Below are 144179 nucleotides of genomic sequence, written 5' to 3' on the forward strand. Positions count from 1 at the left end.
AAATATAGCTCCCCTGGGAGAAGGAAACTGGTATCTTGTCACAGAGAAGTATAGATGGCTGGACTCAAGCCCTTCTGTAGGTGCTAACAGGGAGGGCTATGAGTGTTTGAAAAGGTGGTAGACAGGACACTACAGAGAAAGAAAAGGAATAGAAAGTGACCTTGGAGCCATTCAGATAGATGTTTCCTCACCATTTGTCTATGATTGGCTGTTCCCCCATCCTCCTACCCACTCACACCTCCCCATCCTCTTTTCTAAACTCTCAAGTGGCTGTCCTGAGGGGGTATTGTTGCAGTGGAAAATATGGGATGGGATGAGGATTAGCAGGGGAGAACCATCTAAAGAGGGAAGATGGGGCAGTGGGAAAGAGAGATGTTCACGGAGGGAATGGGGTGGCTGGGAAAGAATGGAGAGAGGGGTGATGGGAGGTGAGGGAACTTTCTGCTGAACATGTAAAGCCATGGGATTAAAGACAAGGGATGAATGCTGACGTGCCATCCAAGATGGCCCTAGAATTTGGCAGAGTACCACAAGCTCTCGAAGTTGGCAGAGACTAACTAGCTTGCCGTGTTGTGGTTGGAGGAAGGATGGGCTTGTGAACATCTGTGCAGGATCTTGCTGCTGTGTGATTATTAAACACTATATATAGCCAGTAGATACTAGCAACGGGAGCTAGTTACCTTTCTTGGGGTTTCCTGCAATGAGCCCATTAATCTGATTGATGTCCCTGGTCACAAAAGGAAAGGGAAGCAAGAGAAAGACAGTCCCTTGTCAAGGGGCACATAGCAAGCTAATGGCAATTTTAGTGGTGTTACTTTGCACACCAGCTCCATAGTCTGATTACTGGGACAGCTCTTAGCACTCAGGGCCTTGGGGCATTTAATCCACTCAGGCAGCATGGGCTAATGGTAAGGGCATGAGGTCTGGGGGCAGACTGCTGGGGCTTGAACCTTGCTCTGCCACTTCCCAGCTGGGTATGCTTGGGCAAGTTTCTTCACTATTCTGTGTCTCAGTTTCCCAGTTTCCCCATTTGTAAGGTGGAAGTGATACTGATACATTCCTGGGAATATCATTGTGAAGTTAAATGAGTCACAGTACATTGTTACCTGTTGTTATTACTAGTGTGGGAAGGTGAATAATAACTACCTGATTATTATTTCAGCAGTCTTTTATGTGTTACTTACTTTTCACATTGGCTTCATGGCTTTTGCTTTTAACTCTCACAAAAACCCTGTGAGATAAATATGAAAGGTATTAATGTTCCAGTTAACAGATGTGGAAACTGAGTCTCAAGGTCATGTAAATGTCAGAGATCATCTTGAACCCAGAGTTCTTTCATAAGCCAAAGGCTCTCCACTCCACTGTACCTGACGGTCATCTTCTCCACGAGAGATACTTCCTTCTCCAGGCAGTTTCCAAAAAATTACGTGAAGCTCTTCATAAAAATAAATGGGACATTACAAGGGTCATTCACCCTTGGCTGTTTTTTGAGCATCAGGTGATGTTGTTTAGCTCTTCACTTGCATCCTCTGCATCTGGGGGCACACTTGAAGCTGGTCGGTCAGAGTAGGGGACTGCTGAGAACATGGGATGGAGGGGAGCACCTCAGCAAGGCCCCCACCCCGCTTGGACCACCCAAGCATAGCCAAGGTGGACCCGAGGGCCATGGGCTTGTGCCAGGATGGTTGGAGCGTCTGTGAGGGCCACTCTCCCCAGGGCATCCAGCCCAGAGAACTCCCATCTCTCCACTCCACCTCTACTCACTCCTCAAGTCTCAGTTTCAATGTCACTTCTTTAGGAATCTGCCATTTCCACCAAAGTAACTATCTCCTTGTCACCCCTGCTCATAGCATCCTGTACTTTGCCATTATATGTTTATCACAGTTATCATACGCACATGCTATTTGTGCCAATATTTGTGTCACATCTGCTTCTCTACCCCCAGACTGTAAGTTCCTTGGGGCCAGGGATTGTGTCTGCTTGGTTTGCCCTGGGTCCTCCCCGCTGCCTACTACAAGGCAATGCTCATATTGCTCATGAGCGATGCTCATGTAATGTAAATATTACATGAAAGTATTAAATATTAAAAATACATGCAAATGCTTTAGGCAGTGGAAAGTTGCTTTGCAGAAGTGTTTTCATCTTAATTTTATGGCTCTCTTTGGGGCTACCACACAATAAAGGAACTGTCTACAGCATCTGAGGCTTCCAGAAAAATCAGGCGAGACAGTTCATAAGACGTCTCAGCTACCTGATCTTTTGGCGTGCCTGTTTCTGAAGAAGGGAAGTAGACAAGTGAGCCCAAGGAGGTAGTCTTGGCGAACAACCTGAATTTAGCATCCTGAGTTTGTCAGTCTGATGACTGAAAAGCTGGGAGAAGGAAAAAAAAGAAAAGAACATTAAGAGAATGGCATGCAGTTACTCTTTGGGTTTATTTCTGCTTAAGCTGGTCTGTTCCTACTGTGTTGATGGTGCGATGCCTGAAAGTGAGCAGTTACCAGGAATCTACCAGCAAACTCCCTTCTCTGATCCCAGTTCCTTTCAGTTCTGCTGGACTCTCTGCAACACTTCCACTAAATCAACTGTTTCCATACCTCCACTCAGCTCCTACCTGACCTCACTGTCACTTGCACCTTGGCCACAATTCTTGGGTGCTGGCTGCTCCAGCGTGGTCTGTAAGCCCAGCCCGGTCTTCAGTGCTCACCATTCAACTGCTCCCTTGTTCCTTGCAAACATCCTGCTCTTGTCTCAGAGAGCCAGCCACGCTTCCACCAGCAGGTCACCCCTCCAGGGGATGTGCCTCTGTGAGTCACTTCCCCCAAGCACGCTTTCCAAACACTTCCACTCTCAAGTCTCTAGCTCCATTCCCACCTGTCTCTTCATTTATTTGTTCATCAGCTTTTTATAGAGCACCTATTATATGCCAGGAACAGTACAAGGCTGGGAATATAAGGATGAACTAGCCACTATGCTTTTACTCTCAGGATTCCCAGTAGTGGGAAGACGAACCCACAGAGGGGTACAGCCCCATGAGATGACTGCTTTAGGCATTGTACTTCATGATCTTGAAGAAGGGAGGGTTTACTCTGAGGATGGCAGGGTGACATTTGGGTAGCATTGCTCCAGGGACCCAAAGAGGACAGTACCACCAACATATAGGCTGCATGTGCTGGGAAGGTGGTAAGTCAGGGACGATTGCGCTGGTCTGTGTGGCTGCAGCTTGGGGTGCAGTTTAGGGAGTGGTTGGACGTGAGGCAGGAAGATAGATCAGGTCTGATGCAGGAGCTGTGTGAGAAGCTGGGGTTTCCATCTCTGGACAGTGGGGAGCTATTGAAAATCTTTTATAAAACAGGAGAATGAATGATCAGATGCATTTCAGAGATAATTGGAAGCAGAAAGGAGGATGGATTGGAGAGGATACAGGAAGGTGGTAGAGAGAGCATTTGGGGGCTATTGGGGCTTCATTCATTCATTCACTCATTCTAAACCTGTTCATGGAGGGAAGCCACAAATGCTACAATGCTCTCAGCTGCAGGGAAGCAAATGTCGAATGGTTCTTGCAAATGTTGAGTCATTCTTGCGCCCACCACTACAGTGGGTGCAAAAGCTAGAGGTGGTAGGATGCAGACTCTGGATGTGCCAAGATATCCAGGGCCTAAGCTAAGGCCGTGTGGCTGAAGAAAAGGGAATGGATGGCAATATTTCCAAGACAGGGTCTGATCTCCTCCCATATCACCACCTCAACCCTGTTCACAGCCCTCGCCAGCTTCCCCTGGGAGGTGATCCTGTAGGAGACCTTGGCAGGGAGTGGGAAGAGAAAGGGCAAGTCCAGGCTCAGAGAACACCCTGAGCGCAGGCACAGGGGGTGAGAGGGTCTCTATGATTTTTCCAGGCCTTCGTCCCAGTCCTCTTTTCTGACAATTCAAAAGAAATCAGAGCCAATCTTTGCTCCTTGAGCCTGATGAGCATGGGGTAGAAGCCGGCGCTCCGTCCCTTTCTGCAGTTGCATTGAAGAAGGATGGAACAGATCGATCTACAGGTCAAAGAGATAGCTATCAAAGTCAGTATTTGCTATGATTTTTGCTTTACTTCAAAGAAAAACTAGCCTTATAACACTGAACAAAGGGATGCAGGTGGACCGTGGGTGCCGGACCCTCCACCTCAGTTCAGGTTGGTCAGGACTCTTGCAGGACCCCGTAGCTCTATCCTGATGAGACCCACCCTGCACTTCTCTCCAGGCTTCCTGAGGCCCAGCCTCCTGAACATAGGCACTACGTCCCAAGACTCTGTATCTGCAAATTGGGACCCTAATTTGCAGTTTTGGTGGTTAAAACAGATTCTAAACTAAAAACAAGTTACATTGTTGCTTGAAAAAAGAAAGTGATTTTTGTCATTGGTAGTATAAAGCCTTACTCTAAAGGCAACCTTCTTCCCACCTGGAAGGTTCTCACTGATGGGTAGGGGTTCCTCCCACCACCCTTGGTGAGCAGGGGAGTCAGTCCTTTGTATCTGTGGGTTCTGCATCTGTGGCTTCAATCAACCATGGGTCAAAAATATTTGAAAAAAGTTTCTAGAAAGTTCCAAAGAGCAAAACTTGAATTTGCCGTGCTCCAGCAGCTAGTAAGAGAGCATTTATATTGTATTGGGGATTATATGTAATCTAGAGATGATTTAAAGTATACAGGAGGATATGCATAGGTTATATGCATTTTATATAAGTCTGGAGCATCCTCAGATTTTGGTATCCACAGGGGTTCCTGGAATCAATCCCCAGGGATACTGGGGGACGACTGTCATCTCTCTCTGCCTACTCCAAGTGAGAGGTGACCAGTGCTGGAGGAGGCAGCGCCTTTCAGCCATCCCTTCTTACTCTCTGGCCTTTACCTCTTTCTCTCATGTTCTGGAAGGCAGCTCTGTCCACGATGCACACCCAGTCAACTGCCGTACCTACCCCTTTGAGCCCCAATTTGCCCTGGCCCCATAGCATTGATAGATATTGAGGGCAATGTCTACCCAGTAGCCTTTCCTCCCAAAGGGTGGCTTGGAGGCTGGATCTACCTTTAAGCCTGGGAGTGGCTGAGCCCTTCCCCAGGCAGCCCCCTGCCCATACCCATCAGGTTTTCTTTTGTTCCCGGCACCTGAGTACTCCAGCATAACAAGGATATGGAGCCCGGTTTGTGCTGGTTTCTCAGAACTGATTAAATCCTGAGGTCCCTTCATCTGGAGTCTGCAGAGAAAGGGGGAGGTGGAGGAATGCTTCACTGCATCACTGTCCCACCCAAACACTCACACTGCGTTGGTCTGGGTACCAGCCTGACCTAGGTTTCCAGCCGTGCAGGTAAAATCCAGTTCCTGCCCAGGACTCCTTGCACCTAGGAGGACTGTGGAGTTGGTGGCTGCTGGCATGATTACGTTTGTCAAGCTAATGCACTGTATTGTGTTGGTCGTGCTGCTACTCTTGTCAAAATTCCAGCATTTTCTGCAGTGAGGTCTTTATGTTTGTGTGTGTCTGAGGCTCCCAGCCAGTGAGGACAGTCTGTGTGTCAAATGCTAACAATAGCCCAGGGACTCAATAAGGAGGCAGGAGTGGCCTCTGGGAGGGGGGCCGGGGTCCCTCTTTCTTCACGTTACCCTCCCTTCTCTCCTCATCCCTCCTCCCTGGTTTCCTTCTCTTTCTTTCCCTAGTTCGTTTTCATCAACTCTGCCCCTCCAACCTGGGCCCCACCTTGCCTGTATCATGCGGATTCTGAGTACTCGATTTCTCATGAGTGCCTTTAGGCATAAGACTGTCTACATCCCTGTGATTCACTCACTGTCTTGGTTACACATGAACAGACAGAGGTGTCTCTTGCTCCTAGTCTCTGGGGGCTCAGTTCTCCTCAGTCTAAAATGGAATTGGAGCTTTCCTGATGCAGCAAACACTGGCCCTGTTCCCACAGAGGCCAGGCACCAGCTCTACACATCCTCAGTGGGGACAGGGAGCAAGTCACCATCCCCGCCTGCCCCTGCCCCTGCCCCTGGCGCAGCCTGGCTCCCAGCTCTGTTCTCAGTGATGGGAGAGGATTCCACTTTGGAAGGTTGACAGCTGCTGCCACACAGTCCATATGTGACTCTTTTTCCCTGATGCGGAATAACTACTTAATTATTTGAGGAAGAACTGCTCCTTCACAGCCAGTCCTTGCCATGCATGGCTCTTTGGCAGCTGTGTCAGGGCCCCCTTCCTCATTGACGGAGGCAGTCCTGGTGATCCACAAGGTCATCCCAGGGCCCAAGAAATGCCTGGAAGGGCCTGCACCCCAAAACGGCAGCCTGGGTACTCTACAAAGTCTGGTTCTTGCCTCTCTGAGTGACCTTGAAAGAGTCATTTCCCTTTTCTGGGTCTCAGTCTCCTCATCTGGCAGGGGTGAGAGCAGTTAGTATGAGCTGACCTGGCACTGATCTGACACCCAAGATGGTCCCCTTTCTCCAGATGAAATCAAAACCATCTAAGAACACACATGGCAGCTGGCGGAAAACCCAGTGTCACCATCTGGGCTTCAGTTCTTTGCCTCGTTTATCTAAGAACCCCAGGGTAGGGGAGGCGCGGGTTCATGGGTACCCTGCCCACCTCCCTGCTTCCTCTTGCTCTCTTTCAGCCGTTGCTTTTTTTCCCCAACCTTCCTCCACTCCCCTCCCAGGCAGTGGACTCATTTGTCTTCTTCTCCAGGAAGCTCGTAATCGGAAAGCTGATCACTTCCTTCCCTCCCTCTTCCATGTCCAGTGGGGTTTGATGGCCTCCCAGGGGACCCTGACCATCAAACACAAGAGGCTTATTTGTGTGTGGAATCCCTCAGAAGCTTGTGGGAATTCATTGCTTCTAAGAGGCCAGGGACACTCCCTGCTATCTCTCCTGCTAGAGCAAGGAGGAAAATGGAAAAACAAGCACCCCATCAGCACACGTTTCCCCTCCAGTGGGTCAAGCTCCTACAATGTGACCTCTGTGGCACGGGATTCTGACTCTTGGGGTCTAGTAACCTTTCAGTGAAGGAGGCATTCACAGAGGGAAGGGCGATGGACATATGGAGGTCGGAAAGTGAGAGCCAATGGCCTCACCATGATGCACTTGGTTAGCCCCTTGGTGGGTGTCTTAATTTGTTCAGGCTGCTATAACAAAGTACTGTCGACTGAGTGGCTTAAAAGTAAGAGAAATTTATTTCTTATGGTCTGGAGGTTGGGAAGTCCAAGATCAGGGTGCCAGCCTGGTCAGCTGCTGGTGAGAGCCTTCTTCTGGGTTGTAGATGACTGACTTCTCATTGTATCCTCACATGCTACAAAGAGCTCTCTGGGGTCCCTTTTTATCAGAGCTCCCATTCATGAGGGACCTATCTCCATGACCTTAATTACCTCCCAAAGGCCACCGTTCCTAATACCGTCACATTGGGGGTTAGGATTTCCACATGTGAATTGGGAGGCGGGGGGCGGGAGGGGGCGCAGATCCAAACATTCGGTCCATTGCAGTGATTTATTGTAGATTCATTTCTAGACACGCCTTTCCGGGCTGGGTGTCTCATTGTGTTCTAGGTCATAAGAGAAGACAGGGATAATTTAGCCTAAAGTTCCCCCCAACTTGCCCCCTGCCCAAAAAACAAACAAGCAAACTCAAAATGCAAGTGGAACGGCTAGTGGGCCAATACTTACTTCTTCTCACGTGGAGGCCACTCACTCTTGGAGGAACGTGAAGGGATGAGAAAGGGTAACAATTCTGACCCCCTAGAGCCCAGCTAACATCACTGGGGACGTGGTTAATTTGAGCATAATTCGTTAGTGGTCATGACTTACCTCCAATTTGTGGGAAATACTTTTGGAAGTGTGTTCATATCACCACCTGTGTGTTCTGACCCCCGTGAGCAAGTGGGGAAGTACGGTTATCCCCCCTTCACAGTTAGAAACTCCTCGCCTGAGAGCTCCTGGGCAGGGGTAGGACTCAAACCTAGGCCTCCCGGCCCCCAGTCTACAGCTTTCCTCCTCGGCTGTGACAGTCCTGTGTGGGCCAGAGAGTGCTGCTGTCACCTGAGCTGTCAAAATACCACTTCTTCGGTCACTTGTGAACAGGATGGTGCAGTCACCAAGAGAGGGGACACTGTTTCTGCTCTACGAGTGATTTCTTTGTGCCTCCTAGTGCAACCCCTGTAAATGATTGGCCTCCGTGGGAATAGTTGGGGGCAGTGTGTGACACATTCGCTGGTTAAAGGGCCGGTGACTGGCCGAGAAGCTGGCCAGTGAAAGGAAGTCAAGAACTCTATGAAATCTATTAAAGGGACTGCACTGCCTGCAGGATTTGAATCAGAACTTGTGAAATTCTCACATTGGGTTGGCATCTCTCATGTAGAGGAAAGAAGTGAGTTTCACAAATTTGAACTTGTAAATGGTGCTCTGGAGCATGGGCCATCTCAGAATGCATTTGTTCTGCCCAAATATTCTTTATTATTGAGTAGGTTAGGAATTAGGCACTGGGGCTAGAGTGATGGCCGTGAGGGGGTCCCTGCCCTCACGAAGCTCCCAATCAAACACTGAAGACATGCAATTAAAGCTGAAACAAAAAAGGGAGAAAGTCATATGAGAGGGGGAGATAGAGGACACAACCTGACAAATAAGCTAGTCTGGGGAGGGAAAGGAGCATCCGGGAAGGCTTCCTGGACGAAGGGACATTTAACCTTAGACCCAAAGGATGCATAAGGATTGGCCAGAGGAAGAGGAGGGGAAACAGCATGTGTGGAGGCCCAGAGGCAAGAGAGAAGATGACATCTTCAGTGGACTGAAAGACATTTTGTATGGCTGGTGAATAGAACTGAGGAAAGTATGAGGTCAGAGGCTGAGACCTTTAGACAGGATGCCAGTTTCCAAGATGACTTAAAGGAGCAAAGCAAATGCTTCTTCTCCAAGGAACTGGGGAAACTAGAAAAACAAAAGTGAGCACTCAAATGTGAGAGGGATGGAGGCGGGAACCTCCACGACAGGAGCCCCCACAGGAGATGACAGACCGCACTGGTGTTGCAACCAAACCTGGGTTTGGAAGTGGGCTCCACCCATTTATAGTGTGTGATCTGGAGAGAGTCACTTCAACTCTCTCAAAACAGAAGGAAGAAGAGGAAACAGATGCCTGCCGTGCACAACACTGGCGCAGGGTTCATTCATGTCAGGGAACAGTTAACCTTCCCTGCAGTGTGCTCTGAAAGTTCGGTCATTATTGACTGTGCCCAGCACATAGTAGGCCAGCCAAGTCGGACCATGTGCCTGGGGAACACAGTGGGGCTTGGTCCCAGAAACAAGGCAGGGGCCCGGTTGTAGCAGTGGGAGCAGGAGGTCAGAGAGAGAGATGCCTATCCACACAGGTAGGCGCTGCCCTTGAGAGCCAGCTGCAGGCAATTGGCAGGGGCTCTCGGGATGCTGATGGAGAAGGGTCTGGTCTTCCTGGCTCATCAGGATAGAAGGGTGATCGTTGATTATCAGCATCTGCCATGGGTGCAAAATGGGTTGGTAGTAGTACGTATGACGCATATTTGCCATTTCTGATCTAAAAGCAAGATAACTTAATGCTGTATCCTTTAGCTACAAACCAGGGATCTTTCAGCATCTCTTTCATGGGCTGACCCTGCAGGTAGGGAGTAAGTGGTTCCCTGTATGGGCCCCAAAATTTGGCAGGAATGATCAGGTCTGAACACCAAACTCCTCCAAGGAACACAATGGCTCATGAAATCTGGGCTCACAGAGAGTAATCTCTGAATTCAGGAAGGCACAGTGGCCGGTGGGCACAGTGCAGTGGGTGGTAAAGCAAGTGTGGGAGAAATGAAAGCTGTAGGCTGCTTTTGAGAAGCTTAGCCCCTGGCTGAGATCTCTGCCCTTTAGAATACATTCCAAACAAAACAAGCCCCAAAGGGGCTCACCTTATTTAGCCACTGAAGTCATAACTGTCCTGATTTAGATTTTGAAAGAGGCCAACATCTTCTGGGATCCTAGGTTTCCTTCCTTTAAAAAAAGAAGAAAAGAAAAGTGAGAAGTCTCCCTTTGCATCTACAAAGGTCAAATGTAGGAGTTGTCTCAAATCAGAAGGATTTAAATGCCGGCACCCACACCCCCTCTCACACACTGGTGATCTGAAAGTCGGACTCCCAGCCTCGAGCCTGGGCAGGTGCAGCCCCTGCCCCTGTGCTGTTCCCATGGCGACCAGCACCCACGCCCCACATGCGGGGACCCAGACTGCCTGCCCCCAGCTCTGCGCCATGTGGGCATTGGAGTTCCAAAGAAGTCACCAAAATTTCTCTCCGCGCTATTTCAGTATTTTTGGGAGGCTTGGGAACCTTTGTTCTCCCTGGCTGGTTACGTAATTTTCAAGAGAAAAGGCAGAGCAAAGACTGAACTGAATGCTCCCAGAGTTTACTTTAGGGGGAGGTGGTAACCCCAGAGTCTGATGTTCTTGCTGCTCGCTTTTTCCTTCCAGCCCTCTGCAGCTCTCCTCCCATCCCCCTCAGGGAGATGAAGACAAAACAGGTTCCCTTCCTGCTTCTTAGTCGGTGGCATCCCCGCAGGCATGTTCTGGATGAATTCTGGAGGAAACCGTATAAGGGAAACAAGCCAGGGCTGGTAGCATCACTGCCTTGCAGGGATGTTAAGGCTTTTGTACCTCTCAGGGGAGGATGCTCACTGGGGCCGGGCCTGGGGACCAGTGCCTTTCAGTGGCTTCCTGCTTGAGACATATATAGTTTAGGTCAAGCAATGCTTTGGGCCTGGGTGGGTTACTGTCATGCTGGCTGGTGTGTGAAGTGGTATCCCAGGACCTTGGCTAGAGTGGTTCTGGGGGTGAGAGAGGCTTGGAACATAGGACCTGCAGGCTAAATTGGCATCATGGGTGACAACACTGGGAGGAGCCATCTGCCCGATCACCTGGGTTTCCACAAAGAGAAACGGCTTCCAGGCTTGGGTACCTTACTGCCCATGAACATGTCCTGCCTGTTCACCTCCTGGATGGAGGGAGTGGAACCTCATTTTATGAACTGGAAGACCAGGAAGAGTTGTTTCTCCTGATTCCTGGGAGCCCCGATGCTAAAAATCAGAGATAACACAGTGATCACTGCCTCAGGACCAGCAGTCCCTTCCTTGGTGAGGAAACGCCTCCTGGTCACCTCTCTTCTGTGGCCTGTGTGGCATCCTGGCTGAGCCCCTGCTTTGTCCCCCACTCACCTTGGAGGGATTCAAAAAGCTTCCTGATCTGGGCCTCAGGGGCACATGTTTTTAATTTGTCTTTACATTTGGGTTATACTTTGTCATAACCCTAATTTTACTGCAAATTTGTAGCCATTCCTGTGTCAAGTGGTGTTTATTTTGGAATCCTTACTGTGTGCCAGGCACAGAACTCACCCCCTGGGGTTATGTCAGTAAAAAAAGAAAGGGAGGGTCCCCACCAACGCCGACTCCCCAGGGTTCTTTCTGACTCTGGAATCTGATGGGCTCCAAGCCAGGTAAGACCCGAGACCCCTGCCCAAAGCCTCAAGGTCTCAGGCCAAGTTTGCCTCTTTTCCATCTTGGACATGTCAAGAACTGAGGTCTCCAGGGCCCTCCTCTCTGTTAGTTACCGATTGCCTAGAAAAACACCCCCAAATTTAGTGGCTTAAACAGCATTTGCTGTCACACAGTTTCTGTGAGTCAGGAATCTGAGTACAGCTTTTAGTTGGGTGCCTGTGACGCAAGATCTCTTGTGAGACGTCAGTGGGGCCGTGCCCACTGAAGAGGGCTCGATCTGCTTCCCGGCTTGTTCACACAGTGGCCGGTGGACCTCAGAAGATCCCTTTGCAAGAACTCACGTGGGTCTCCCCTCAGGGCCGCCTCGTGACATGGCCACTGGCTTCCCTGAGAGCTATCACCCGGATGGAAGCTGCGGTCTTCTTGTAACCTGATCTCACAAGTGACATCCCATTATTTCCGCCATGTTCTGTTCCTTAGAAGTGAGTCAGTAAGTCTGCGCACACGTAGGGGAGGGGATTCCAGGGGGCCTGAAGGCAGGGGGTGGGGACTATTGATGGCCATCCTGGACGCCACCTTCCCCCTCCTCCAGGAGGCTTCTCTGACTGATCTGCCTGGTCCTAACTCCTACTGCACTTGCCGTGGAACCACGAAGTTGGTTCCCAAGTATTCTTGCACTGTTTCTGTAACTGTTATGTGGTCCTTCTCTCCCTATAGGAATGTAAGCTCCTTGAGGTCAGGAGCCATAGGTTCTACATCTCTGTATCTCCCACGTAGACCAACCGTGTACCTAGCAGGTTACTATCAGGTGGACAATGACAGCTTCAGGGTTAAAAAAAAAAAGACAGTAAAAATGGCTTAAACAAAAATAGAGCTTGACTATCTCACTTGGCAAGAAAGCTGGAGGTAGGCATTTCCAGGCTTGACTCAGCTACTTGGCGATGTCTGCAAGGCCCCATGCTCATCTGCCAACACCGGTGTGTTGGCTTGGTCCCCAAGCTTGTTCCCACATGGCTTCAAGATGGCTGCTGTGGCACCAACACCACTTCTTCCTACAACTGCATGTAAGGACAGGGAGCAGGAGAAGAAAATTTTCCAGTGAGGCCCCTCCAGTGCCTTTAAGGCTTATTGTCCAGAACTGGCTGATATGACTACCTCTAAACCGCCCACTGCCAAAGGGGAGTTGGATTAGCACGATTGACTTAGACTCATGGCCCTCCGCAGGGATGGGTGTGGGAGATGTCATTGCCCTCTAGGATTCTGGCAATGTGCGAGGCTGTCACAGGAACCAGGGAGAGCTATTGGCATTTACTGGGGTGGGACCAGGGTTGCTAAACTTTCAGTGATACTGTACCCTATAGCTCCATGAAACAAGTAACTCCCCTGTGCAATCGCCAGTACTGTCTCTGATGGAGACTGCTGCTTTGGACCAGTGGTTCTCCACGGGGGGTGATTTTGTGCCTCCTCCACTGGTGATAGTTTTCAGTGATTAGAGACATTTTGGTTGTCACCACTGGGGGTTGCTACCGGCATCTAGTGGGTAGAGGACAGGGATGCTGCTAAACACCCCACAGTGCACAGGACACCCCTGCAGTTAAGAAGGACTGGGCACAAAAATCTCAATCGTGCTGAGGTTAGAAGCCCTGCTTTAGACCCATCATGTAACCATGAGTCATCCCTGAGTTGGGCTCAGCTGCTCAATGGCTGACCCAGACTTGGTTTCTGTTCCTCTGAAGGAAGTGGGAATGATTCCTGGGCAGGTGGCCAGTGGCAGTTACAGGACCAGCTGGGAGGATGCTCAGCTCAGCCCTCCTCTAGGATGGCCAGTCCCTAAAGCCAGGGGCTTTGGCATCCAAGGTTTACAGTTAGAGAAGAGGTCAAGTACTGGTCAGAAGGTAGGGTTATGGTTGTTTGAACTTGGTGGAGGTTTAAATATGGGCTTTGCAGTCAGACAGACCCGAGTTTATACCCCAGGTTCATCTCTGGCTAGTGGTGCGACTTTGGGAAAGTCATTTCCTTCTGGGGGCTTCATGGAGAATGATATCAACCTCATGGGTTTCTTGTGAGACCCAACTAATATCAGTCCCTTGGCCCAGAGTGAACCCTCCATGAACGTGGTTACCCCATCTTCATCGTGTCATCTTTGCCACTTCCCCAGAAACCCTCTGTTAGGATGCCCATGGGGTTTGGGAGTGAGGCCTGTCAACAGCACCATGGAATCGCAGAGCTGGAAGGTTGCTTATAGAAAGCAGAGCTGGGTCCTGAAGGCACAAAACCTGCGGATGAGCTGAACTAAGCCTGTGTGGGCTTCCAAGCCCAGGGCACCTCCCCGGAAGGGCAGGCCTGGGACAGCGCCACCGTAAGGGGCAGCCGGGGTGGGGGGTTGAGTCCGGGAGAAAGCAGACAGTGCAGCAAGAGCCAGAAAGGGTCCTCGTTACCATACTCTTCAGTGCCTCCTTGGGAACAGGCTAGAGGGTGTTCTTACACAATTTACACCAGGGGTCGGCAACTTGCCCCCTGGCCAAATCCAGCCCCCACCTATTTTTGTGAAGGAAGTTTTATTGCAATACAGCCATGCCCTTAATTTGGGTATCACCTGTGACTGCTTTTATGCTACAAAGGCAGGGTTGAATAGTTGCAGTAGAGACAGTGTGTCCTACGAGGCCTAAAATACTTATTCTCTGGCTGTTTATAGAAAAAAATATACCAGTCACTCGTCTAGGGAACTTCATTCACATAGGCTATAGTGATTAGGATCACAAAACTTAGACTCGACTGTGATGTGAATGGTACCACCTGGAACTGTGCAGTGTACAGCCTGTTCAACTGTAAGCATCCGCCCTGCCGGGGAAGGTTTCCCTGCAAGTTTTTGGGTGCTCAGGAAAGGGAAGAAAGCAGTGTCTGGGAAATGTCAGCACCTCGCTGGGGGCCTTGGTTCCTGCTGAAAGCCATCAGCGTGGGGTTTTGGGAGGATTAGAGCAGGCAGAGGAGGTGAGTGTAGAGGAGGTAAGTGTAAATTTAGACTTTCCGAAGCTGCTTTGTAAACCACAGCCCCAGGAATCCCAGAAAGGAACAGTTGGCACTCACCATCTTGTCTCTGGTTTGCCTCCACGTGTTAAAAGGCTGGATGCATGAGAGGATAATTAATTGGCCTCAAATAAGAGATTGGTGGAAAGTTGGTGAGAAATCAGTGGAGAAAAGAAGGTCCTTTGCTAGAAGTCCAGGGGTAGAGACTTCCACTCTTGTGTTTTATTACAATGTTCATCATGGAATCGTGGGAGCCTTGCTGCCCTTGGAAGAGTTACATGCATTCTTCTCACTGAGTGTCATTCAAGCACAGCTGAACCCATGACCTTTCCGCCTCTCAAAGTGAATGCCAGTTCTCTGGTTCCAAATCACACCTGTGATTCAGAGCAGCTGTGAGCCACCACCCTCACATGGAGAATTACTGTGCTTTGCCCTGCGATGCTGCATCACACCAAGAGCTGCCATCCTCACTCCTTTGCCCAAGTGGGCACATCCAGGTGCCAGGTGTGCCCCTCTCGGGCCCATGCCTCTTGGTACACCATGCAAGAAAAGAACCACTAATCTGAGACTTCTTAGGTAATTGGTGTTTCATAATCAGTCCACCTGTGAAAATAAAGAGGTTTGAGAAGAGATGAATAACAGTAAACTCAAATGGGAACACAGAGAAATGGTAAGACGAGGGTTTCCTGGTTTGTGTTGAAATGCTAAAGAGGCAGCATCTAAGCAGAAGATGATACTGAAGTTCAGAAATATTGGTTTGTGTGAGTGGTTGGGTCTTGTTGTGTGAAGAGCCCTGTTGTAATGAACACAATGGAGGGGAGAGGAGGCTGACCATCTGGGGAAGGTGGGCATTGCAGTTTTGTAGACATAACAAATGTCCTCAGGTAACTCTAATCCACTGTTATGTTCTAAGCACTACTTTGTGTCCTGGGCTTGAGAAGCTTAAAGTCTAGTTGAGAGATGGACATGTATAAAAAGTTAAATAACAGCCCAGATTAGTATATGATAAATGTCCAATACAGTATATACACATGAATGCACAGGAGTTCAGAAAAGGGAGGAATGTCACTGAGGACACTTCAGAGAGGAAGTGAGACTTCATCTGGATCCGGAGTGATGGGCAGGATTTCAAGTGGGGAGGAAGCAGAACATTTCAGGAACCAGGAAGGTTCAGGCAAAGAAGCAGGACAGGAATTAAAAGAGTGTATTTAGAGGCCATGAGGACAGTGGAGTGACTAGAATCAAGCCTTCCCAGGGTGACAGGGTACCTGCCGATAACGTGTTGGGCAGACCACTGAGACACACACACACAAACACGGGAGACAGTCCCTCCCCTATGGGAGGAAGAAGAAAGAGTTTTAAAAATAAACAAAGCCCCTCTTAATTATCCACAGATTATCTGCATTGCAGCTGATCTGGAACAAATCCTGCCTTCAGCTTGCTGGTGATGTCATCTCCCTGCTTAGGTGCTCATTCCCATCTCTGTTTACAGCCCAGTGGGAGCCGGAAAGGGGAGAAGGCTTCAGCGTCTCCCCTCATAAAGCAAAATATATAATTGCGTCTGTTTGCTGTGCCCTTGGGAACCAGGCCAAGTATATGGGTAGAAAGTGAAAGGACCTCCAGTTTAGTTTCTGTTACCTGACTTGGGCAGCAGGAGTTGGAGGAGGGACGGAACGGGGCCCCAGGAGGCTCTTTTGTTCCCCTCAATTAGGTGTCCAGGTGGACTTCACAGTACAGGCTATAGACTGGCTCAGTGGGTGGTCCCAGCACTATCTCTAATTGGCGAGGAATCCTCAGAGTAAATGGGATTCATTTATCAATTCATCAAATGTTTATTCACCTTATGTCTATGCTAGAAGCACTGAGCTGGTGTTCCCTGAGTTTCAGTGCCCATACCTGTAACGTGAACTCAGACTAGAATCGTAGTCTCTCAGTGGAGATCCTGGCATTTGGGGGTGGGTGTCAGTTATTCACTGATGGAAATGCTCGGCAGGATGAAGCAAATCTGGCCGTGCCCATTAAAGGCCTGTAGTGACTCCTTGTCAGAGCAGCCAAGGAAGGCAGGACCACCCGCAGTTGAGGCCATAGGTGTTGTTTGCTGCGATTGTTTCCCAGTCTTAAATTCTGATTATTTTGCTGCTGGGCCTGATAAAAACATGCAGAGTAGAATTGCTGAAGACTGATGAAACATCAGAATAGTAGCTACATCTTATTCAAGTGTAGGGCAATTTTTAACAATAGCAACTACAGGTAACCTCTTTGAGCAGTTACTATGTTCCAGACTCTTGGCAAATTTCTTTCATTGGAAGTCTTGAGAGGGCATCTGAGTATTTACTGTTTGGGGTCATTTGTGTCCCCTAATTTGCCCACTTGATTTTAGAGCATTGAGTTGACTGTTGTTTTGCTTCATTTTTCATTTGCCGAGTTCAGATGTGAAAGTATCCCTACAGGGGGCCCTACAGGCTGATGGGAATTAAGAAGCAGCCCTGGCTAGATTCACTCCTTTGCACAGGATATAGTGTTTGTGCTCTGTGTGTCTGTGGACTTAATAAACTTATAAAACCTACCACTTCCTTTGAAGCTATGATATTGCCTTTACTTCAGAGGTCTGAATTTACATTGTGAGTTTTGCCATTTTTTTCTCCCCACTTAGGTCCTATGCCTGTAATTTGAGTCAGCAGCCACCGGGGGCACTCAGGATACAATTTGACTCATTGCTTTGAAGAGCTAGGTCCCCATCATCAAAAAGAATACAGTTCACCATCCCTGTCCTGGTGTTATGCTAAGAAGTCTGTGTCCTTTGCTGTGCAGAAAGTCCCTTTTCTAGAGTGCCAATAAAATTTCCTTATAATTTGGTATGTGTGCTTATGCTACCTACATGGAAAGCAAGAGATACAAAGTAATTAAATCTCAGTGAGTGGCAAATTCTCTCAAAATATTCAAAGATATTTACAAAAGAAGGAAGAAACGGGATCCAAATAGAACAATGAAATTATTGATCTTTTATTTTCTGTCTGAAACTGGTTACTTTCTACTCTCACCCTTCCCAGCTAGTGCTGCTGTGTGTGTTTGGAGAGCGTAATGAATGATTTTCGCAAAGGTCAGAGCTGATCATTGCCACCCACAGTTTGTGCATGTTAACCTTTGGAGAGCAGGCACTTACATAAAAGGCATACCAGTTGATGGTCTTATCAAATCAATCCATCTTCTCTCTCTTCCAGGGGAGCGCTGCACACAGCAGGCGGGGTGGCTGGGCAGTGCAAAGCCTGGAATCCCCTGAGCAAGCAGTGTTTCAGCTGGCTGGACAGATCAAATAACACTTGGGCTGGTTAACAAAAGACACACAAGTGGGAAGGTGTTGGAAGCTGAAGTGTGGAAATTTACCCAACATTGTTTCTTTGGCAGGGAAGGAGACTTGGTCTGGAAGATGCTGCATTCCTGCCAGCCTCTCTGGGTCCAGCAGAACACAGTCTCATTCAAGGTAGCGTGGATGAAGGGGTGATAGAGGATGCTGCCCACATCCGAAGCCTCCGGAGGATCCTGGCCAGGCAGCTGAGCTGCCCTCAAGTCTGAAACTTCAGGTGTAACTTGGTGTAGAACTCATGAAAGGTGCTTGGATTTCTCCAGCTTTCTTCACCAATGCTCAACAGATTGGTTTGGATTTCAGAATCTAAGAGGAGCTGGTAGAAAGGAGAGCTGGCAGAGGTACAGAGAAGTCCCTGTGCGCCTCCAGAATCCATTGTTGGGATCCCTTCACACAGCTCGGGACACAGAGAGCCGCTCCCAAGCTGCTGGAAGCTGCAATACCACTGAGCTTTGGACCATCTAAAGTAAAGGAACGCAGCTCAGCAACAACTCCACATTTCAGCCAGAAGGAACCTCTTTTAACAAAGGATTTAAAGGGGAGAGTTTCTGCATCTGTACTTTGTGGTCCATCATGATAGAAAACTTTATGTGCATATAGATAATGAAACTGCTTTTTCTTTCCAAGATGCTATATTTGAAAGAATCATGAGCCATTCTAAGCTTCCAGGAAGGCTCAGGATACACAGGAATTGGTGGATAGCCTTCCCAGTGCAGGTTAAGGAAACAGTCTGAGCCTCCAACTTCTGTAGCTCAGTGAATATGGACATATGCCACTCTTGTCTCCAGGGAGCTGGTGGCAGTGACATCACCAGGAGAAAAAGCATCCCTCAGCCTTGGGACTTGACAGAATGAGGTGTGCTGGGGAAGCCACGAGCTGGGACTTGGCCTTTCTTGACTGCCCCTTCATGCCACGGGCAGCTCCTGACCACTGAGCCCATGATGGCTGAGAAGGGCGACTGCATCGCCAGTGTCTACGGGTATGACCTTGGCGGGCGCTTTGTTGACTTCCAACCCCTGGGTTTTGGCGTCAATGGGCTGGTGCTGTCCGCCGTGGACAGCAGGGCCCGCCGGAAGGTGGCCGTGAAGAAGATCACCCTGAGTGATGCCCGCAGCATGAAGCACGCGCTCCGGGAGATCAAGATCATCCGGCGCCTGGACCACGACAACATCGTGAAGGTGTATGAGGTGCTGGGACCCAAGGGTGCCGACCTGCAGGGCGAGCTGTTCAAGTTCAGCGTGGCCTACATCGTCCAGGAGTACATGGAGACCGACCTGGCACGCCTGCTGGAGCAGGGCACGCTGACGGAGGAACATGCCAAGCTGTTCATGTACCAGCTGCTCCGAGGGCTCAAGTACATCCACTCCGCTAACGTGCTGCACAGGGACCTGAAGCCCGCCAACATCTTCATCAGCACGGAGGACCTTGTGCTCAAGATCGGGGATTTCGGGTTGGCAAGGATCGTTGATCAGCACTATTCACACAAGGTATGTCTGGCTGGAATGGCATCCTCAAGAATGCTCAGTGTTTGGGAGGGTATTCCTAGCTCCAGTGGAATCAGAGGACTGGGGTCAGTACTGGGGGAGGCTGGAGAGTGCTTAAAGGATCACTGGCCTGAAAAGTTGTTGTTTGGGGAATAAGGGAGTTCTGGTTCTTAGTTTTGGCTCTGCCACATGGCCATGACCAGTGACTCAAGGCTGGGCAAGAAGGGGTTGGATTAGATAATCCAGCTCTAAACCCTCTGGCTTTAAGATTGTGTGGTTGGTGAATTTGCCTCTAGCACCCTCTCAGCCCTGCTGTCCACCTGACCACCTCCTCTCCCTACTCTCTGCTCAGGACTCCCAGTGAGGCTTCCCAGCATTTGAGACTTTTGCTCTGGTTCATTCGCCGCCGCCTCCCATCAAAGCTGCTCCAGCCTGTGTTCATTCTCTCTGTCCATGGACAGAAGCACGAACAGTGTATCTGATAAACTAATTTTTGGTGTACCTTATCCAGCTAAGGGCTCGTCTCTCCCAGGCCCTGGGAGATGCCCTGGCCCTTCAGTGCGATGTTAAAGCCACAGGGTCTGGTTGGTGCTGGGACCCCATGTGGTTGGTGGCTAAATGCTCCAGCAGCTGCAGAGATCAGAGCTGACCTGGCCACACTGACACTCGCTCCCAAGGCCCCAGACCTCTCCTTACCTAATCCACGGCACTCTTCAGGAGCTGGGAGTCCTCTGAAATTCTGTTCCCCTTACCCTAGTTCCTCCAACTTAAGGGGAGCCTCTGAGCACCTCAGCCAGGCACCCCTAAATGTGAGAGCTCTGAGGTGGCTGTGATTTCCAGCCTCCTGCCAAAACCTTTGTATCATGAATTTTTACTAGAATGAATACATTCCTCAGGAAGTAGGTGCACCATAAACTGTTAGCCAAGGGGCTGGGGTGGGTGATGAGAGGATAGAGTAGCTTGACCTTGAGCCTGCTTCAGCTTTCTCTCTGGAAGCCCCATTGCTCTGCTCTCCCTTGCCACCCTGTTTGCCTGTAGCCAGAAGGGCTCAGACATCAAGAAAGGCACTGACCTGCCTGGTGCAGCTGCAGCAGGCTACAGGAGGAGAGGGGGGTCAGGGGTCCCTGTCCCACCCTCACTGGCTGGAACTTGGGCTCCAGCCCAGATTTCAGACCTTGAATCAGCCCAGCTGGCTCTAGTTCCCTGGTGCCGCCTTAACCATGAGCTTGCCCTATGTCCCCCCTCCCGCAGACAGGCCATCTGTCAAAACTGACAGCCGACTCTGTAGGAAAGAATGTCCATGGTAAAAAAAATAAGAAAAACATGCCCTTCTGTCTTCCTAACTCCCCGTGCTGTTTGTCTTTCTTCTAAAGAGTAATGACTCCAAACAAATCGAACCAAAGCTTTTAACCCAAATCTGTTCTTATGTGGTAAAAGGACCAGAGAATCCTTGATGCTCTTATTTCTGGGATGCGCAAAACCACCTCCTGAAATGGAATAAACCAATACGTTTGGGAATAATAATAGGACCTTCCTCGATGAAAGGGTCTGATCAAGTGAAGTATTAACAGGGAACGTATGCAGAATAGCACATGGTAGGCTTTCGGGAAAATCAGGGAAGGGGATTGTTGGGGCAAAGTTTGGCTGTGGCAACAATTCTTAGGAGGCATGTGGTGTGAGGATGTGTTGCTGTCTGGGAAAGCAGAGGCCTGGGCTCTCTTCTGATGGGGCCGCCTGGTACGTGGACACGCCCTCTGCGAGCCTCCGTTTCCCCATCTTTGACAGGGACGACGGTCCGTGTCCTGCCTGCCCCACTGACTTGTGGTGATGAATCAAAATGGAACATGAAAGCAGAGCCCCTGAAAAGTAGTAAGGCCCCCATCCGTTCCTCTAGTGAGCATTTGCCGAGTACACGGGGCCCGGGCCCTGTGCTGGGAGCCGGGGAGGAGCCTCAGGTTCACCGACCACCACAGGTGGTTGTGCTCCTGTCACTCAGGGAAGCCACCTCTCCCGTCGAGACTTGCATTTTCCCGATGCAAAGGAATTTAGATGCTCTGACTTACTCTACGTGGGCTCTCTTCAGTAAGAGAGCTGTGAGAGGTTCAAAACAAAATCACGGGAACCAGTGATGAGCCCAGTAGGTGTTCACATCCGCCCTGCAGTTGGCAGGCGTCCCTGCCCCCACCTGCTTCCTCCCTCATATACTTTCTGCCTTTAGCGTCCTCCCTGCTCTTGCCCGAGTGATGATGAAAGCTTTATATTTGGTGCCTTTATCTGATGTGCATTTAAATCAGTTCTCATTTAATTCTCATAATGCCGTGAGGCACTTCGGGCAAATGGTCCATTTTAAAATGGAGAGAGTTGGCTTTCTCAAGATGACTGGGCTGACTGTGGCAGAAGGGACGTGAGAACGTGCGCCTTCTTGCATCTTGAGGGGTGGCCTTTCTGCGCGCCGTCTCCTTCATGAAGGCTTTCTGGGTCTCCAGTTAGAATGAGTCTTTCCTTGCTTTGAATGCCCCATCCCCTAACCTGGATCTTCTAGCACCCACCGCTCTGTGCTGTGTTTTACTGTATTTGTGCCTGCATGTTCCATGCTGTCCAAAGCTAGTGCTTCTTGGTTCTTGACGGCCGTGTCATGTTCATCTTGGTTTCCTCCAGGGAGTCTAATCCTGTGCCCAAGACATGGCCCAGTTGATTGTGTTGACTGTCTTGAACTAATGGAAAAATTGTTGACCAGCATGTTACAGATAGAAAGCTAGATGGGCTTATTAGAGCCCAACTTAGCAGGTTTGCCTCTGAGAAAGAGAGCACAGAATTCTTCCAGCCAGTGGATTGGTTGTGGTCAGACGTGTGCATCTGCTCTCCCTCGTGTATTTGGAGGACAATGCCTACATGTGAATGGCTCTAAACTTGACCCCTCCTAAGGTTTCAAGGGTCCTGTGCTTGCCTTGAAGGAGATCGTGCTCACCTGGGCCGCAGCAAGTGCCTTTGTGTGGGTCACAGCCCAGTGCTGGGGACGGGCTTTGTGATGTGACAGGAGGCTGGGCTCAGATGCAGCAGCTGGTGCTCGCTGTCCTCATCGTGACTTTCTTACGGGTGGACAGCAAGCCTCCGTCATCCACATACCCTCATCTAGCACAGGGTCTGACACGAGGTAGGTGTCCGTTGTGTTTGTCTGGCAAAGGAGGTGCCAAAGGAAATGGCCTTCTCTAATGGGCAGCTGGCAGCACGGGGGCTTCAAGTCACAGTCAGGGAGCATTCTGGGCACGTGTACCCCTACCATCCCATCCCAGGGGTCTTGGCCGTTGCAAGGCAGAGGGCAGCTAGAGGCCCCAGTTGGCCCACACTGTCAGGAAGATGGCAGTGGGCGGCCATGGGGGTGCTCCGATGGCTTTCACTCAACAGACACGGCATGGGGGCCCCTGGTTTCTCTGTGTCATTAATTGCATGACCTCAGGCAAGTCCTTTTCCTTGTACAGCTCACTCCCAGAATAAGAGATCTGTAAGGAGACCTCCTAATCACCTTGTCCAGTCCTTCCATTTCACAGATGGTAAAACTGAAGCCCAGGAAGGGGAAGAGACCCGCTCAAGGCCACACGATTTGTGGCTGAGCCAGGAACACAATGTCCACTGTTTTTTCTGAGCTCCTCCTCAGTTGTCTTATCTGCCACATGGGGTCATCATTCCCATCCTGCTTATCTCATAGGATTCTTATTAGAGACGAATGAAAGTGGGGATGTCATGGGCTTGCAGCTATACAAAGGGCTAAATCATGAACAGAACTTACTTGCCCAGTAGATGCCATGGTAAGACCAGGCAGACCTCCACATGTCAGTTTCCCCTCCACTGACATATGGACTGAACTCCTGACGTGATGGCAAAAAGTGAGTCATGGGGCCCTACCTGAGGGTGGCTGCCCGGCCTGCGGTACTGTCGTGAACCCCTCTCTGCTGGCCTTCTCGGCAGGCCCACTAATTAGTTCCTTGTGTTTGTGTCAAGAAGAGGCAGCTGAAAGATCAGAGCATGTTTTCCTTTGAATTTATCCTATTAGGATGTAGAGGATCTCAAAAGAGAAAAAAAATGTAGTTTAAGACTTTACTAAGTCCTGCGCAAATTCTAAGAAATGTCAGGAGCCCCCGGGAGAGGGTGTGGAGGGCTGAGCTGCACCGGGAGAGGGTGTGGAGGGCTGAGCTGCACGTTGACAGTCTGATTAGCTGTGTGAACTATCCCTCCAGGAAGGGGCCTGGCAGAGGGAACCACCTTTTGTCCTTGCTGGGGCTGCCAGCGGACTTGCCTTTCCTGGAGGCAGTAAGCAGAAGAGCAAGCAAAAGAAAGCAAGCAAGAGTAAGAGGGCCATAGAGTATGCTTTGGTGGATCATTCGAGCAAGTCTTAAGTTTTCTGCTAGGCTGGCCTGCCTTTGGGCCCTGACCCCCTTCTACCTTAGAACCCTCTGTCTTCTTACCTCATGATTCATGATTGGAATGTTCTTACACTTTGCCTCCGTATCTCATGAAGATTCCTTAGAAATCAACTAGTACAGTGGTCCTCAAAGTATGGTCCTGGACCAGTAGCATCAGTGGGAACTCGTTAGAGATGCGAATTATCAGATCCCATCTCAGACTTACTGAATCAGAAACACAGCATGGGGCCCAGCAAGCTGTGGTTTAACAAGCCTCCAGGGGATTCTGAGGCTCATGAACTTTTAAGCATCACTGATCTGAAGATGTGGAGGAGCTTGACTGTGGACAGAAAGCAGACGTTCCCGGTGTGTCTGCTGATGCTTGCACCCTGGGTTCTGAAAACTTGAGCACAATAAAGAAGGCTAAGAACTCCTCCTGGGTAACACAGGTATGTTTGAAGTAGGTAGCTTAACCAACTGGGGTAGTTAATGGTGGGGATATCAGGCACTGTGACAGGAAATTTTGAAGATTGCTTTAGGCAGGATGACTTTTAGGGCCTCAGTCACATCACTTAGAAACTGCCTGGTCCACCATCCCTTGAGCTTGGCAGAAAGCTGCACAAACCAGGGAAACTCCATTGAAAGGAGTGTTGGTTCTGTTTAGGTTTGACTTTGACAAGGGTTAGATGATACGGACAATGATTTTAGGAAACATGCTTCTCATCCTGGTGTAAACTGCTTCTCTAGATGTTATTTAAAGGCAAGACATTGCTTTCACAGTTCAGTGAGATGGAGTGTTTGACTGAAGGCTCAGCAAATTACTGCAGTTTGTTAAGACTTGTGGTTCAAGGTCCCAAAGGAGGCAAAGAGGTACATGATGGAGAATATATCAGCCAGCTTCCAAAGGCTTTGCACAGAGGTTTGATCAGCTGTGTTTATGCTGGTTAAATTGTGTTGATCAACCTCACCTCCTGGCCACTCTGCCTTCCTTTGATAGATTCTTGTCTGTCTAGGCCAAGAGGACCTCCCTCTGTCTGACTAGGCAGACACACAGAAAACTCCCCTAGAGTACAGATTCCCTTGAAACTGAACCTAGGAGGAGGAATGCCCATTTCTGTGGCTGAAATAGAGTCCTTGCAGCTGATCAAGAGAAAGTCCATTTGTTGTTCTGTGTGCCTGTATTTTGCATGGTCTCCACCTTGAAGAGAGGAAGGGCTTGCCGGGGATCCCAAAATAGGACTGGGGTCTGCAGTGCTGACATTGGGAGGGGCCCAGCCAATGTCAAACATTCAAGGGCCAGGTTTCATGAGAAAATGGGCTCACTGAAGGACAACTTGCTGAGGGCCCAGCTAGAAGTTCTTAAGCTGATAAGCATGTTATTCCAAATCAGTGGAGCTGAAAAGATGTATTTAAAGGGTATGAAATATCCCTTTTTAAAAGGGAAAAATATGACCTCGGGGATTAGAACAGAGGTTGTGCTTGCTAGAGAGTCAAGTGTCCCTGAACACTCAGGCTGACTTGGAAAAGCTAATTTTGTTGGCTTTCAGTGCCTACCCCCCAGTTCCCACAGCCCCGCCCCCAGGAGCAGGGTCTTCATTCTGTCCCTGGGCCTCCTGGGGTCCTCTTCTACCCACTCCCAGAACACTACACCCAGGCCTCCCTTCCTGGGAGGCAACCCCACTTAGCTCCAGGGGTGGTATTATAAATCTTTAATAACTGGCATGGTCCAGGCCTCAACCAATTAGAAAGGAAGCTGGCAAGAGTCCTAAGTCAGGTCCTGGAGGTGCCCTGCTTGCCAGAAATTGACCCTTTATTGCTGGATCATAGGGAGGTCTGGGAGTATCTGAGAATGAGGCCAAGGTGATGAGCGAGGGAACCAGGGGCTTGGAGCAGTAGCTATTTCCCAACCAGTTTGCAGGTATTTCATTATTCTAACAACTGGTGTAGCTATACCAGTGCATACCAGCCATGCTTTGCTGCCTTCCTCTTCATGTCAAAGCTCACCCAGCCATACGCCTGGGGGTCTGATTTTCCTCTGGGGGAGAATGATAGATTAAATAGTGCAAAGAGATCACTAGCTCCCTCCTTACTGTCAACACCAGCCTACTCACTCACCTACTCACAATTAAAGCTGCCACCTCCTATAGCAAGCTCCAAAGCTTTAGAAGAATTCAAGAAGCAGGAAGTCAGCCTCCCTGCTAGAAATGCTAGAGAGTGGCTCATATTTCATGTAGTACAGGCTTGCTGGGGACACATTCTTTGTTTATCTAGAAAGTTTCTTTATTTTACTCTCATTTAAAAAGTTTGTTTTCCCAGGAAAGAAAACTCTGAGTATGATATTTTTCTTTCAGTGCCTAAAAATGTCATTGCTTTATTTCCTATCCATATTGTTTCTCAAAAGAAAGTCTTCATTTGTATCATTCTTCCTCTGTATGTTATATCTTTTCTTCTCTGACTGCTTTCAAGATTTTTTCTTGATCTTTAACTTTCAGCAGCTTGACTGTGATGTGCCCAGGTGTGGTTTCCTTTTACTTATCCTATTTAGGTAATTCATTGAGCTTCTCGGATCTGTAAATTGATTTTTTTCCCCCACCATATTTGGAACATTTTCAACAATTATTTTTTCTGCCTCACCTTCTCTTCTCCTTCTAGGCACTGATAACATGTATGTTACACAGCTTGGTATCATCCCCAAAAATTGTCCTTTCTTTTTTCTCTGTTTTCAGAATGGATAATTTCTATGGTTCCGTCTTCAACTTCATTGACCCCTTCTTCTGCCATCTTTAATTTGCTGTTAAGCTCATTTGGTGAATTTTTCATTTGGATACTGTACTTTTCTAGAATTTCTATTTGGTGCTTTTTTTATATTTTCCACTTGTGTGCTGAGATTCCCCATCTTTTCACTCACTGAGACCATATTTTTCTTTAAGTCCTTGAACGTATTTATAATAACTGCTTTAAAGTCTTTGCTAATTTGAACATCTGGGACATCTCATGATCTATTTCCTATTTACATTTTTTCTCTTGAATTTGGGTCACTTTTCCTGCTCCCCACATTTCTAGTAACTTTTGGTTGTTTGTGGATATTACAGTTGATACTCTGAAAGGAGTTCTAATTATATTGTCTTCCTTTAATGAGTATTGAATTTTTTTCTGACAGAGAGTTAATGTACTGATGGTAAATTATGGGATGCATGGTCCTGTTACAGCTTGGTTTTATGCTTTGACAAGGCAGGCCTAGAGCATATCTGACTCCACAGTATGGTCCTTACTCCTATGGTATGACCTTTCTGTTGTCTCACTTGAATGCCTGGAATGTTAACAAGGCATTTACCCTCTGCCTGGACTGAAACTTCTATATAGCCAATGTTTCCGCAACCTCTACTATCCCTGTTCTGCTGTTAGTACCTAAGTAACTAATCTCTGCTAGACCTCACCCTGTATATGTGCAGACCAGCCAGCAGAGAGAGATCTGTGGGGTACCCCCCTACAAACTTATAGGCCCTTACCCTATGAAGCTTCTTCTTCTCCAGTATCCTACCCCACTGTCTCCAGTGCTTCTGCCGCCCCAGCCTCCAGGCTCTACTTCCTCAACTCAGTAGGACAACCATGTTCTGCTTTGTTCCACCTCCCTGTGCTGTGGTTGGGAAATCTACCCAGGCAGAATGCCAGGGTGAACATGAAGCTCACTTTATGTGTTTGCTTCCCTTCTCTTGGATCCTGCACAGCCTATTGCCCAATACCTGAAAACTGCTATGTATGTCTGTTTAGTTTTATAGTTGCTTTCAACAGGAGGGCAAATCCAGTCCTGGTTACTCCATCATGATCAGAAATGGCCAGCCCTAACATTTAATGATGTAATGCTCTGTGTGGCTGCGCATCTTTTAATGCTAGCTCGTAAGCACCTTGGAGGAAGTGTTGATGACTTACTTATATCTGCATCTCTGTGGCATGCTTAATGAATATTATTAAATGGAATTAGATGGAGAGTATGGGGGATAAGCATTGAATAATGTGCTCCTCCTTCCCTTTATACCTAGGAGATGTGCTGGGAAGAGAACTCCTTTCAGATAGCACCTTCAGTCTCGGTGGGAAGGATCCCAATTGCCCCAGTCCTGGCTCCAGTCTCTCTACTTGGGGACTCCAAGGGGGTAAATATTTCAGGAACATGACACTGTCTTATTCTGTAGGCAGATATTCCTGTGTTTATACTGAAGAAGAAAGATTAGAAAATTGGATCAAATACTTTTTAATTTTCTCCTGAAATGTGGTCTCTTTCTTCATCCTTTACCCTGGTAGCCTGTTGAGAAGACAGTACTATAGAAATAGAAGGCCCTAAGGGAGTATCATATTGCTATGTTTATCCTTACTTTCATGAGTAGCTGCTAAATCAGAGCCACACTTCTTTGAGCTGAGAGAGACCAATCCTTATCTCTAGCCTCATTTGCTGCCATCCCATTCATTTTGTTCCATAAGATCACTGACCTGTCACCGTTTGCTGGAAAATACCATACTTGGTGACATCTCTGGTCCCACACACTGTTCCCCCTGCTCCCACATAAACTCATACTTATCCCTGCAGCCTCCACTCAAAAGCCCCACCTCTATAAAGTTTTGCCCAGCTCCCCAGGGGAGTTAATCACACCTTCCTCTGGTTGTCCACAGCAGTTATCCCCACACTATTGTGATTATTTGTTTATGATCTAATATGTTTATGACTTGCCTCTTCCCCCAATAGATAGTAGGGACCTTAGGAAATAGTCTATCTCATTCATCTCTGTATTCCTAGCAGCTAGCACAGCATCTGGTATATATGTGCTCATTAAATGCTTATTGACTAAATGCCTTTCCACTGAATCAAGGATAATCCTCAAGAGCCTCCCAGGATAAAGTATAATTTCTCTTCCTTGGGGCAGTTTTCAAATATTTGCAGTCATCTACCATGCCTCTCTAAATCTCTGGAGCCTAGAACTCCTTTGTCTGTATACAGTATTATTTAGGTACTGTTCTAAGTGCTTGACAGGTGTAAACCTAGTTAGTCCTCATAACAACAAAATAATAAGTGCAGCTATTCCCATTTTACGGATGAATACACTGAAGCACAGAGAGTAACTTGTCCAAGGTTCCCCAGCTAGTAAATGGCAGAGTTGGGTTTCAATGCCCAATAGAATAGCCACCTAACAGTGGGTCCAGAGGTCATATTTTATCCACTGAGCATACTGCCTTATTGGCTATTTAGATGACACTGTTTCCAGAGGTCACACTATCCTGACTGTCCTTTCACTGACCTCCTTCTGCTTGTCAGACCCTTTCCTAAAATCTTCCAGTACAGATATCATGTGGTGTCAGTGGGAGGATGACATCTCTGCTCCATAAGTGACTCACCATTCATGCTGCTGGTATTTGGGGGGCAGCCATGTCACACTATTGGCTCATACTGAGGTTGTAGCCAACTAACTTCTGTTAAGTTTGGTATTCCCCTATTTTACATATGGTTGATTTTTAGCCCAAGTACTAGACTTTACCCTTCTCCCTGATAAGTTTCATCTTCTTGGCTTCAGGCAAATATCCCAACCTGATGAGTTCTTTTTGGATCTTTGTTCTACCATATAATCTTATCCTGTACAGCTTCACAATTCACAAGGCTATCTTCAGTGACTTCACCCATATCACTGATTTTAAAATGTGTGAAGAGATTAGGTGAAAGGCTTAGTCTTATGGCCACCAGACACCTCCCTCCAGGGTGACACTAACCCGAAGCCAGCATTCTTTGGGTTTAATTGTTCAATCAGTTGTGAATTTACACAGTTATATAGTGGTCTGACCCATGTTTCTTCATTGTCCACAAACATGTCCTAAGACAGGGGTCCCCAATCTCTGGGCCACGGACTGGTACTGGTCCTCGGTCTATTAGGAACTGGACCACCCAGCAGGAGGTGAGCGGCAGGTGAGTGAGTGAGCTTCATCTGCCGCTCTCCATGGTTTCCCATCACTCACATTGCTGCCTGAACCACCCTTCCACCACTAGCCTCTCCCCACCACCCGTGGGAAAACTGTCTTTCATGAAACCGGTCCCTGGTGCCAAAAAGTTTGGGGACTGCTGTCCTAAGAGATTGAGCTAAATGCCTTATTGAAATTTGGGGACATTGTCTATAGAATCCTCTCATTCTACCTCAGAACAATTTTAAATTCATCCCAAAGTAAAAAAAATACCAATTCAAGCTTCATGATCAGCTGTGATTCTTAGCTATGGAATTCAGGTGTTGGCAAACACTACCTCTTTAGAGAAAACCTGATACATGAAAATTTAAACTTAACAAATTTGTCTTGGAGGTTAGGGCATGGTTAAGTAAACTATGTTCATCCACTAAATAGAAGGTTCTGCAACCATTTGCAATGGTGATTTTGAAGAGTTTACAATAACATAGAAACTGTTTATGTAATAATGATTAGGTTTAAAAAGCAAGATACAGAATTGGAACTGTTTAAAACAAGGAGAAAAGAATGACAAAAAATAGACTGAAGCAAAAACTCCAGAATGCTAATGATCAGACTACACATGGCTTTTTCTTCATTTTTCTCTAATTCCAAAAAAAAGTACAACATGAACATGCATAATTTTATCACAGTAACCTTTTCAGGTAGGAAGTTGGAGAAGTTTGCTGGGTGGAAAGAGTTAGTTTACAAGAACATGTTTATTGCAAAAAGTGGCAAACTAAAAATATTTGGTCCCTAAGAGAGCAGGGTCAAGCACAGTGGCATCTGACCCAGGAGCCTGTACACACTGACCATCGACTGCATTCTGCCTTGAGGTGCCCACAGTGTTGTGTGTGTAGATCTTACCTCCCCACCCAGAGTGGCAGCCCAGCCTTGGCTGTTGCCTCCATGGGAACATGGGATAGGCTCTTCTGTGTGTGCCATGCCCCTGGGAAGCAGGACCACCCTCCTCATACGTGGAATGGGCAGATGCTGACTGCTACCATGGGACCCTGAGCAAGTTACTTAACCTGCCTCTGGCTGGCTCCATCATCTCATAATAGATTCTACTTCACAGGGCTATGTGAGGAGTAGAGGAGATGATGTGCGTGATTGTGTCAGCCATCTGGGAAGCACTCAGTAAATATTAGCTTTTTTTAAATTATGAATCACCATTGGAGGGACTTCTGATACCTGAAATTCAACCACTAATGATGCTGAAACTCAGCCTCTGTGCACTGGTGCTGAATTGAATTTCAGAGAGAGTTTTGGGTGAAGTACAAAAGAATAGCTTTATTGCTTTTCCAGGCAAAAGAGGACACAGTGGGCTCATGCCCTCAAAACTGTGTGTCCCAACCTGGGGGGATTTGGTAAGGAATTTTATAGCAATGGTTCAAGGGCAGGGTTACTGATAAGGATCAGGGTGTGTGCAGGGCCTACATTCCTTTAATCTGGCCTCAGGTGGTCTGATGAGCTTCTCTGGTACTCAAGATTTTCAAACTGTGACTTTCTCTCTGGAATGAGGGATGCTTCATCAAGTAGTTAACGTCTTCCATTTGTTAGAGGTTTTGGTTCTGCAGAAGAGCTCAAAGATATTGTTATGTGCATCCCTTGATGGGGAACCAGGACCCTGCCCCAAGGCTGCACTAATGTTTCTTGAGTGCTACTCCCTTGTCTCAGCATCCCCTCCCTTCTCTGATTAGCAGCTGTTTGAACCTGCCCTTTGGAACTCAGGGAAGGTCACAGAGCCTGAAGCCTATTCCCTACAAACAAGAAATGGGGGACACAGAAGGGCTTCTGTGCCCACAAGCCCTACAGGGTCCCGCTCAGTTTCACTAACATTAAATTTCATTGAGGCAGTTGACCGTTTTTGTTTCTCTTCTAAGATACAAATTGGAGGAGTGAAGAAGGGGGGGAATGAGTCAGAAAGCCTTTATTTGAAGGAACTTATAAAATGGATGGATTAGGGGGAAGTGTGTTTAACCCAAAGGGGACCAGAATAGGGAGCCCCCTGCCTTAATTTTGACACTTTGGCAATTTAGCCAAAGACTGATTCCAATACTGAGGTTATACACTGAACGATATTCAAAATACTTAATTGCTAAGGTTTGGGTCCAACCAATCAGAATAGACATCACTGATTACTAATCAGAATGGATCCTGGCTGCAGTGAGCACCCAAACTCCTACCCCTGCACACGTCACCCTACAAAACCTGAAGAGCAAGGCCTGGCCTCCCCAGAGGTGCTCATTCAGACATCCACCAGCAATTCCACATCCAGACAGGCAGAGCAGCAACTGAGAGCGAGGCCCTGTCCCAGAGCTGCCCTGTGCTCTTACTCCTGCTTCCTTGTCTCTTCCATGACACCATGTTTGCCCTCTGCTCTCCACCACACACGTGACAGCAGGAAGAGGAGCCATTCCTTAGTCTCCCAGCTGGGCCATGCTGGCCCCTCCTGTGTCCCCAGATGACCGGGACAGCAGGTTTCCAGGATGTAGGGGCCTCTGGAGTACAGCCATGAAGATTTTATTATTGTACCTTCTATGCAGGACTACTACCATCTGCAGAAACCATGCATCCTCCTGATGGGGAGCTTAGTTAAGCAGTTGTGATCTGCAGGACTCATCTTCTTGGGGGTGAATTTTTCCCACTTTAAATCCCTGCACAGTTTATTTTGGAATTGGAGTCACAGTTCCTTGTGCAGGAGAACAAGCCCAGGAGTACAGAATGGCCTGCCTGGTCTGGCTTCACAGGCCTGAGGAATCACCATGGAAGAAGGAGGTTGTCCTTAGATCACATGATGAATGCAGAGGAGCCTGAAGCCAAGAGGACTGAGTTTGTAAGTCTGGTTGTCTTTGGCTTTTTCTGTGAGCTCTGTTCTATGATCACCAGCTGCCCTCAACCCTGACCCCAACCAGGTTGCACATGCTGGGTGGGTGAGACGCTAATGAGAGAGTGTGAACGGCCAGTGACTACTATAGCTGGGGAACCAAAATCATCATATCTACCCTGAAAGTCTTCCTGCAATTCACAACAGTGCACCTTGGGAGTTCTTTCCCATTCATTTTAACTGTGGATCCTCACACCAACCCCCTGAGGGAAGCAGGTCACATTAATTATTGTTCTCACTTGACAGCTGAGGACTAGGGCGCCCCTAGGGTTGAGAGGCTCATCTAAGACCCACTGCTAATAAGTAGCAGAGCTGGACCAGACTTGCCTCCAGGGATCAGGAGCAGCTGATGCAATTGGGCTCGGCTTCAGAACTCGAGAACTCCCCTGCTACCTTCCATGATGAGATGAGGGAAGAGTCACGAAACAGGGCGCACTTGCTTCTGCTTTCCCCATGAGGACACCCGTGGAGAGCAGAGCAGTTCTGTGACCTTCCCTGCACCCCACATTGAGCAAGGATGGAGCCAGGACAGGAAATGATGATCCACGTGTCCTTGGCCCTCCCTTCTCTTTGGGTCCCCACCTTCCCACGTGCCTGCTGCCATCCCCCAGCATTCCCACATGCCCTCTCCTTCCATGTTTCCCCACTGGAAACTTACTGAGGCCCAGGACCTGCTTCTTAGGAACACAGGCTGCCACCGAGGGACCCAGAGCTTGCTGCCCCAGCATTCTGCCACTTGGAAAAGGGCTACCAGCTAGGGTATCCCTTTCAGTAGAACACTGGTTTATATTTGCCTTTTAACTTTTTTTAAACAATTTTATTGAGATATACCCAACATACCATACAATTCACCCATTTAAAGTGTACAATCCAATAGCATTTAGTATATTCACAGAGTATTGCATCTATCCCCAGAATCAATTTTAAAACATCCTCATTACTCCAAAAATAAACCTCACTCACCTGAGTCACCATCCGCTAAAATCTCCATCCCACCAATCCTAGGCAACCAGGAAATCTAATTTCTTTCTTTATAGATTTGCTATTCTGGACCTTTCATATAAATAGAAGTGTATGATATGTGATCCTTTGTGACTAGCCTCTTTTACTTAGTGTTTTCAAGGTTCGTCCATATGGTGGAAGGTTTTAGCACTTCATTTCTTTTTATTGCTGAATACTCCATTGTATGGACATACACCATTTTGTTTATTCCTCAGCTGATGGATATTTGGGTTTCCACTTTGGGACTATCAGGAATAATGCTGCTATGAACATTCATGCACAAGATTTTATGTTTACAGAGGTTTTCATATCTCTTAGATATATATATAGGAGTGGAATTACTGGGTCATATGATATTGTATGAGGAAATACCAGGATGTCTTCCAAAATGGCAGCACTATTTTACATTCTCACCAGCAGTGTATGAGGGTTCAGTTTCTCCAGATTTTCACTCACACTTGAGATTTCTTATTTCTTGTGTTTATTCTAGCTATCCTGGTGGGTGTGAAGTGGCATGTCATTGTGGTTTTGATTTCCATTTCCCTAATGGCTAATGCTGTTGAACATCTTTTCATGTGTGTATTGGCCATTTGTGCATCTTCTTTGGGGGACTGTCTATTCATAGCCTTTGCCCATTTTTAATTGGGTTTTTTAAATAGAATTGTAAAAGTTCTTTATATATTCTAGATGCAAATCCCTTATCAGATAAATGATTTGCAAAAAATTTTCTTCCACTCTTTGGGCTTTTTACTTTCTTGATGCTACCCTCTGAAGCACAAACGTGTTTCATTTTGATGATATCCAGTTTATATACTGGGCTGGCCAAAAAGTTCGTTTGGGTTTTTCTAGCACATCATACAGAAAAAACCAGAATGAACTTTTTGGCCAACTCAATATTTTCTTTTCTTGCTATTGCCTTTGGTGTCAAAACTAAGAAACCATTGCCTAATCCAAGGTCATGAAGACTTAACCCATGATTTCTTAAAGTTTTATAGTTTTAGCTCTTACATTTGGGTCTTTGATGCATTTTGAGTTAATTTTTGTATAAGCTGTGAGACAGAGGTCCAGCTTCTTTCATATGTCTCTCCTTATGTCAGTACTACACTATCTTGATTACTGAAGTTTTGTAGTAAGTTTTGAAATCAGGAGTGTGAGTCTAACAACATTGTTCTTTTTCAAGGTTGTTTTGGCCATTCAGGTCATAAGAAGGATACATTCTATAATATGGATGAATCGTGAAACCATTATGCTAAGAGAAAGCAGCTAGTCACAAAAGGCCACATATTATATGATTCCATTTATATGAGATGTATAGAATAAGCAAATTCATAGAGACAGAAATTTCTGGTGCCAGGGACTAGATGTTGGGGAAAAATGGAGTGTGACTTCCAATAAGTATGAGATTTTATGTTGGGGTAATAAAAATGTTCTTGAATTAGATAGTAATGATGGTTGTACAATCTTGCCAATGTACTATTAAAAACCAATGGATTCTTAAATAGTGAATTTTATGACATGTAAATTATATCTCAAAAATTAATAGATGATTTGAATATCACTATATCTCTTAAAGAAATTAAATTTGTAGTTAAAAACCTTCCCACAAAGAAAACTCCAGGCCCAAATAGCTTCATAGGTGAATTCTACCAAATATTTAAGTGCCAGTTCTATATACTCAAAAAATTGAAGTGACTACTTCCCAATTCATTCTAAGCATTACTGTGAAGCAAAACCTGACAAAAAACATTACAAGAAAACAACAGATTAATATCTCCCATCAACATAGATGCAAAATTTCTAAACAAAACTTTAGCAAATTGAATTTAGCAATATACAAAAAGGAAAATGCACATCAGTCAAGTATGTTTTATCTCAGGAATGCAAGTTTGGCTTAATATTTGAAAAATCAATGTTATAACCATTTTGGAAAATGATTTGGCAGTGTCTTTAAAAGTTGAACTTACATCTACCATATGATTCAGCCATTCCTCTTCTATATACTTACCCAAGAGAAATGAAAGCATATGTCCATACAAAGACCTGTGTATAAATGTTCATAGCAGCTTTCTTTTCATAGAGAAAAACCAGGAGCTACCCAGATATTCATCAACATTCATGTGAACAAACTGGTATATCCATACAATGGAATTACTACTCAGCAACAACAGGCAATGAACCATTCACAACAGTATGGATGGATCTCAAAATAATTATGCTGAGCAGAGGAAGCCAGACCAAAATGAATGAATGAAGCAAATACTATAAGATTCCCTTTATACAGAATTCTAGAAAAGGTAAGCTAATCTGTAGTAACAGAAAACAGATTAATAGTTGCCTAGGAAATGGAAAGAGATTGTAAAGAGGCATCAGGAAACTTTTATGGGTGATGCATATGTTCATTATTTTGATTGGTGATGTTTCACAGATATAAATATATGAACTTATCAAAACTGTACACTTTAAATATGTACAGCTTGTTGTATTTCATTTATATCTCAAAGCTGTTTTAAAATGAAAAATCTTGGGAGATTGGCCAAGGTGGTGGAATAGAAAGACCCTGAGCTCACTTCCTCTCATAGGCACACCAAAATCACAACTATCTGCAGAACAACCATCGATGAAAAAGACCAGAACCTACCAGAAAATATCTTCTACAACTAAAGACATAAAGAAGGAACTGTAACAAGAAGAGGCAGACTCTCAGTAAAGTCAAGTGCCATACCCTGGGGTAGGCAACACACAAAATGGAGAATAATTACAATTACAGAGCTTCTTCCAGAATAGTGAGAGGTCAGAGCCCCATATTGGGCTCCTTGGCTCAGGGGTCATATGGGCTCCCTGGCTCAGGGGTCCTGTACCAGGAAGATGAGCCCCCAGAGCATTTGGCTTTGAAGGACAGCAAGGCTTAATTTTGGGATTCCCAGAGAGCAGGAGTAAATAGAGACTTCACTGTTAAAAGGGCACACACAAAATCTCACACTCCAGGACCAAGAGCAGAAGCAGTAATTTTGACAGGATCCTGGGTCAGACTAACCTGTTGATCTTGGAGAGTCTCCTGGAGAGGCAGGAGGCAACTACAGCTCACCCTAGGGACATAGAAATGGGTGGCATCCATTTATGGGAGCTCCTTCTACCACATGGATACTGGCACTGGCAAAAGCCATTGTAGAATCCTTCTTCCAGCTTGTTAACCCCAGAACCCACCGTGCTCTGGTCCAACAGCCTGTAGGCTCCAGTGCTGAGATGCTTCAGGCCAAAAAAATAACTGGGCAGGGACACAGCCTCACTGATCAGCAGATGGGCTGCCTTTAACCCCTCCCTGAGCTCACAGCTGCCTCTAAACACAACCCTGCCCACCAGAGGACCCAGGACCCAGCTCCACCCACCAGTGGGCAGGCACAAGCCCCAGAATCCCCTGGACCCTGGCCCTACCCTCCAGGGAGCCTGCTCTAGACTCTGGACCAGCCTCACCCACCAGAGGGAGCAGACATGAGACACAAGAAAACTACAATCCCACAGCTTAAGGACCAAACCCATCCACCAGCAAGCCAAATCCTGCCCTGGGACTGGCCAGACCCTGGCCCTGCATACTAGCAGGTCAATACAAGCTTTGGGATACCTCAGACCCTGTACCAAACTGTGTCTGGAGCCAGCCCCACCCACCAGTGATCTGACACCAGCTCTGGGACCACTGGGCCCTGCAATCAAACTGCAGGATCCAGCTCTGCCTGCCAGTAGGCTGGTACCAACCCCAGGCCCTGGCTTGACCTACCAGTAGGTGTACAACAGCCCCAGAGTATTCTGGACCCTGCTTCTGCCCACTGGTGAGCCAGCACTAGCACTGTCCCCCTCAAGGTTCCACGATCTGCCACCTCGTGACCCAGTCCCACCAACCAGCAGCTGGCAGCCTCTGCACAAGGCAGGGCCCAGCAACCAACTGGACCAGGGGCAACCAAGCCTACCAGACCACTCACATAGTCAGCCTGCCATAACAGAAGAACCCACACAGCCTTCATAGCGTAACCAGAGGGGACTGCACTGCTGGGATGCACAGGATATCTCCTATAATGGCCACTTCTCCAAGGTCAGGAAAGGTAACCACCCTTCTGGATACACAAAAATAAAAAACAATAAAAGACAGCAACTTAGGCAAAATGAGACAACAGAAGAACATTTTCCAGATTAAGGAACAAGATAAAAAAGCCCAGGAGATAACTAAGTGAAGTAGAGATACACAATTCTACTCAAGAAAGAGTTCAGGGTAGTGATCGTAAAGATGATCAAAGAACTTGGGAGATGAATGGATGCACAGAGCAAGAAGAAGTTTTTTACAAAGAGTTAGAAAATATAAAGAACAAACAGACGAAGAATAACTGAAATGAAAAATGCACTAGAAGGAATCAGTAGTAGACTAAGTGGTACAGAAGAATGGATCAGTGAACTGGAAGACAGTAGTGGAAATCACTGATGCTGAAGAGAAAAAAGAATGAAATGACGACAATTTAAGAGACCTCTGGGACAACATCAAGCACACTAATATTCATGTTATAGGGGTCCCAGAAGGAGTAGAGAGAGAGAGAGAGAAAGGAGCTGAGAACATATTTGAGGACATAATAGCTGAAAATTTCCCTAACCTGAAAAAGAAACAGACATCATGTCCAGAAAGGGCAGAGGGTCCCAAACAGAATTACCCAAAGAGAAACACAACAAGGCCCATTGTAATTAAAATGGCAAAAATTAAAGATAAAGAGAATATTAAAAGCAACAAGGGAAAAGCAACAAATAACGTACAAGGGAACTCCCATAAGGCTATCAGCTGACTTTCCAGCAGAAATTCTGCAGGTTTTAAGGGAGTGGCAAGCTATGTTCAAAGTAAATGAAAGGGGAAAACCTACAACCAAGAATACTCTACCCAACAAGGTTCTCATTCAGATTTGGTGAAGAGATCAAAAGTTTTACAGAAAAGCAAATGCTAAAAGAGGTCAGCAACACCAAACCAGCTTTATAGAAATGTTAAAAGAACTTCTCTAAGAGGGAAAAGAAAAGGCCACAACTAGAAACATGAAAAAATATGAAAGGAAAAATCTCATTGATAAAGGCAAACATACATTAATGATTACATTACATTAATAATTAAAGCTAGTAGGCAGGTGAAAAGACAAAAGTAGTAAAATCATCTACATCCACAATAAGCAGTTAAGGGATACACAAAACAATTAGATGTAAAATATGATATCAAAAACAGTAATCATGAGGGGAGGAGAGTACAAATACAGGGTTGTTAAAATGCATTTGAAATTAAGAGATCAGCAACTTAAAATTATCACATGCATATAGAGATTGCTACATATAAACCTCATGGTAACCACAAACCAAAATCTATGCTAGATATACACACAAAAAAGACAATGGAATCCAAACATAACATTTAAGACAGTTATCGAATCACAAGAGAACAAAAGAAGAAACAAAAAAGACCTACAAAAACCCCCAAACAGTCAACAAAATGGCAATAAGTGCATACATATCAATTATTACCTTAAATGTAAGTGGACTAAATGCTCCAATCAAAAGACATAGAGTGGCTGAATGGATACAAAAACAAGACCCATATATATGCTGCCTATAAGAGATTCACTTCAGATCTAAAGACACACACAAACTAAAAGTGAGGGGATGGAAAAAGGTATTCCATGCAAGTGGAAATCAAAAGAAAGCTGGGTAGCAATACTTATATCAGATAAAGTACAGTAAGTCCCCTACATATGAACTTTCAAAGATGCGAACATGCCCCTGTGTGCCAGCTGTTGTACTGTACTACTGTACTTTTCAAGGTACTGTACTGTAAGATTAAAAATGTTTATTTTTTGTTTGCTTTTTATGTATTATTTGTGTGAAAAGTATTATAAACCTATTACAGTACAGTACTATATAGCCGATTGTGATAGTTGGGTACCTAGGCTAACTTTGCTGGACTTACGAACAAATTGGACTTACGAATGCACTCTTGGGAAGGAACTTGTTCATATGTAGGGGACTTAATGTAGACTTTAAAGACTGTTACAGGAGACAAAGAATGACATTACGTAATGATCAAGGGATCAATCCAACAAGATGCAACAACTGTAAATATATATGAACCCAACATAAGAACACCTAAATACATGAAGCAAATATTAACAGACATAAAGGAAAAATACAATAGTATGGGACTTTCACCCCACTTACATCAATGGACAGATCATCCAGACAGAGAATTAATGCAGAACACTGGACTTAAATGACACATTAGATCAGATAGACTTAATTGACATGTTTAGAACACACCATCCAAAAGCAGCAGAATACACATTCTTTTCAAGTGCACATGGAACATTCACTAGGATAGATCACATACTAGGCCACAAAACAAGCCTTAGTAAATTTAAGAAAATTGAAATCATATCAGGCATCTTTTCTGACCACAATACTATGAGACTAGAAATCAACTACATGAAAAAACTTCAAAAAACACAAACACATGGAGCCTAAACAATATACTACTAAACAACCAATGAATCACTGAAGAAATCAAAGAGGATCAAAAAATACCTGGAGACAAAGGAAAACAAAAACATAATGATCCAAAAATCTATGGGATACAGCAAAAGCAGTTCTAAGAGGAATGTTTATAGCAACACAAGCTTAGCTCAAGAAATGAGAAAAATCTTAACCTAACCCTGCACCTAAAGGAACTAGGAAAAGAAGAACAAACAAAACCCAAAGTTAGTAGAAGGAAAGAAACCATAAAGATTGGAGGAGAAATAAATGAAACACAGTCTAAAAAATAATGGAAAAGATCAATGAAACTAAGAGTTGGTTCTTCAAAAAGATAAACAAAATTGATAAACCTTTAGCCAGACATCAAGAAAAAGGACCCAAATCAATAAAATCAGAAACATAAAAGGAGCAGTTTACCACAGAAATACAAACAGTCATAAGAGACTACTACAAACAACTATGTGCCAATAAAATGGATGACCTAGAAGAAATGGACAAATTCTTAGAAATATACAATCTCCCAAGATTGAACCAGGAAGAAATAGAAAATATGAACAGACCAATTAGCAGTAATGAAACTGAATCAATGGGGAAAAAAAAAAAAAAAAACCTCTTAACAAACAAAAGTCCAGGACTAGATGGCTTCACAGGTGCATTCTACCAAACATTTAGAGAAGAGTTAACACCTATCCTTCTCAAACTACTTCAAAAAATTACAGAGGGAGGAATGCTTCCAAGCTCATTCTACAAGGCCTGCATCATCCTGATACCAAAATCAGACAAAGATACCAGAAAGAAAGAAAGAAAGAGAGAGAGAGAGAGAGAGCGAGAGAGAAAGAAAGAAAGAAAGAAAGAAAGAAAGAAAGAAAGAAAGAAAGAAAGAAAGAAAGAGAGAAAGAGAGAAAGAAAGAAAAGAAAGAAAAGAAAAGGAAAGAAAGAAAGAGAGAGAGAGAGAGAAAGAAAAGGAAATTACAGGCCAATATCACTGGTGAACATAGATGCAAAAATCCTTGACAAAATATTAACAAATCAAATCCAACATTATATAAAAAGTATTATATACCATGTTCAAGTGGGATTTATCTCAGGGGTGCAAGGATTTTTTAATATCCACAAATCAATGTGATACACCACATTAACAAATTAAAGAGTAAAAATCATATGATCATCTCAATAGATGCAGAAACATTTTGATAAAATTCAACATCCATTTATGATAAAAATGCTCTAGAACGTGAGTATAGAAAGAATCTACCTCAACATAATAAAGGCCATGTATGAAAAACCCACAGCTAACTTCATACTCAATAGTGAAAAGCCTAAATTCAGGAGCAAGACAAGGATGCCCACTCTCACCACATTTATTCAATACAGTATTGGAAGTCCTAGCCACAGCAATCAAACAACAAAAAGAAATAAAAGGAATCCAAATTGGAAAAAAAGAAGTAAAACTGTCTCTGTATGCAGATAACATGATACTATACTAGAAAATCCTCAAGATGCCACTGGAAAACTACTAGAGCTCATCAATGAACTTGGTAAAATGGCAGAATACAAAATTAATGCACAGATCTCTCTTGCATTTCTATATACTAACAACAAGCTATCAGAAAGAGAAATTATGCAAACAATCCCATTTACCATCACATCAATAAGAATAAAATACCTAGGGAAAAGCCTACCTAAGGAGGTAAAAGACCTGTACTCAGAAAGCTATGACACTCATGAAAGAAACTGAAGATAACACAAACAGATGAAAAGATATACTGTGTTCTTGGACTGGAAGAATCAATATTGTTAAAATGACCATACTACCCAAAGCAATCTATAGATTCAATACAATCCCTATCAAAATACCAATGGCATTTCCCACAAAAATAGGACAGATAATTTTAAAATTTGTATGGAAACACAAAAAACCCTGACTAGCCAAAACAATCTTGAGAAAGAAGAACATACCTAGAGGTATCATACTCCCTAGCTTCAGACTATACTACAAAGCTACAGTAGTCAAAATATGGTATTGGCACAAAAACAGAGATATAGATCAATGGAACAGACTAGAGAGCCTATACACTTATGGTCAATGAATCTATGACAAAGGAGGAAAGAATATGCAATGCAAAAGAGACATTCTCTTCAAGAAGTAGTACTGGGAAAACTGGACAGCTACATACAAAAGAATGAAATTAGAACATTTTCTAACACCACACACAGAAATAAACTCAAAATTATTAAAAACCTGAATATAAGACCAGAAACTATAAAACTCCTAGAAGAAAACATAGCAGAACACTCTTTGACATAAATGTAGCAATATTTTTTTGGATCTGTCTCCTAAGGCAAAAGAAATCAAAGCAAAAATAAACAAATGGGACCTAATTAAACTTAAAAGCTTTTGGACAGCAAAGGAAACCACTGTGAAAAGACAACCTACTGAATGAGAGAAAATATTTGCAAATGATATGACCAATAAGGTTAATATCCAAATATATAAACAGCTCATGCAAGTCAACATCAAAAAATATCCAATTTAGAAATGGGCAGAAGACCTGAATAGACATTTTTCCAGAGAAGACATACAAATGGCCAATAGGCACATGAAAAGATGCTCAACCTCATTAATCATCAGAGAAATGCAAATTAAGACCACCAGATATCACCTTACACCTGTCAGAATGGCTGTTATCAAAAAGAACACAAATATAAAATGTTGGCGAAGATGTGGAGAAAAGGGAATCCAGTACACTGCTGGTAGGAATGTAAATTGGTGCAGTCACTGTGGAAAACAGTATGGAAGTTTCTCAAAAAACTAAAAATAGAACTACCGTATGACCTAGCAATCCCACCCCTGGGGATATTATCTGGAAAAAATGAAAACACAAAAAAGATACATGCACCCCAATGTTCATAGCAGCATCATTTACAATAGTCAAGATATTGGAAGCAACCTAAGTGTACATCAACAGATGAATGGATAAAGAAGATGTGGTGTAATACTGGAATACTACTCAGCCATAAAAAAGAATGAAATTTTGCCATTTGTAAGAATATGAATGAATTTGGAGGGTTTTATGCTAAGTGAAATAGGTCAGACAGAGAAAAACAAATACTGTATGATATCACTTACATGTGGAATCTAAAAAACAAAACTAGTGAATGTAACAAAAAAGAGACAGATTCATAGATATAGAGAACAAACTAGGGGATACCATGGGGGCTGGGGAGGGGCAAGATAGAGGTAGGGTATTAAGAGATACAAACTACTAGGTATAAAATAAACTACAAGGATATATTATACAGCACAGGAATATAGCCAATGTTTTATAATAAGTATAAATGGAATATAATCTTTAAAAAGTGTTAATCACTATGTTGCATACCTGTAACACATAGTACTGTATATCAACTATACCGCAATCAAAAACCCAGTTAAAAATTAAAAATAGTGAATCAACAAATATTTGAATGATAACCATAGCTTAGGTGCTGGGGATACAAAACTGAAACACAAGACTGTAGACAAGGTCCCTGCCTTCACAGAGTTTATATTTAAGTGGGAAGCTTATGTAGACTAGGTATTTTAAGAGTCCCAGAGTTCACCAACACAACTCATTCAGCCCCAGATGAAGTTCCCTTCCTCCCAGAAGTGCAAGAGAGCTGACAGCACAGCTAGATGCAGGGCTGCATGGAGCTGGGGCTCAGCCCCAGAAGAACCGTGGTTGGATTTTCTTTCTCTCTGGGGGCCCACCTTTAGGCATCTGACTCACCATCCACGCTGCTACCCTGACCAGCAGGAAGGGGTTCAGGCATAGTGGTCCCTCTTGTCTGAGAGCAAAGCAGACAGCAGCCCGCATGTGCATACGGAGGGTGCCAAGTGAAGAGGGAAGTCGGGTTGGGAGACCTGGAGAGAGAGGGCCCTCTGGTTAATGTTTTCAGTCCTTTGGGGACTTTACCCCCTCACCCTAACCTCCATCAGATACCCATGGAGGAGCTTCTCTTTTTGCTTAAACTCCTTTGAGTGACTTCTGTTATTGAGGCTAAGAGCTCTAACTCCCTTCATTCCTTTAGGGTGGGCTCTGTTTTTCAGGAGAGCAGGAGGGAGGGTGTTGGGGGCAGGGGTACCCTCTCCCCTCAGCATCACACAGATGTGGCTTGGATCAGTTCCTCAGAGCAGCTCCCCCTGTCCTCAGAGCCGCCACGCAGGAGGGGGGAAGGTCTGTCCTGAGGTGTACAGATGAAGGCAGACCTGGGTGAGCACCCCCACCTCCACCAGGGTTGGGGGGCAGGGTTGGCTCTAGAGACCATCAGTGGGAAGGTCCTGGGATGAAGCTGAATAGGATGGAGGCTGCTGCAGGGATAAAAGAAGTAGGTTCTCCATAGGCCTGTCAGGATTGGGGCCAAGGAGAAGTGTGTGGGGTGACCCTCAGGCAGCGTCATTTTGCAGGCTCGGCTCCCAGGAGGTGGTCCCAGCCTGGCTTTGCTCATCTGCCATTCCTCTTCCCCCCCACCCCACCCCCTTCCTATTCCTCTGCTGAGCCTCCTTGCTCAGCACACTCACAGTGGGCATCCCACAGCCCATCAGGAATGCACGGGACTAAAGAAGGTGCTCATTTGGGAACAAAACCCTGGCCTGAGATTCAGACAATCTCATTTCTAGGCTCCGTTCCTCTCCCCACTCACCAAGTGTCCGGGAGCAGATATCACTGCTCTGTGCCGTGGTTTCCCCATCTGGGAACGGGAACAATGGCTGCTTTTCTTCCCTCCCAAGGGCGCAGAAGTTAGTTTAGAATTTAAAGCAATGTGTGATCTTTTCAAAGACAGGAAGAAAGACCAAGGAGCTGGTGTCAGGGACCTGGGTTCCAGCCCTGCCTCCCATGCATTACCTGTGTGGCCTTGAGCAAGTCACCCCACCCTGCAGGGCTCAGCCTCCTCACTGTAAATGAAAGAGAGGGTACGACTGCATCCCGCAGGCTGCTGTGGGGGAAGATCAGAGTTCAAAGGCGAGAACACACTCACAGATGCGGACATGCCACGCATGTGTGAGGAGGCACTGTGACCACAGAACACCAGCCATGAGACTGATTATCAAGCCAGTCAAGGACTCCCGTCCCAGAGCCTGCCCCTCAGTCCATCTCAAGACAGAGACCCCAGAATAGGAGATGCGAGACGGTGCGAGATCAAAGCAGCCTTCATCCTTGAACACTGGGTCACTGTCCCGCACCTCCGCCTCCGCCAGGAAGGCCAGTTCTGACCACATCACCCTCAGACTGTGTTTGGGGGAAACACCCAGGTTTAAAGACTATCATTTGTTGAGTGGTGCCAGATAATGACCCTTGGCGTGTCCAGCTCCCCTGCAGGGCTCTGTTGTTACAGTGACGTGTGTCTGCTGCCTTTGCAGTGCATCCTGCCGCAGGAACCAGCGTGTCAGTGCTTGATGAGTTTCCTGATGGGCTCAGGGCAGGCGGCAGTTAGTAAAGTAGCAATTAATGAGAATGCTCAACTAACCAGAGTGGCGTGCTTCTCAGGGACACAGAACGTGAGGGCCACGTAAGAGCCTGGAAATCAACTCATCTCTCTGCCCAGAGAGGTAACACCCCACCCCCACCCCCCCTCCCCCCAAAAAATGACTTGCCTGAGATGATAGTAAAGTCTAGATCTGGCTCTGCGGCACAAACAGGTGACAACAAAACAAATACAGGTCTCATCAGGAATTCCATTGTTCTTTGTATTTTCATTTCGAATTGGTTCCGAGTCTGAATACTCTGTAGACCAAACGCCAAATATCTTCCACGTCTTCTACGCTTCTCTCTGGCGCCTGGTGCTGTAATGAACTACAATTCAGAAAGACCCAGAAGCGAAGAAAGTCATTCAGTCATCAAAAATTGAATTCTGTTCCCTGGGTGCTATGCACCAAGGCAGGAAATCAAATGGGGACATTTCAGAGATATTTCCAGCCACAGGGGTTGAAACAAAAAGCCTTTTCTGCTTAACCCTCATTTAGCCAGAACACCAAACCATCTCCTCAAAAGCACTGAAACTTTATCTACACGATATTTTTTAACATTCAGCTTCCTTCTTGAACAATGGATTTTCTTCTCAGAAGTGGCTCCTGATTTAAGCAAACCAAACTACCCGACTCTGTGCTTGTTGGAGAGCTAAACAAGGGCGTGTTTGTTCACATTAGAAACCCAAAGTCCATTTTGCGAGTGGATTTCCCTTTAAGCTTGTATACGTTCAGCAGATCAAGATCTTCCTCCATCCAGCGTGGGCCCAAGTTTTCAGGGACGCGTCTGCTATATGGAATGAGACTTTCCTGAAATCTGTCTCAGCTGTTTAGGGGCATCCGAGAAAGTGCCCAGGGCCATCCGAGAAAGAGGTACTGCTTTTTTCAGCTCCACTCTGGCTTATTGGAGGAGAGGAGAGCAGAGTCACAGGTTCAGAGCAGTGAAATCAAGGAAGCAAGACAGGATGGATATGAGGTCCTTGGCAGACCCACCTTGGACTCTGTCCCACGAGCCTTCTCCACAAAGCCTGGACCGGGACAGCCCGGAAAGGAGGGGTGTGAGGCCCAGAAGGCTCATCTCTCCCAGGCTAGCTCTTCACCTGCCTTGGCTGTTTCAGGGCATTACAGTGACCTCTGTGGCCGGCTGCTCCGACCTTGCTTCTCTCCAGGGCCCCTTCTTAATCGACAGCAGAAAAGGAAAGTGGTAGCTGTACCCCTGTTTTTTTTTTTTTTTTTTTTTTTTTTTTTTTTTTTTTTTTTTTTTTTTATTATTTTATTTTATTTTTTTTGGGGGTACACCAGGTTCAATCAATTGTTTTTTTTACACATATCCCCATATTCCCTCCCTTCCTTGACGCCCCCCCCTCGATTCCCCCCCACCCTCCCTGCCCCAGTCCTCTAAGGCATCTTCCATCCTCGAGTTGGACTCCCTTTGTTATACAACAACTTCCCACTGACTATTTTACAGTTGGTAGTATATATATGTCTGTACTACTCTCCCGCTTCTTCTCAGTGTACCCCTGTTTTAAAGTGATCACCGTTCAGGTTGGGCTTTCACATTTCTAACCCACGCCCACTCCTCCTTTTTCAGATCCAGGTGAGAGTTGAGAGGGAAATTATACTCGTTTCCTTCAAGAAGAGCATCTTGCTGCTAAAAACAGCGTGACACAGTGGGTTAACCTAGGCTGACATGTTGCAGAGCACCCAAACTCACACAGAGAACAAGATGTTTGGAACAAAAACTTAAAGAGCTTTGAACAGAGATTGTAAATGACGAAAGGATTCTGCACTCACTGTGTAACCATTGAAAAAGCTCTTTTTATCCTAATGAGAAGTCATCTGTAATTGAGGTGAAAAAAACAAGTTAAGGTAGAGTATAATAGAATTATTTCATTTTTGGAAAGAAAGTATATATGGATGGAAAGAGGAAAGAAAAAATGGGAATTAGGCTAAATACCTTAAGAATCAAGGAATAACTTTCACTTTAAAGATTATTTCTTTAATGGCTAAAATTGTTTTAAATGAACCTGTACCACTTTGCAATTAAGAAATAAAAATCTGTCCTGCAAGACAGCAAAATGAAAGCTCCAGAAGTGAATCTGCCAGGAAGGCAAAGCATCTCCAGGAAGGGCAGGGCACCAGAGAGATAGGGAAGGAGCTAGAATTTGACTTAACTCTATGTATAAAGAAAGGATTCGTGGTCAGTTGAAATTTCACCTTTTCTGCTTTCTGATGGAGGCCTGTGCTATTGAACTTAACAAATCCTGGGGCATATTCTGTGTAAGAGCCTACCTACTCTACGTCTATATGGGGTTTCCTCCATACCCACACATTGTCATTTAAATGCTCACGTGGCATTCAAGTAGAGGCAGTTTTCCAAAACCAATCATCTGCACGTCAGAGCATTAAAGAAAAAGAAAAAAAAAAAAAAGCCTGGAGAATTTCTTTGCAAAATAGGTTTTTATCACTCTTAGGTTTTACTTAAAGGTTTTCAACAGGCTCTTGCCGCGTGTACCTTTGTGCAGAGAACATCCCCGATGGTTTAAGAGAGTGAGAGCGTCTGGAGCCAGGACTAACTTCAGCCCAAACTGCAGAGCTGGTAGAGTCTGTCTCCCAGTCTGCCCTCTCTGCATCCCTTTGCTCACATGAGAGCTTCCTCCTCAGTTTGCTGTCCCCCCTCTCGTTTCCCATCCCTTCTCATACCCGCAAAAGCACCACTGGCTGGTTCTTCCTTCTCTCAAAACCCTGCACAGATCTTAAAAAAAGGGGGAGCTGGTATCATCACAGAGCCGGGAGAGGTTTATATTTTAAGTTTCACTCTTGACCGTGGAAGGGAAGGTTGCATCCCAGGGAAAGGGATTTTCAGGCACCAACCAGCAGGTGGAGGCAGTATTTCTCAAGCAACCTTCTTGCAGCTCCAGAAATCACACCACCTGAATGTTGCCTAGGCCTTGGGTCTTCCCACCCAGAGCCTCAGCGCAGAGCCTCCCCCCCGTCCTCTGCTCTCCGGAGGACATCTTTCCTTGCTCCCCACAGACTAAATGATGTGTGTGAGGCTTCTGGCGAAGACCACTCACCTTTTGGAGGAGAGAATCTGGACACCCAGGATGCAGCAGGGCCTGGGAGTCACTGTTGAGCCCAGGAGAAGGCACTTTGGAGACGAGCAGTCAGGCTTCCAGCCCTGATTCTGGTTCTTAAAAACTGTGTGACCTTGAGCAAGCTCTTCATCCTCTCTAAGCTCAGTTTTCTTACCTGTAAGAAAGAAATAGCGGCCTCTGTTTTCCTCGGGTTGTGTTAAGGATGGTAAAGGATGCGGAGTGCTCAGCACCAGGCCTGGCAGGGAGGAAGCCCTCAGGAACTCCAAGTTCTTCTTAAACAGAGCAGGGCACGTGGGAGGAAAGAAAACCAAAGGCCCAAAGGCAGCCAGAACCTGGGGTCAGAGAACATGGCACAAGGACACCTGTTTCTGTCCGCTCGGCTTTAATCTGGGGGCCTCCTGAATGGGTCCTGCAGCGGAAGAGCACATGGGAGGGTTGGCTGGCGGCTCCCAAGCCCAGCACAAGTTTTGAAATGATGACTGGGGACAGCAGTCCCTCTGTTTTGCAGCCTCATTCATCTGAAGCACAGGCAAGACAGAAGCTAACAAGATCCTTAGCTGCTGAAGAGATGGTGCATAGGCCACGTGTGGTCCCTGAGCCCGTGTACCTTCACTGTACACACAGTTCTCATAAACTTCATTTTCCTGTGGTCAGGTCCACAATGGATGAGAGGCAGCAAACGAGGGACGAGACAGGCACCCGAAGAGCAGGGAGACGTGACAGCCAGTAATCTGACAAGGAAGGAGACAGAAAAAAATAGAAAGACAGACTTAGAATTAGCAAAGAGTCACAGCCACCAGGCTCTTGAAAGGAGTTTCTGCCTCCCTTTGATTTCTGAGAGCTGCGGTGCGTTATGGCTCAGAATCATGACATTCAAATTCTTGACCCTGCAGAAGGATGTTCAGTCACAGTCCGTGTAGCTTAAGCAGCCAGTGTCTCATGCGAAGGACAGTAGAACCTTGGGTGGGGGGCACTTTCAAGTGTGCATATACTTTCCACATCTTTATCATCTGATACCTGTGATAATCCTGGGGTGAAGACAGGGCTCATGCTATCGTCTCCCATTTGACAGATGAGGAAACATGACCAAGAGACTGGCCTAGGCTCACGTGACTAGTGCGTGGTAGAGCTGGGCTTCCCTCCAGGACTTCTGACTTGTGGTCCAAGGCTATTGCCACCACCGATGCTGTCACAGATTGTGTTCCTTGGAGCCCCAGGTTTCTGCCCAGGGGCTGCTGCAGGGATGCAGGGGCAGCCTCCCGAGCAGGGCTGTGACTTCCCACCTGGGTTTCAACAAAGAGTGCTGAGTATTTGCAAGAGACTTTGGATGGGGAAAATCCAAAGGTCCTACTGCCTGGAAAAAAAAATGGAAGAAAGAGAGAAAAACTGTGAAGCTACTGAAAATGTTGCCCTAAATATTTTGGGAACATTTCTATCCAAAACGATTAAAATCAAAAGAAAGTCATGGGGCTTTGTGCATCCAGGGTAAAGCTTCCGCTCTCCGGAAATCTCAGCTGGCCAGAATGACGTCCCCCAGGGATGTCCCAGTCCTGCTGGATGCAGGTCCGCTGAGGGCTGCCCCAGGTGGGCTCGGCCACTGGCCTCAGGTGGAGAGTTCTCAGCCTCCCATCTCCACGGCCCCCCTCCACCCCCACGGATGCACACACGGACCTCAGCCCACCCAGGGCCATCAATCCCCTTTACGCTCCCTGTCTCATGGGCCAAACGTGTCCCTCCTCCTCTCTGGTGTCCTGTTCCCTCAGAGTCCTGCTGGGAGACACAGAGCAAACTCCTCAGTGATACTCAACCAACAGGGCTTACAGTCATGCGGCGTCCTCTCTCCCCAACAGAGCACGTAGTGAACTCTTTAACGCCGGCTCATGTCCGTGTGTATCTCCCTAACTGTGAACACTTACTACTTGTCGAGTGACTGACAGGTGTCTTTCTGCATTTTAACAGTGGCCTCCGGTACACCCAGGATATTACTCCATGTCATTTATCTGAAGGTGGGACTATCAGGCCCCAGGACAGGCCCCCGGAGAGTTACCTGCACAGAGCGGGCTTTGGTGACACCATATTGGTGGCCACTAATTCACTCGGGAAGCCCTAGCCCTGCTTTGTCACTCTGCACCCACACCGCCCTCACTGAGAGGGGGAAAGAGTGTGAGTGACAACCAGATGTTAGTCATTAACATGTCACCACTGTTGCCACCAGCAGACACTTGCTGAATGTGGAAAGTCTGTGCTGGGTACTGTAAGAGGGAAATTATCCTACTTCTCCTTCACCTGGCCATTCTAAGAAATCAGGCTGAATGGTAAGTGCTTGATAAATAGCACTGTTGATTATGACTGCTGCTCCCTGCCTGTCGGGAGCTGATGATCCAATGGGAAAGACAAGATAGACCGAAATCTCAGCATATCAGACAAGGTGGCATCTAGCCAGTGTGGAATGAGTGACACAGATGGGATCCTTTGTCGAAAACTTTCCTTTCCCTGCCTCCCTTTCTGGCCCCATTTTTCCTCTAAGTTAGAGGTCATTTGGAGCTGAAGGGGTCAAAGAGGACATCCGGAGGAGGTGGGGGGTGAAGGGGGCCTTGTGGGTTGTTAGGCTCTAAATAGGAAGGAGACAGGGCTACTGCAAGAGCAGAGGCAGTGGGCATCTCATCCCCAGCAGAGCGTGACCCTGGGGGAGAAGCGTGAGAAGGCTGGGAGAGGGAGGCAGAGCCGGAGGAACCAGAGAGAGCAGGCCGATGGGTTTAAAGACAATACAACAATTGAAAAAGAACCATTAAAGTCTCTATCAACATGGAGATTGAGAAAGGGGGAGCAAGCGAGCATCTCTTCAGAGCTGGGCGTTTCCTGTATATTCCCGACGAGCCCTGACAGCAACCTTGTGAAGTATTATCTCTGTTTTGCAGATGAGGAGCCTGAGGCTCAGAGAGATTAAGAAAGTTACTGTGAGTCCCCAGCAAGTAAGTTGCTGGCCCAGAACTTGAATCCAAGCTCACATTCTCAGCACAGATACCCAGCACCCGAGAAATCTTTGTCTTGTGGGGCAGTGCAGGCTGCATTGGATGAGGCCAGAGCCAGGTCCTCCTGCTAAGGAAACCCAAACATATCTCAGTGCACTGTGGCCAAGAGTCAGAGCCCCGGCAGGGCAGAAACACCCAAAAGCATTTGTAAGGAATTTGATTTTTGCTATTAAAACCAAAACCAAAATGAATTGGGAGATTGGGATAGCCAAACTGTACACTCTAAATATATGCACTTTATTGTCTGTTAACTGTATCCCAATAAAAGTTCTTAAAAGAAAATAATACAAAAAATAAAACCAGAAAAAATCAAAGTAATCATCATGGGAAGATAGACGCTCGCTGGACACTGTATTCATTTGCTAGGGCTTCTGTAACAAAGCACCACAAACTGAGTGACTTGAACAACAGAAACCTAACGTCTCACAGTTCCGGAGGCTGCAGGTCCAAGATCAAGGAGACGCTAGGTTCGGTTTCTTCTGAGGGCTGTGAGGGAGGTCTGTCCCATGCCTCTCCTCTAGCTTCTGGTGGTTTGCTGGCCATCATTGGCATTCCTTGGCTTGTGGAAGCATCACTGTAATGTCTGCCTTCATCTGCTCCCAGCACGCATCTGTGTCCAAATTTCCCCTTTTCAGAAAGACACCAGCCGTACTGGATTAAGACCCACTCTAATGACCTCACCTTAACTAGTTACATCTGCAATGACCCTCTTCCCAAATAAGGTCACATTCTGAGGTACTAGGGGTTAGGACTTCAACAAACGAATTTTGGAGGACACAACTCAAACCAAAGCAGGCTTCTGACACTTATTATATAGCTTGTGTGGATTTTTTATTTTAATTACATACTGGAAAGGAGCACCATGATAGATCAGTCCTAAGGGCCTCTAACGAGCTTCTCCTGGCCTCAGGGACCCACCGAGCAGAGCAGTGTGGAGAGTATAGACCATGAGGTCCCGACGGCGAGGGGAGATGAGGCTCAGGCACTTGAGCCAAGAGAACAGCATGAGATGGTGCTCCCTGGTGTTGAGCCCCACTGTCCAACCACAGGGGCTGCTTGAGGACAGTGTGGGCTTCCCTGGGGAGACACAAGAGTCATTCCACAGAAACTGCAGATTTGAGAAAACAGGACTCGGCAGCACTCACCCTATGTTGGGCGTCACCCCACAGACCTGCAAGCCTTGTATAATAGTTGCCCCGCCTCGAGACCAAAGAAAGAGCCTGGAGACAGTGACAGAGACATTCATCTTACAATGTCTTACGACGGAGACGGGATCTTCCAAGGCAAAGGGTCCTGGAGCGACACACCACCACGTGCAGCAGGCAGGACGTGGCAGCCGTATCCACTACTCGGGAGAGGAGGAGGCTGCCATTTTTCAGGGGAATTGACGTCAGGTGGGCTCATCAGTTACTAGGGGCTAATTAAGCCCTATAATTAAGAGGATTCGATAGTCATGTGAGTGAAGCAGGGCCTGGTTGAGCAGGGGATGTACAGAGAGCAAGAGCACTGGCATCTCAAGTGGCCTAACCATACCCCCTGAAAGACTGTGAGGTTCCAATCCGGGGTCTTTTCTGGATCCAGGGACCCTCCTCCTCATCTGGCCGAGGGCCAAAGCAGCCAGCAGGAGCTGCCATGAGTTGTGTGTGTTGCCCAAAACACAGCCTGAGAAATCAGGTGCAGGACCAGCCCTTTTTCCCGGCGTAACTTGTTTACATGGAGTGTACATGAGAACGTGTTTCATTAGGGTAATTATCCGCATAGATAGATGGTGACGGCAGCGCACACCAGCGCTGGCTGGCGGCAGTGGGGTTGAGGTCCCGGGAACATGCAGGGAGCCGGCCTGGTGTGGGGGCCCCTGCACGTGCTCGGAGGAGAGGTGTGGTGAGAAGAGGTGGAAGTGAGGTGTGAAAGAAGCAGTGAGGAACTCAAGAGTCCTGGTTCTGTATCCAGAACAGTGGTTCTCAAAGTGCGGCCCCCAGACCCATGGCATGAGCGTCACCTGGGAACTTTTCGGCTCGGATGCCTGCTTCAGCATGAGAACTGCTGATGTAGAGCGTCGAGTAGCTGTTCAAAATGAGACCTGGCTTATTCACAGCTTCACCACTTAACTAGCTGGGTCACCTTATCTTTTGCTAAGTCTTATTGTACTCATCTGTGAAACAGGAATAAAAACACCTCCCCTACAGGAGTAGCATGTGAACAGCACAGGTGGGAGTTTATCTGCTTTGTCCCAGCACCCAGAAAAGTAGCTGGAACATAGAAGCTCAGTAGACGGTTTCTATACTAGTGATTTAACACGACTCTGGTGAGGTATGCATTGAAGTGCTGTATGTAAAGTATTGATTTGGTGCTTGGCAGGCACTAGTAAGGGCTCAGTAATCACGGTTGTTATGGACGATGATGGTGATACTTAGGAGTTCCTCTTCTGCAAAATGAGAGGCTTGATTGAAATGACCTGTAACATCTCTTTCAGAGGAGGAGTCAGAAGATCAGATCCACAGCCTCTGACGTTTCTAATTGTGCACCAAAATATCTAAATGGGGAGGAGAAAGGAGGTAGGCTGTCATTTCATCCACAGAGGGGAACAGAAGGAAGCAGGATGACATTGGTCACCTCTGGGCCTTGGGCTCAACAAGTACAGAACATTCTCAGCCATCTAGAGAGTTCTCAAGGTCCCCTGAATAGGTTGGAGGTTTCACCAGCCTGAGTCATCCCTATCAGCTGAGTCTGAGTCCTCACTCCTCAACATGAGGCCCCTTGGGGCCAGACAGGCCAGGCACAGGGGCTCATGGGTCCCACCCAGTGGGCAGTTTCTCCGAGCTGCCTTGTGGGCTGGGCTTGTCAAGGCCTTAGTTGGAGGAGATCACCCGTATTCCTCTGTCACTAAACTACAGTGAGACCCCAAAAATGCGCTCCTTAGAGCACAATAATACTCTTTTCCTCTCAGAATCAAAATGACAGCTGATCATGCTTTTCATTCTCCTGAAGGAAGGAATGAAGAAACCCGGTCAGGGCCTGTGTCCCCAAACACTCCTATATGTGGTGCATCTTTGATCAACATGAAATAAAGTCAAATCAGGCAGTAAGTTGCAGGCTTCAATGTCAGCCTTTCACAGAGAGGCCAGTGGCCTCTAGAATCAGATCACCCCAACAGCCCTAAAATAACCACAGATGCAACAGATTCAAAACTAAGAATACTGGGCTTCCCTAGTGGCACAGTGGTTAAGAATCCGCCTGCCAATGCAGGGGACACAGGTTGGATCCCTGGTCTGGGAAGATCCCACATGCCTTGGAGCAACTAAGCCCATATGCCACAACTACTGAGCCCACACACCACAACTACTGAAGCCCATGCAGCTAGAGCCCATGGTCCGCAACAAGAGAAGCCACCACAATAAGAAGCCTGCACACTGCAACAAAGAGTAGCCCCCCGCTCTCCGCAACTACAGAAAGCCCATGCGCAGCAGTGAAGACCCAATGCAGCCAATAAATTAGAAAAAAAAATTATAAAAAAAAACCTAAGAGAATACTATGAACCCTATACCCATAAATGTTCATTTATTAAATATATACTTATGTGTTTATTAAATAATTATATGAAATGAATAATTCTGAGAAAAATATAATTTTATCAAATTTGACCCAAAAAGAAGAACATGTCAATAATGCAATAACCATTAAAGAAACTGAATTAGTAGTTAAAAATCTCACAACAAAAACCTCAGACCCTATAATTTACAGGAAAATTCAACCAAATTTTTAAGTAACACATAAGTCTTATCAAACTCTTATGGGAATAGAAAAAAAGAAGAAATACCCTGCTACATTAAAACCTTGCTACCAAAACCAGAAACAAATTAGAGAGAAAAAAAAGACCACATGATCATCTCAGAAGATGCAGATAAACATTCTAGAAAGTTCAATATGAATGATAAAAACGCAAAGTAGGGATAAAAGAATTTCCTTCATCTAAACAAATGGTTTCTACCAAAAGTCTTCAACAACATTGTCCTTAACAATGAGATGTTAAAAGCTTTTTTAAACTAGGAACATGCTGAGGTTGTCACTTCTGTTCATCATTGCACTCGTCCTTGCAAGCAGAATAAGAAAATTGTTATTCACAGCTGATTTGATTCTCTAAACAAAACCTCAATCTACAGGCAAATTAATAGACTTAATAAAAAGAATTTAGTAATGTTGCTGAATATAAGATCAGTATACAAAAATCAACTTCATTTCTGTACACTGGCTAAAAGCAGAAAACAAAATTTTAAATAATGTATCATTTATAATAGCAACCAAACAATATTTGGTAATGTGGCAATTCAGTTCTTACCCAGAGTTGGGACAAACTTCCCAGGTTAAGGGCATTCCCCCTATAGGACTGTCTACACTTCAACCACAAGCTCAAGGGTTCCCAGGCCATCTGCATGTCTGACCAACTGGCTGCAAATCTGGGGGTTCCCATATCCCCCCACTTTTGAATGATTTGCACAAAACAGGAAAGCCCTATACTTAAGGCTATGGTGTTATTATAAAGGATACAGATCACAACCAGCCAAAAGAACAGATCTATAGGACAAGGCCCAGGAAGGTCCCAAATGTGAAGCTTCTTGGCCATCCTGTCAGCAAACTGATGTGTATCACCAACCAGGGACACTCACTCAACCTTCAGTGTCCAAAGTGTTTACTGTGGTTTCGTTACCTAGGCATGGTCGATTGAATCTTCAATCACCAGGATGAACTCTATCTCCAGCCCCTCAGTCCTCTAATCACATGGTTGGTCTTTTGGGCCAGACCCATCCTGAAAGTGTCTAAAGGTTCAGCTTGAGTCACGAAGACACTCCTGTCACTTAGGGAATTCTAGAGGGTTTAGAGGCTCCCTCCCAGGAATAAAGCCCAGCCAAATGCTTATTATATAGCAGATAGCTAGAAGTAAATCTAGCAAAAGAATACCTAGTGCCTCTTCACAAACTCCCTCTATAAAGACACTGGAATACTATATAGCTGTGAAAAATGAATGAACCACAGGTTCACACATTAACTGTTGTCTTACAGTTTTGAAAACCAAATTCAGTGGCAGTGCTTTGTCATAAACAGTGAAACAAAGATATCCACTCTCTGCAGAAACATCTGCCAAGGGTGGGAAGGACCCACTGAGTGGGGTGGTAGAAAATTGAGAAGGCAGGCTTTCTCTTTGGGACCCATTCCCACCACCTCCTGTGCCTCATCCCCTCCATGGACCCCCACTTCACTCTAAGTGTCCAGGACTCTTGCATTTTCCTACCTCCCTTATCTCTCCAAAACCTTCCAGAGGCATTGCTGAGAGTGGAGAAGAAAATCCTTGCATATTCTCTTGCAGGAGGCAAGGAATTTGCTTTTCTAGCTATTCCTCTAAAAGTGAAACCAAGCGGTTTGGGCCCTTGGTAAAGGAATTTAAGGGAATGAGGTGGCGAGGGGCCCTTTCTAGATGGCCAAAAGTCAGATAGACCTTTTCTGGTGGCTAAAAATTGTACCAGTTTGTTTGTATGAAGAGGGGAGGAAACATCCTTCAACCGTACTAAAGAATTGACCGTATTAGAGGAAAAGACTGAGTTATCTTTTCAATTATCTTTCAAATACTGAATTAGCTTTCAATTCTGTCTGTAAAAAAATTATATTACAAAATTGTCATAGAAAAGATAATCAAAGATTATGCAACCCATTCACATGTTTGCTACCCACAGTTTGCCAAGCAGCTAATTAGTAAAAATGTCATTTTTATGAACGTTGTGATGTCTGTGGTATTTGCCAGCTTTTCATAATTTTTATTTTGCTGCAATTTTCTGATTCAAAAATAAACATTCATTTTCATACCTAATTTTGTGCTCATAATTTCCTATTTTTAAACCTCCTCCCCCCGCCGCCCCCAACCTGGATCCACCCTGGCCCCGTCTCTGCTTCCTTCTTCACACAGTGACTGCCCCGTCCTCCTTCCCTCATCCAGTGCTGACTTGTCGCTGGTTTAATGATTGTCTTTGCAGTTGAACCATCAAACTCACTGGCCAGAATTGGGTTGTAAACTCCTTGAGGACAGTCCCCTACCTCAGAGCACCACACACAGGGCCAGCATCACCAGAAACACTTAATAAATGCCTGCGAAAATACCGGTCTGAAATGGGACTGGTGTTCCCTGGAGCAGGTGACCTGGGCAGCCTCTCAGCACTGGGGCACTTCAAAAGCAGGACCGTGCTGGAGACCTGCAGTTTTTCTAGGAAGAGAAGAGTTTCTGCAGAGAGGATGTGGCCCCTGATGGATAATGTGACCTGGGCTGGCTGCCTGGGCACCAAGGAGAGAAGACCCTTCTCGAGGTCAGGGTTGGGCAGGGTTACTGAGGCTGGATTCACACCCTGACAGAAGCAACACTGGAGAAGGGCTGGAGCTGGTCTCAGGGCCGTTGTGCTGCCTCCTCTTCATCCCTGCTGCCTGTGCACCTTCCGTGCCCTGGGGAGTGGGGTGAGGTGGCCTCAATGCTATTCACCCAGCAGCCTGCAATCCCCACATTTCTAGTGGCTTTTGTAACAGGCAGTCACCCTGTCTTCAGCCTCATCTGCCTGCAGGCCCCAGAAGGTGTAGCAAATCTAACGGTCCCTGCCCTTGGAGGCTCAGGGATAAGTGGAGGAGGCAGAGTTTCCATCTACACAGTGTGCTCAGCGGGAGACAGGATGACAGTAGTCTCTGCTGATGTAATATTGATAGAAGACAATGGGCAAACAGGTCAGTGTGCTTTCTCTCCCAGGCAAACACGATAACAAGGACCTTACCCTGCATTTCCCACAGCATGTCCTGAGAAAGATTGGTCCACACCTAGGAAAAAGAAATGGTTATGTAGACTAAGAGGGGTGGCAAGTACTGCATCCTTAATCTCTGAGGCTGTAAATAATCTTGTTGGTTGCTGCCCACCTGTCCCAAGGGTGTTTGTCCACACACCTTACCTGCCCCTAGCAGCACCTCTGAGATGTGGACCCATTTTGGGAAACACTGCCTTAAATAAAAGCAGTGACTATGGGTAAGACTTTCACCAGGACAGGTAGGTAAATTCAGCAGTAGCAGGGCTTTTCTGGCTCCTTCTACCAAGATCTGTAGGCAGTGACTTCCTTCCTATATACAGGCTGGGCCCTGGTCAAGAACCCTGAAATGATCACCGCCTCCTTCTCCAGACCCCTGCCCTTCTCAGGATCCTCAGAGAGAGGGACTTCTGACACCTTAGGTAAGCATTCTTGAGCCCAAAGCCAATCCCCTCCCATAGCCATCTGTGTAATAAAGCCACCTGAGGGCTCTAAAATCTGCCCTTCTAAGTTCCACCTGGTCCTGGATGGAAACAAGCAAGATAGAGGGCTCTCTTACTTTTCTTAGTCTATTGATTCCATCTTTGTTATCATCAATAAAGGTGGTGGTTTATACCCCAGAGCCTTCCAAGAAGGGGGTAGCCCAACGAAGTGCCTCTTACTCTTCTGGGCATGCTCTCTCTGCAAGCTGAACAAGGGAGAATTCTAACCCTCTCATGAGGGGATGATGTGTGAGCAGAAAATGGGGTGGCTTGGTAGCAGGAGAGGAACTTTGGGGACTGAACTGTGTGCTGGGGGATTGATGACCTTGGCACTGTGTCACTGACCTTCCTCAGCTCCACACCCTGTCCCATCAGGGACAGTAACATTGACCACCGTGTGAGGCAGATAATCAAATGAAAGAACTCAGAGAGAGCTCAGGTGGTACCTAGGATGTGGTCAGCTCCTGGCGAACATTGGTTATTATTGTAAGCGCCACTCTGTAGTGCTTTGGGATGAATATTCTCTTTCTTTTTGAGAGTGAGTTAGAAGGGATGCACTAAAGCCCTGAGTATGACCTCTAGGTTGGCTGCAGGTAATATTAGCAGCTCCAAGGGCCCAGCTACCTGCATCAAGGTCATGTCAAACAGAAATCTACAGCCACACCCCATACCTGAGGGAGCCCCTAGATTTCAGAGAGCTGGACTTGAACATGGCAGCTACCTTTGTTCTGCGATTCAAACATGGCCAACCAACTTCAAAATAATCTCCTCTTGACTGGTGGTCAGTGTCTGAAATTCCATCACAGGTGTATCAGTCATTCCTTTGGCTTAGATTTTTATCCAATTCATTCACCAAATAAAGGGAGCACCTACCCTGCATGGCAGAGAGAAAACAGCCTTCAGGGCCTCCCCTCCTATGGAGCTGTGATCTGGAGATGAAGAGGTCCAGGACCACAAAGGCTTACCAGCTAAGCCAGGCAGAGGGCAGGGGCCTGCAAGAATTGCCCCACATAGAAAATGAAAAAATAAATACCTTATAGGGTTGTCAGGAGGTCAGCTGAGCTATTGTTGGCACAATCCCTTGTGCATAATGGGAGCTCAATAGATATTAGTTCCCTCCCCCTTCTAACCCGTTCTCAGTTATTTACACCTGGGGGTTAATGAGGCCTGCGAGGAGGGCTTGGCGGATGAGAGAGGAAGATGAAGATGTCCCCATTTGGGGACAGGAGTGGGGGACAAAAGGGGCAGCCTTGCAGCTCAGAGGTCAACTTCTCTGATGTCCTTCCCTGACATGGCCACTCCTTTGATGATTCACTCTGGTCTCTGCTCACATGTCCTCTTGTCGTAGAGGCCTTCCTAGACCACCCACCCAATCCATCACTGTATCTCCTTACCCCGCTTTATTTTTTATTCCTAGCTTTCTCTCCACCAGACATATTATACATCCGTTTGTTCCGCTGTCTTTCCTACCAAAATGTATGCTCCACAATTACAGGGATTTGTTTTGTTCACTGCCAGGTTGGAATCACAGCACTGCCAATTAATACCTAATTTGGGCTTGGTCAAGTTATCCGCTTCTCTATACATTTTTCATTGGGTCATTTTGATAATTAAATGCACAGCAGCACTTGGCCCGGTGCTGAGCATATCCTAAGTTCTCAATAAATGGCAGCTGTTGTTATATTGGTTATTTTCCAGTAAATTTTTATTTCCTGTGGGTCAGTCACCTGGAGAAGAAGACTGCTGTGGCTACTCAAGGAGTCACCCCATCTTAGTGGAGCCAGAAATAGAAGTCTGCGCTAGTTGGGGGACTGTGAAAATACTGCTTACCTTTCCAAAGCCGATGAGCTAATGATCCCTAGGACACCGGATCTCAACTATGCCTGCACGTGGGGGTCACCTGGGGAGTTTCTCAAATGACTGATGCCTGGGGCCTCCCCCAGCGATTCTGATGTAATCAGTACGGTGGGTGGCCCGAGCAGTGGGACTTTTCTTAAGTTGCCCAGGCGCTTCTAACGTGTATCAGGTTTGATAGCCGCTGCTTCAGCGTGCTGCGAGAGTTCCCCTTGAAAGTCAGCGAGGCAAATGTCTAATTATGGCCTGGTGGTTAATGCATCTTCCTAAAAGGAGCCATTTGCTCACAGCCTGGCCCATTAAAAGTTAATCACTTTGGCCCAGTGGGGCCCCTCACGTAGAGATTGCTAGGGACCGTGATGCAGAATCTTGGGGCTCTAGAGCCCCACAGAGGAAACCTTCGAAACCAGTAGCACAAGCAGGTAGGGAAACTGAGGCTGAAGCGGCCGCACCAAGGCTTCCTCCACCCAACTCTCTAACCAGCCCATCCCTGGTCCTGGCGAGGATGGTGGCATTAGAGCTGGCAATCCAAACAAAACATTTTGTTATGTCTTTGGACCATAAGAGAATTCAGAGTTGATGACTTGGACCCCAGGAGGATAATATCCAAAGCTTTTATCTGTGACCGTGAGCTCCAGTTGAATTAGAAGACAATCTCATTTCAAGGAAGTGTTTTTTTAAAAAGAAGCCTAACGCCGTTGCTCCCACTTACCCACTGTTTAAAAGTAAGAAGTACATTATGCTGAGTGAAAGAAGCCAGTCACAGAAGGATAGGTACTACATAATCCCACTTATAGCAGGAGTCAAGTTCATAGAGCCAGAAAGCAGAGTGATGGTTGGCAGGGGCTTTGGGAAGTACAGGAAGCTACTGTTGAATGGGTACCAACTCAGTTTTGCACGTGGTGGTGATGGTTGCACAACAGTGTGAATGTACTTAATACTACTGGATTGTACACTTAAAAACAGCTCACTTTACGTGTATTTTACCACTATTAAAAATAAGTTTTTTGAAGCAATTCTATTATTTTTTTTCATGTCAAAGGAAGGGACCACTTGGGGGCTGCAGGAACTTAATTGGGCTTTTGGTTGATTTCCATGGAAACCGGGGAAGAGATGAGTTTCACTGGACAGGATCTCCCACAGCGTGGAGTGAGGAAGGGGAAGCCCTGAGAAAGGAGGGCAGCAGATGAGCATTTGAGGGCATCTTAGAAGTTAATGAAAACTCGGGGCAGCTGACTTCACCATACCATTCCTTCACCATGTGTATTTTAGCTGCAGAAACAGAATGTACCAGATGACTTACCAATCATTGTGTTGTAACGCTGGGCTTTTAAGATTGTGTGCTCCTTCCCTCAGCTTGAGAGATTCCCTGCTGCATATTTTCATGGAAATGAGTTTAATAGAATGAGTTCGGAGTCAGCAATAAGAAAGGCGATTCCGCTGTGGTGGCATTTCTTTTTTAAAAGGCTTCTAACGTGCCTGATGTGGATATTGACACAAATAAGAATTATCCCTTCAGAGGAAGGAGGCTGTGGAGAGGGAGGCTATATATTTCTGCTTAAACTGGGCCTCTGGGAGGATGTTGTTTTTCTAAATGAGCTTTTGATGAGTGTCCGTAACACAGAGAATTAACCCCTATTACAGGTCAGTCTGCGGGCTCAGTTAGAGAAATCTACCCGGCCTGTGAGCAAGGCAAGTCATAAATCCCGCGGGCAGGACAGGATATTGAAGATCATCCAGGGCCTTGCTGGTCCAGGGTGGTCCCCTGACCTTCAGCATTGGCATCACCTTGTTGGCTTGATGAAATGGAATCTTCATGCATTCAGCCCAGGTCCCCAAGAATCCGAGGATACACCAAAGTCTGAGGAGCTGTGCTCTGGAGGGTGGTGTTGCACCTCTCCCCCCGAGCCTGCCCATTCTGTGCTTGCCTGCCTCTGCCCATGTAGGAGCCCAGCTCCCCTTTGGACAGCCCGGTGGCTTTCTAGGGCTCTCTTTACTTGAAAGGCAATAAGAGCTGCATATTCAGATCAAAGGCGCTACATCGGCACAACCCGGGGTTGAATCCCAGCTTTGCCACTTACAGCCTGTGTGACTGTGGATAGGTTGCTTACCCTCTCTGTGCCTCAGGTTCCTCCTTGTCGAATGACTGTAATGAGGGTCCCTACCTCATGGGGTTGTTGCAAGGATGAAATGAGTTAGTCCATATGAAGCAGGAGAGCAGTCCGAGGAGCTCAGTAAATGTTAGCTGTTATTATCATATTGCATGGATTTCTGCCTCAAGCCTTGGCTCACGTCTGTCCCCAGAGCCTCAGAGAACAAGCTTAACTCCTCGTCTGAATGATCGCCTCGCGTGTGTCTAGAGGCAGCTCTCATTCTCCAGGCTCAGCATGCCCCATCTTTCCCATTCCTTGTGTGATGTGCCTTTGATTTCCACAGCACATCCGCCAGGAGGTCTTCTGGGAACTTGCACCTCCACAAAATCACAGCATCCATGCAACAGCCTCCGTTGACCCCCTAAAGCTCAAAGTTTTTACTTCTCCATAGCCTGATTCCTTTTTCCCTTGACCTAGTTTCTTCTAGATCAGACAGGAGTCCATGTGTGCAGTCCTTGCCCTCCCAAGGAAGTGTGATGCCCAGGGGGCTTCCCAAGGCCTTCCTGAGCCTGCTAACCCCCTGCCATCCAGAGAGCAGCATCTTTGCCGCCAGCCCAGCTTGCGAGCCTCTCCAGGCTTCCAATGATGGGCAGGCTGAGCCTGAAACCACCACGAATGCTCCAAGAACACGCCTCTCACTAGTCAGAATCAGCAGGAGCCTGACCACAAGTGCAGGCCTGCCCAGTGGCTTCCATAGCCTACGCTGAAAGCCCTGACCTACCCACCACCGCTCCCTCCCCACTCTGCAACCCTCCACAGCTCCCTGCATCCTTCCTGGGGTTCTCTAGGAGGGGGCATAAGGATTCCCCGTGGAGCTCATCCAAGATAGAGATCAGAGGACTCCAAGTCAGTAGCTTTGGCCAGCCTGCACATCTCACAAGCACTTCCCCTGATTCTCATATGGAGGTCCTTGGGGACCACTGACCTTCATGAAGATCAGTCTCCTCAGCCCCTCCCCATGTCCCATTTGTCCACATGTCTGTCCTCTGAGCACATTCTAGGTCTTCCCGCCACCCCCCCCCCTTTACTCACACTGGCTCCCCATCACCTCTCAGATGTTCCCCAGCACAGCTATCTAAGATGTCCCCATCTGTCAAGACCAACCCAAATCTCTTCTCCATGAAGCCTTCACTGACCACCTCAGGACAGAATATCGCCCCTCTGCACTCTGAGCGTGCCTCTGCCTTGCTGCCTACCATTGACTCTGTTTAGAATGCAGGGCTGTGGAGGTCCAGCAGCATACGGGCTAGAGTGTGGGCTCTGCAGCTAGATGCCCTGGACCACTTCCCAGCCATGTGACCCTGGGCAAGTTGTCTAGTAGAGCCTGCATCTAGAGGCCGATAGAGGGATTGCTGAATAAATTCAGGTAAAATGCTAACACGGCACCCAGCACAGAGTGAGTCCTTCATAAATGTTGACTGAGATCCCTTCCTGGTCCTTCTGATCATCTTTTCCTATTGAACATTTCATCTCTTTAACCACATTTCATGCTCTTTGAAGACAGGCATGATCTTAGTCATCTTCATTTCTGCTGCATAGGGATGACACATGTTGGGCTCCCAGGACACATGCCAGAGGCTTCTGGTTGGGAAGGTGAAGCTATCAGAGCCTCCCTCCATCCTGACCTGGAAGCACAGGCAGCCCTCCATATGAGCCATTCGGTATGAGTGGAAACTTCCCGCCCTGTCATCCCTCCTGCCCCACCCGCATGCACAGAGCTACAGCTGGCTGGGCTTTTATTCTCGGGACAGTGTTGTCCTCGTTTAAATTCACTCTACCTCTGTGAGGTGCCAGTGGATGCATTATCATTAAAAGGTGACGGAGAAAGTTTACGGAGTCAAGCCTTCTCCCCCACCCTCCGACTCCCAGACCCAAGAGATCAGGCTCGGGCGAGTGGAGGCACAGAGAGGGCAAGCCGAGCAGAGCTGAAGCTCCACCAGTACAGGCTCGCTGGAGCAGCAGATGCATACCACCCTTCTGGGGTGAGTTCAGTCGGGGCTGTTCCGAATTCCCTGGCAGGCAGCTAGGACTGAGTGTGGTTTTCTTGCTCCTTCAGCAAAGAGAATGCTCAGAGCCTTAATTATACCCTCCCTCTGGATCTGCGAGGGCCCCTAATTACCCTCCTCCCAGGCAGCTGCTATCAGATTATTTCCAAACACCTTTGAGCCTTTCAAAGTCAAAGCCTCCCACTGGCTGGACATGACTCCAGCAGAACGGGCTGGTTGGAGTCATAGCTGAAGAAGCCCCAAGGCCCCCATGGCGGGGTCGAGACAGAAAACCGTGTCCACCACTCCCAGTGGTGCCTCCAGAGTCAGCTTCTCACCGGGAACATCAAGGGACAGGATGGCAGGAGGAAAGGAACACTAGGCAAAGGGCGATTCTGGTCTCGCCTCTTGCATTTGGGAGGTGGCCGTGGACACCCGGGGAGCGTTGGCTTCCTGTCTTCCTGTCTCCTCAGTACGGCGATGTGTTATGGGTCACACAACAACACACCCTGCCTGGGCCCACTGTCCAACCCACCAATCAGCCTGCTGATGGGCGAGCCTCAGGGAGACCAGGTCTGATCACTGAAGACAGCTTCCTCTACATCCAAATGCGGCTGAAACGACCGTCCCCCTGCAGGCTCGGGCAGGAGAGCCATTTAAGGATTTCTGTTGAGCCAGTACACTTACTGATTTATGGGCCCTTCTAATAAAATTGGCTCTCCACTCCTGGGTATTCTTTAAAGATTTTCTTTTTAATTCTAGAAAGTTCTTTCACCCCATCCACTCAGCGGAAACTCCTCTCTTGAATCCAGATCACTGGTATTGTGTCGTAGGCCCCATCACCTCTCCCACTCAGACACCCAGGGCTCGTCTCAACTGGTGACAAGACCCCCAGCCCCACCCTGTCTATCCCACAGACCCAGGAGTGGAGGCTCCTCTTGCTCCAGAACCTGGCAGAAGCCACTGCATGTTCCCAAGTTCTCTTCTGTCCTGTGCCTTCTGAAACATCTCAGTACATCCCCTGACTTGAGGGACAAGTAACCAGAGGGAAGCAGCTAGTACCTGACAAAAATCCAGCAGGTTCTTGGTTTCCATTCAAAGGTAAGGAAGAGCCAGGGGTGAACTTTCTCAGCTGCTATCACAGCCTGGTCCATGATTCTGACCCAGGGGTAGCCTAGCCCATGCAAACATCTCTCTTTTACTTTCAGGGCAGGTATTTCAGGAGGAAGCCCCCTGCTTCCCACTTTAGCCCCAGACTCTGCAGACAGGCAGGCATTAATTATAGGGAATTCTGTCCCATGAAAGATTGCTCATTTACACATCAGAGTAAACTCGCTTTAAGCACCTCCCCTCTGGGTACTCTGGTTTAGTCTTCCTCTGACACTCTCACCCTCTGATTAGAAGATAAAATGGGACCATTCTTTGTTTATAACCCACCCACCCAGATGTGAGCGTCTACAGTTTGGCTTGTCTCTTTCATTTTTAGAATCAAACAAACTCCTAACAAAATACTGTTCCTACAACAACATAGATGAGTCCAGATGCATTATGCTAAGGGGAGGAATTTAGGCAAAACTAAAGGGAAAACTAAAGAGATGGAAAAATGGCTTCTAGGGAACTGGGGCCGAGGGGTGACCAGAAGGGGGCACGAGGGCATTGTGTAAGATGATGGCATTGTTGTATATCTTGATTGTGATGGTGGTTACATGAGTCTGTGCTTTGTCAAAACTCAAAGAACTGTACCCTAAAAAGAGTGACTTTTACTATTTATAAATTATACTTCAACAAACCTGATCTTAAAAAAATTACTTACACTTGCCAATCCTTTCTGGAACAAGGCAAGGCATAAGGCAAAAACTGTCAACTTCTGTAAACCCCTCCCCCATCACTGAAAGTGGGAATTGGAACTCTGCATGAAATCAGGGCTGTTAAAGAAGGGAATCAGTGGTTCCTCCAGAAGGTGCCCCATTTCGAAGGGGCTCAGACCATGCAAGATGTTCCTTGCTCATTCATTCAAACATCCGTCCATCCATCCATCCGGCAGTTTATTCGACATTTCCTAGGAGGCAGACTTGGTTCTAGGCAATGTGGAAATGGCTGCGAAACAAGATACAGCCTCTGCCCGTGAGGGGCAAATCGTCTAGTTGTCCTGGGGGGTGGGTAGGTGGGGTGGGCAGGGCAGCAACTGCAGAGAAGTTAAGAAACAGTAACAAGACAGGGATCCTGGAGCTCCTGGAAGGGGGCACGCAGTCTCGTCCCAGGGAGTCGGGAAGCTCCTGAGAGGAAGCAGGACTGAGCATGAGTCAGCCAGGAAGGACAGTGGGTGTGAGGACACCTATCCCTGGAAGGTACACATGCAAAGGCCCAAAGGACAGAGAAAGGGGGCACATTTTAAAAATAATAAGGAGTTCATTTTGGAGCATTGAGGCTGGGGAATGGGTATGCCTCAGTCTTTTCTTCCTTCCTCCCACTGGTTTGAGGCCCTGCTCTGAAGAAATATGTACCACAGAGGAGAGAAAACTGCTCTAACTCAGGGCTCTCTGGTTTTAAACACAATAAATCTTTGCTCAACATGTGAGGAGATTTCAGATTAATTGATGAAAAGTTCCTGGGTACTTGGGCTTCCTAACTTTTCCTCTGTTTTTAACCTGGGTCTGTGATACTTTTTACATCAGCAGAAAGGAACATTAGATGCTAAATTGGAAATTACAACAGTAAATAACAAAACCATCCTTAGAATCTTTCATTGGATCCCCATGGTGCTAATTGTCTGACCTTGATGCCAAATAGGTCTATTTTTTCACTTTAAAGAGACCGTTCCAGGTAATACAAATAGGCATTTCCCAGATTTCACTGCTGGGCCAGCTTTGTGAGTTACATACAGAACGATTTCCAAATTGCCTGGCTATGTTTCCCTATCCGTGCTAAAGCACCTGTGTCATCACCATATCTCACAGTGAGGGATTCCACCGCAGACCAAACACTGAGCAGTGGCTGAAATCAACTAGAACATCTATTCCCAAAAGACACTCTGTAGAACTCCCAGAATCCTCTGGGCCAACCAAAGCTGTGTCCACTCTGCCTTTTAGGGCAGCTTCCAAAAGTCCTTCACCTGCACCCATTGTGAAGCTCCCTCATCCATTCTCAGCAGGGGCTTGGCCTCTGGCATGGCAGCAGAATTAATTTAATCATCTGCACTCAAGCAACTGGCTTGATTTCAATTTTCCAGCTATTTCTGAGATTCAGCCACTAAATAAATGAAATTCCAGTGTCTCATCATCTCTGTTGACGGTGATAATGAACTCAAGTACGGCTCCTGTTTATCCATCTTCTCACTAGATGAGGGCAGGGTGTTATGTGTCGTTACATCAAGATGGGGTGGGAAAGCATTGCTTCTTAAATAGTGGCATCCTCGATCCCTTTCTACACAAGAGAACTCCAGGGCCTCATAAGAGTCCCCCATTAAAGCCTTTGAGCCTCACAAACCTGCCTGAACCCCTCTAACCAGACGATCAATGGGAAAGGATGGAGAGTGAAAGGGGTCCTGTCTCCCTGGGAAGGGAAACGAGGAGAGGCATGGGAGGGAGGGTGTCTGCAAATGACTGATGGTTGGAAGCCGGGATTTTGTCTTCCAGGGTTACCTGTCAGAAGGGCTGGTAACGAAGTGGTACCGCTCACCACGCCTGCTCCTCTCCCCCAACAACTACACCAAAGCCATCGACATGTGGGCTGCTGGCTGCATCCTGGCCGAGATGCTCACAGGGAGGATGCTCTTTGCTGGTAAGCTGCTGCCCAGGCCACCCTCCTGCTCCTCTGCGGTAGCTCAAGTAAACGGGAAAAAACATGCTAATCACAAAACACACTAGTCTTTCTCTTTGACGTTACCTCTGCGGCTTTTACGGCACTACGTCGAGGCACCTCATTATCAACAATTTCAGGCAAAATACTGGAGAAGCTAAAAAGAAAAAAGCCCTTTGAACACAGAACTTTCAAAATCAAGTAATCATGTGGATTTAAACACCTTGAGATTGACCCCTGAAAACACCCATCTGACATTTTCAGCCCCTTCCTCCCCTCTCCCTGCCACTGTGAGAGGTCGGTCTGGAGCGCTTATTTGGAGAGGGGACCCTACAAGGCTTCCAGAATCCCTGAACTGACCCTACGTGAGTCTACTGCAGGGAGAGGCCGAGGGCCTCGTTCAGAGCAGACGCTGATGCTGTAGGCACTTCCTGGGCCGGCATTCCCAGCATTCTCACGTGCCTGGTGCCGCACAGGGCATCGTGGGGGCACACGGGAGAGCCCCGCCCTTGGCCACCAGCCTCTGGGAGACTGGGACCCACCCATGGGAATCGATGGTAAGGAGAGGGCGCCCTGTGCAGCTGGATGAGTCAGGGGCACTTCTTCAGGAAGACGGGGCCCAGCTGGATTCAACCCGGTAGAGGTAAATGGCAAGGTACTCGTGCAAAAAGGGAAAATAGAGGGAATGGAAGTAAGAACAGCCTGGAGGTCAGAGGGGGCAGCAAAGATTCAGACCTGACCCATCCCAGCAGTGTCAAAGCTCTGAAGCAGCATCCATGATGGCCTGGGTGTAGAAGAGGAGTTGAGTTTCCGAGACCCACAAAGCCTGAAGCTTCTTACAGATGAGGATGCTATTCATTCCCAGCAGCTAGCATGATGCCTGGCAGGGAGACGACACTCCATGTATAATCATTCGTGGAATGAATGAACGAGTGAACAAGAGCTTGAATGCTCGACTCCATCCTGTCCCACAGACCTGGCGCCGTCTGTCTTTCTCCTTCTGCCCAAAGGAGCACAGAGGCAAAGTGCTTACGAAACATCCCAAACTTAATTTGTTCTTCCTGATTTTTTTCCCTCCTAATGGGAATCCAAAGGTAAGACTCATGCCTAGCTTTAAAGTTGCTTCCTTCCCCAGCCCAGTAAAGGACATGCACAGAGGCATATAGGAAGGAGCACTTGGAAAGCTTCAGGCCAGGCTGTCCCCATCACTTTAGTGTGGGCTGACTCAGGCTTTATGAGACTGGTCCATTCCAGAGGCACAGAATGCTAGGGGAATGGACAGTGCCCCAGAGACTACCCCTTCTTTCTACATTTGACCAAGCCTCAGAGACGGCAAGCAACTTGCCCAGAATCACACAGCAAGTTAGTGGCAGAATGAACCCAGGTCCCCTGGCTCCCAGCCCAGCACTGCCCCCACTGTCCTAGGCTCCTGGAGCCTCGCTGGGGCTTCCTCTCATGCCAGCCATGTGGGAGCACGCTTAACCATCTGGTGTTTACCTCCCAGGGGCTCACGAGCTGGAGCAGATGCAGCTCATCCTGGAGACCATCCCTGTGATCCGGGAGGAGGACAAGGACGAGCTGCTCAAGGTGATGCCTTCCTTCGTCAGCAGCACCTGGGAGGTGAAGAGGCCGCTGCGCAAGCTGCTCCCAGAAGTGAACAGCGAAGGTACCAGAGCCCAACAGCTGAGCCGGCACCTGGAGGCGGCGCTCTGCACTCTGGCTTCACCTTGGGGGCCGGGGCAGGCAGTCTCCTCCAAAAGGACCAAGCAGAGTCCCTAGACATGGAAGCTGGGGACCCCTGGCAGCGGGCATTTGCCCTCACTACTTCCAGACTGAGTTCGGCCATCAGGCCATCCTCAAGGTGGTCACGGCTGGTCCTCCATTCTCTACCCCGATTGTGCTTCCTTTTCCTTCTTTCTCACTTGCCTCCCTCTCTCTCCTCCATCTCCCTTTATTTTTTTCCTGCTGGAAAGCATGGTATAGTTTCATCAGCATGAAAGCCAGAACCTGGCTAAGTTCCCATTTCCCCCAGTGACTAGCTGTTTGGCCTGGGGCAACTTTCTTAACTTCTCTGCATCTCAGTTTCCTTAACTGTAAAATGGGTATAATAATACATGACCCATGGGGTCATTGTGATGAGTAAGTACAATAGAATTTGTAAAGCCCTTAGCATAGGATGGTTGCTTCATCATCTGAGATGTTACACCAGCCTTATACCTGCTGGTGGCTTCCTTAGGAAAGCCCTATATCAGGTAGGCTATAGGTTTGGCCAATTGTAAAAGAAACCCAGATTCTCAACAGCTTAAACTTCTTATTTAAGAAAAAAGGAGTTAAGTATATTTCTCTGTTATATACTAATCCAAAGTAGATAGTCCAGGGCCACTGTAGTAGACCTGCGCTGTAGTCATCCAGGGGCCCAAGCCCCTTCTGTCTTGTGTTTCTGCCACCTTAGGGTGTTGCCCGTATCCCCTGGAGGAAGGTGGGGAAGGAGGGAAGGTCCCCCCTTGCCTTGAATGTCATGAGCCAGAATCTGGACACCTCACCTCCATTCATGTCCTGTTGGCCAGAACTTAGTCACATGGCCCCACCTCGCTGCAGTGAGGCTGGGAAGGGGACACTTATTCCTTTGCCACTGTGTGTCCACTACTAGGGAAGAGGAGGACAGACATGAGGTACACACTAGCCATCTCTGCCACACTCCTCCCCATCAGGAAACCAAGAACTTGGATTAACCATGTCTTTGGCCATGATCCCCATTCCATCTCAGTTTCCCCATCATTAAGGGAGGGAGGCAATTTGATTCCCCACAAATTAAGTCTCAGCCTGTCCACATTTACGTTGACTCCTCGGCCTCTGTGGAAATCCCACCATGTAACAAGAGGTTCGGAATTCTCAGGAATTCTGGATCAGGGGTGTGTCACCCATGTCCCCCTTCCCCGAACCAGCACACACACAGCAGCCCCTCGGTGACTTGGCCCTGGGCGTGGTGGGCCTGACTTGGGGAAGTCAGAGACATAAGAGCTGGTCTAGCTGGGATGATGGAGTACCCGTCAAGATGAGCACACAGAGGAAGGAACACATCCTAAGGGGCCAGCGAGGGCTCTGGGTATTTGGGGAGGGCAGAGGGCCATCAAGCATGAGACGGACAGAGAGCCGGCCTGGAGGACTGGTGAGGGCTCACATCAGCGGGAAACTGGCTGTAGGAAGTGAAGCTGGAGAGGTAAGGAGGGCCAAGAGGCCGCAGGGCTCTGAATGCCCAGCCGATGTGTGCAGACTTGTAGCCAAACAGATGCTCACAAAAGCCGGGCCTGCTCCGCCCTCCCCACGTGCCAGCCGCAGCCACAGTTCTCTGTCTGCCTCTGGGCTTGAAAAGTGGCCCCAGTCAGCCCGGCCTCGGGGTAACAAGGTACAGCTGACATGAAACTTCAGCGGGAGAAAGGGTATCACGCTCACCTGCCCAGAAGAGCCAGTCGGTGACCCTCGGTTCATCCCGGGCTGTACATTCGAGACCCCGCACGCCTGGGAAGAGGCAGAGGGGTCTCTCTAGCCGTCATCCTCATAGGCTTGAAGGACACAGCCTGGGTGGACTGTGTGCCTCAGCAGCCAAGACGGCTGTCACGCCGCAGCTGTAGGACGAGGGAGCAGGCCTGAGACCGTGCCACGGCATTCCGTTCCGAGCTACACTCACAAGAGGCCACTATAGCACAAGTGACAGAGCGGGTGAGGACACCTAACACACAAAATAGGGAAAGGAGTGCTCTGGGTGCAGCAGGGGTGAGGGGCCTTTTGCCCACCTGCCTCTCGATCTCCAGAGACCCCCCCCCCGCCCCGAGAACCCTTCCAGAACCCCTGGGGCTCTGAGACGCTCAGCTGGGAAGCCACTGGGGCCACAGAAAGGTGACACGATTGTACAGAAGCCTCATTATATTAGAAGCGCCAAAAATACATGCGGGAGGTCGAACTTAGAGAAAAGAAGTTGGGGAGGTGAAGCCAGTGCTGCAGCTAAATAAACCTGAAATCTCCATGGCTTACCTGCTAGCAGTGTATTCACTGCTCAACCCAGGTCCAGACAGAGTGGAGACCATGCCTGGGACGCGGGCCATCTGCCATCTTCAATCACAGCTTTCAAGGCTCCCCCCCATCCCAGGGCACCAACTTGCGGCCAAAGCCAGGGGAACAGAGAGCAGACACTCCTGCAGGAGGTTTCTATGGGTCTGGCCTGGACGTGGGGTACACACATCACTTCCACCCCCTTTCCATTGGCCCTGGTCACACAGCCACACCTAACTGCGGGAGAGGCTAGGAGATGTAGGCCAGTTGTTTGCCAGGAGGACGGGGGCTTGTGTGGAACGTGACTGCTGCCTTGAAACATGAGGAACAGTCATGGGGAAGAGACAGCATGCTGACATGGGGGGACCACAGAGGGCAGAGCTAGGCTCCAGGGTAGGGATTAAAGGGGCAGATTTAGGTTTGCTATAAGGAAGGATTTTCTAACATTTAGGCTTCCCAGAAGTGTCTGGGCACCTGCTGGAGGACCAGCTGTCAGGGAGAGTAAAGGGGAGATTCTCATCCTTACTAGAGTCAGTGGAGTGGCCTTTGGGGCTGGCACTTTCCAAGGTCAGGGTTCGCTGGGTCTTTTTTAATAATGACGATAAGAGTGATGATGCCTGCCAATGTTTACAGCTCTGACTCTCTCACTTCCTTGTCAAAAGGTCCAGGGTAATAGGTGGGGCCAAGGGAGGGGCTGGGAGCCCCAAGAAAGGACAGGTTTGCCCAGCCTGGAGCTAGGCAATGGCAGAGCTGGACCCTGCACTGCCCGATTCTTCCCAGCCCTGGGAATCTGTAAGGCTGATTCTCTTTCAGGGCCGCACCCCGGGCCCAGAAGCAGCCCCTGAGCCCCAGAGCACTGGGGAGGGATCTGACTTACTGCTGCCTAACTCATCTTTCAGTCCAGGATTATGGTGCGGAATCTCCTCCTCCTGGGAGCCCAGTGACCTTCAGGATCCATCGATTTCCTGAGTCACTGATGGATTTTCCTTCAGAGAGGCCCAGGGCTGATGCGAGGGGCAGGGGAATGGTGCGGGCTGAGGCCCACCCGGGAGGCCGTGGGAGGCGACAGAAGCCTGGCCTTGAGCTCAGCTGCTTTCCTCCCTCTCCACGTGGGCCGTAACATGATTAGCCAAGCCATGATTTAAGGGGAGCCTCCAGACTGGACCTGCCCTGAGAGAACCCGGGGCTCAGCTCACAAGGCAGGCGGGCGTCCCTACCCCTGCTCAAGACCAAGGGCACCAGCACCTGTGCGCGGAGCTGATGTTCAGCGGGTGCACACCCACAGCGCCCGCTGGCTGCAGTGGGACGGAGTCCCGGCGCCCTCGGCAGGAACTGCACGTTGGCACGTCCTCGACTGGCTTCTTCCCCATCCCCCTCTGGTGCTTCCTGGGGTCACTGCCGTATCAACTACCTCCACCCCATTCCTTGTCTCTGGGGGAATCCAGCCTAAGGCAGAGTTCTAGCCCTGGACCTCCGGTACCCAACGGTGACCTTGAACAAGTCCCTGTACCCCTCTGGACCTCTATTAATTCATTTGTGGAATCAAAAAGCAGCATCTGCTCTGAGTGTGTCCCTGGAATGTAGTGAGGACCATGAGAAAGGAAACAGCTAAAAAGCCATTTTACAAAATGGTACTGATGAACCCAGTGACAAGACAAGAATAAGGATGCAGATGCAGAGAATGGACTGGAGGACACGAGGTTGGGGGGGGAGGGGGCGAAGGGGAAGCTGGGATGAAGTGAGAGAGTAGCATAAGCATATATACACTACCAACTGTAAAATAGATAGCTAATGGGAAGTTGCTGTATAACAAAGGGAGATCAACTCGATGATGGGTGATGCCTTAGAGGGCCGGGACGGGGAGGGTGAGGGGGAGTCGCAGGAGAGAGGGAATATGGGGATATGTGTATAAATTCAGCTGATTGACTTTGGTGTACCTCAAAAACTGGTACAAGAATGTAAAGCAATTATATTCCAATAAAGAGCCTAAAAAAAAAAATTGAAAATATTTCACCAGTATTTTATATATAGTATTTATACACTTTGATTAGTAGAGCGTATATATAGTTTTGTATAGTATCTAAAATACCAGTGAAATTTTTTCCTTTTTAATAAATTATTTGCCTTTTAAAAAAAAAAGCCATTTTACAAATGGAAAAGTACAAACACTAGGGGGCGCCCCCATGCCGGGGAGGCTAAGTCTCAGGTTGGCAAAGGCACGAATGACCTTCCTGTCCTGCTCTGCTCCCCACAGCCATCGACTTTCTGGAGAAGATCCTGACCTTTAACCCCATGGATCGCCTGACTGCGGAGATGGGGCTGCAGCACCCCTACATGAGCCCGTACTCTTGCCCCGAGGACGAGCCCACCTCGCAGCACCCCTTCCGCATCGAGGATGAGATTGATGACATCCTGCTGATGGCGGCCAACCAGAGCCAGCTCTCCAACTGGGACAGGTGCGTTGCAGGGGCTCCCACCCTGGAGTCTGGAGCCCACATTCCCATCCTCCCTTTTCTGTTTGCCTCTGATCCTCCATGACCTTTCCTTCTGTCTCCCAAGTTCTATAGCCCATGGGGCACATTCCCCAGCTTAGCTTCCTGCCTTTCTCTCCTGTCCCCAGACATTCCCGGTAGATGACCAGCTGTGTCCTGCAGGTGTGGTCAGGGGCCTGCCTTTGTGCAACACCAGCCACCACCAGCTTTCCAACCCACCCCAAGTACACTGCACACAGGCCTCAATACAATGCTGGGCACGCATTTAATGAGCACCCACAGCCAGAGCTGTCGTCTAGCAGGCTGGGAATCTGCCCCAGAAAAGCAAAATGCAACAACGCAAGACAAGAAAACAGTGTGAAATTTACCACCACACAACACCTTCAGGCCGTTCACATCATTCACACCTCCTATGATGCCATAAAGGAGGCACCATTATTATTATTGCCTGTTGACACATGAGGAAGCCACAGCTCAGAGAGGTTAGATTGGCAGTGTGTCACACAGCTAATACCTGGCCCACATGGGGTCCTCCCCGATCTGCATGCATGTCAGACACTGCTAAGCAATCACAGGACTCTTCCCTGCTCAGCTGGGCTGGACCTCAGAATCCTTCTCAACACACTCTGCCCGGAAGTCACAACCAATGAATCAGAGTTGGGTAGAAGATACATTTTTTTTGGACAATCTCTGCATAAGCACACAATGATCTCTTAGGTCCCTTCCTGTTCTGATGTTCCTAGATCAGGCAGCTAAATGTTTGGGCATCACCATCTGCTAATTCTGGGAGAGAACGCTGGTAGCTGCTTGGTTTAGAAATAGAAGTCAAGAGCTTAGCAGCTAGGACTCTGAGGGGGCCTAAGTGGGAGCCCTGCTGTTGCGAGAATATGACAGCTAGTTACATAAGTGACAGATGAGCAGTTTCTCCTTTTCAGTCATTTGACAGATGATGGGTTTCAGATGAAGGAGGCTCCGAGGGAGGGTCAGGGCAGCGTTGCTATTTTGGAGCAGGTTTGTTGGTTTTTTGTTGTCGATTGTTGTTATCAAGAGTTGCCAGCAAACAGAGATTAATGAAGACTCTCTCTTCTCCCGCCCCTGTGCTAGGCCTGCCCTTGACTATGGTTCCTACAGCCCCTCCCCCTCTACTCCACAGCATCTGAGGGCACAGAGCGCTGGCTCTGTGGGGTTTGTCCGACGCTTATCATGGCTGTGGCATGGGGTTGGTGCCAGGAAGACTGCAGTGGGGTTTCTTTGGCCCCTGCCCATCAACTCTGACCGCTTCTAAACCTGGTGCTCCTCTGCTCTAGACCTTTCCCATCACACCTGCATGAGGAAGGTGAATGACAAAGGCAGTGACAAACCCCTTCCCATAGGCCCTGCTGCTCTGGGCAAACTGCTCACCTCTGAACACTAGTGTCCTCATCTATGAGGCAGGTGAGAACACTCACTCCACGGGGTTGCTCTGGAGACCGCAGACACCTTACATCTGGCCCTTGGCGTGTAGCAGCCAGAGGTCACGGTCTTCAAAGGTTTTTCCTCCTAGAAATTGCAATTTCAAGGACCCTCATGGGAGGAGGCAGTGTTCACCTCTAGGAGTGACTCCTGCCCTAATGGCATCACTGGGAGGGTGGGCAGAACTGGGACCTTCCTGTGCCTCACAAACCACATGGTGTGGACTGCGGCTGCCAGCCTGCCCAGTCACGCAGCCAAACCTGCCTGTCCTTGGCTTTTCCTGTGTGGGCACTAGTCCTCCTGTTCCAAGAGCAGCTAGCTGCTGCCTGAGGCTTTCTCTGTGCTCCCTGCCTCCCCCTGCGCCCTAAATTCTGCATAGAACACCTGGCACAGGGAGGGAGGGCTCAGCCCAAGCTGATGGGCTGCCCACCTGCCCTTCATTTGCTCTTAGCTAGTGGACTTTGCCCTTCAGGGCTGCAGGACAGTCGACAGAGGGCAGAATTCCAAGGATCTTTGGCCTCTCCTGAGGGTGTCTGAAATCTTTTGGTATGCCCCACCCACTCAGCATCTATGCAGAGGGCTGCAGGGCCTCCAACCAGATCCAGAAACACCTGGAAGGCCTGAAGGGCCACGCAGATGCAGGGCCCCTCCCTGGACCTACTGCATCAGCACTGGGGATGTGGGGCAGGCATGGAACTTTATTTCTAATCCCCCCAATCACCCCCACACACAATGATTCTAATCCTAGCCAAGGCTGTGAAGCACTCATTAGAGCCCTGCTACTCAAAGTGTAGGCCAAGGACCAGCAACATCAGCATCACCTGGGAGCCTGTTAGAACTGCAGACTCTCAGATCCCACCTCATCTACTGGATCAAGATCTGCATTTTGACAAGGCCCCCAGGTGACTGGTGTGCACATCAGCGTTTGAGGAGCACGGCATAGGTGGATCCACTAGAAAGTTCCATGAGAACAGGGATTTTGTTTTGTTCCCTGCTGTGTCTGGTAATGCCCAGAACAGCACAGGGCGCAGAGGAGGAGCTCAAAAGAACTTTTTGTAGGGTACTGAATGAATACAAAAGGATACAAGAGTTAAACCGAGCAATCAGTCCCTCTACCTGAGCCCTGGAAGTTCACCGTTACTTTGTCCCATCACCCTCCCACCTTAGGAGGTGGGAGGACAGGGGCTGGGAAGGAATGGAAAGCCAGCCGGTGGGTAGCAGACAGGGATTGGGGGGGAGGGGGGTGGTTCCAATCTCCATCTCATCTTACCTTTGCAGGTACCCCGTGAGCCTGTCGTCGGACCTGGAGTGGCGGCCCGACCGGTGCCAGGACGCGAGCGAGGTGCAGCGCGACCCGCGCGCGGGCTCGGCGCCGCTGGCGGAGGACGTGCAGGTGGACCCGCGCAAGGACTCGCAGAGCAGCTCGGAGCGCTTCCTGGAGCAGTCGCACTCGTCCATGGAGCGCGCCTTCGAGGCCGACTGCGGGCGCTCCTGCGACTACAAGGTGGGCTCGCCGTCCTACCTGGACAAGCTGCTGTGGCGCGACAACAAGCCGCACCACTACTCGGAGCCCAAGCTCATCCTGGACCTGTCGCACTGGAAGCAGGCGGCCGGGGCGCCCCCCACCGCCGCGGTGGCCGCGGTGGCGGCGGACGCAGGGCCGCGCGACGACGAGCCGGCCAGCCTCTTCCTGGAGATCGCGCAGTGGGTCAAGAGCACGCAGGGCGGCCCCGAGCGCGCCGGCCCGCCCCGTGCCAGCCCCGAGCGCCGCCTGTCGGCCTCCCCGCCCGGCCGGCCGGCCCCCATCGACGGGGGCGCCAGCCCCCAGTTTGACCTGGACGTGTTCATCTCCCGCGCCCTGAAGCTCTGCACCAAGCCCGAGGACCTGCCGGACAATAAACTGGGCGACCTCAACGGTGCGCGCATCTCCGAGCACCCTGGCGATCTCGTGCAGACCGAGGCCTTCTCCAAAGAAAGGTGGTGAGGGCGGAGGGGCGCTCCAGGCCACCTCGAAGACCATCTCGGGGAAGCGGGGCCTGGCCGGAAGGGGCTGCCTCCCTGGCACCTCCGCCTCCCCCTTCTGCCCCGCTCTGCTGCCTTGGGGTTAGCAGAACACAGGAAGGATCCGAGGAGCAAGAGGAATGTCCATTTCTTAAACTGCCTTAATAACTAGCCTTTAACCTCTGGGAGCCGGTTTGAACAGGAGCCTAGTTCAGGGGTTGATCACTTTTCCCAGCAAAGAAGAGGCACTTGTGTTTTTATAAGTGGTGGTGGGCAAGGCAGAAACATGTCTTAGCAGTCTGCAGGCCCCCCCCGCCCCACCGCCTTGCCCCTGGGGGCTGCGTGCAGAGGAACCTTGTGGGCATAGTGTTGGAACCATCTGACCCAACTAGCCTCAGCTGACAGGTGAGGAAGGACAGTGAGGCCCAGGGAAGCAAAGTGACTTGCTTGTCAGATCAGGGCCTAGTGAGTGTCAGGGCAAGCCTTGAATCCCAGTCTCCTGGCCCCCAGGCCAGTGTCTGCTAAACAATGTCTTCCTCTACTGGCGTCACTCTGGCTTTCTGCTCAGAAAACTTGGTTCAAGATGTGTCTTCCTTGTCCATTACCATCTGACCCATTCCGTGTGCTTTTACTCAGAGTCATGCCCCTTGAATTCTAAAATTGGAAACTGAGCCAGCTTCTTTCCCCTGGTCACTAAGCATATTTTTTTCTGGCTCCTCAAGTACGTAAATATTCCCATCTGCCTCACCCCTATAGTATTTGCCTCACCCCTGCGTGGTCTGAAATCTTGGTTTCAGATCAGACCAATTTGGGGTCTGCGGGTAAAATAACCTATTCTCCCAGGCCTGTGCACACGCCTTTTCCAGAACTTCCTATGCACTTTCCTGACACATGTGCAGACACGACACAGCTCTTGTTCCCAAGAGAATGTCATACACGGGTGAGTTTGAAGACAGCAATTCCAAGAATCCCTCCAGGCTTCCCCACCCCCCACCCCAACCCCATACACGCAGCCCTGCTCCAAACCTACCCTGGGAACTTGTGTTCTTGGCACGAATTGCTCATTTGGAGGAAAGCAGCGAGGTGCCTGCATAGAGCAAATATGCTAGGAGAGAAGATTTCACATAGGATGCATCCGGCTTCGTTAATACTGCCCCTGATTTTGATCATGCATGTAGCCCCAGCAAAGAGCAGGCCCTGAAGGAACGCACTGGAGAGCAAGAGGCCTTGGGGACCAGGAATCCAGAAAGGCGGGAAGGTATGAAAGGTGGGGTGCCAACATCGAGGGCCCTCAGGGGTCAGGCACCAGCATGGGGACCCCACGACAAAAGAAAGGACCCGAGGCCATCATGTCCCTCCTAGCTTAGGCCAGGATGAGGGGGAGCATGCCAAACCAGAGGTACACGCATCACAGAGCCTGGGGGAACGGTGAGTGGGCACAGCAGGTCCTCTGCAGAAGCATGGAGTCCAGTCCCCTGGAAACGCTCTGCCGTTTCCACCACTGACATTCAGCTCTCCCCAAGGATGCCTGCAGGAGCCAGTCTGTAAACAGAGGATTCCCCAGTGTTGATCTTAGGCTGGCTTCACCCCCACCTCAGTAGCACCTTAAATCTAATCAGCTAACTAGGATCTGTACATCGAAACCTGAATCACGTTAGAAACCTATATTTAAAAACAATTAACCATACTGACCAATTTTTAAATGGAAAATATGTAAATATGAAATGTTTGGGTTTCTTTTTCTTTTTCTTTTTTCTTTTTTTAAAGAAAAGGAAATGCACACCGCTCCTCACGTGCCATTTGTCCTTAGAGGGCGGCTTCACTTTTTTGGTGAAGGAACAAGCTGCTGATCTTGACCAGGAGTTCATATATAGTTGTTATTACAGAGGAATTGCTATTACTTACTCATGTTTTTAAAAAATCTATTAAACATTATTAAACTTGATTGGGATGGGCCAAATAAAGTTTTATTGGAACATAGATTCATTTGTTTGCTTACTTACTCTCTCATTCATTTACACATTATCTGATCCCATCTTTAACAGTGGTTGAGTCATCGGCGCCTGGCTGGCTTCTCCCTGTACCCATAAAGGCCAGTGTTTTGAGGGGTTGCAGTTGGAAGGGAGGCGAGCAGGAAATCTACACAGATTGGTAAAAAAGGAAGACATTCCAGAGTCACCTGAGTCAGGCCCAGTGTCAAATTGTAGATTTCAAATCATCTTTTGGAGCCAACTCCAAGCCTTCTGACCAAGGCTGGTCCTTAGTCCAACAGCTTCTTCCTAGCTTGGGGCTCTATCAGTAAGGAAAGTCAGTTAGGGTGCTGGCTTTGTTGCCTTCAGAAGCAAACTCAGTGACAGAGTCAAGTACAAGTAATTTGGGGGTGGAAGGAATGACCTCAGGAGACCCTGATAGGTGATGAGGAAGTGATGGGGAGGGGAAGAAAGGAAGCCAGCAAAGGGTGCATGCCACCACTGTGGGCAGAGCAGCTTAATCTGGGTGGAGAGCACCATCAGGCAGCGTGGAACATCCACGTCAGGGCCTTCCCACCCTGCCCATCCTTGGTAGATCACCACGTTCCTGGGCTGTTACTTCCCCAGCACCTCTGGCCTGTCTTGCACTGCAGCAGAACAGGCTCCAGTGACCAGAGAAAGGCCACAGGCAAAAGGAGACGGGTGCTAGCAGGGAAAGTTGGAGTGGCATGCACGGAAAGATGAGGACCAAAGGGATCTCAGTAGAGCACCAACACCCAGAGGTGTCAACAGTGGGATTTAATGTGAAGAGGGTTCAGAACACCTGCTAGTGTTGGCAATACACTCTGGTTTTCTCAACACTTCCTGTCCCCTCCTTCCTGCCTATAAGAATTAAAGCTGGTCACAGGGCAGGAAGCTTCACTTTCATAAAGCTTCAGTAAGTAGGGTGAAAGAAGCTGGAGGTAGTATCTAGGCTCAGTTGCTACCTAAGCTACTCGTGGCTTTAGCTTTCAATCTCCTAAACATCCCAAGCCCAACATCAGTGTCCCCACCACTAGTCCCACTAATGCAGCTCTGAAATCAGCAACCCCTGTCACTGTTAAGTTTTGGTGTCAAACCAACGGGGATCTTTGTGTCAGAACCTACTGGCGGGCCTGTGGTGTGACTGCAAGAGCTCTGTTCTTGCCTGTGCGTAGGGCCACTTTGATTCTTGAGACTTGAATTTTGCTTTTTACACAAAGAACTTCATGAAGACCATGAAAAACCCTACCAGACTTTGCCATTCAGAGTTCAAGTTACTTAGTCTCTGCTGATGTCTCCTTCTTGCTCTGCACATCCTTGACAGGCATGTTAGCACTCTTATGCCCTGATACCTTTTAGCGCCCAGTGGCTGATTCCCCTGGGAATGACAATGTGGCAGTGTTCTGAGTACAATCCATGGTCAGGAAACAGAGCCCAGCCTACCAGACAACTGAACCTGCAGTCCCAGTCTCCTTGGCACAGTGCTTTGGCTGGGCAGCTCAGCTACATTCTGGGTCATTCTATTTGATGAGTAGTGATTGGCTCTGTTTTCACTCAGGAACTAGGAAGAGCATCGCAGCATTAGAACGATATTAGTCTCAAGGTCCTTACCATGGGGTCAGATTGGCCCTCAGAGCACCTACTCCACCCAGTCTCTGGTCAATCTTAGTTGACAAGCTCGTTGCAAACAGGCTCTGTTATGGGAAAGAACAAGCGTGTGAATGACAAGTTTGTGTCTAAGAGCAAAACGTCCCATCTAACAATTGTTCCACCCTCTGTCTTCCAGAACCCTAGACCAAAGCAAGGCTACTTCTCCACTTTCATTCATGGGCTCAAAACTAAGATAGAGCTTTAAACAACTGAGAAATTCCTTTGCAGACACAAGGACACTGTGAGCCATGCTGAGATGCATCAAAATATGGTTGTAGGGGTCCCAGTGGCCATCAGAGTTTAGTCATTACTGTCTTGGCTTGGTTCTCAGGAATCCTGGGATGGGGATTCCTTAGCAAATGACTGATGGAGGGGATGCCTGAAGACGAGGGGGAGTATGAGACACAGATTAGGGCTGGGGAAGAACACTCAGCAAGTACCTGGTCCAGGCTAAAAACCAGCTTCAGCTCCACCCCACAGAGAGCTCTAGAGCGCAAACTGCACCATGGAATTGGCCCCACCTTGAGAAAAAAAGGACAGCCTTCTGTGCCTCCATATCAGCCAGTGGGGGTGGGGTGGAGGAGCAGAACCTATTCACCAAAAGCGGTTCTCCTAAGAGCAGCCATGAGCCACTCGGCCCCCAAACCCACAGCCACTGGGCAATGGGCAGACTCACTGCTGAAGGGGATCTACCGGGGCAGGGTACCACCCACATCACAGAGCACTGCACTAGGCACTACGGGGGATAAAGAGGGAGCAAAGGGGCCTGCCCAGCAGATTTTTATGGTTTGGGTGGATAAATGGGGCAAATATATAAAACCTCTGAGGTGCAAGTAAGAGACCTTCAAAGTTCCCCACCTGGTGAGCACTCCAAGGCCCCGTTCCAGCCCTTTCATTATCAATTTCCTGCTGTTAACATTCCCAAAAGCTACCTCTCCCCCACTGCCCCCCAGCATGGAACTCTCAGCCAAGGGACCGTGTTGGAAGTCCCCAAGACCACCCTGTCTTGATAATTCACAACAAGAAAGACTCACAGGATTCAGAAAAGCTGTTATACTCACAGTTATGGTTTATTACATGAAAGGAGACAGATCAGCAAAAGGAAAAGGTACATGAGCTAAAGCCAAGAGTAGCCAGGTACAAGATTCCAGGTGTTCCCTCCCAGTGGAGTTGAACGGGGACATGCTTCATTCTCCCAGCAGCAATGTGTGACAACACATGTGAAGTATTGTCAACCAGCGAGTCTTACCTGAGCCTCGGTGTCCAGGGATTTTCCTGGGGATCAGTCATGTAGGACTCTGGACTGATCTGTTACTGAGTCTCCATTCCCCCAGAAGTCAACCTGATACCATGTGGCCCAGAGCCTGAGACATACAAAACACTTATCAGGCAGGGTATTCCAAAGGCTCAGAGATGATCTCCCAGAGGCCAGTTAAGGGCCAGTGCTTCTGAGGATAGGCCTTCCCCTCAAATGTACAGTTAACCCTTGAGCAGCAGGGGTTTGAACTGCATGGGTCTACTTACATGTGGATGTTTTCAATAAATGTGTACTACTATACAACACAATCCACAGTTGGTTGAATCTGCAGATCTGGAATAACTGATAGAGAGGGCTGACTATGAAGTTACATGTGGATTTTCCACCGTGTGGATGTCGGTGCCCCAATCTCCATGTTGCTCAAGGATCAGCTGTACTAGGGCCTGCTGGGTTAACCCTCTACTGCATGGTGACATTGAATATATTTGTGTCTCCTGCAATTCTCAAGTTGTGTGAGAGTTTGTCTAATGTGAACATTACAGCAAAGCTGAGGCAACACAGCTGCTGGTAATAGAGATCTTATTTGGTAAAATATGCCTACCTATTTTTTAAGAACATCAGCATTATTTAAATATAATAATAAAAATAGTATGCATGCTGAGGCAGGTGTTAGGCAATCTAACACCTGAGATGCCTTTTCTTATTAAATCTCAGTCTGCTTATGAAAGCCCAGACGGTCACTAGATTTGCAAGCTGGCTCACTGCTCATTCTGTCAGCGTGGTTATTACCACTGGGGCAATTGTGCCACATGCATGAGGAATTGCTTTGGGAAGCAATCATTTCCAATGACACCAGAGCTGCAATCGAACGTGAATGGAACACCACGCTGAGGGCTTCAGAGTTCTGCGGCTGAAGGAGCCCTCTGGCTGTGCAGCTGCTTGAGGGATGACCACATGAAGCAAGAGGCAGGGTTGAGAACTGAGGATGCAACAGTCAGGCTGAGTCATGGCCAGCTCCAGTCCTCAAGAAGATGGTGCTCTGGGGGCTCTGGAGGTAAGATGGAAGGAAAAGATCAAACTCTTGCGACTTCCCTGGTGGTGCAATGGTTAAGAATCGACCTGCCAGTGTAGAAGACAAATGTTCTATCCCTGGTCAGGGAAGATCCCACATGCCGTGGAGCAACTAAGCCCATGGGCCACAACTACTGAGCCCATGTGCCACAATTACTGAAGCCCAAGCACCTAGAGCCTGTGCTCCGCAACAAGAGAAGCCACCGCAATGAGAAGCCCACTCATCACAATGAAGAGTAACCCCTGCTTGCTGCAACTAGAGAAAGCCCACGCAAAGTGACAAAGACCCAATGCAGCCAAAGACAAATAAATAAATGACTTCTTAAAAAAAAAGATCAGACTCTTTACCTATGGTCACCTACCAGGTGTGATTAGAGGTGTGATGGTTAATTTTATGTGCTAACCTGATTGGGCCATGGTGGCTGGGTATTTGGTCAAACATTATTATGGATGTTTCTTTAAGAGTGTTTTGGGATGAAATTAACATTTCACCCCAGAAGCAGCGGTGGATTCTATCCCATCAGGACCCACTCAAACACGGAGGAGGAGTGGACAAAGGCACTCAAGCTTATGCTCATAAATTTTAAGTGTAGTCTCACTTGGGTCTCCTTAAGGTATTGCCAAAAATAACTTTTTTTCCTACAAGGGAGAGATTATTTTTTGCTTTAAGATATTTTATTTGTGAAAAAGTTATCAGATAATATTTAAAACTGAAGAATATAACATGTTTATAATTTAAAAAATGAGTGGCCACAAAGACACTAATTTAAGATTAAAGTATTGTCCAGAGCAAATTGAGTCATTGCTGTTTTCCCCAGCACATCTTTGTCTTCCTCCTCCCTTTCTTCCCAGACATTCAAAATGACGAAGATGAAATCACAAGGTGACAAGATTATTCCTCCATTAAGAAGGGATAAAGATTGCAGAGAGAACTGAGGGTGGGGTGGGAGGAGGAGTGAGAGGATGGGGTAGTGAGGAGAGAGGTGGAGGTTTTTAATTGGGCAGTTGTATGTAGTGGAACTTTGGAGTCAGAGGGTGACTATTAAAAGATTATTACGCTTCTGCTGTGATATATAGTGTAAACCCTTCCTCTTCCTGCCGGAAAAACTTTCAATAAACTTCTTCAGTTTTATTAATGAAAAAAAAAAAGGTGTTTTGGGATGAAATTAACATTTACTTCAGTGGGCTTTGAGTAAAGCAGATTGCCCTTCATAATATGGGCAGGCCTCATCCAATGAGCTGAAGGTCTGAATAGTGCAAAAAACTCATCTCCCCCGAGCATGAAGGAAATCTGCCAGCAGACGGCCTTTGGGCTTAAACTGCAATGTCAGCTATTCTTGGGGTCTCCAGCCTGCTGGCCCACCTTCCAGATTTCAGGTGTGTCAGCCTCCATAATTGTGTGAACCAACTTTTAAAGATAAAACTCTCTCTCTCTACATACATACACACACGTGCGCGCACACACACACACCTCTTATTGGTCCTGTTTCTCTGGAGAGCCCTGACTAGTACAAGAGGGCTGGGCTTTACATGTACCATCCATTTTAATCCTCACCACAATTGAGGAGGCAGATGTCATTAAACCCATTTCACAAATGAGGAAACTGAGCCACAGAGAGCTTAAATAACTTATCCACGGTCAGTATAACATAGGGTTTCAGAGCATGAATAATAGAGCCAGACAGCCTGGGCTGGAATTCCAGCTCTACCACTTACACCCTGTGTGACCTGGGGCAAGTTTCTTAACCTTTCTATGCCTCCATTTCCTCATCTGTAAAATGGGGATAATAACAGTAATAGCTATCTCATAGAATCATTGCAAAGATTAAAGACATTAAAATATGCAAAGCACTATGTTTGTATGATAATGTTTGATGGGTAGAAAGTGCTTTATAAGTGTTTGATAAGTAATTAAAATAAACAAGATAATACCAATAGTAAATGCTGGACCCAAAATTTGAACCTAATGAATAACACTTTCAGTACTATTTGTTCTCTGGGGTTTCTACATTATATCAAACATGTGGAAAATCCACATCTCCATTAAAAACAAAAATCAACAGCAAAACCCCACCCTTTGAAATATCTGCCCAGCCCACAACATCTCTTCTCTGAGAAGTGTACTCCCTCACTCACAGGGGAGGCCTTGGCCTCCAAGTTTGTGCTGTAGTGACCTTCCTCCCTTCCCACCTTCGCCCTGGTGACTGGACCAGGGCACACACCTGACCCGAGTTGGGCCAATCATGTTCTCTCTCCTGGGAATCTAGATTTAAGATGCAGAGACATTTGTCAGTGTTTACTATCTTGAACTGAGGACAAACCAAACCCAGAACTGTGAAGTGACCAAGTTCACAGTGCATCTTTAATCACAGAAGGAGAGGGATAAAGCAGGAGGAGAGAGAGACAGAGAGACAACGAAACTGCCCTAGTGCTGGTCATGTTTCTCCCAGTTTCAGTCCCTCGTGGAGACCTAACTGCACCTTCTGCCTCTGGTTCCCATCAGTTACTCAATGACCTTAGACTAACACCCCTTTATGTGCAAGTCCCTTGAGTGGACCCTCTACTTGCGGCTGAGAAGAGCCTTGACTCAGCTGTGTTCCTGCCCAAGCCCTGTGCTGAACCCTCACACCTGACCTGGATGTGGGGAAGCCTTATCCCCCCAGCATGCATTCACACTTTGGCACAGGGAGCTCATCACAGCAGCCTCCTGTGAGCAGTGCTTTGCAAAAAAGGGGAAGAAACTGCGCAGCTGTTCTATGATGTGAGAGGCTCTGGGAGGGACTTTTTTTTTTTTTTTTGATGTGGACCAATTTTAAAGTCTTTATTGAATTTGTTACAATATTGCTTCTGTTTTATGTTTTGGTGTTTTGGCTGCAAGGCATGTGGGATCTTAGCTCCCCAACCAGGGATAGAACCCTCACCCCCTGCATTGGAAGGCAAAGTCGTAACCTCTGGACCACCAGGGAAATGCTGGGAAGGATTTAGATAACGCCCTCCCCTGGGCCAAAATTGGGTGACCCCAACCGTGGGAGAGTAATGAGTGCCAGGTGGGAGGGGAAGATGTGGAGGGACCTCTGGGGCCAATTTCAACTCCTCCAAAATTCTTCCTAAGGCTGCGCTGACCTGAGCAGGGCAGAGGTCAGTCGATGGCAAGAGAAGCTCCCATCTGCAAGCTCCATCCCCTCATGATTTCCAGCCACTGTCCAATTCAGTAGCCACTGGCCACATGTGGCTACTGAACCCTTGAAGTGTGGCTGGTCCGAATTGAGATGTGCTATAAGCGTCAAATACGCACCAGATTTCAAAGATTTACATTCAAAAAAGAGTGTAAAATATCTCATTCATAATTATTTATACTGATTACATATTAAAATCATACCATTTTTGATATTGTATTAAATAAAATATTAATATATTAAAACTAATGTCATCTGTCTCCCCTTTTTAAAATGTGAGTGGCTAATACAAAAGTTTTAAATTACATATGTGCCCCATATTTTACTTCTATGGGACAGCATTCTCTTACACTCTCATCGGGAACAAACTTCAAAAGATCAAGGACGCCAGGCTGTTGATATAATTAAACTTCCATCAAAATCTGTAAGCATGAGAGTTTATCCAGCCAACAAGTGTCCTCTGACCATAGGAAGGAAAAGAGCCACAGCTGTTTTTACCAAATGGATCTCATAAAATTAATTACATTACCACTGGACAGCTCATTCAATGTCTTCAAGGAGTTTTAATAAAATCAGCCGTGTTAGAGCAGAAAGAGACCATCTCCTGAATCCTATGCTAGAGATAAGGTTATAGGTTCAGGGAGGCTAGTTGACCAGAGTAAAGTCATATATCAAAATGGTGGCTCCTAGCTCATAATCCAATGCTCTTCCTTCTACGGCATGATGCCTTACATTGGGGCTTGAGGCATTCACTGTGGTTGGCTAGCCAAAAGTCATTTCCAACACTCTTTCCTCTTTATGACCCTAGAGGCTGAAAACCTTGCTTTTCCAACCTTCCTGGGAGCAATCCACAGCCATGGGACCAGTTCTGTTCAATGAGATGTAAAGCAATGTTTCCTGAGAATCTTCTCAATATGTATGAGAAGAAAACTTTTTACCTCTGCTTCCTGCGTTTGAATTTGAATGCAATGCTGTAATTGCAGCAGGCATCTTAAGATCATGAGGCAACAAGACAAAGGGCAAAAGGTCAAACAGACTGTGGAGGTAAAAAAAGAGGGATAGAAAGAGACCAATTCATAATGATGTCATTAAGTTACTGAACCTGCCCTAGAACTGCCTACTTTCAGACTTTTTGTTAAGAAAACAATAAATATCCTTATGATTAAGCCAGTTAGTCTTCCGTTAGAAGTTTTCTTTAACTTGCAGCTGAAGGCATCCCAGTGAATAAAGACGTATCTGAAAGTCCCTAATTCCTCCACTATCTTATTCTGCTTTCTTCCCGTCACTGCTGCAGTCTGGGCTCCTGCAGCTTGGTAAACTCTTGGCTAACTCCAGCATATTTCTGCTCAGGGTTATGCATTTTATTGCAAAGAACCTGGCTTTACCTAGAACATACGAGCAAAATTTCCAAACCATGTTGAGCGTTTGGGCTCTCTTGTAGCTACAGCCATATGTTGCTCTCACCCCCTCCTGCCACCCAGGGAAACCTTCTTGCATTATTTATTGTGTCCTTAACCTATAGTTCTCTAGCCTGTTTCTCCAGTCTATTTCCTGAGATGTTTACTGGACACTTAGCTGCTCTCAGAAATAGCCACAGCCCCCTATTTACAAGTCCTCCTCCCTGGCTTTCTTATCTTTTCCTGTCTCCTACTTTTGTACTTCCTGGGAGAAGATAGACATCTATCCAGAGCAGCTCCCATCTGCAAGCCCCATTCCCTCATGATTTCCAGCCACTGTACAATACAGTAGCCACTGGCTACATGTGGCTACTAAGGCCTTGACATGTGTCTGGTCTTAGTTGAGATGTACTTTACATGTCAAGCACACACCAGATTTCAAAGACTTAATACCCCCACAAAAGAATGTAGAATATTTCATTCGTAATTATTTATATTGATTACATATTAAAATTATAGCGTTTTTGAAATCATATTAAATAAACTATATTAAAACTAACTTCACTCATCTATTTTTACTTCTTTTAATGTGGCTGGCTAATACAAAAGTTTTAAGTTATATAGGTGCCCCACATTATACTTCTGTTGGACAGCACAGTTCTAGAATGCTATGGGCTGATTATGGCCTTAATTCTTCTATAATAATATCTCATTTCAATGAGGTCTTCATCTTCTCAAAGTAAAAGAGTGACCCTCCTGGCAGAATTCCAGGCATCATGAAGTCTGTATGGGGCAGGTCTCTTTCAAATCAAATCATAAGCATGTTGGCCTCCTGTCTTAAAGATTATTTGCAAACCCACATAAAATGCCCTAAACAAACAAAGAAAATAACATTTATTAAACAGATACAATAGCGTCTCTCGAAATCTGAAGGCCAGAAGCAGAATCGAGCCTCACGAGGGACTAAACAGAAGCCCTGGAAAAGCCAAGAATCAAAGTTCTTCTCTTCTCCTCCCTTTGCAAAGGGTTTTATTATCTCATCTCTTGGCCCAACCACTTTCATTTCACTCGAAGGCCTGAATCTGAAAGTCCTTCTGCTTCTTCTGAATTTAGCAAAATCAATCACTGAAGTCACTAGAACAGAGTGGAGGATCAAGATGACCTGCTTACCAGATTACAGGTAATTTATTTTATCTCCAGTGGTGCCAGACACTACATTTTACATTTGGATCCTGTCTCTCTGAGCTGTGATTTATTTATTAGACTTGACAATGAAATGAGCCTGCCTTGTGCACATAGAGGAAATTTCAGGCTGAATCAAAAAGCAGATGGAGTTGTGCCAAGGATGGCCACTGATTTAATGGGGGACGAGCCTCCGCACTGTCAGGGAGCTTGCAAAATTAGGTCAAAAGGGAGGGAACTCATTAAGATAACTCATTATTACAAAGGACTGCAGGAACGAAACTTCATCCCCTAAAACCCTAATGAGACCTGGTCAGATAAAAAAGTTGTCAAGGCTAGACCTCTCATGAGAGTGGCAGGTGTTCTACAAGTAGACTGAACAAAGCTCTGCAGAGAAGACCCCCTCACTGACCCTCCTACTCCATTCTGTCCCAGAGCCAACACCTCTCACATCCTGGTCCTTCCATTCTTGCAATGCACCACTTTACCTGGAAGGAACAACATGTTGCACTAGCATGAGATCCTTCACCAGCTAGATTGAGGTCAAGGACCAAGAGAAAGGGACAGAGCTCAGACCAGTTTGGGTGACATCAGCAGGACAGGTGTAAGCCTGCCATGGAATGAAGGGTAGAAGAATAGGCTGTCCCAAAATAAGCCACTCTGGCCTAAAAATTATTTTGAGCTGAAGGCAATTAAGAAGTAGCAAGTACAAGCAATCTCTCCCTATCTGTCTTCTTTTCTGCCTAAAGGGAGGATATAAATTTTCCTTTTACAGGAGACAGACTCTTACGGGCTCAGAGAAGGCACCAGGAGACTCTGTGAACAAACCTCACTCCTTTCCCTCCCATTCATTTACCTTCCTGCCACTTGCCCCTTGGGAAGGCTGAAACTGCTGCCGTTTTTCATTTTTCTACAGATGCATTGTCCTTTTTTTTTCTCATATCTGTCCTTTTCCACTGTTTGAAGGGGCAGGTAGAATCTGCTCAGTGATTCAAACCGTGAATTTTTTTTAAGCTCTTTATTGGAGTGTAATTGCTTTACACTTGCTTGTGCCAGTTTCTGCTGTACGATAAAGTGAATCAGCTGTATTTATACATATATCCCCATATCCCCACCCTCCCTCGATTCCTAAAACAGCGAATTTTTTAATTGATAAATCCTGACAAGATGCCCCGTCCTTTGGGGAAGATGCTGTATAAGCTAGAGTGCTGAGCCACCATTTTGAATTACGCTTCATTTTGGGTTTCTCCCATGTGAAGTTCATAGCATGTCAATAAACTGTTTTTCTCTTGTTAGTCTTTTTGTTAGGGTCCCAACTGAAAAAGTAAGATGCTTAGAGGTGAAGTTTGGCCTCCCCTACAAGAACCACTCTTCAAAGGAAGAGAGATGGAAACCGAGAGGAGAAATCATTGGCCACTTAACAAAGGAGGTTACGCTGGGCTGAGAATGAAGGGCGAATTTCCACAGGGAGGCGTGGGGAAGGGCCTCTGGGAATAGTTTTTTTCTGGACCAAGACTCTGAAATCCATGTGCACCCAAGAAGCCATCGCGGCCACCCCGTGACACCTACCATGTCCCCCTCTTCAGCTCAGGCTCTGAGAGGCAGTGTTTGCTGTGAGGACCCTGGAACTAATGTCTAAGTAGCAGTAGCTGCAGGGAAGCTACTGTGAAGCCCTACTCAGAGCCCTTTCTTGTGGCTACCAGAGCTCACGAGATCCATAAACAGAGCCATCCTACCTTTTCCTGACTCTTCCTACTGCTTCAAGTCTCCCTTCACTTAGAGAGAAGAGGAAGGCTCAGCCCCCTGAGGTAAGCGGACTCCCAGCTGGGCCTCCCACCTGGGTCTGGGCGGCCAGTCCTGTCTGTGCTCTGGGGCTCAAGCCAGAACACCTGCTGTGCGAGGGAGAAATGGGTCACTTCCTTGGCTCTTCTCTTCTAGAAAGAAAGTCCATGGACTTCAAAGAGGGAGGGAGAAATCCTGCCAGGTTATGGGGTTGGGCTTTTATGAAGTTGCCATTCAAGATTAGGGGTCCCGGCCTGGCTGTGGGGTGATCATGAGCGCAGGGTCCGCCAGATGTTCCCAGCTGGTCCCCACCCACCCCAGCCTCCCCCAGGCCACTCTGCCTGGAAAGGCAAAGCAGGAGCTGGGCCTCTGTGCTCAGAGCAGTTCCGGGCAGAGAACTCTCACTATTAACACCTCTGGCTGCTTACGAGGGAAAACCTCCTAGTTGCTTTGTGTGATTTTTGTTTTCCCTTCTCTTGTCATGCCCCTCCATGGTAGCCAAAATCAACCACCTCAGTGTCTTCCCATCACTTATTCTCTCACCTGCTGCAGTCCAGCCTGGGGGAGATGTTTCTTTTGCACAAACCAAGGGGATTGACCGATTGGCCACCAATATTCATGGCCTGGAATCTCAGGAATTGACCCTTCCAAGGGGGGAGGATTCCTGGGTAGGCTGGGCTGATAGATCAGAATCAAGCTTAGAATTCTCTACTCTAAGTGCCAGCTCCATCCATTTCTATGTGTCAAATGGGGCTCAGCCCCACCTGCAAATCCCAGTGAGTGCCCACATGTGGGCACGTGCCCCAGAGGCCAGAACATCCACCCTCTGACTTAGTGAGAAGTTACAACAAGGGAAAGAACCAAGCAGCACTCCCATATAGGAATGTTTGAGAATCCAGGCACCCTGAAGGGGTTTCCATTTGAGGGAATTCATTTACTAGGTAACTAGCCCTGGAGTAACCCCAAGGCAGTTCCACCTCCTGGTCCTCTGATTTGCACGGCAAATGGTCTTCCTGGAACCAAAAGCAATAGTGATGACAAAAGAGGAAAGAGCTGGAAGCCATCTGTGCCCAGCATCTCACCTTCCCCAAGGACATCACTACTCCACTGTGATGGGGTCAGACCTTGACCTTCCCTGGAAAGTGCGATGCTTCATTTAATTGTCTGTTTACATGTCTGGCAGAGGTTTAATGAGAACCAAACAAGTGATGAGACTGCGATATGGTAACAAACCCTCATTTGTTGGAGGCCTTGATTTTAATAGCTGTACTTCCAGTTCAGGGGTGAACTGGAAAATAATGATTGTGAAAATGATGTGAAATGATTGTGAAAAATAACGATTGTGAGTATGGATCATTGCGTGTAGAGACTATGAAGCAAAAAGGTTTTATTTTTATTATTATTGTTATATATAAATCCCCCTCTGTAAACCACCTCAGATGAAGGCTAAATATGTTCACTTTGGGGGCTGAGGTAATAGGCAGCGGAAAATTGTGCCCTTCTAAGTTAAAATCATCTGCAGTAGTCCAGAGAAGGTGTGTGGGGTGTCCCCACGGGAAGGTGGGGGTATGGGAAAGGACTCTCCCTGCTGACCAAAGATTTGACACCTGGGTTCAGCGTCCAGGCTGCTGGCTGTCACTCTCCACGTCATGACATGCAACTGTTGGAGAGAAAAAAATTTCCTCCCCACTCTTATGTTCTTAAGCTGGGGTCTGTGAATTAAACTGACAAAAGACAGATTAACAGGAGAAAAAGGTTTATTTGTGTACACATGGGAGTTAACAAAAGAAGTAACTGGCTTGTTAAATACAGTGGACTTTGAACAGCACAGGTTTGAACTGTGAGTGTCCACTTATTCACGGGTATTTTTCAGTAGTGAATACTACAGTACTATGCTCCAGGGTTGGTTGAATGCACAGATGTAGAGGGAACTCTGATGTGGGGGGCCAAATTATACACAGATTAATCCCTGCATTGCTCAAGGGTCAACTGTAGTTCAAGTTAGAGGATTATATACCTCTAGTAGGGGAAAGGGAGGGGAAAGAAAAGACTTTTAAGGGCTTCGGGGGAAAAATAAATGAGTTTTTAGGAGAGCAATCAAGAGATAAAGTTTGTGATAATGTTTGTCTGTACAATCATGAGTAAACTTCCCACCTCCTTCAGGGCCTCAAAACCCCCCTAGAGGAGGGATTTGGTGTGAATGTTATTCACATTCTCCCTTCTGCAGGGTAGATCTGCCCTGTAGGAGAAATTTATGGCAGCCTTATTTCCCAGAATTTGTTGTTTTTAATCAGATGAGGAAAGCAGCCCCAGGAAGATTTCTTTCTGCATCTTTTGATTCTCAAATGCCTTCAGCTCAAAATAATCTTCATGCCAAAGTGACATCTTTTAGGGGTGCTGTACTCTGATTTCCTTCACACCTGAGAGGGGACAGTTCTCAGCGGCCACCCCAGGGTGCAGCAGCCCCACGGAGCTGTCCCTCTAGCTTTCCATCAGGGGCACCATGCCCCCACCGTGCACGCCCCTGCCCAGAGCATCCTCCACCTTCCTGTCAGCACCCCCTCCCCCCACCCATGGCTCTCAGATCTCTTCTGCTGGGTGTGAGGGAAAGAGTGGGGTATGAGGAAGAAAAAATGACCACTATTAAAGGAACCACAGCTTCTACCTTTACTGCTGTTTTGTTCCTAACCAGCCTGGGAGGTACTTGCGGGGCGGGCGGGGGCGGTCAAGTGTAAAAGAATATTAAGCAATTTTAATTAGGGCTTTGAAATGTAAACCCCACACACTGAGCAGGGGGGGTAAAAGTTTTAAATAGTGGGAGGAGGTGTATTATCTTTAGATGGCACAAGAAGTAAGAACTCGCTGGAAAATACCCACAGAACCAGTGTCAAGTGTGGGGGGGGGGGTGGGGAGGGGTGTTAAGGAGAGGGCCAGTTCTCAGGTCAAGTCCAGAAGAGGCCTCCTTTATGCTGAGGAGAACGCGAGAGCAGAAGTGGGGAATCTGGCTGAGACAGAGAGGGGGCCCTGGGCAGCGTTTGTGAAATCCAAGCTGCTGGGGAATGGAAGCAGGGCTTTGGCTGTGAGATGCGGGACTAGGCTACAGGGCCCAGGTTTAAACCTGGCGTGGCTGGTCCAGGCAGAGGGAAGGGGAGTGGATTCATCTCAGCTGAGGTCAACTGCAGAGACGCAGAAACGTAAAGAAGGTTTGGGGCATATGTATGTATAGTGGAGAGAAGACCTCAGGGCCAGGAGACAGGAGTTCTGGGTCCTTCATCTGCCCACCTGTATCACGAGAAGTGTGGACCCTGCTCTGTGTCCACTGCACAAGATGATGTGCCCAGAAGTGCACCCTCTTACAAGGCCTGTGCCCATGCATAGTGTGACAGATTACTTCACAAGACAGAGCTAAGGTGGACACACGCCTGGATGAATGGCTCTAGGACCACAAGAGGTTTCCTCTGGGCAAGTCTCCATGGCAACAAGAACCCCAGGCAGGACAGGACAGGGTTAAGACTACACACAGCTGATGGAGCACCACTATGGTGCTTAGAGCTGGGATATGGCATGAACAAAACCGACCCACTCTTGCCCTAAATGACCTCGCAGCCAGGTGAAGGGAGTTGGAAACTGATCCACCGTGGCTGCTCCTAGGCTTCGAGCATCTCCAGTCTGACTCGGGGGAAGTCCCAAGGCAGCTCTTCACTTGGGGACTCTGGTGCCTTCCATCTGCCACTCCTGGGAAGCTGTGCACCCAAAACTGGATCAAATGCCTGGTGATGGAATTACTAGGAAGTACAAGCAGGACCGGGGGGCGTTGGGAGGGGGAGGAGCGTGGGCAGCAGGCGGGGAAGGGGGAATTGCCGAGGAGAAAGCAGCCAGCAGCTGCTGCAAAGGCCTGGAGGAGAGGAAAATGAGATCTGACTCAACTGAGCAAAGACAAAGGCATGGGCAGGACCAGCCTCCTGTCCCGAGTCCGCTGACCACCTGCTCCAGGAGGGAGGGGCAGTGGGCGGGCCCATAGGCCCACAACATGGACCAGACTTGCTTCTGGGCTGAGTTAACCGTGTCCCTTCCTTTCCCACCTCCCCAAATGCTTTGACTCAGCTGAATTCTGAATTCTCCAGCTTCATATGTAAGGTCTGTAGGATACAATAGCAAAGACTCCAAAATAGACCCAAGTACAAAAAGCACTCCCACCATTCCTAGGATGGGGAAGGAAGTTCCACTATCAGAGACCCTTTCTCCTTTGGGGAGGAGGCTTTGAGATGCTTGTCACCTGTCAAAAGGCCAATATAGTGCCCTTGGAGACCAACAGATTTCACGCCTCATCGGTTGCTGGCACCTCACTGTTACTGAGTTGATCTTAAAGGCAGGGAGATACCCTGCATGGGTCTTGTCAGAAGGGCCCTGGGGAAGGAGAGACAATGCCCCCAAGAGTGGTGGAGAGAGAGCAAGGAGGGGAGCTTACCCTGAGATTAAAGGAGTGGGAGAGGGAGGGAGGCAATGAGAGGTGATGGAGAGAGACACAGAGAAGGGAGGGGGAGGGGCGAGAGAGAGAGAGAGAGAGAGAGCGCGCGCGCGTGAGAGAGAGACTCCTTCCTGCCCGAATAATGACATCATGTTTTCCACTTACCTCATCTGGCACCAGCTACCCAGGGGCTTGTTTTCATGTGAATGAGAATGTTACTCAATTTGGTTTTTGTGTCTTTACCCCCAGGAGTTATTTGTTCTAATCAGCGTCTCTAACAGCACACTCCCCACCAGCTCCCCTGATTCACAGCCTGCCTTCTGGAGGCCAAGAACAGACATCTATCTGGACATATGCAAAACACACCCACCGAGTGGGAAAACTAGAGGACACGGGAAAGATGCAGAAGGAGTCTTTCCTGCCCTTGGAATGAGGCCCCTGCAAGAGGAGTCTGCACCAGTCACCCCTTATTCCCAGCACGTGGGTCTCTGCTCTTCTCTGCGCTATTCGGCCAGGAAGGCCCACTCGGCCTCTAAGAGCCTGACTTGCAGGCCTGGCACCTGGAGCCGAACTGCCAACAGAATCAGGGAAGACATGAAATGAGCAGGAACCCACTGAATTGGGGAGAAAGAGATGCTGAGTTTACAAAGCCCGAGCGTGCATGCAGTCACAGTTTGAACTTGATCCTTAGGCCTCATTGTTCCAACCGACACAGACAATAAGAAAGGAGGCCATCAGCGGGCCGAGACCACGGGCGATTGAGCAAGTGTCCATCTGAAACTTCGCCTGTCCCCCAGCCCAGGACAGGCCTCTCCCCACTCTGTGCCTCCAGTTGCTGACCTGCAAAACCAGGACAACTTCAAATCACTTCAATTATTCCCTCAATGAATAAATATGGAGTGAGGACCTACTATATCCCAGCGTCTGGGGCCGAGAGCTGAGAAAACAAACACTACAGCCCTTCAACTAACAGCCCATGTGCCTCTCTGTCAGGAAGCCTTCTGAGCTTGCACAGAGGGCCTCCACTTATGCCCCGACACACAGCCCAGGAGGGAGGCAGGAAAGTCCTAGAGAGAACTCCAAGGGAGGGGCTTCAGTGCTCTGTCCACGGCTTCATAACTGGTCCGTGGCTACACTGGGCTATGGAATTGGGCCTCCAGGGTTGGAGGTCCAGATGGTCCAGGGTTTGGGGGTAGCCTATGATGAAGGTCTTGGGGGGAAGGTGGGTGCTATAGGCTGGAGGTTTGTGCCCCCCAAAATACATGTTGAAATGTTAACCCCCAAGGTGATGGTATTAGGAGGTGGGGCCTTTGGGAGGTGATTAGTTCAAAGGAGCGAAGCCATGAAGGGGTTCAGTGCTCTTATAAGAGAGGCTTGAGAAAGGTCCCTTACCCCTCTGTCATGAAAGTTATAGTGAGAAGACGGCTGTCTATGAGGAAGTGGGTTCTCACCAGACACCAAATCTTCTGGCACCTTGACCATGGATTTCCATTTTACTTATTGGAACCTGTGCCCTTGGAGAACTGAGCTTTGCACTCTGCTTAGACTACCAAGCAAATGTGATTCCCATCCATTTCAGAGAACACATCCCAGCCTTTTCATTGATTCTCTGAGCTACCCAGAATCCTTCCAGTAAATTCCCTTTGCTTTGCCAAAATTGCTTTCTGTTGTTTGCAACCAAAGAACCCCAACTGAAATAAAATTTAAGTTGCAAATTAAAAGGATATGTTATATTTATCCCATTTTTGAAGAACCCACTTTTCAGATGAACAGTATAGGAAAGACTGTTTCCATAAGATTGGAAGAGGTAATTATGAATTTTTTTTTTTTTTTTTTTAGTCTCTAGGAGTGGCTTTTTTTTGTACAGAAGATTCAGTAGCTACTTCAGTATTTAAAGTTAATATTCAAATCATTCAAAGGCCTGGTTTCCCTTAAGTTTTTAAGTTCAATTTAGAAATAAGCTATATTTATAAATCTTTCAAATTTCCACAAAAAATTTAAGACTTTCATAACTTAATTAAATTCCTTTAAATATTTTTAACTGAATTGATAAATCCAGCATATTCATTTTCCTTTTTAAAGTAAATCAGTGGCTGGCAAACCAAATAACTTTTTCTAGTACTTAAGTAATTCTGACAAATCTAATAAAGTGTATCAATATGATGGCTAAGCTCTTCTAAATGTTCCAGTGGTGTTTATAGACTAAAACCCTCTTTCACTTTTCAGCTTAAAATCTAAATGAATTGCTTAGTACTCTAATGAGCCAAATTCTCCAATCCTTCTGGATAACTCATGTCCCACCTCACATCCTTTGCACTAGTCACTGCTGCAATCCCCAGCTTTGCACAGACGAGACCTGATAGCATCTCTCATCCTCAGTCTCTCTTGCTTTTCACCCTTGCCTTACTTCTCAGATCCAAGGCAAAGGAACCCTTGGGAACCGCTCTGCATCCATATATGCACAGACCAGGAAGTATAAGGGATTTGACATCACGTAGGGGAAATCCAGTGGGAGAAGGAAGCCAGTGCCTATTTGTATGTTTTCCTCTACTGTTCCTTGGGCAGACAATTCCATGGTGCATTCTACAAAGTTCCTCAGAGGTGCTTGAAGGATGGAGCCTCAGTGACCCACAGCAGTAACCAACTCAATTATGCATCCAGTCTTATTTTTTACTCCTATTCCCTGGGATTCCTTATCAAAACAAAGTACCTGCCCAAATACCATCAGAGCAGCTCTGTTTCTTGGAGGGGGGTGGGGGGACAGGGGATGCAGACTAAGACAAACATCAGTACACACAAATTGTTCCCAGATTTCACACAACAGTCATAGCATGGGTTTGGTTTGCCTCATAATCTCTATTCTCAATTCTAAGTCACCCCCAGGTTAAAAGACCCACTAGAACTGCCATAACAAAGTCCCACATATTGGGTGGCTTAAAACAATCGAAATTGATTCTCTCGTAGTTCTGGAGGCTAGAAATCTGAAATCAAGGTGGTGGCAGGGCTGTCCTCCCTCTGAGACTCTGGGTAGAATCCTCCCTTTCCTCTTGCAGTTTCTGGTGGCAGCTTGCAACCCTTAGAGTCCTTCGGCTTGCAGCTGCATTGGTCCACTCTTTGCCTCCACTTTTACACGGCTCTGTTTCTTCCCATCGTCTCCCCTCTGTGTGTGTCTGTGTCCAAATATCCCCCCTTTTATAAGGTGGAAATCTACTCACTGGATTAGCGCCCACCCTAATGACCTTATCTCCACTTGGATAAATCTGCAAAGACCCTATTCCCAAATAAGATCACATTCTGAGATACTGGAAATTGGGATCTCAATTTATCTTTCTTGGAGGACACAATTCAATTCACAACACCCATTAAGGGAACAATTAAGTAATTCTAATCAATTAGTGGATTTCCAAACAAACTTTGAGGTTACCTTTCAACCGGCCATTTTACAAATTGACCAGAGATTCTGGCAGGATGTGAGAACAGAAAGTGTGGGTCTCCAGGATGAGGAAAAACAGAGCCATCTTCTATAGTCACCATGCCAGTGTGAATCTAAGTACCTACCTTCTGAATGGGATCATGGAAACAGAGATTATAACCTACAAATTCTTTCATTCAGCTTTGACTAGAAAATGGGTGAGGAAGAAGCAGAATCTCCAAGACTCAGCCCTTGTTAAAGAGGAATCTGGAGAAAATGAGAGATTGTTGACACAGGTGCTCTAAAAAAATATGTCCTGGGGTAGCCATTAAATCTTATTAGGTAGAACAGGAAATAGCAGTGAGTATTTACATACCTGTGAACAAATAACGTAAGCTAATTCTATTCACATTCTGTATCTTGTCATCATAGTTGAAGTCCTGTCTAGTTTGCTAAAAAGTGTAAAGACATTTGCTATAATATTAAAATTTTTACTCTTATAGTTCCAAGGATTTTGACTTGTAATCTTAAGACTAATGTGTTTGCTTTCTGTAACTACATTTGAGAGAGCGTTTATTGTAGAAAATGATGTTTGTTCATTTGGAGTTATAAGCCACACTTGTCATAGGAGGTTGATTTTTTTCCCAACAATCTTGGTGACAAAATAATTCACTATGACAGTACTTGTCTAGCTCAAAAGAACTCAACTCATAGAAAAAGACTGAACCAGTTTTCTTAACATTAGGCACGGAGCTAAAGGGACAATTGTGCTTTCAATATGCATTTATTAGTAAAGTGGTTCTAACGGATTAATCTTAACTGCAGTTTGACAGGGTCATCCTACTAAGTTGCTTGAATTTGTACAACTTACCTCATTCTTAAGTCTAAACGATTGTGTACCTAAGTCACTGGCAGTCATCTGATGGGATCTGACTATCTATTTACTTCTTCCTCTTATGAATTCTTTTCGTAGTCTCCCTACAATCCATGAATCCATTTGAATCCATCAGAATGACATTTGATTGGATTCTGCGTATCTCTCTGACTTTATCTAGCTTAACAGTCATAACCTCCAGGGTCATACAAATGACAGGAGAGAGGTCAACTTCTCAAAGAACTATTATCAGGACTTCCTAGGTGGCGCAGTGGTTAAGAATCCGCCTGACAATGCAGGGGACACATGTTCAAGCCCTGCTTCGTGGAAGACACCACATGCCTCAGAGCAATTAAGCCCGTGCGCCACAACTATTGAGCCCACGTGCCACAACTACTGAAGCCCTCACACCCAGAGCCCGTGCTCAGCAACAAGAGAAGCCACCGCAATGAGGAGCCCACACACCACAATGAAGAGTAGACCCCACTCTCAGCAACTAGAGAAGCCCTGCATGCAACAACAAAGACCCAATGCAGCCAATAAATAAATTAAATAAATAAATAAATTTATTTTAAAAAAAAAAGAACTATTATCAGATGGGCACCCACTTTCACTGTTGCTGTAAGGAATTTCCAAGTGAAACGTAAGTAAAACTCCAAGAAGTCTGATCCTTACAATGAATAGTTCAAACCCCTTAAAAAAAATCAATGGGTCTTGGGCAAACATTGTATAGTCCAGTTTTCCGTATATTAAAAGGAATGTATATACTAAATTATATCAGAATAAACTATATTTAAAGCATCAGAGTGTTCCATGCTTCTAGATCACTTTGAACTGAAGGACCCTCTCTCTGGTCTTTGGGAAGTAAGGAAGCATGTGTGATTCTGGCTGAGCAGTGCGAACGATTGCTACGTTAGCGTGAATTGTCTGGGCTGCCCCACTCGGCCCTCTGACCAAAGTTCTACCTGTGGAGAGAAGTCCCCCAGCCTGCCCCACCGCTATCCCCAGAGTAAGGTATCTTACTCTGCAACAGCAACATACCTTTTAGTTTCTGACACAAATCCAAATTGGTCAAAAGATCAAGCAAAGAAAAAAGTGGACACTTTCAAGACAGATGGATAAACCACAGAGAGATGCCCATAGCTGGATGGAGGGGGATGGGAACTGAGCAGATGGTCAGCAAAGATAACTAACCCACCTTGATTTCTTTGGAAGTAAGAGTCTATGCAAACAAGTAAACACAGGTGAAAATGCAGTGAGGTTGAGGGGAGCTGATGCCTCCCTGGAGGGTTTCTGCTCCCCGGGATCCATCGTTTGCCTTTTCCCATCCTGCCTTCAGTGCATGAGCCCAGGACCCCTCCCTGCAAGGGTGGTCTGGAGGTAGTCTGGATGGGCAGGTCCCTGTGGCTCCAGGCTTGGGAATGGGAACCACATTCTTGAGTTTGGCACAGACCACCTACCAGTTGGTTAGTACTAGAGGATTCTCAGAGCACTGGGATTTCAGCCTCCAAACCAACAGTAGGCTGTTCAAATGAAATAGCACTCAACTTTCCTCCCACTGCTCTCGGACTACCCAAGGTCTCCTACTCCCCATCATCCCAATCCTGGTGGTATTTCTGGACCCAGCAGAACTATCACTGCCCCTTCCGGCCACATCCTAATTCTGTTCCTTCCGGCACAGTTAAAAATCTCTCCTACTCTTTCAGCTGTTACTGTTGACAGTAGGCCTTGGGCTCAAGGCTAATGCACTAGCATCCGCTTTCAGGACTCATCCAAGCACTTGTGAGGCATCAGAGGAGTTGCAAGTTGTCAGGCCTTCTTTACAGGAGTCTCACTGTCTTGGCTTCTGTTCTGCTGCCTAGGTTAACATGTGCACATTCCTGTGGCCCACTAGAATCAGAACGGACACTCTCAAACAACATTCAGTTCACCCCTGGGTCTCAGTTCTGCTCAATAAATGGGATCCCCAAAGACTCTCATTCTGGGGATCCAGAATGACCCCCAGATCATTTAAAGCACATCTCAAATTTTTGAAATAGGTTTTCATCCCCTTCATCTTGTAAAATATCACAGAAAGTCACATCCTTGTGAGTTACAACCCACTGATACTCACGCATGGCCAAAAGGTGGAGGAACCACTGCCCATCCTTCGCTGACTGTCTGGGCCCCCAGATCCCCTCCTGTGAACCATGCTTAGCGAATAGGAAGAGAATCACAACAGTGACACCACTAACCACTGGTCAACCACTAGGAAGCTACCAGGAATGGACAAGAGAAGTCAGATGGGAACAGTGGCCTGCTAAGCCACTAGGTAACACATTCACAAACTCCTATAATAAAGCAGCTATTAGAACTACAGAAAGTAATTATTATAGCCAACATATATTGTCTGCTTACTACATCTCTCTTAGTTTAGCAATTTTAAACATTATCTATTGACTTCCTATTACAGTATAAAAAATTTGAGATCTTATACCATATCCCTTTCTGCTCATCCCATCCTAATTAAGTTGAGCTTTTGAAGTAAGTCCATATTTAGAATTTATTACTCTGACAGTGTTTACTGTTGAGCTAAGTGATATCTATGATTACATTTGCTTTCTTATGTTTTGTTTTTCTTGGAGTAAATAATTGTCTCTTTTTAAATTAAATCATTTCTTAAACTTATGGATGAGTCTTCCCACAAACTCCAACTGCTCTTAAAACATCCCTCAATCAAAATTTCTATACTATCAAAGCTTTTTCTCATATAATTTGTCTGTTCCATTTTCCCCTTGGGATTCCTCGTAGAGCTCCCCATTCTTCTGCCCTATTCTGCACCCATCTTCCTGACTCCCAGACCTGATGCTCAGCTGTCATCCCCACACATCACCCTTTTCTCCTCTGTTGAGTTGGACTCCCAGACATGGCAGGGATATTGGACTTATCAGACCAGGAAATTGAAACAACTGTGATTAATACGTAAGGGTGCTAATGACAAAGCAGACAGCATGCAAGAACAGATGGGCAATGTAAGCAAAGAGGTGGAAATTCTACAAAAGAACCCCAACATAAATGCCAGAGATAAGAACACTGTAACAGAAATGAAGAATGCCCAATAAGTGGTGCTGGGAAAATTGGACAGCAACATGTAAAAGAATGAAATTAGAACACTTCCTAACACCATACACAAAAATAAACTCCAAATGGATTAAAGACCTACATGTAAGGCCAGACACTATCAAACTCCTAGAGGAAAACATAGGCAGAACACTCTTTGACATACATCAAAGCAACATCCTTTTTGACCCACCTCCTAGAATCATGGAAATAAAATCAAGAATAAATGAATGGGACATCATGAAACTTAAAAGCTTTTGCACAGCAAAAGAAACCATAAACAAGACTAAAAGGCAACCCTCAGAATGGGAAAAAATAATTGCCTATGAAACAACGGACAAAGGATTAACCTCCAAAATATACAAGCAGCTCATGCAGCTTCATACCAAAAAAGCAAATAACCCAATCCACAAATGGGCAGAAGACCTAAATAGACATTTCTCCAAAGAAGACATACAGATGGCCAACAAACACATGAAAAGATGCTCAACATCACTAATCATCAGAGAAATGCAAGTCAAAGCCACAATGAGGTATCACCTCACACCAATCAGAATGGCCATCATCACAAAGTCTGGAAACAACAAATGTTGGAGAGGGTGTGGAGAAAAGGGAACTCTCCTGCACTGTTGGTGGGACTGTAAGTTGGTACAGCCACTATGGAAAACAATTTGGAGGTTCCTTAAAAAACTACAAATAGAACTACCATATGATCCAGTCATCCCACTCCTGGGCATATACCCAAAGAAAACCATAATCCCAAAAGAAACTTGTACCATAATGTTTATTGCAGCACTATTTACAATAGCCAGGACATGGAAGCAACCTAAATGCCCATCCACAAATGAATGGATACAGAAGATGTGGCATATATATACAATGGAATATTACTCAGCTATAAAAAGGGATGAGATGGAGCTATATGTAATGAGGTGGATAGAACTACAATCTGTCATACAGAGTGAAGTAAGTCAGAAAGAGAAGGACAAATATTGTATGCTAACTCACATATACGGAATCTAAAAATGGTACTAAGGAACTCAGTGACAAGAACAAGGAAGCAGATACAGAGAATGGACTGGAGAACTCGAGGTATGGGAGGGGGCGGGGGGTGAAGGGGAAACTGAGAAGAAGCGAGAGAGTAGCACAGACATATATATACTATCAACTGTAAAATAGTCAGTGGGAAGTTGTTGTATAACAAAGGGAGTCCAACTCGAGGATGGAAGATGCCTTAGAGGACTGGGGCAGGGAGGGTGGGGGGGACTCGAGGGGGGGGGCGTCAAGGAAGGGAGGGAATATGGGGATATGTGTATAAAAACAGTTGATTGAACCTGGTGTACCCCCAAAAAAATAAAAAAAAATAAAAAAAAAAAAGAAATGAAGAATGCCTTTCAGGCTTATTAGTAGGCTGGACACAGCTGAGGAACAAATCTCTGCGCTTGAGGACATCTCAATAGAAAACTCCAAAACTGAAAAGCAAAGAGAAAAATGACTAGGGGGAAAAAAGAAAGAACAGACTATCCCTTTTGCATGGTGGGACAACGACAAAAGGTGTAATATTTCACATGGCCACACCAACTGAAAGCGGAAAGGGAAGTTCCCAAAAGGAAAATGGAAATTCTTGTTGAACAGCACTAATGACTACAGCCCAAGGTTAATTTTTTTTAAAGATTATTTATTTATTTATTTATTTATTTATTTATTTATTTATTATTTGGCTGTGTGGGGTCTTTGTTGCTGTGCACAGGCTTTCTCTATTTGTGGCAAGTGGGGGCTGCTCTTCGTCACCAGGCACAAGCTTCTCATTGCAGCAGCTTCTCTTGTTGCGGAGCACGGGCTCTAGGCGCGTGGGCTTCAGTAGTTGTGGCTCTCAGTCTCTACAGTGCAGGCTCAGTAGTTGTGGGGCACGGGCTTAGTTGTTCCGCAGCATGTGGGATCTTCCTGGACCAAGGATCGAACCGGTGTCCCCTGCATTGGCAGGTGGATTCTAAACCTCTGCAGCACCAGGGAAGTCCCCCAATAATTTAAAAAAAACAATTTGCATGTCTCCAGATGTCTTTTTTTCATACTCAATTGATAATGTCTGGGAATAGAACACAAGATTAGAAATAATTTTCTCCCAGAATTCTGAGGAGATAGTCTCCCATGTCCTTCAGCTTCCAGAATTGCTATAGAGAAGTTGCATGCCAGTGTATTTGTTAATGCTTTTTATCTGAATTATTGCTGAATTTTTTCCTCTTTCTTTCCCTGGTAGCTTTTTGGATTTTCTTTTTATACCTGCTGTTATAATGTTCTACAATGGTATGCCTTGATAATGGATTTTCCTCCTATTCATAATCCTGGGCCTTTGGAAGGCACTTTAAATCTGACACGTATTTACTTCCAAATACTTGCGCTATTCGGTAAGTTCCTTCTTCCTATTTTCTCTGTTCTCTGCTGGAGTGGCTATTAAATGTCAGCCTCCTAGAATAGTCACTTATCTTTACTTCCTTATTGTTCTCTGTTGTTGTTCTTTCTAGGACACTTCAACTTTATCATCCCATCATTTTACACATTTTTATTTTTATTTCCAAGAGGTTTTTCTTAACTGATTCTCCCTGTAATGCTGCATTCTGTGCCACTCTGTGTGCAAACTTTTCCTTAGCCTCTGTCTCTCATCAGGCCCTGTTTTGGGTACCAAGGATACAACAATGAGAAAAAGTGGCACAGTCTCTGCCCTCCATTCTAATGAGGGAAGACAGACAATAAATAGAATCGAATGTGCTGTATTCTATATTCAAATATTAAGCAAAAATAAAGAAGCCAGTGAGGCTAGAAATTGCTGGCAGCTGGAGGTGGGAAGTGCCAAGTTATCCGTTCCTGGAAAGAACCCACTTCTGGTTATGATCTCTCACGATCACATTCCACCTCCAAAGATGGTGCAAAATATTTCCTCATGACACCCATTGAATCATCTCTCAGTCCAAAGGGACAACCTCAGATAGAGGAAGAGGGAGGATGGGAGAAAGAGAAGGGCAGGGACATTTAATGTAGTACCTTAATGTGGTCTTCATAAAGACTAGGTTACTGTGAAACTGAATAAAGGAAACCTCATTTATTTGTTATGATTTTTTATGAATGTATTTGTTTGTGTACTTATTTATTGGCTGTGTGGGGTCTTCATTGCTGGGCACAGGCTTTCTCTAGTTGCAGAGAGTGGGGGCTACTCTTCGTTGTGATGTGCAGGCTTCTCATTGCGGTGGCTTCTTTTGTTGTGGAGCATAAGCTCTAGGCTTGTGGGCTTCAGTAGTTGTGGCACACGGGCTTTGTTGCTCCACGGCATGTGGGATCTTCCCAGACCAGGGATCAAACCCGTATCCCCTGCATTGGCGGGCAGATTTTTAACCAATGCACCACCAGGGAAGTCCCAGGAAACCTCATTTAAAAAGGAGTCTGGAGGCCACAACGGGAAGCTTTCATACACTACCACTCCATTGTCAGTCACACACCTCAACAGGAAGAAGCATCAGTTACAGACTCCAACAGGAAAAGATTTACCTTGCATTCCCAGCAGGAAAGTTTCCTCTCCCAGCAGGAGGAAGGAAGATTTCTGGTCAACAAGCCCAGCCAATGGGAATCATCTCAGCTCAGCCAGTAGGGAGCCATCACTCCTTAGCTCTCGCTTTCCTCCAAAGCACCCCTCCCTAGCTTTCCTTTTTCTGTACAGGGTAACTTCCGCTCCTTTGTTTGCTGAACTTGCCTATAGTTTTTGCCATAGCATGCTTATCCTGAATTCAGTTCTCTACTCTTTCCTGATAAAGTAACTGCAAAACTGGCTGTTTTATTTCCAAAGTTAATATTGTAAAGACTTCAGAGGAAACATTGTAAAAACAAGGCGTGACACGTTTAGAGAAGGGCAGCACCTTTTCTCATCTGCCTCTGATGACCAAGGTGAGGGCTCCACTCCTCCACCCAGGGTCCTCATCCTCACCCCTACCAGCTTGTTCCCACTGAAAGTAGAACCAGGCTATGTCTCTGGAAAGATACCTTCTCTCTAATGGAGTTCTGACCAAACCCCTCACCTCTTAGACTCTGTGTGACTGTCTGCCTCAGCTGACTTCCTCAGACTTGACCTTTTCCCTGTAAAACCACTTACATTGACCTTCCAGCTTTATTGGTCTTCTGAAACCTGGACTTTCCTCCCAGATCTGTGGTACCAGCAAGACCCCTTGTATTAATAAGGATGCTTTCTATTTCAAATAAAGGAAAATGCAATGCAAACTCTCTTGAACTCTAGGAAATTTATAAGCTCCTATAACTACAAAATCCTAAGGTAGAAGGACTTCAGGTATGGTGTGATCAGGATTAGGCTCTGGTTATCTGCGATTCTCTCAGCTGTGTTCTGCTTGATGTGTCAGTTTCATTGCAAGCTAGCTGCTTTCGTGAAAACAAGATGGAAGCTGCCATTTTGGGCTTCTCATCTGTATACTGCATTGTGGAAAATGAAAAAAGATCAGCTATATCCAGGACTCTCCACAAGTCTTGAGAAGCATTCTAATTACAAAGGCTTGGGCTTCCCTGGTGGCACAGTGGTTAAGAATCCAGCTGCCAATCCAACATGGATTCAGGCCCTGGTCCAGAAAGATCCCACGTGCTGCGGAGCTACTAAGCCTGTGCCCCACAACTACTGAAGCCCGTGCACCTAGAGCCTGTGCTCTGCAACAAGAGAAGCCACGGCAATCAGAAGCCCAGCAACCACAACAAAGAGTAGCCCCTGATCGCCACAACTAGAGAAAGCACGTACGCAGCAACAAAGACCCAATGCAGCCAATAAATTAATTAATTAATTAAAAAAAAAAGAAAAGAAAGTCTTAACCACTCAAAACAAACTCCTCTGGCCAGGGGGAAGGAACCCTCAGAAGAGCTGAGCCCAGAACCATCTGGATCCTCAGTGAAAATGTGGACTGTTGGGAAAAGTGAAGGAGGAAATGAAAGAGAGACAACCATGAAGTATGAAATCTAGCTCACTCCTTGGCTACGTGACTTCCATTTATGCCCTTCTTCTTGTAAGTACACTTTCCAAAAGCTCAGGCCATATGCTGTATGCTCAGTCCTTCCCCAAGAGAGAGCACCTAAAGGCTGAGCTAGTTGCTTCATCCACCTCCAAATCCAGGATTGCTGAGAGATGACCAATCCCCTAAGAGGCCTTGTGGAGCAGGTCAGTGACCAAAGGCTAAAGAAGAAGCAATCTACCCCATCATGCCTGAAATACAGTGATGAAGAGAAAAGGAAAACTGCAATACAAACTCCATGTGGAAAAAGAAAGAAAAGTGAACCATACACGGGGGTCACTAGAAGAGAAATAGCAAGGACTCCCTACCCTGTGGCAGCCTAGTGGCTGTGCACAGTTCTGCTCCCTGAAGGGGAAGCTTGTCTTCCATGGCCACTTCTCAGGTGGGCATTGGAAAGGATGTCCTTTCTGAGGATCCTACAGGTTTGGCAGCCCTTTCTTTGTGAGCAACTTGAGAATTGACCTAGTGATTGTCTACCAGCTCTGGAGTTTCTTTGGTGATAAAGCTTCCTTAAAATTTAATAGACTTCCAGTCTATTTCTAGTCAGTCCCACATGCTAGTAATTCAAAACCAGAGTTCTTGGCTAGTTTTAATGTCATGATCCAGAACTGGGCCTGGACTTGGCCTTGGAGTTCTCTTAAACCCCCTGGTCCTCAGTTTAACAGAATCCCACTTTTGTAAGTCAAACCCATGAGCTGGGGTGACAAGGCTAGGAAATCATGATTCTTCCTTGCAGGCTGCATCTCAGCTACAGCTCCACAATGAAAGAGACTTTACCTTTTTATGGTGGAGGGCTGTTAACAGGAATTGCTTACGTGAGGTCTATGTATATAGTTAGCATATTTAAGTCCTTATTTTAGAAAGAAAAATATAAAATCAGTTGCATGGGTCTCTTTAAAATGAGATAAGCTTTTCATTATTTAAAAAAAAAAAACTATGAAACAAATCATTTGGACCCAAAAGTACTTTGTTATTTATGTCATCAATCCCTTCTGGAAAAAGGAGTTAGAAGATAGAAAATATTTACAACCAAGGGAACTAAAAGAAAAAACAACTTGCTTGCTAATCAGATTGATACAAAGTCTCAAGAAAGACAATTTAATTATGCTCTGTTCAGATGACACATATTTCTTTCGTTTTTTCCTGAAATTCAAAACAAAAAATAAGAACTCCTGTTGGCAAATTATTTCATTCCAGAATAATTGTTCACCCATCTGAAACACAAGTCTAATATTTGTATCAATGTCAAGATTTATAAAACACAATTTAGATAATTGTGGAGAATCAAAACATGGCTCACGCAAGGCATAGAGTATTAGTTTTCTATAGCTGTGTGGTCTTGGACAAGTGGTTCATCTATCTAAAAGCAATGACTCTCTCCTAACCTCAGTTTACTTATGTATAAAATGGGCTAATTATACATGGATTAGGATGTTTTCAATTGTGGGTAAATGAAGATCAATTAAAAGTAATAACAATGAGGCATTTGGTTTCTTACAAGAAAGGGTTAATCTTACCCTTACATATCTTCAAAGACAGGATTTTTTTTTTCATTCTGTTCACTTTGGGGAGTTGGGTCTTGTGCTCAGCCTTATTACAGTTGCAAGATGGATACTTCCAAAGTGGCTGTAGCATTTTGCATTCCCATCAGCAATAAATGAGAGTTCCTGTTGCTCCATATCCTTACCAGCTTTTGGTGTTGTCAGTGTTTTGGATTTTAGCCATTCTAGTAAGTGTGAATTGGTATCTCATTGTTTTAATTGGTATCTCATTGTAGTATCTCATTGTTTAATTGGTATCTCATTGCTTTAATTTCCCTAATGATGTATGAGGTGGTGGTTGGAGCCTGTGATTTCTGAAACTATGATTTTGGAGAGTGGAGCTATTGGTGATGACAAGGTCAAGGGAATATCAGTGGAAGTGGGCAGCTGTGGTAGGTAGTATAGGGGAACAATACTAGAGTAGAAGAGGCTTGAGACCTGAGAGATCAGGTTATAAATAGAATTGTCTACATGGACAGAGACATTACAGAATCTTAGGCAAAGGTTTGAAGGGCAGCACATGGTAAATGAAGAGAGAGCATCAATGACAGTAACTAAGAAGAGTGACAAGAAATAGGAAAACAGATGGGAAGCACGTTATTCTCAAAAAGTCCAGGGGGGTTAAAAACAAAGGGGATGAAATAGAATTGAGAGTCTAGAAACCATACATCTATGATCAGCTGGTTTTCAACAAGGGTGCCAAAACATTCAATGGGGGGAAAATAGTCTCTTCAACAGATGGTGCTGGGACAACTGGATAGCCACATGCAGAAGAATAAAATTGGACACTTGGACCCTTACCTCACACCAAATTAAAAAAGTAACTCAAAAGGGGTCAAAGCCCTGACTATAAGAAATAAAAGTATTAAACTCTCAAAAGAAAACACGGGAGTTAATGCTTTTGTTACCTTTAATTTGGCAATGGTTTCTTAGATGTGACACCAAAAGCACAAGCACCTAAATAAATAAATAAATTGAATATCATCAAAATTTAAAACTTTTGTGCATCAAAGGACGCTATCAAGAAAGTGAAAAGACAACCCACAGACTAGGAGAAATATTTGCAAAGCAAATACCTGATAAGGTTCTAATACCTAGAATATATAAAGAACTTTTAAAATTCAACCACAAAAACACAAACAATCCAATTTTTTTAAGTGGGCAAAGGATTTGAAAAGACAATTCTCTAAAGAAGATATGCAAGTGGCCAACATACACATGAAAAGGTGCTTAACACCATCAGTTATTAGGGAAATGTAAATGAAAACCACAATAACATATCACTTCACACCCACTAAGAATGATGTAATAACAATAGCAACAAGAATATAAATGAAACAAGGTGTTGGAGAAGATGTGGAGACGTTGGAACTCTCATACATTGTTGGTGGGAATGCAAGATGTTGCAGCCACCATGGAAAACAGTTGGGTGTTCCTCAAAAAGTTAAACATAGAATTACCATATAACTCAGCAATGCTGCCCCTAGGGATATACCCCAAAGAATTGAAAGCAGGGACTCAGATACTTATACTCCAATGTCCATAGCAACATTATTCACAATAGCCAAAAGGTGAAAACAACCTAAATATTCATCAGCAGATGAATGATAAACCAACTGTGGTATATCCACGCAATGGAATATTATCCAGCCATGAAAAGGAGTGAGATACTGATGCAGGCTTGCCCAGAGTTTAGCTAAGCTACTCCTGGGTATTGCTGCCTCAGTGTCCATTTTGTTTGGTCAAGCTGCCCCCAGGGACCTTAAACTGACACCAGGCCCCCCATACAAGTGCACACCCTCAATGGCAGCCACAGAGTCACAAGCACTTGTAACTTCCTGACATGTTTCCCCAACAGCCCTTGTGACCAACTGCTCCCCTCTGCCCAGCATTTATGTTCCTTATGCGTCCCTTAGGAGACCCGCCCCCCACCATGGAGCTTACCAAAACCCCACTCTTTTGCTTTTAATTGACCAATCCAGCCCTAAGCCAGGCACCCCAAAACACTCCACTCATGTATATGTCTGAAGGAAATTAAAACACTAATTCTAAAAGATACTTGCACCCTGATGTTCATAGCAGCATTATTTACAATAGCCAAGATATGGAAGCACCTAAGTGTCCATCAACAGATAAATGGATAAAGAAGATGTAGGTAGATATATACAATGGAATGTTACTCAGCCATAAAAAAAAAAAAAAAAAAAAGAATTTCTGCCATTTGTAACAACACAGATAGATCTAGATGTTATTATGCATAGTGAAATAGTCAGACAGAGAAAGGTAAATACCATATATTATCACATATGTAGAATCTGAAAAACGAAACAGATTAATGAACACAACAAAACTGAAACAGACTCACAGATGTAGAGAGCAAACTGGTGGTCACCGGTGGGGAGAGAGGAGTGGAGAAGGCCAAGATAGTGATAGAGTATTAACAAGTACAAACTACATTTCTAAAATAAATAAGCCCCAGGGATATATTGTACCACATAGGGAATACAGCCAATATTTTATAATAACAATAAATGTAGTATAATCTCTAAAAATACTGAATCACTGTGTTCTACACCTGAAACTAATATAATGTTGTAAATCAACTACACTTCAATTAAAATAAAATTTTAAAAAAGAATTCAGGAAGGATGACATGGAATAATAAAACCCTTCTATGGGAAAACAAAACCAAAACAAAACAAAACACGCCATCCACGGAGCCTAACAAAGGCATGTGCCCTGGGTCTTGCCTCTCTCTCTATCTGTCCCTGCCTTGACGTGCCCACGTGGCCTCTTGAGGTATGCCAGGCACTTCCTCCAGGACCTGCGAGTAATGAACTTCTCTATTTCAATTTCTCTTATGGTCTGTTGAACTAGGGGACTCACGACCCGCACCCTGTGCGCCACTTAACAAATGTTCGTTTCACAAAGTCATAACAACACTAAATATGGATGAACCTTAAAAAAACCACTAAGCAAAAGAAGCCAGATACAAAGAACCATATATCGTATCAATACAATTCCCTTTACATATAAGAAGTATCCAGAAAGTAGATTAGTGGTTGCCAAGAATTGGGTTGGGGGCAATGGATGAGAAATAGCAGTGACTGTTTAAAGGGTATATGAAGAAGTTCTGGAATCATATAATGGTGATGAATACATAACACTGTGAATGTACTAAATGCCACTGAAGTACACTTAAAGTGACTTAAATGGTGAGTTTTATGTTGTATGAGTATTACCACCCCCCAAAAAAGGCAAAACAAAACAAAAAAATGTATGAAAAAGGAGTTGGCATGGAGCAAGGAGGAATTAGCCAGCCCCAGGAAACAGGGAGAGGTGTTTTCCTTGGGGTAGCCCCGGCCAAAGGGAGCCACCGGTCAGGGACATCTCAAAAGTCCGGACCTGCACCTGCAGTTTCCACATAACAAGGCAGGGTGACCCTCGGGCAATTGCCAACTAAGCTCATAAAAAGGTTTCAACAATTTCCTATTGATGGGCTGGAGACAGAAATGAAAGAAACTTACTGCCTTTGCAGTGAAGAATGGTACCTTCCCCTCCCCGCTTCACTTGCAGAAGAACAAAATTCTTTCTCACCCTAGAATTCCGAGTGTGCCCTGGAAATCCTAAACCATACTCACCCCCACCCTGCAACCTGAAGAATGGCTCTTACGTGAAAGGCAGGGCGTTGTCGCCCTCTTGTGGTCCCTGAGCAGCTTTGGTTTTCTCCCTCTAAGGTGAGTACCACCCACTGCCAGCAGTTTCCCCTCGTGGTGTGTGCATTCCATTGTTTTGAGATGTCCAGGAAGCTGAGGGACCAGGGTTGTGAAGGCAGCATACCTTTTGCCATCCTCTCACCCCTTCACACACACTGGTGTCCTGTACCCTCCACCCTCCCGCTGGCTAGGGTCCTGGGTCCCGGCCTGCCCTCCTTCCTATCTGACCCTGCAGACACCCACATCCCTCCGCTTGTGCTCCAAAGACAAGTTCACACCCTATTCCATGTTCATGGCTAATCCTTACTGAGAACCTGGAGAAATGACAAAGATGCAATGCCTCCCATTTGCAGTGCCAGACTTCTCCTTTGTGGGGTGATAAACTGGGATCCACTCCAGCTTCCACTCCTGGGGAGGGAGCGCTCCTACACCCTCTCCTTCAATCTGCCCAGACACAGTGAGGGCCAGAGGGACTCCTCAACCAGGAAGACTCTTCCTCCCAGGCCAGTGACAAAGATCAGACTGGGCAACTGGTGTCTCCTCTGTCGTAGGTGGTCTCATTCCATCTCTGAAGACCTAATGGGGTGCTGCTCAGACCACAAGAACTTCTGCCCTGGATCTTTTATGTAGATGAGGAGCTGCCCACTCAGAGTAACAGGAGAGGTGATGAATAGCTTGCCCGCTCCAAGGTATGGCCTTACTAGCTGACGACTTTACTCTGATGTATCCGTAAACCATGAGAAAGATACTGAATCTCACAACTGATAAGAGAAATTCAACATAAAATTGCAGTGAAGTGCCATCTTTTTACTACCAGATTGGCAGAAATTAAAAAGTCTGATAATTTACCACATTGGTGAGCAAGTAGGCAAAGACAGGCATTTCCCTCTTCGTTGCACATGGGGGTGAAAACTAGTGCAACCTCTAAGGAGAGCAATTTTGCAATACCTGACAAAAATTTTAAATGCACAGATGTCTTCACTCAACAATTCAACTTTCAAGTATTATCAAGTATATATCCTTCTACATGGATGAAATGACAAGGATGTTTTTACAGTTTGTCATAATAAAAGATGGGGAAATCCTCCAGGTTCATCAAGAGGAAATGGATTAAATAAATCATAATGTGGGACTTCCCTGGTGGCTCAGTGGTTAAGAGTCCGCCTGCCAATGCAGGGGACAAGGGTTCGATCCCTGGGCCGGGAAGATCCCACATGCCTCAGAGCAAATAAGCTTGTGTGCCACAACTACTGAGCCTGCGCTCTAGAGCCCGAGAGCCACGATTATTGAGCTCACATGCCATACACTACTGAAGTCCATGTACCTAGAGCCTGTGCTCTGCAACAAGAGAAGCCACCGCAATGAGAAGCCCATGCACCACAACAAAGAGTAGCCCCCACTCGCCACAACCATAGAAAGCCCGCGTGCAGCAACGAAGATCTGAGCCAAAAAATTAATTAATTAATTAAATCATAATGCAACCACACAACGTAACACTATGATCTATTTTTTTATTGCGGCTATTTTCTACGTTCAAATAGAAAAAATATCTCCAAGGTTTATTGTTAATTAGAAAAGGTAGCATATAGTACAGTGTAATGTTTCCATCTGAGTGGAAAAAATACACATGTTCATATGAGTTTGTAAATGTAGAAAATACGCCTGGAAGTATACTCGATAAACAGGTGATATGATTTATATGGGAAGAAAAACGGGATAAGAGAAAGGCACTTTTTCCTCAATATCCCATTTTATTGTGGCAAAATATATATAACATGAAATTCACCATTTTAACCATTTTAAGTGTAAGGCTCAGTGGCATTGAGTTTATTCACACTGTTGAGTAATATCACCACCATCCATCTCCAGGACTTTTTTGATCTTCCCCAAACAGAAACTCTATACCCATTAAACACTAGCTCCCCATTTCCCTCTCCCCTAGACCCTGGTAAGCCCTCTGACTACTCTAGGTAAGTGAAATTAGATAGTATTTGTCCTTTGGCTTATTTCAGTTTGCATAATGTCTTCATCAATATTCTATCTTTAAAAGCACCAGAGGAGCTTTTTAAAAATGACTGATGCCTGGGTCTTAGCCCTAGAAAGTCTGATGTCATAGGTCTGTGGTGCAACTGGGCACCTGGGCTTTTAAGACCCTCCAGGTGGTTCTAATGTTCAATCAGGCTGAGCACGTTCCTAAACCAGGGCTGCACGTGGACTCACCTAAGGCGCTCCCAGACTCCCATGTCCCACCTCTGACCTACTCGTTCAGAATGTTCAGGAATATGCCATTGTAACCAACACACTGAGTGACTGCTAAGCAGCCTGCCCGGCACGGAGAAGCCCCGGGAAGCACTCTGCCAGACCGCACCCTGGCCGCGATGCTGGGAACACAGCACGCCTGTCCCCAGCTACAGCGATGACACGCGTGGGGCACTGTCCACACTGGGTGCTGCAAATGGGATAGAAAAATTGCAATTTAAGGGAAGAGTGCTGAGCTATTTTCCTTATAGCGATAATAACCACTTCCACACTTGCCTGTGATAGTCTAGATTCCAGAATAATCCTACTTGGGGAGGGAGGTTACAGGACAGACATTTAGTTTCTTGTAATGTCCTCAGATGGAATGCGTGGCAGGGCTGTGGTGACAGATCCAAGCAGCCCTGGTGAGGGCCTTACCCCTGCCTGGGTTCCAAACAGCACTGACAGCTAAGAGAGGCATGTGGGTAAATGCACTGCCTAGACCGCCGACCTCTATACCCTCTCCCCCGTCCTGTGCCCCCCAGTCACTCCAGAGACAGCTGCTGCTCCTGCGGAGGATGTGGGAACACAGAAAGGGCCAGTCCCATTCCTTGGCTCCCCCACGAATCGTCTCCCAGGCGAGCCCCCCTTCCCCACTTCACACACACACACCCCACCCCGTCCCCACTCAGCAGCTCCTCGGTTTCTAGTCCCAGCTCAGCCCCTGGAGGCAGGGTGACCAACTGTCCCCGTGTACTCTGACTGTCCCCGAAAATTCAGCCCAGAAAATCCTGTGACCCAGGAAACCCCGTAGTCCCAGGCTGACTGGGGTGATGGGTCACTGCCTGAAGGGGATCACGGTCAGCAGTGTGAAACCTTGAAAGAGGTGAGGGCATTCTGGATGCAGAATCGGAGGGGGCCCGGTTTCGAATACACCTCCCTGGATTTAAAATCGACTCAGTGTTCAGGGGAGGCCCAGCGACGCATCCAAGATCATAGAGCTGTTGCCAAGGGTACTAGTGCCCCAGCCTGGTTCTATCCTCCCAGAGGCCAGGATGACTTACTTGGTATTTCCCCAGAGGCAGGGGGACAAATTAATTGAGCTTTGAGGCCTCTTCCAGCCCCAGCTCCCAGCCAATGAGGGCCATCATGCACCAGGACTACAAGTGTCTCCTCCAGGTGCAGAAGCCAATGGCCTGCTTCCTTTTTTACCTCTTCCTCCTCTCTCCTTGCTCATCTCAACCTGGACACTGCGGAGTTAGCGTAAACCCACTCAATACCTGCCAGAGCAACCTTTATTCTTAGAGGAAAAACTAAGTATCACAAAAAAAGAAGAAAAAAAAAATATATATATATGCTTTCTGGGTAATCCCTGGCTCAAAAAACCTCTCACCATCTGCCTGGCTTTTTAAGCATATAGTAGAGCAGCACTGCCCAAGAGAAATAAGCCACCAATGCAAGCCACATATATCATTTTAAATTTCCTAGAAATCATATTAAGAAACAGTAAAAAGCAGATAAAATTTATTTTGAATCTTTTATTTAACCCAATATATCTCAAATATTGTCACGGAAAGATATAATCAATGTAAAACATTATTGAGATGAGGTATTTTGCATTCTTTTTTCATACGAGGTGTTTGAAATCAGTGTGTATTTTACACTCACAGCACATCTTGAATCAGACCAGCCATATTTAAAGTATTCAATAGCCACGTGTGACTGGTGGCTACCATACTGGACAGTGCCCACTAGAGGCCCAGGACACTACTACACAGTCACTCTTCATGTGTCATAAACCAGCAGCTCTGTCTCCTTGGAGGTAGCAGGCACAGGGGCCTTATGAAATAAGATATGGAATTATTGATTATTGATTGTAGCAGAGAAAAGGCAAGGCCAAGCCAAGAAGGTCAGGTTCACTTGGGGCTGCTATCACCCACCTCTGAGCATGGGTCTCACAGTAAAAGTTCTCCACCTGGACCCGTGGTCTAAGATAGCAGGCTAAGGAGCTGCAAGGGGCTAATTACACCCAGGGCTGAGGGCCCTGGCGACGACTTCCAAGACAGGAAGTAAGAAGGGGTGTCGCAGGACCGTACAGAGAAATGAGGAGAGCCTCAGGCCTGCCTTCATCCCCATCCTGCTCTGCTGCCTTGGCTGACATCATTAGCTGTCTTCAACTCAGAGCACCTCTCTTCCCAGGAACATTCCATGCACCCAAAGCGAAGACGTTAGCTCATACCAGGCCAGGCACGGAGGCAGAATCCTGCAGGCAGCACTTCCAAATGGGGTCCCAGGGAAAGATCAGCAGTTCTTAATATAGAATGCCTTCTCCAAGAGATCAAGAGAGTGCCAAAGTCCTGGTTAGTCTCTAAGGGCCTTGAATTCTTAAGAATGTAATAATGGATCAGAGAAGGGATTATCCCTAGAGCCCAAAAGTTGGTTGTCCAATCCTAAGTGCCTCAGAAAAAAAGAGAAAAGAAAGAAAAGAAACCTGGCTAGATTGGGCTATTAGTTGTGGTGGTATGGAGGGAGTTTTAAAGCAGCTCCACTGAATTTTCTAGCAATCTTAGAAATACAGGTTCTTTAATAAGTAGTGTATATTTGGGTAACTGCAGAAAGAAAAGCTCTTCCAAACATACCTTACACACAAACACACACACACACACACACACACACACATTTATGCCCCACAGGCTTTTGGAATTTATACCACTAAAGGAAATAGGCTTAAATTTGGTGAGAAATGACAGTCAGATGGCAGGAGGGGTTGGGGGGCATACAGCAATCCTAATTGACCACGCTTGCCTTCCTTGTAGATTCTGCATGGTTAGTTCAACTCGTGCTGTTAAATAGCCCTAGAAAGGGCAGGGCAGAGTGAGAAACTTGGAGTCCTTCAGGCAACCTTCAAACCTGCTGTAACAGGCAGGGCTACAATTAATAACCCAGCAGAAGAGTACAAAGCCTAAACTAAACAATAAGTGTTCACTCACAGAGCTGACCTCAAGCAAAAGGGCTGTGCTCAAAAAAACAAGGAAAAGTGCCTGATGGGCCCCTGGGGGCAGCTCTATTCATAGTGGGAGGGAGGAGCTGAGTTTTGAGGCCAGAAACGATTCCCACCACCGCTGCCACTACCCCCCCACCCCTGCTTGACTCCACAGACCCAGCAGGCAAATCCCATCCCAGCCAGATCCTCCCTTCTGGTGAGCCCCCTGTGCTGTCTTGCCCACCACCCCTTCATGTAAGACATCACATTGCACAGAAACTGCATTTATTCGGCCCAGGGGAGCCAGGGAAGGGCCAGAAAGGGGAGGCTGGAGGAGTGAGCGAGAGAAGAGGCAAGGGGCTGCCAGCTTGTTTTTTATTTTGAATGGTTGTTTCATGCCCACCCATGGAAAAAATTATTGCCTGGTGCCTTTATTGGCTGAGAGATCGCCATTCACTGCTCTTATTAAAGAACGTTGTAAATGAAAAAAGCCCCGGAGCTCAGTCCTCTGCCGTGGACTGTGGATTGTTTGCCGCACCACGGGCTCCAGCTCTAGAAACACCTAGAAGTACAAAGGGTAGGATTTGGACGCCTCCTTAGAAAAGGTATAACCCCACGTCTCCCCTTCTGACACCTCCCCACGCTGCCATCTGAGAAGTGCCTTCCCGGGAGCCTTACATTCATGCAGGGGAAACCAGAAGTTACAGGCTTTGATTTCTCAGGCAGACTTCATTTATTGACATGTAAGTTTGGATCATATTTAATAAAAAGACTTATGAAATCCAAAATGCTAGGCTGGCCATTACTTTTCTCGGGAAAGATAGAGCGAGGAGGTTAATCAATAGTTAGGTCCAGAAATAAACACAGCTCCAAGTAGGGCAAAGGTCTTTTAAGGTTATAGACATAATTTAGAGTTATTGCAGGTCCAGACCATTGCAGTAAAGCAAATATTGCAATAAAGTCTCCCATGAATATTCTGGTTTCCCAATACAAATGAAAGTTATGTTTCCACTATACTGTAGTCTATTAAGTGTGCAATAGCAGTGTCGAAAAAACAATGTATATACCTTAATTTTAAAATACTTTATTGCTAAAAAATGCTAACCATCACCTGTGCCTTCAGTGGGTCGTAATCTTTGCTGGTGAAAAGTCTTGCCTCGATATTGATGACGGCTGACTGATCAAGGTGGTGGTTACTAAAGGCGGAGGCGGCTGTGGCAATTTCTTAAAATAAGATGATAGAGTTTGCCGCATCAATTGACTCTTTCTTTCAAGTACTATTTCTCTGTAGCATGCAATGCTGCTTGAAAGAACGTCTTTAAAATTGCAGTCAATTCTCTCAGACTTTGCCACTGCTTTATCAACTAAGTTTATGGAATATTCTAAATCCTTTGTTGCCATTTCAACAATCTTCACAGCATCTTCACCAGGAGTAGATTCCATCTCAAGATCCTCCTTATTTCCTCATGCATTAGAAGCAACTCCTCCTCCACTGAAGTTTTATCATAAGATTGCAGCAATTCAGTCACATCTTCAGACTCCACTTCTAATTCTAGTTCTGCTATTTCCACCTCATCTCCAGTTACTTCCTCCACTGAAGCCTTAAACCCCTCAAAGTCATCCATGAGGGTTGGAGTCAATTTCTTCCAAACTCTTGTTAATGTTCTTAGTGGCATCTAGAATGGTGAATCCTGTCCAGGAGGTTTTCAATTTACTCTGCCCAGATCCATCAGAGGAATCACTATCTATGGCAACTATAGCCTTATGAAATGTATTTCCTAAAGAATACGACTTGAAAGTCAAAATTACTCCTTGATCCGTGGGCTGCAGAATGGGTGCTTTGTTACCAGGCATGAAAACAACATTAATTTCATTGTACATGGAGCATGAGTTCTTGGGTGACTGGGTGCATCACTGAGCAGTAAAACTTTGAAAGGAATCTTTTTTTCCTGAGCAGTAATTCTCTACAGTCAGTTTAAAATATCCAGTAAACCATGCTGTAAACAGATGTGCTACAATCCAGGCTTTGCTATTCCTTTTATAGAGCACAGGTAGAGAAGATTTAGCATAATCTTTAAGAGCCCTAGGATTTTCAGAATGATAAACAAGCACTGGCTTCAACTTAAAGTCACTGGCTGCATTAGCCCCTAACAAGAGGGTCAGCCTGTCCTTTGAAGATTTGAAGCCAGGCACTGACTTCTCCTCTCTAGCTATGAAAGTCCTAGATGACATCTTCTTCCAAAACAGGGCTGCTTCATTACATTGAAAATCTGTTTAGTAAAGCCACCCACATTAGTTATCTTACCTAGATCTTCTGGATAATTTGCTGCAGCTTCTACATCAGCTCTTGCTGCTTCACCTTGCACTTTGATATTATGGAGATAGTTTCTTTCCTTAAACCTCATGGACAAACCTCTGCTAGCTTCAGACTTTCCTTCTGCAGCCTCCTCGCCTCTATCGACCTTCATAGAATTGAAGAGAGTTAGGGCCTTGCTCTGGATTAGGTCTTGGAACGTTGGGACTAGTTTCATCTTCTATCCAGGCCACTAAAACTTTCTCCATATCAGCAAATAGGCTGTTTCACTTTCTTATTATTCGTGTGTTCATCGGAGTAACACTTCTCATTTCCTTAAAGAACTTTTTCTTTGCATTCACAGCTTGGCTAACTGTTTGGCACAAGAGGCCTGGTTTTGGCCTGCCTGTCTCTCGACATGCCTTCCTCACTAAGCCCAGTCATTTCTAGCTTTTGACTTAAAGTGAGAGATGCGCTACCCTTCCTTTCACTAGAACTCCGAGAGGCCACTGTAGGGTTATTAACTGGCCCAATTTCAATATTGTTGTGTCTCAGGGAATAGGGAGGCCCGGGGAGAGGGGGAGACGAGGGAACAGCCGGATGGTGGAGCAGTCAGAACAGACACAACATTTCTGGATTAAGTCTGCCATCTTATATGGGTATGTTTGTGGTCCCCCCAAAACAATTACAATAGTAACATTAAAGATCACTGACTGCAGATCATCTTAACAAGTATAATCATGAAAAAGTTTGAAATATTGTGAGAATTACCAAACTGTAACACAGAGACATGAAGTGAGCAGATGCTATTGGAAAAATGACTCCCATAGGATTGCTCAACCCAGGGTTGCCACAAACCTTCAATCTGTAAAAAGTGCAATATCTGGGAAAGACTTAATTGTGTATATTCCATTATCAAGATAATATCCTTTCTTTGTTTACTGATAGTTAATAAGAAGCAACACGTAAATAAAATAGATTCACCATCTAAAGAAGCAAACTCTAATGCAGGAAATTGGATTTGTTGCCTTAAGTCATAAAATTTTTGTTTAGGAAATTGCATTTGTTTGCTAAGGTTGTGAAATGAGCTCACTAGTGAATTGGTTTAATTCAGCATTCTGCACATGGTGTAGACTTTCTTGCTGGCCAGAAAATCTCTAATTCCTGGGTTTGTTCTTCTCAGGCTTATAAAGGTCTAATAAATAAACTGTCACTCTGGCAGCTTTAAATCGAAACAAACTGAAACTTTTATTTTTCCCTAACAGAATCGTAAATGTTTTGAGTTAAATTTGATCCCAATATTTGAGTGATCCAGAAGAAAAGTGCTATGATTTGTGAACATTACTCTTCCTGTCATATAGAAAAGTTCTGGGTGTAACCAAGTTGTACCAAACAGATCCATGTTGAAGTTGTAAATGGAATCCTACTTCATAAATTCACAGGGGTACTTGTTATCTGGCAAAGTATCTTGATCTAAAACCATGTACTATACCTAATTTTACTGTTTTTATATTTTTAAGATTTATATATATATTGATTATTACTTTTAAATAGAAGGCTGTGTTAATATTGCATTTCACTCTTTCCATCCCTTTTCCTTCTATGAATAGGCTACAGTAGTGAATGGCTACCATGTAAATAACACCTCATCTTGGGGTAACATTTTACAGGTCACACAGACTGTCTCATTTGATCATCAGAATATCTTGTATGGTGGGTTTTCCTCCCATTTCACAGATGAAGGAACTGAGGCTCTGAGAGATTATGTGACTTCCTGAAGGCAACCAGCCAGTAAGTGACAAAGTCAGGATGCTGGTCTTCTGATGCCAAGTCCTGTGTCTTTCCAGTGCTCACGATGTCACATTTGGGAATCAAGCTTCTCTCTTTCTTCAGGGAGGCTCTATCTGCTGAAGCAGTCAATATAAGCACGTGGAAAGCTTTGGACTTCTGGCCACATTTTTGCTGTGGCAGAGGCCTGTGCCTCTAGTAGCATGGCTTAGGAAATGACATTTTAACTCACTGATCTACATTTCTGAAAAACATTTCTTTTTGCAGGGAGACATTTGGGCCATTTCCTGGTTAACATTTGCAAAGTGCTGCAGGAAACTCATTAGCTTAAAAGAAACATGATTACAACAGTCACATTTGGAAACAGAAGGTAAGGTGTTAATTATTAACAAGAAATCACCCCAAAGATGCAACACAGAATGATTAACAGAGCTGTTGGGATTGTTAGGACGGAATGAACAGAGGCCCGGAAGCCATTTCCAGAGCAAGAAAAGGCCCGGCTCCTGCTCTGGGCAGTGACCGCACCCCAGCAAGAGCCCAGTGGGAAAGAACAACTTGTGATTCTTGTTCAGTTACAATTCTTGCTTATTAAAATGCATTAAGCCATTCCAATGCCTACAAGGTGACAGATTCAGGCTTGGTCGAGGCACCAGCATTTGCAATCCAATAAATTCAACCACCCTCAGTGAACACGGGTGGTGGGCCAGGCTCAAAGCTACAGCCTTGGGGGCCTGGTGAGGAACAGGAGGCACAGCTGCTCTTGGGACTCCGATCATTCACGGGGGACAATGGGGATGAGACGCAATTCCCCATACTACAAGCCAGAATGGACCTTGCTGAAGACCTGGGTGCCTTTAGGAAGAGAAGGAATGGTACCTAAAGAGCTGGTTGCTGGTGAGAAGCAAAATTAACTAGTGTTTCCACAGCATCTTCTATATGCCAAGCACTGTGTGAAGTGTTCCCTGTTATCTAATTGAAACTTTGTGGCACAGTATCTCTCAGTTGGGTTACTGTGTCCATTTCAGAGATCAGCAAACTGAGGCTTGGTGCACTGACTTACCCAGGGTCACATGGGTAAGTGGCCAAGCCAGACTCACATTCAGGGGGGCCTAATTCCAGGCCCCATCCTCCCAACTGCTCTGCTCTCCTTCTGAAGAAGGAGAGCATTTGGAATCAGCCCAAGGAATGGTGGGTGGAAACAAGGACGTGAAGGGTGAAGCATTTGGGACGCAGGGATTTAAGAAGAGCCAGGGGAAATTAGAAGTTTGGTCTATGAAGAATCTTGTATGTCAGGCTTGGGAGTCTGTGCTTCTCTTGATAAATGATAGGGGCCTTTGCATATCGAACCATCTCTCCTCAGTAAATTGGGATGGATTGGGTTTATCTAGAAGCCAATGTTTTTCTAAGAACACTTAACACATAAATACAGAAACGAGACTTACTCTACTATGGTCAGACTGGAAGAATGTAAATTCAGTAACACAAATGCACTGATTCTCAACCATAAGCCATTTCACTTGTCAACAAGTTACGTCATCAACAGGTGTGACAACAATGCCACAAAAGGACAAAGCAGACACTCTGCTGAGAGAGAACAATAACCATCCCAGGCTTTCCAAAATACATCAGTTGACACACCGATAGGCATTTAATTTTTATTTTAAAAAAGCATTTTTGGCATGTGTTTTATGATTATAAAAGTAATACATGCTCATTGCAGAAAACTTGGAAAATATAGAAAAGCACAAATATAGGTCTGCCTTACTTACAACACTAGCTGCTGGCTCTCCTACATGGCTGCCGTTTGTCTCTTTACAAAACACTCTAGTATTTTTCTAACGTGTGAAGCATTCCCTCAGTCACTCCCTAGGGTTCTGTTCACACCGATGACCAGTACTGATCACACCTGTTAGGTCCTCAACTTCCTTTTGTGTCTTTTTCTCTCCCTTCTCCTCTCCCTTTAAGAAAGACCCACCTCATGAGTGACTGAAACCAGGGACCAAGTTTTACGCACATCCCTGCCCTGACCACTTAGCAAGGTAGCACTTGAACTTTCCTTTCTCTTTCATTCAGTCAACTCTTCCGTGTCTAGTGTTTAAAAGTAAGAAATGTCAAATCATTACCTTAGGTTGGCATTCAAGTGAATAGGCATCTCATGGAGAAGAAAAACTTCAAATACACAAGCATAAAGGTAAGCTGTAGATCAGGTATAAGGGGAGAAATCACCCTTATTTGTCAAAACGGGCTTTTCCCAAGGGGCAATAGCTTCAGATGACTTCCTGAATCCCCCCCCCCGCCCACCCCTACCAAGTTAACATTAATTAGTACCTACTGAGTACTTTTGAGGTATATAGGAGATACAAAATATACAAGAAGATGAGGTGGGACCTTTAGCAGCTTTGGGGAAAGACCTATAGGTTAAAAAACTTTCGAATGTGGTAAAACATGTTAGGCAGCAGAAGATGGCTAGAATAGTCTGGGCTCTCAGAGATGCGGGTTCTTCCCTGATGGAGGGGATCAGGCATTTGACCCAGGTCTTGGCGTTCAGACAAGAGATGCACTGAGATGTGCACGTGTGTACGTGTGAATGTGTCTGGGTGGGTGGGGGAGGGGATTCGAAGCAGAAAGAACAGACTGGGCAAAGGCAGGGAGCCTAAGAGACCAAGCAGTGTTTAGGGAAGAGAGGGGCCAAACTTGACTGACGCAAAGAGAGTAGCAGAAGAAAAAGCTGGAAAGGAAGAGTGTGAACCCATGGCGGAGAGCCCAGAATGGCAAGCTAGAGTTTGGACCCTATTCCCACTACAGTTTGGAACTCTTCAGTCATTCAGCAAATGTTTCCTTATTGTCTGCTATGTGCTGGGCGCCGGGATAGATACAGTGAGATACAGAAAGAAAAATAAGGCATGAGCTCTTGCTCTCGCCACCGAATTCTAGGATGACATAACATTCTAGAAGTATAGTTTAAACTCAAAGAGGATTTATGAAGAACAAAACAAAACTTGCCAAAAGGCAATACTAGTGATAAGGATTTTTTCTTTTTTGGTTACTTATTACTGAGCAACAATATCCCAAAAGTTACTGACTTAAACCAACACTCACTTGATTACTTACTCGTGACTCTGCAATTGAAGATGGGCTTGGTGGGGAGAGCTTGTCTCCCTCCACTTGGTACCCGCTGGGCTGGCTTGACTGACTGGGGTCTGGCTGGAACGGCCAACTCGTTGCATATGTCTGGGTCTCAGACTTCACAAAGGTTGGTGTTGTGCTGTGCCCTGCAGGCCTGCAAGCTTTGTACTTGCCCAGCCTTGAGGCTGAAGAAAAAGCCCAGAGACAGTGATGGGGACATCAATGGCTTATTGACCAGGGGATCTTATACAAAGGGTCCTGGAGTGATACCCCACCGTGTGCAGCAGGCAGGACATAGCATATCTTGCTACTCAGGGGAGAAGGAAGCTACCATTTATAGGGGGAATTGACTTCAGGTGGACTCATCAGTTACCAGGGGCTAATTAAGCCCTATAATTAAGAGGATTGGATAGTCAAGTGAGCGAAGCAGGGCCTGGCCGAGCGGGGCAGGTACAGAGAGCAAGAGCACTGGCATCTTGAGTAGCAGAACCATGTAGCTGGGTTCCTCAGTTCTCCTCCACGTGGCAACTCCGTGCAGCTAGCTTGGTCTTCCTTCCAAAGTGGAGACTTCAGACATTCTTCTTCATTCCTGGCAGCCTGACTTCTCACCTGGCAGCTGGCTTCCCCCAGACTGCAAAAGAGGAAGCTGCTGGGCTCTTAAGGCATAGCCTAGAAACGGCATATGGCACTTCCAGAACATGCTAATAGTTAAAGCAGGTCCCAAAGCCAGCCCAGATTTGAGGGGAGGGGTTTACACAAGGACATGAATATCAGGAGGCATGATACATTGGAGGCCACCAAAGGAACAGTCTACCGCAGCTCTTGAAGTCAAATAATTCAACAGCATCTTCCATAATTGTAATCACCTGAGGGGCATTAAGTGCACAGATGGTAGTACTCTAGAGCATGTAACCTGCCTGCCCCACTCTACCCCGGCCTCTTTGAAAGCTAGCAGAATGCAGTCATTTCTCATGCCACTCACTGATCACTCACTAGAACTGCATTAGGTTCTGAATCAACCTTGCAACATAGTTTCAAACAGGCCAACATCTGGGAAGGCAGAGGGCTCTTAGCTCAGGACCATCCCACCAGCTTGCTCCTGAGTCTGGGTCATTCCCAAGAGCTTCTGCTGTCAAGTACCCAAGCTTCAAAATAGGAAAAAAGAAACCTCATGCCTGACTCCAACTGCCCCTTTGGCCACCTCCCACAGGACACACCTCACCCCGTCCTCTGTGTTACATGGACCTGTCTCTGGAGAGCCAGGGCAGAAAACCGAATTCCTGGTTCTCAGACTGACATTAAGATCCCTCTGTAGCATTTATGATGCTCTTGAGTTTTCCATTTCTAATACTGAACATAGTTTGTCCAGGTATGACCCAAATGCCAAGTTCAGTGGCGGTATCAGAATTTCCAAAGGAGAAGCTTGGGAAGCAATTTGGTTGGAGGGCGGGTGGGAGGAAACTTTTTACATGGGTAATGTGAACTCATAAAACCAGGCTTCATCACCAAAAAAATGACATAGTAGCCAATATTAATAAAAATATATACTTAGCTCACACATTAAATAAAAATGTGTACTTAGTACATACAAAAGTGAAAGTTAATTGAGTTAAACAGAAGAGCAGAAGCTGCAGGTTTTTTAAATTTGTTTTATTCTTTATGTTTCTAACCATCGGTCAATTATTCCAATAACAAGATGGTGTCACACACTGGTGGAACATAGGCTCCAGAAGTCAGGGTTAGAATTCCGGCTCCATCAATTGCTGGGTCACCTTGGGCAAGTTACAAGGGTGAGTCAACAATTATCCGCACTCCCATTCTATTAAAACTTCTGTTGGTTGCACTGTCTTATCAGTGCTTTCCATTCAAGGCTACAGTCTCCCTAGTCACTACTGTGCACATGTGATTGTGTTACATCAGTTCATTTGTAACTGCGGTGCAAGCAAAAATGGATGCCCCACTTGTTATTTGCACGAAAGAAGAGCAGCGTGCAGTGATTCATTTTTTGTGGTCTGAGGGTGTACGGGGCGCCATTATTTATCGAAGACTTTGTGCACAGTATGGAAAAGTGTTTTGTTGCACAGAAGTGTGTCTGAATGGATAGAGAAATTCAAGGAAGGTCGTACAAGTGTTAGCCATCAAGAAGGAGCCGGATTCACTTCTGATGAAGAAGTGAAGACAGCGGTGCATTTGTGGCTCGCAGCTCAGCCTAAAACACTTTTTAATGAGGGACTACGAAGTCTGGTTGACAGATGGACAAAGCGTATTGAAAAGCAAGGAGGTTATGTAGAAAAATGATGTATTTGTCTTTTCTAAAAGTTAATTAAAATAAATTCTACAGCTAGAATGCGGATAATTGTTGACTCACCCTTGTACTTCATTTCCCTGTGCCTTAATTTTCTCATCTACAAAGTGAGAGTAGTAGCAGTACTTTTCTGACAGCTTGTTGTGAGTATTACATGATACTTGCAAGTGCTCAGTGAGTGCCCAGTAAGTTACACACATTCTCAGTGCATGTTATTCATTATTATTAATCCACACATTACCACTAGCTTGAGGTTTTTCAACACATGCTTCATCGATTGTTTTTCTCTTTGTTAATTCTTGTTTGGAATGACCTTGGAGGCAATGAATATTGAAGAGGATGAGAAGCTAAATACCCCCTCCACAGCAACCTCTTAATACCTTGGCCAACTTTGCATAGGTCTCCCCAAGAAAAGGTGTTAAAAGCAAATGACAAAGGATCAATAGCAGATTTTTTTTTTTAAAAAGTCAGGTAATATTTATTCTCCTAAGACTTAGAAATTAAAAATAAAATTAAACATAAAAATCGGTGACAGAGATATCCTTAAGGAGGAAAAAGCTGAGAAATAAGCACTAAATCTACATCTACTTTAAATGTTTTAAAGAAAGTATGCACCTTCTCATTAAATTTGCATGGGGAGAAAATGAGACATATAAAAGCTACTTAGAATTTACTTCGGATGTAATTATGCAATCCCACGGTATTATTTTTGCCACCAATTGCTCTCCCAACATCCCCTTTTCTAGCACAATGACCAGAGGCAGCAGAAGCGTCCGAAGAGTTAAAAGAGGGGGAATATCAGCCCCTAGCAATGTGTTCACTGGAACCATTTCCCTGCTGCTCTGTGTTTACAGGATTTTATTTGCATAGAAGAACTGCAGGAGCTCTGGATGGTAGTGGCTCTGAAAGAAATTGGCAAAGGGACACGTGAGGAAGGGCTTCAGTAAACCTCCTTGACGCGAGAACGAGCAGACAGTTGTCAAAGGCAGAGCGTGAGATAAACAATCTTCAGGTTCTCAGAGGGGGAGGTATCATGACCTGCATTCACCCAATGATCTAAACTGGAACTGCCAGTGTATTTTGTGTATAATTTTCTGGGCGTTTTGCCATTTATATTGCATTATGGGTCAATTCCCGTTGAAACATACTTGGCCTGAGCTGCTTTACAAGGGTAACAGCCTGGTGTGCCCCACCACTTTCTGCGTTAACATCAGGAGGGCAGGGACCCTGGGATAACCTCACTCACCAGCTGCCGGCAGAGTTTAGGGTTCCTTTGCTCCTCTTCACTCTGGAAGCTGTTTTCCTTCCTTTGTCTCAGATACGGAGAACAGGCTCGAAACGTTGTTTTGCAAGCCTGAGAGAAATAATATTACTATCTTACTGTCGAAAATATTTTAAGGAAAGGGGTTGCACACCACCTGTGGTCTGGGGGCCACTAAGAGTGTGAAAGTCACTTCCAAGAAGTTTGAAAACTTGAACCTTAAAGGGTTTATGCTTATAAAACAACCTTGTCTATAATTTGCAGCTGGTGGAGAGGGCAAAGCTTCACAGTTTACCACTTACTGTTTCATCAAAAGTAGTGCTGGATTCCTAAATTCAGTCTCAATCTCTTTCTCTCTCTCTCTCCACATACCCTCCCCCTCCACCCACCCCCCACCCCCACCCTCCCCCCCCCCCGCCGCCCCCTGCCTCCCTCCCTCACGCAGCATGCAATACCTTAAAGAGGACAGGTGATTTGGTGGAACCCTTTGCTCCTGATGGTTCTGAAACACTCCCTTGCTCCAAAGCAGCCCTGGGGTTGATCCAACCCCATTAGGACACATTTTCTCCAAGAATAAAAAGCTTCATAGGAAACTAAGAAGCCAGGGGTGGGAAATCTGTCCCGGGTGCAGTGACAAAAGCTAACTGGGTGTGAATAAATATTCTCTGATGGGGGCTGCTGCACGGAGTAAGCCAGCACCTCGCTGCCCACCCCCTCCATTCACCTGAGTGTATCTTGCATTGACAGGTGCTGGCACCGGGCAGGGGGGTGGGAGCAAATGGAAAATAACACACCTGCTCAGAGAGCGATTAGTCCTTGTGTGGGGGGCACTTTCTCCAGGATTCACAGGGATACACCGCTGGGTGTTCGTACGTGAACTGGCAGGAGCTGAGGGCTTGGCGTCAACTCAGCAGGGCTGCCTCCCAGCTCCCTTGAGGAGTGACACCAGGTTTCACGTGGTTGGTTGGAGAGTCCCGGGCTTACCTTGGCAACCTGGGGATTCCAGTCCTGTAAGTGGGTCAGGAGGGAATCTTGAGTCTGCGTCACCTGACAGGTGAAAAATCTCTTCCATTTCCGCCCAGCAAAGGCAGCCAGTTGCCCAAACAAGACAAAGGCCGAATATCTCAGGCTGTCATTCTCCTGCAGGTCCCGGGTGAACAGAACCACAAACCCAGGGTCAGTACCAAAAGGCAGCTGCATCAGAGAACAGCACAGCCCTGATTCCTTGCTGTGAACCACGTTACAGGTGGGCCATCACGCCAGTCTACGGCACCCAGCTGGCGGGGTTGGGGACAGACAGCCGGGCTGAGTCTGCAATGACCCTCTTCTCCAGCAGACGAGAGGGTTAGACTGGGGGCTCACTGGTGCTGCTCCCAGCTTCCCAGCGTTTTTCTTCATTATTTAATGTTTTGGAGATTGATTATATTTACATGGTTCGAAGTTCAAAATAACCAAAAAGGTTTATAAAAAAATGAGTCTCCCTTCCTACCCTTCTCCTGCCACCAAATTTCCTTCCCCACAAAGTCATAAGTTCTGTGTGTATCCCTCCAGAAAATTAAGGGAAAAAAATGAAATATATCTTAGAGAGCCCTTTCCCACATTTTTACACAAATGCATGTGGACCACCCCACTGTTCTACACCCTGATTGTTCATCAAACAGTTTCCCTGGGAGCTCTTTCCATGTCCATCCATAAGGGGATTTTTGGAGGCTGCATCATAATTCACCTGACCTGTCTGCTGCCTATTACTTCCAGCATGTTTGTCAGGCCATCTCGTTGTGTTTGGTCTGAGTTTCTCCCACCTGCAGCAGAAATAATTCTGTTTCTTCCCTGGCGCCCTGCCAGATCTCCCTGCCTTGGGTCTGACTCGCTGGTTTGCCGCCGATGCACGTCCGTGGCTTCGGCCCTTCCTCCCTCCCCCAGGGGATCTGTCTGGTCTCAGTATGTCCCTGCACAGGCGAGGAGACGGAGGCCCAGGGCATTTCCATGATTCGCCCAGAGTCACACCGTCAGGGAACAGAGAACCAGGGTGGTAACCCAGCCTCCTGACTCGTGGTGAAAGGATTTTTTATCAATGTTTCTCGATCCTGCCCAGCTCCAGATGAACCAGAAGGGACTGGGCTGGGACAGGCCTCCTCCCCTAGAACTGGGGGTCACAGACGCTGGAAGACTGGAGGCCATTGATCATCTTGTAAAATATTTAAAAGAATTATTTGGCACATGTGCCACATACGGAAACTGCCTTAATGTTGCACTTCAGTCTTCTATGTGTGTGTCTGTGTGTGTGTCTGTGAGTCTGTGTGTTTAATTCAATTCAACCAGCGTTTATTGAGGCCTGACTCTATCCGAAGCATGACCCTAACGTTATGAGACATACAGAGATATATAAGGGGGTGTCTGCCCCCCTGGAAGTCTGACAGTCATCTGATGGGGGTCCAGCCCAGGCAGGCAGTGAAGAGCACTGTGACAGAGACACAAACTGTCAGAAAGAGCTGCCCATGAGTATTCCTGGGTTTCACCATGACAAGAGCTTTCTGATCAAAAATTACAGTCGACCTGGGTTTAAAAAGTGATTGCATGGCAAACAAGCCCCGGCCATTGAGATGGTACCTCCAGAGAGGTTTAGATTTATATATGCTTATATTCCAGGGAGGTGGAGCAGAGACCCTCCTCTCCCCACCCCAGAGACGCCTGGGGTACATCCCAGAGCAAAGGGCTCGCTGTCTCTCTGAGCAGGAGGAGAGGAAATCGTGGCAGTAGCTCTTCTATAAGCTCCAAGTTCCATAATTTTGCAGTTTCTTTTCCTCCCGTGAGGTGTAGGCACCTGGCTCTTGCTGAGTTGCTCCTGGGGAATTAGATGTGGGGAACTCACGCAAGATGCTCTGCAAGTAAATGCAAGGTCTGTTCCCTGTTCTACCGGTCTTGCTTGTGTGTGTGTGTGTGTGTGTGTGTGTGTGTAACTGGGATAAGCTAACTAATTAGCCTGAGTCCTCGCATTTTCTGTATCTTTGCACTTTTTGCTCAGCCTGTCTTGTCACCTAACAGTTAAGAGTGCAGGCCCTGGGCAGATGGGCTGGTTTCAGATCCATTTACTGGCTCTGTGATCCTTGGGCAAGTTACCTAACCTTTCTAGGCCTCGGTTTCCTGTGCTGTAAAGTGAAGATAGTGCCTGTCTCACAGGGTTATTGTGCAGATTACATGAGATCATCCATGTAGACGGCCTAGCGCTGTGCCTGGCATACAGTAAGGGCTCACTACACGCGACCTGCTCTTGTATGCTCACATTTATGAGAGCATCAAATACACGTGCACATCACCATCAGTGTATATGTACTCCCTGCTCTGTCACAAAGAAATCTCCTTGAGGGGTGGTGATGGACTCCTACACATCTTTATACATCTTCCATAGCCCCCAGGACAGTACCAGTCTCTCAACAAGATTTCTTAATAAATAAGTGAATAATAGAGGCCTTGTTTCCAGGGCTCACATTTGACTTTAAGAACCAGGAATCTGCCTGCGTCGTCTCACTTACGTCATCTAGCAAAGTCCTGGTCTGAAGGGTGATGTCTATGAAGAAGGAGCCCAAGCCTTTCCCCTGGATCTTGCCCAGGATGATGGTCAGGGCCTTCATGCTCTCGTAGATGACTTCAGAGCTCACGGGGTCATACAGTCCTTGCACCAGCAGGTCTAGGACAATCTTCTTATACTTTTTCACCTGTTATCAAGGTTTGGAAAGCATTAGCAGCACAGGAATTGCTCCCCATGAGTTGAAAAGCAACTCCACTTCTAATCATCCAATAACCTGGGACCTGGACTAGGAGTCCATGGCCTTCTTCAGCACCTGCTACAACTACTCTCAGCAAAATATAAATGCCTCTGTTAACCTGACCCAAGAGCCCAACTCGGTCTTGGAAGGAGAACAGAAAGAGCAGTCTGGAGGACTTCCCTAGTGGCACAGTGGTTAAGAAGCCACCTGCCAATGCAAGGGACACAGGTTCGACCTCTGGTCCAGAAAGACCCCACATGCTGCAGGGCAACTAAGCCCGTGAGCCACAACTACTGAACCTGTGCTCTAGAGCCCACGAGTTACAACTACTGAGCCCACGTGCCACAACTACTGAGCCTGTGTGCTGCAACTACTGAAGCCTGAGTGCTTAGAGCCCATGCTCTGCAACAAGAGAAGCCACTGCAATGAGAAGCCCATGCACAGCAACGAAGAGTAGCCCCCGCTCGCCACAACTAGAGAAAGCCCACATGCAGCAACAAAGACCCAACACAGCCTCACCCACCCAAAAAAAGAAGAGCAGTCTGGAGCAGGGCCTAAGGGTGGGTGAGGTTGGGGAGGGCACATCAAGGAGGGTGGTGGACCTGAATGACCTAGGCATCTGAGGCACAATGGGTACCTTTATAGGGGATAAGACGAAATGGTCACCGAAGTTGACAGATGCTGCAGGAAGAGGTGGGGAAAACATCTTTTACTAAACAAGTATTAATTATTAGAAAAATTAAATTCACCAGAGCGTGATGTCTAGCTGTGTGTTAATCTGGCCTGCAGCTCTGTTTCCCAAGGCTGATGATACTGATGTGTGATGACCCTAGGATAAGCCCAAATGAGTCGTGTGTGCCTTTGTACAGTGTCCTCCCTTGAGCGTAGAAGGAGCCAGTGACTTGCTTCTGGCCTCTCAAATATTGTGTGGGCCAAAAGGTTCGTTCGTTTTTTTTCCGTAAGATGCTTTAGTAGCGTTTAGTTGTCTTCAACCTCATTCCAAACTATTTTGTTAGACTGTATTGTGATAGCTGTCGTATCAGCATGCATTTTAAAAAAAAGAAAACTTATCCAAATTGGTGAATTTTTGTGTAGCTATTTCAATATTGAAGATGGAAGAAAAAAGCAACATTTTCGTCATATTATGCTTTATTATTTCGAGAAAGGTAAAAATGCAACTGAAATGCAAAAAAGAAAAAAGATTTGTGCGGTGTATGGAGAAGGTTCTGTGACTGATTGAATGTGTCAAAAGTGGTTTGTGCAGTTTCGTGCTGGAGATTTCTGCATGGACAACGACGCACCATGGTCAGGTAGACCAGTTGAAGCTGACAGCGATCAAATCGAGACATTAATTGAGAACAATCAATGTTATACCACACAGGAGATAGCCAACATACTCAACATATCCAAGTCAAGCACTGAAAATCATTTGTACCAGCTTGGTTATGTGAATTGCTTTGATATTTGGGTTCCACATAAGTTAAACAAAAAAACCAAAAAAAACTTTTTTGACCGTATCTCCGCATGTGATTCTCTTCTTAAACATAATGAAAATGTTCTGTTTTTAAAACAAATTGTTCTCCAGTCCATTCTCTGTATCTGCTTCCTTGTTCTTGTCACTGAGTTCATCAGCAGATACAGAGAATGGACTGGAGAAGTCAAGGTATGGGAGGGGGCGGGGGATGAAGGGGAAACTGAGAAGAAGCGAGAGTAGCACAGACATATATATACTACCAACTGTAAAATAGTCAGTGGGAAGTTGTTGTATAACAAAGGGAGTCCAACTCGAGGATGGAAGATGCCTTAGAGGACTGGGGCAGGGAGGGTGGGGGGGACTCGAGGGGGGGGCGTCAAGGAAGGGAGGGAATACGGGGATATGTGTATAAAAACAGTTGATTGAACCTGGTGTACCCCCAAAAAAAATAAAAAATAAAAAATAAAAAATATCAAATTGTATACTTTAAATATATACAGTTTATTGTATGTCAATTATATCTCAATAAAAGTTCTTTAAAAAAAAAAAGAAACAAATTGTGATGGGCGATGAAAGTGGATATTGTACAATAATGTGCAACAGAAGAGATCATGGAGCAAGGGAAATGAACCACCACCAACCACACCAAAGGCCAGTCTTCATCCAAAGAAGGTGATGTTGTGTATATTGTGGGATTGGGAGTCCTCTGTTATGAGCTCCTTCCAGAAAACCAAATGATTATTAATTCCAACAGGTACTGCTCCCAATTAGACCACTTGAAAGCAGCACTCAACAAAAAGCGTCTGGAATTAACTAACAGAAAACGCATAATCTTCCATGAGGACAACGCAGGACTGCATGTTTCTTTGACGACCAGGCAAAAACTGTGACAGCTTGCCTGGGAAGCTCATCCGCCGTATTCAGCAGACATTGCACCTTCGGATTTCCATTTATTTTGGTCTTTACAAAATTCTCTTAATGGAAAAAATTTCCATTCTCTGGAAGACTGTAAAAAGCACCTGGAACAGCTCTTTGCTCAAAAAGATAAAAAGTTTTGGGGAGATGGAATTATGAAGTTGCCTGGAAAATGGCAGAAGGTAGTGGAACAAAATGGTGAATACGTTGTTTGATAAAGTTCTTGGTAAAAATGAAAAATGTGTTTTTTATTTTTACTTAAAAATCGAAGGCACTTTTTGGCCAACCCAATACAGCAGTGGTGATGGACGTCATTCCCATGGTTCCTTTACATGATAGAAGACTCCATCTAGCAGACAGGAGTGGGAGACACTCCCCTGCTGGGCGTGAAGAAGTGAGCTGCCCTGTTGTGAGAGGGCAAACCCTGGGAGCTGCCGGCGGCCAGTCGGCAAGGAAACAGGGACCATGGTCCCACAACTGGAAGGAAATCAATTCTTCCAACAGCCCCTTAAGCTTGGAAGATGACCGTGAACTGCAGAAAGGACTGCAGTCTGGCCCACACCTTGATGGCAGCCTTGCAAGACCCTGAGCAGAGGACCCAGCTAAGCCATACATGGACTCCTGATCCAATGAAACCTTGAGATAATAAACGCCAAGTCCCCGATGTACTGTTACACAGCAGTAGACAACTAGTACATGAAGGCCCACATCCCAGTCCTGAGCACTCCAGGCCACGCGGGCTGGCTGAGGACCCCCACCCTTCCTACCTTGTCCGGGGTCTCATTGGCCATGGTTCCCAGGCCTCTCATTGCCATGTGACGCTTTTTAACACTGGGATCCCGGGCTTTCTCTGCCAAGATGAAAAACACATTCTTCGGAGGCTCCTGCTTCTGGAGCCTCAGCTTCCAAGACACCTGGGTGGCGAGTCCAAAATGTACTGATTCGGGAGTGTTCAGAGTCACACTCTACCCATCGCCAACCCTAATCCCTCCCTCTAAAGAAAAGCCTGTGTTGCCTGCTCGATTTTACTCTTTCTTTCTCCACCTAAAGGCACCTGTTTTTTGCTGGGAATATATTAGTAATGAAGAAATGGATGGAGGAAGAGGAAAGGGGTAGAGAAAAATAATGTTGAGAAAAAATATATTGAGGTAGGTTTGGGGGGATTAGGCAGCTGTGGGTGTGACAGAGCTAAGGAAAGGGGGCTTTAGAAGCATTGTTGTGATCTGAGAACAGGGATTCTTTCACAGGACAAGGTTCCTTCTGTCCCAAAGAAGAGGTGCCTTGACCTTTCTTCCTCCCCCAGCTCCTCTCTGTTTTTCTGCTCTACTTTGTAGCTAAACCTCGAAAGATGTGTCTATACTTGCTTTCTCCAGCTCCTCTCCTTCATTCTCTCTTGAACCTCTGCAATCAGGCTGATGTCACCCATACCCCACCCCCTCCCTGCCCCCAGTGTGGCTAAATTCCAGGGTCAATTCTCACTGCTCATCTCACTCAACCTCTCAACAGCATTTGACACAATTAGCAAAGCACATCTACAAGCATTTCAGGGCACCTGAACGCTGTCCTACCTCAGAATGCAAGCATCTGAGCAATTAAGATTAGGAAAAGAAATGCATAAACAATGCAAATTGGGAAGTGCTGCGTGGCTGATGCTGAAATCTGTACTTCAAGGACTAAACTCTAATTAACTGCAAGGCAAGAGAGAAGCTTTTAGAGCATTTAATCCCGGATGCCAGGATGGCCCTGGCATTCTGCACATCACAGGACATGGCAACATGTGCTGGAGTCAGAACCAAGATGATGCAAGATCCAGACAAGATCCAAGAACAAACCACCTCCTCACCATCCTTATTGGTGGGTGGGGGCTGGAGACAAGACCCACAGCCCTATTTGGTATGCGGGTGGTTACCAAGTCTCATCAGTATTTCTGAATATTCACTGCAGTTCATTCTACATTTTTATCATTAAGTTTGCAGCAAGCTAAATTATTCTCATCTTCGTTACATAAAATTCTATTCATGTTAAAAGAACTGTCATCAAACTTTTTTTCAGAAGAAGGAACCTCAGTAGAAGGAATAGAAGGAACCAAAAACTAAGGCAGAGCAGCAAGGACACATATCACCAACTGCCTGCTGAGAGGGGACATTTGTTCATAATAATTTGTCTCAGACCTTGGAAAAGAAAGACATCACTGATGTCCTTTTCTTCTTGGGCTGGGCGGTGGAGATGGAAAGGGGCTGGCCCAGCACTCCTGTCTGTGATTGGTCCATGGAACTAAAAAAAAGAACAAATCATCATATGAGCCACACTCTTTGAAGCCTCATCATTGACAAGCATCATCACACAAAGCCCTGTGCCAGGGTAAGAATATAAAGAAGCAGCATCCCTGAGGCCTGTCCTCAGGATGTCTCCTTGGTGAGGAGATGCAGCAGTCACATCAAAAGATCAAGAGCAGCACCAACATTGCTAATTGTCAGGGAAATGCAAATCAAAACCACAATGAGACCCAGAGAAAACCATAATCCAAAAAGAAACATGTACCATAATGTTCACTGCAGCACTATTCACAGTAGCCAGGACATGGAAGCAACCTAAATGCCCATCAACAGATGAATGGATAAAGAAGATGTGGCACATATATACAATGGAATATTACTCAGCCATAAAAAGGAATGAAATGGAGCTATATGTAATGAGGTGGATAGACCTAGAGACTGTCATACAGAGTGAAGTAAGCCAGAAAGAGAAAAACAAATACCATATGCTAACTCATATATACGGAATCTAAAAAAATGGTACTTATGAACACAGTGACAGGGCAAGAATAAGGATGCAGATGCAGAGAATGGACTGGAGGACACGGGGTGGGGGGCAGACGGGGGGCGAAGGGGAAGCTGGGACAAAGTGAGAGAGTAGCATAGACATATATACACTACCAACTGTAAAACAGATAGCTAGTGGGAAGTTGCTGTATAACAAAGGGAGATCAACTTGATGATGGGTGATGCCTTAGAGGGCCAGGACAGGGAGGGTGGGAGGGAGTTGCGGGAGGGAGGGGATATGGGGATATATGTGTAAATACAGCTGATTCACTTTGGTGTACCTCAAAAGCTAGTACAAGAGTGTAAAGCAATTATTTTCCAATAAAGAGCTAAACAAACAAACAAAAACCACAATGAGGTATCACCTCACACCTTGGACTTCTTCCTTGAAGAACTGGGTGGTGAGCAAGGCTCTTTTTTCTCTGTTTACAATGTATAGAGTTCGTAATTTTTCCATGTATATATATTATTTAAAATATATATTGTAAATAAATACATCTTGCAAAGTGATTCTGATCTACAGCCTGATTTGAGACCCACTAGCATAAACCAGTGCTTCCCAGACTGTAAGGTACACTTGAATCATCAGAGGAACTTGTTAAAATGCAGATTCGGACTCAGTGGGTCTGGGGTGGGGGGTCCAGATTCTGCCTTTCTTATAAGCTTCCAGGTGACACCAATGCTGCTGGTCTGGAATAACATGCTTTGAGGGCAAGGATGCAAAGTTAGGACCTACAAGCGATAAGAGAGGACCGTGGGCTGGAAGAGCTGGTAGAGACGTCCCCACTGCATGTGGGCGAGCTTTAATGGAGAGGCAGAGTGTATTTCACACATTAGGATTCCAATGGGATTCCATGCAGTAGGTATCACGGAAGTGGCAGTGATAACAATAGAAAGGGTGAAATGCAAGGCAACAGGAGGTAGTTAAAGGCCAGCTGTGCAACACCGACCGCTACAGAGTTTAGTTTTAATTGCATTTTGTAGATAAGAGTGAACCATTGATATGTATTTTTGAGATTAAAGCCATGTAACATACAATTAACTATTTTAGTGACATTGTGCCATCAAAACCTTTATCTGGTCCTAAAACTTTTTCATTACCCCACAAGAAAACCCCATACCCATTAAGAAATCACTCCCCATTCTGCCCTCCCCCCAGTCACTGGCAACCACTAACCAGCTTTCTCTCTCTATGGATTTACCTACCCTGGAGATTTAAAATAAGTGGAATCCAATAATATTATGACCTTTTGTGTCTGGCTTCTTTTTCTTGGCATGATGTTTTTTGAGGTTCACCCACGTTGGAGCATGTATTGGTACTTCATTCCTCTTTATGTCTGGATAATACTTCACTATACCCATAGGCCACATTTGTTTATCCATTCATCTGTTGATAGACGCTTGGGTCGTTTTTACCTCCTGTGTGTTATCAACAGCTATGTGAACATCCATGAACAATGGTGTACAAGCGTTCATTTGAGTACCTGCTTCGATTGTTTGGGTATATACCCAGGAGTGGAATTGCTGGGTCATACAGTAACTCTATGTTTAACTTTTTGAGGAACCGCCAAACAGTTTTCCAAGTGGCTGCAATTTCCCCACATCACCAACACTTGTTATTTTCCAGTTTTTAAAATTTTTATTATGACATTCATGCTAGTGGGTGTAAAGTGATATGCCATAATGGGTTCGATTAGCACTTTCTTAATGACTACTGGTGTCTTCTTGTACGTTTGTTTGTGATTCACATATCTTCTCCAGAGAAATGTCTATTCAAATCCTTCGCCCATTTTTATCTGGGTTGTCTATCTTTCTGTTTTTTAGTTGTTGAGTTCTTTATGTATTCTGGATACCGGACCCTTATGAGATGTATGATTTACAAATGTTTTTTCCTATTCCTTCCTAGTCTTTTCATTTTCTTGATGATGTGTTTTATGCACAATAGTTTTTAGTTTCGACAGAGTCTAATTTACCTATTTTCGTTGCTGTCGTTGCTTAGGCTTTTAGTGTTAAAACTAAGAATTCACCTGCCAAATGCAGTCATGAAAATTTACGCTGATATTTTCTAAGATTTTTATAGTTTTATCTCTCATGCTGCTGATCCATTTCGAGTCAATTTTGTGTATGGTGTGTAGTAGGGGATCAACCTCATCAGAACCATGGACCTTTATTGGTTTGGGTTTTTTAATTTTTTTTTTAGTAGGAGAAATGGCAGACAAGTAGCTGCAGTGGTTCTCAACCCTAGCTGCATTAGAATCACCTAAGGAACTTTTAAACATCTTAATGCCCTATTTACACCCCAGACCACGTCTACCATCACATCTGGAGGAAGGCCTAGGCATCAATAATTTTTAAAACTCACCAAGTAATTCCAGTGGGCAGCCACTGAATAGAGTGACTAGTGACCAATCATCTTGTTTTGTCCCTGTGATATTGTGATTTATAATAAGAAATACATATTTGGTCTTGATCCCCGTTCCTGGCACAAAACCCCTGGAATTTCCTAAGTGATTAGAGCCATAAAGGTATCTTCTACTATGTTGATGAGGTGACTGTAGGTCACCTAAGGGTGGGGGCTGGCTGCCAGGGGAACCAGTTCTACAATTAGATGGTGGGAACTTTCAGTCTCACCCCCTCTTCTCCTGGGGGAGAGAAGGGCTAGAGATTGAGTTCAGTGACCAGTGGTGAGTGATTGAATCAATCGTGCCTAGGTAATGAGGCCTCCCCTCCCCCACCACCAAAAAAAGGATGGAGAGCTTCTGGATTGGTGACCACATGGAGATTTAGGGCGAGTTGTGAACTTGGAGAGGGCATGGAAGCTCCTCACTCCTTCCCCCTGTCTTGCCCTAAGCATCTCTTCCATCTGGCTGTTCCTGAGTTATATCTTTTACAGTAAACCGGTGATCCAGGAAGTAAAATGTTTCTCTGAGTTTTATGACCTGCTCTAGCAAATTAATAGAACCCAAGGAGGGGTTGTGGGAACCTTTCATCTATAGCTGGTTGGTCACGGGTCATGGAAGACTCTCAAGCAGTGCAAAGTACATGAGTGCCCAACATGGACGATTCAGGCATGGTGAGAAAAACACAGGGCTTCACTCTAGCTCACCACCTCCCCTCTCCCCAGCACAAGATAAAAACTGTGATCTAGTTCAGTCTCGCATTGTCAGGGCTCCTCTCCATCTTTGGGGCAGGGAAAGCAAAGCATTTCCCACCATGTGGGCTGAGCCTCCTGCATTGGAGTCCCCTGGAGGGCTTGTTACAAGCGCCAGGTCCACTCCATAATCATGAGATCAGTGTCTGGGAATTGTAGGGCCTGAGCGCTGCCCATTTGCACAAGGTGCCTGGTGATGGTAGAAGAACCCCTGGATACTCCGGAGGAAACTAACTACCTTCAGAAGTGGCATACTCCTCTCACACAGACACGAGACCCCAGAAGCAGGAGGAGCAGCTGGGGCCAGAACACACGAGAGGGGAGAAGTCAGTGTCTTTGCAGAGAAGGGGGGATGGAAGGCACATGTTTGTGAAGCACACTGAATTTCTCTTTTGAAATAAAATTAAAACCACATCAAGCTGTACAGGCTATAATTTGTACACACCTCTTGGATACTACTCTTAAATTAAAAGTTTGCTTTAAAAAATACAACAAAAGTAAGAGTTAATTTGGAGCCACTGAACCTGTCACCTGAGCTTTGTGTCTCCTGAGGTTGCAGCCTCTTAATGACCTCCTTCCACCCACCTTTCCTGCTGCCAGCCTCCCTCCTCCTCTCTGGCAAATTAAGTCCTTTGGACACAACCCAATCAAATCAAAGGATCATCTCCACCTGTTGCAATACTGCATCTCTGAGAGGAATGTTGTAAATAAACTATGAAGAAACAGAGTATACGGATTCAAAGACTTCTTAGCTCTTCGTAACTCCACCTACAAGCCCACTCGCCCCCAAAGAGCCATTCTTCGCTAGGAGAGTTGGCTGCTTCTGGTGGGTTGCTCTGGGCCTCCCAGGTGCCTCGGTCTACGGTGACTGAGTCCGGGAGGACACCTGGACACCTTGAGTCTAAGGCAAGGCTCTGCTTTTAGTTTCATTTATCCCTGCGCACGTTACTCACTGAATTCTTCTCCGTCTGGGAAGTCCTCCCCTCTGTGCTAATGCCCTGTCTCCGATGGAGACAGTTTCACGGTCACCGAGACCCTGAAGCTTGTCTTCATTGCCACGTTGTGTTCCTACCTGGTTTTCCTGAACAGACATGGATTTGGGGTGACTTGACTTAGATGAGTTTTGTGCCTTATGCTGACTCCCAGATGCCTTTGCAAATTTAATTCCTTCTAACTCAAAATATTAGGTTTATAGTCAATAATCCTATCTTATTGAAACCAAAAGCTATATTATGAAGGCCAAAAGTACACAATACTTTGACCTTATCAGTAAAATAAAGGAAAGAAACTGTTAGATTTGTAACAATCCTTCCAACACTGAAACTATTAATGATAATAATATTAGTAGCTACTATTATTGGACACTTACGTATACTGGGCACTATACTTTGCACTTTTTATACACTGCAGGAGAGGCTGTTTAGTTGACCTCTGCTTAACCAACTTGCCAGTTAACCTTTTTTTGCAGCCCCTCTG

General features: G+C 46.4%; 2 protein-coding genes across 2 annotated transcripts in view; one reads left to right on the forward strand and one right to left on the reverse strand.

Moving 5' to 3' along the window:
- The first annotated feature begins 18828 nt into the window (after positions 1-18828).
- MAPK4 (mitogen-activated protein kinase 4) lies at positions 18829-78892 on the forward strand. The gene is made up of 6 exons (XM_057699806.1): positions 18829-19374; positions 68752-68896; positions 70419-70580; positions 75219-75424; positions 76968-76975; positions 78187-78892. The coding sequence occupies exons 1-6, from the start codon at positions 18829-18831 to the stop codon at positions 78890-78892; spliced, it is 1773 nt and encodes a 590-aa protein (XP_057555789.1).
- Positions 78893-129879: 50987 nt separating this feature from the next.
- The window catches only part of MRO (maestro), a 20209-nt gene continuing 5909 nt past the window's right edge, over positions 129880-144179 (reverse strand). Inside the window, exons 3-8 of the mRNA XM_057699826.1 lie at positions 138902-139004; positions 137498-137644; positions 134108-134290; positions 131559-131714; positions 130560-130667; positions 129880-130215 (exon numbers count right to left, since the gene is read on the reverse strand). Of these exons, the coding sequence (XP_057555809.1) occupies positions 130162-130215; positions 130560-130667; positions 131559-131714; positions 134108-134290; positions 137498-137644; positions 138902-139000 (747 nt within the window). The 5' untranslated portion in view covers positions 139001-139004 and the 3' untranslated portion in view covers positions 129880-130161. The remainder of the gene's footprint in view (positions 130216-130559; positions 130668-131558; positions 131715-134107; positions 134291-137497; positions 137645-138901; positions 139005-144179) is intronic.

This window comes from Hippopotamus amphibius, chromosome 11 (assembly GCF_030028045.1).
Source record: "Hippopotamus amphibius kiboko isolate mHipAmp2 chromosome 11, mHipAmp2.hap2, whole genome shotgun sequence".
NCBI classification, from domain to species: domain Eukaryota; kingdom Metazoa; phylum Chordata; class Mammalia; order Artiodactyla; family Hippopotamidae; genus Hippopotamus; species Hippopotamus amphibius.

Excerpts from the sequence above, each read along its gene's own strand:
- MAPK4 (XM_057699806.1), top strand. The coding sequence starts at position 18,829 with ATGGCTGAGAAGGGCGACTGCATCGCCAGTGTCTACGGGTATGACCTT. Across the intron at positions 19,375-68,751 it reads ATCAGCACTATTCACACAAG|GGTTACCTGTCAGAAGGGCT; the intron begins GTATGTCTGGCT and ends TTTGTCTTCCAG. Across the intron at positions 68,897-70,418 it reads AGGGAGGATGCTCTTTGCTG|GGGCTCACGAGCTGGAGCAG; the intron begins GTAAGCTGCTGC and ends TTTACCTCCCAG.